General features: G+C 33.0%; 4 protein-coding genes and 4 long non-coding RNA genes across 8 annotated transcripts; 6 read left to right on the top strand and 2 right to left on the bottom strand.

Moving 5' to 3' along the window:
• Positions 1-21,207: 21,207 nt before the first annotated feature.
• Positions 21,208-22,118, bottom strand: LOC124446346. Its single transcript, XM_046997193.1, has 4 exons — positions 22,027-22,118; positions 21,769-21,914; positions 21,440-21,640; positions 21,208-21,360 (listed from the first exon to the last, which is right to left on the bottom strand). Exons 1-4 carry the CDS (start codon positions 22,059-22,061, stop codon positions 21,230-21,232), a joined length of 513 nt encoding a protein of 170 aa, XP_046853149.1. The 5' UTR covers positions 22,062-22,118; the 3' UTR covers positions 21,208-21,229.
• A 5,164-nt stretch (positions 22,119-27,282) lies between these two features.
• Positions 27,283-46,093, top strand: LOC124446574. Its single transcript, XR_006948476.1, has 2 exons — positions 27,283-27,323; positions 45,818-46,093. It is a non-coding gene; the product is annotated as an uncharacterized LOC124446574 (long non-coding RNA).
• Positions 46,094-52,730: 6,637 nt separating this feature from the next.
• On the top strand, positions 52,731-72,226 carry LOC124446606. The gene is made up of 4 exons (XR_006948492.1): positions 52,731-52,953; positions 66,998-67,004; positions 71,110-71,121; positions 72,217-72,226. It is a non-coding gene; the product is annotated as an uncharacterized LOC124446606 (long non-coding RNA).
• On the top strand, positions 59,207-60,007 carry LOC124446611. Its single transcript, XR_006948495.1, has 2 exons — positions 59,207-59,376; positions 59,635-60,007. It is a non-coding gene; the product is annotated as an uncharacterized LOC124446611 (long non-coding RNA).
• Positions 72,227-83,373: 11,147 nt separating the features above from the next.
• On the top strand, positions 83,374-84,065 carry LOC124446360. The gene is made up of 3 exons (XM_046997213.1): positions 83,374-83,412; positions 83,494-83,705; positions 83,821-84,065. Exons 1-3 carry the CDS (start codon positions 83,397-83,399, stop codon positions 83,965-83,967), a joined length of 375 nt encoding a protein of 124 aa, XP_046853169.1. The 5' UTR covers positions 83,374-83,396; the 3' UTR covers positions 83,968-84,065.
• On the top strand, positions 84,053-84,944 carry LOC124446225. Its single transcript, XM_046997052.1, is given in 3 exon segments — positions 84,053-84,179; positions 84,182-84,444; positions 84,447-84,944. Coding segments are annotated over 3 exon segments (888 nt in total).
• A 305-nt stretch (positions 84,945-85,249) lies between these two features.
• Positions 85,250-87,126, bottom strand: LOC124446649. The gene is given in 5 exon segments (XM_046997501.1): positions 85,250-85,673; positions 85,676-85,990; positions 85,993-86,703; positions 86,804-86,956; positions 87,102-87,126. Coding segments are annotated over 5 exon segments (1,494 nt in total). The 5' UTR covers positions 87,118-87,126; the 3' UTR covers positions 85,250-85,374.
• A 14,006-nt stretch (positions 87,127-101,132) lies between these two features.
• On the top strand, positions 101,133-121,123 carry LOC124446500. Its single transcript, XR_006948459.1, has 3 exons — positions 101,133-101,143; positions 107,472-107,476; positions 121,049-121,123. It is a non-coding gene; the product is annotated as an uncharacterized LOC124446500 (long non-coding RNA).
• Positions 121,124-135,143: the final 14,020 nt, after the last annotated feature.

Below are 135,143 nucleotides of genomic sequence, written 5' to 3' on the forward strand. Positions count from 1 at the left end.
TCTTTTCTGAAATCCTGCATGTCAATTTAAAAATTCACTTATTTCGGTTGGACTGCTGATTAGACGGCATAAATATTTTTTTGAAATAAGTGGATTATTTATGATGGGATTCGAACCCATGAGTCACCTGAATTTTTTAGGTTTATAAGACAATTGCTTAAATTGTCCGGCAAAGTGCGAAGATCATATCTTCATTCAATTTCCAAACACCGCACTGCATATAACAATCTTTCAAAGTTCTTATTTATAGACCAAACTAATTGCTGCTTTTGTCCAATAAAATACCACAAATTAAATTAGTTTTGAATGTATTTTGTTTTAAGAACGTCCTCATTAAACATAGCTTGTGCATGATGGGACGCTGTATTTAATCAGTGCATTTTCACTCAAAACTCAGAAACTGTTTGTTTTTATATAATTTGAGAACTTACCTTGAACAATATATTGATTGAACACCATCAATGATTGCTAATATTCAAATCAGTGAACTCAAAATTTAGTAAAATTATTGTCAACGGAAGAACATCTCATCAATTATATTTTCTCCAAACATGCTATTACAAATCAAACGCATGCCTTCAGAGATATTAGTGATTAAATGTTCTTTTAATCCTCGTGAGGTTTAGTAAAACTCCTTCGGTTCCCACATATCACAAAGATATTTGCTAATAGATAACCAATGAACATGCAACTGAACAGCAACTATAAATTGAAACATTTGTCAAAAAAGATGGTATTTTAACGCTGTCGAAGGAAGTGTATAAGGTTGTTATAGCTTTAGATAAAAAATCTTATTTTGTCAAAGTTAGATGTAAATGAAATGCAATTACATTTTCATCTTTCTGTCTATCTATAATTTTCACTGAATTTTTAAAAGAACGTGTGCAGTTATAATTGTTAAATGTTCCAAACGTAAAAAAACTAGAAAATAATAAAAAAGAAAAGTTTTATGCAGCTAACACTGAATTATGACAGTTTAGCTAGTTGCAGATTATACCTGTCGTGTTAAGGATATTTTGTTAAAACAAGCGGAAAAAGTCTTCTTGATTCTGTATATTGAACTACATGAAAGACCTCTTTAAAAACATTGTGTAATTCAAACACATAAAACCACTAAAACAAGAAGATGCAAGTGGTTGAAAGGGTAGTGTTTTGTTATTTGACCTATCTCAAATTTGTCTCTTTGTATAGCACTTCCAAAAATACAATATCTTTTTGTCAAGTATTTCATGGATTAGGGGATTGACTTTGTACGAGCAAAAATTTTAAAAAAGGAGCAATGTATATAATCTTTACGTTGTATACTGGCGTAAAATAAAAATGCACAAACCTGTCATACAATATATATGACCGACTAAAAAACAGAAAACAGTTACTGCACAAACGAAAGTTTTTTTAAACTCTGTGTACATCTTCGAAGACTGGAACTTGTGAAGAATTGTAAACGAGTGAGACTGTGTTGTATTGAAGTAAGCTCTCAGGGCTTTCCTTTTTTTTGAACAATGCTCGAGCAATTCTGGAGTAGCTAAGTGAAAGAAAATATATTATAATGAAAATGTAAAAACAAGTAAAATAAGCAAACAATTCATAAATGTATTAATGACGTCAAAGATCCAAAATGCGCTCATGAAATTTCATTCAAATTGTCGTAACAAACCAAAGATGTACGCTAAAACACAAAAAATCTTTACCTTTCGTCGACTAAAGAAAAGTTTCAATGGATTGACGAACGCACGATGACGTCGAAACGAAATGATAAACATCATATGAGACTCCACTTGTTGTAAACAAAAATAAATTTGATTTATATCAACGCAGTTAAAGAAAACTGTGACGCTTTTGAATTGCTAAAGAAATATACATAACAATAGCAGCACGTCACATATTGCAAGACGCAAGAAAAGAAAGTCATAGTTCTTTTTTTAATGAATCTTTTTTTAATATTGACGCTATCACAAGTGTATTTCCAACAATACCAAATACTCATAATGCTATATGCCACACAGAGACAACTTTCATAATAATATACTTAATAAATGTGAGCTAATTAATGTATGGTAGAGCTCGATTTTCTTTATTTCATGTTTCAAATGAATTTCCAATAATGTGAAATACACATCTTGTCACAATGGAAAACATAAAAGCATCCATAACGACATCATTGATATAACTCATTTATACAAATTGTGACTATTAAATGTAGGTTAGAACAGATAAATCTGAAATTTTGAAAAGTTGTACTGTAAAGTTTTTAACCAAATATCAAAGAACTTCACTGCCGTTCAATAATACCTTTTCCAGTGAATAAACAAAAATCCAATATAGCGTTCCATTACCGCTGTGCTAATAAGCACGTCTTTAAGAATAGAACTAGTAAAAATTATTGGCCATTTTCTATGACAAAAACCCATATTAGATTCTGTTGAAATGAATTATTTTACCAAATTGAGAAAAGTACCATTAATTGTCAATAACTCCCATTTATTGAATGTTTGCTCATAGGAAAGGTCGTAGCTACAAACAAATACGCTACGGGAATTTTTTTACATGTTTGTGGATTTTTACAGGTTATTAGAGTTCTGATAAGGATGTTGGTGTTGATGTTGTCTGACGTTTTGACAACCTTAGCGGTAGTCATCTTCAGAATCAAGCAAGAATTGATTGCAATAAACATTTTGTCGTCTGAAAAATTAATTAAGTCAAATAATTAAGTCGACTTGGAGTTCATTCTAAAATGCATCAGGGTAAACGTGCGTGAAATCTTTTGCTCAATACTTTCATAGGCTGTATTTTATCCCCAAATTCTGCATTTTATCTTCAATTCCGCGTTTTATCACCAATTCTGCGTTTTATTCTAAGCCAGTAGCAACCTAAGTGACAACTTAAGTTGCAACGTTAGTCGCAAGGTAAGTCACAACTTGAAAGGAAAAAAATGGAGGAACGGTCCCTTATGAGCCAACGTAAAATACATATCTTTTCGAGGTCCAATATTTGAATATTACACTTCATAATCATCAAATACTTTGATTTGAATACTCAATTTTGTTTATCGATTTCGACAGAAATATGTTTACTCGTATTTTTGTCAGCAACGGAACGTGATAATACGTTGTCGTGTCAATTAAGCATGACACATTGACTTGATATAATTTCAACCGGAACTCGGAACGCCAAAGATTTTACTTGGAAAAACAATTGCGTAAAACAAAGGAGAGGTTTTGACAAACTACTCGGTATGAATAATAATTTCATAGTAATAGTTTTGGCATTTTTCTTAACTAATGAAAGGAATATTGTGTATAAAAGTACTGAGCAAATGTTTGATACAAGTTAAGTGAAACAATTTAGTTCAAAATATCTAATTGATTTAAGAAATCTTAAATGATTTAATGCATTTCATTCTTGGGAATTAACCTACTTATTAGCATTTAGTACAGCTGCAGCGCGATCCACAGCTGGAATTAAGGATTTTCTCAGCATAATCTTTGATTGTGTCTGATTGGTCCGTTTTCACCTACATTTAGTAGCGACATTTAGTACGTAACTCAGATACATCAATTTTATCGTCATGGAAGCTTATACATTTTCACTTGTCGCGATATGTTCATTTGGCGTTATTGGAAATAGTCTTGTGATCGCTTCGTTATTAAAACAAAAGATTTTGTTAAAGAAGAACTTCTACTTTCTTGTCTTGCATCTCGCGATATGTGACTTGCTGGTACTGCTAAAAATATTTCCAATATACATCATAAGAGTCACTACATCGTTCAACTGCGTGCGTATGGATCGCACAATTGTTTGGTTTCAAATAAGTGGAGTTTCTATGATGTTGATCATTTCATTTTTACGTTATCGTGCGATAGTTCATCCATTGAAACCTTCTTTCAGTCGACGAAAGATAAAAATCGTTTGTGGTTTAGCGTACATCATTGGTTTTCTTATGGCAGTTGAAGTAGCAACTCAACCGTGTATTTTAGGTCCTGAAGGTCGTTATTACATTTATACGTTGCTTGCTTTTTACGCCTGTTTCTACATAATCCCAGTAATGTTCATGACTGTGGTTTACTCCATAATTGCTCGAGCATTGATCAAACAAAAAAAAGCACTAAAAGCATTCTCCAATGTCACACAGTCTCATCTACAATCCAACTCAAGTCTTCAAAGACACACTCAGAATCGTAAAACATTTTTCGTTTGCATCAGCACGGTATTCTGCTTTGCATTGGGTCATATTTATTTCACAATAGCTCGATTGGACATGTTTTATTCTGCAGAAACTAACTTGTTAAATCTATTAGTTTCTTATTGTTTTAGAGTTCTCGGCTCGCACGCCGTCAATCCATTAATCTATGGAGTATTAGACAGGAAAGTGTTGTGTTTTTGGAAGCGCTGCACAGGAAGACAAATTTAAGCTAATTCAGATCGAAAAACGTTTGTTTTGAATCACTGGCATGTGTTTCCTGTTCTATACATAGTTTTTGTGTTGTAACCATATGATATTTTCCCCATCCACCTTAATCAAAAAGGTCGAGTTAAACCTCTTTTCGCAACTGACATTGGGTAGACATCATACAAAATTGAAATCAACAAAATGAAATTTCATGAACGACTTTTGTTCTTCAGGCTTATTTAGGTACAATTTAGATAAACTATAAGACTCAGATTTGTGATCACCATCAGAAAATATTTCTCTACAGTTTTTCTATTTTCATTGCCTCGTGCTGTAATCAAAAGACAAACAGCTGTTTTTTTAACCCTCAGATATATTTAACACCAGTGCTCATATATGTGAATATGTAAAATAAGCCCTTATACATTAATTATATTATCTCTAAGTTTGTAATCTTTGAGTGTAGTTTACTTAAGCACATAAAAATAGATTATATTGTTGTAAAAGTTCATAATATAGCTGATGACGCTGAATAACATTTACACTGACTAAAACACTTAATGAAAGCTTATTATAGGCATCTACTATAAACTGTTTTACTTTAAAATTTCGGCCGTACTAGCATTGAATTTCTCAAACGTAGAATACTCCACAAACAACTTTGGATCTTATAAAGATCCAAATTAGTTAAAAAGAAAAGAGAAAAATCTAGAAATTAGCTACCATACTTGGTATGTTGTTTTGGAAATGATAACATTTTTTTTGGTTTTAATTGTTGCAAAAAATTTCTAGTACTTTGCTATCAGCAAACATTTAATCAACAGAATTGATGATAACTTATGGTAATTTTGTCAATTTAGTGAAATAATTTATATTCTAATATGGTTTTGTGTCAAATAAATTGAGCAACTTAAATAATTTTTATGTGTTTTTATCAAAGAAAACGTGCCTATTCACACAACTCTAATAATACGCTAGCTATATTAATTTTTTTTATTCACTGAAAAAGAAATTTTTGAACAGGTTAAGTATTTTCACAATATGTTTCTCATTGGTCTTTTTCACCTCACATATACATATTAGAACCTTTAGTTGGTCAGCCATATGTCAATAATATCGTTTTGGAAGCTTATTGCTTTCCCATGCATTGTCGTAATGTATGTGTATTTGGTATTGTTGGCAATACCTTCCTTTAATAGAAAAAAGATAAAATATTTTGTAGTTTAGCGCACATCAATGTTTTTGTAACGACATTTGGAATGACAATTGCAGATCTTAGAGGTGCATATCTTATTTAAAAATCCTTTATTTATTTTTTGTCGCTTCTCTGCTTTGCAGTTAGTCATAGCAGCATGGCAGCTTGCAGCGACCAGCTTATGAACTGATGTAAATAGCGCTCCTTTATTTAGTATTATTATTATTGAATACATTGCTTTAGTCATCTGCGCAGTTTCAACTAATAACTTTGCCATTTTATCCCAGAAGAGTTACAAGTTGCATTCTTTTTATTTGAGAACAGAGAAGAAATATGGAGAACTACAAAGATGGTGTAATATACGATTTAAAATTTAAAGCCTTTCATAAATAAAGCAAGTCCTCCAATGCAATGGGTTATTCAGACATTGGTAATAAAATTCGATTCTCTGTTTTCAGATTTGTCATTTGCATAGCGTACTGTACTTCATTGTACTTTGAACAAATCATAAAACTTGATAAAACATTCAAACTTTATAACCGGACAAATTAAAGGATGACCAGAGCTACATTGACGGCAAATTTTACCAGTGAAGTTTTCTTTACTTACCATGGCCTAATGTGCAGGTTGTAAAAAAATGAGACCTTTAGAAACTAACGTATCGTGACGATTTCAATGTCTATGTCTATGATACGTCAACAAGTATCATAGTATTAACAAGTGTAACAAGTATTGTCAGTCACTAGCAAATTTAACAGATCTATGTCACTACCACTACAAGGTTTATCTGAGCCTATGTATCAATGAGATTAATATAGTAATAACATGATTACCAAGCATCTTTTTTTATCACAGTGACGTTTATTGACGTATTTCCCTCATCAATATACTCATGAGGGACGTTTAGACTAGATATCCCTCATCAATAAAGCAATACGCCTATATTGTTTCCAATTTATGTCGTTGAGTGGTAACAGAAATCGTCCTACCCTTGCATCAGAAAGCTTCTTGTCATAAATTTGGGAAAACTAGTGATGAACAATCAATAAATTCGACAATAATTAAAATACAAAATTTATATGCAAAGGAAATTCATACACAAATTCACTGAACCAATTCAAAAACAGAATTCACATTTAAATATCTAGATGAATTTCTTTATTCCATCACTGACCGTGAAAAATGTGAGCTTTAAACACAATCAGTTGTTGTCAATGGTGTCAGTTAATCAACAAACGGAAGAGTCGAATGCATTGATTGTTCCCTTCGCAACCATGTTAGTACATTGTAAACGCATGGTTTAAGGGATATTTAAATGTTCCCTTAAGCCTCGAGATGTTTGCGGGACATTTAATCACTAATATGCTTGAAAGCTATAATAATAACATGCTGCATTGGGATATTTTGTTATCACAGTGACGTTTACTGACGTATTTCCCTCAATTATAGAGCTAGGGATAATTACTTCTAAATATCCCTCATTAATATATTCATTAGGGACGGTTAGACTAAATTTATAGTGTCTCACACTTCGTGTCGTTGAGTGGTAACCATACTCATCTTACCCTCGCCTCAAAAACTTTCTTTTCACGAACTTGAGTAAACCAGTGATGAATCATTAATAACTTCCACAATAACTAAAAGGCAAAATGAATTTGCAAAGCAAATTCATACATAGGTTTATTGAACCAATTCAAAAACAGAATTCACAATTAACTACTAAGACTATACCAACCTGGACGAACTACATCTACAAACATCCAACATTTAATTACTAATAACCCTGAAAGCTTGAATTAATTTACTTCTAATAACTCGGTATTGAAATGTCAAAATAGCGATTATCTTGTTATTGATTACCAATGCTGGCAAAATGGCTTCTAAACCAGAAAGTTACAAGAACATTTTGCCAGTGCAAAAATAAATTTGTACTCAAACAAAAGAATATAGCATAAATAACAATTGCGCAAAATGTGAAAATTAACAGCAGAATCTTTACGATAATATATACAAATGAAATTGTTTGTAGAGATAAAGATGTTCATACGTAAGTAATATATTCTCAATATTCTCATTAGTGATGCTTAATTTATTACATGTGGGTGATATTAGTTTGGAATATTGCCCGCCAGAAACTCATCCGTAGATCACGTTTGGGTTAAAACTACTCTTAGATAATTATTCATACAAGGGCCACCTACTTCTTTTAAGCCTCTTTTGCTCATAGGTTAAAACTTTCAATACAAACAAGAGACTTTATCTACACTAACAAAAGAATGCCATGGAATGCCTTGCCGTTCATTATCACCAAAGATTTCAAAATTTTTTTTGAGAAATTTCGTATAGTTAACAACCTTTCATTAAAATGAATGAAAAATTGAAGTCGTTTCTCGAATGGAAAAACTGTATCTCCTTCACTCAAAATTTTGTTTAGAATCAAAATTGATAAAGTCATGGTTTTGCAAATATCACGCGTACATGATCTATGGTACTAAAGAAATGCTATTGGCTAGCTCTTGTCATGTGCATATTGTGATTGGCTCACAGAATAAGCAAGCAATGGCTTATCAATTTTGTTAAATTTTGTTGTAGACGACAAAATATAAATCAGCGTTTGCAAACCTTTTTTTTATCTTTTCTTTTTGCTAAAATACGTCGACTACTTCAACTAGGTCCTTTTGAATGTCTTCATTTGCTCATTCAGGAATAAATTTAGGTAAATATTGAAATAATTTTGCTGTTTGTTTTTTTTTTGAAAACAAGAAATTTTCTGTGACGTTAATATACAATATAAAGCTATATATTGAACAAGTAAATTCTGAGATGAAATAAAAGGATTGGATAAGTAGTAGTGCTATTTTTTTAAGTGCAATTAACCATATGGTCCATGGAAAACAATTATTATCGCCCACGCTTGCTAGAGCTCACAAAATAGAAATGACGACATTTTCTTTTGCATCAGACATCCAACATGACGTAATGTAAACTCAAGAATATATTAATAGATAATGACAAAATTCTTTTGCATCTGACCTCTAATTAACATGGCGGAATTAAAACTGAAGAATATATTAATAGTATGATCAATAGTAGATGGCAAACCTTATTGAAACCGATGTATAACGTAAATATTAATGAGACGTTTTTCTTTCTGAATTACGATTCAGTTTTGTGGTTGCTTTATTTACTAATTGACCATGGGCTGAAGCATGGCATTTTATTTACGAATTGTTTTCGTCTTATTCATGTTTTTACATTTTCCTAATAATCTTCATGACTGTGACTTACTCCATAATCGCTCACACATTGATTAAACAAAGAAAAGCACTACGAACACTCTCCAATCCGACACATTCTCATCTACAATCCTCCACCAGCTCAAGTCTTCAAAGATATACTCGGCATAGTAAGACATTTATTGTTTGTGTCAGCACAGTTCTCTGCTTCACAGTGGGTCACGCTTGTTTTTTGGTTGTAGACGTGCTCTATATAAACAACACTGTTCCATCAAATTCATCCACTAATCTTTACGCTGTTTATGTTCTCCGTCTTTTTGGCTCACACGCGTTAAATCCTCTGATCTATGGAATATTGGATGCAAAAATGTTGTTTTTGTGGAAATGCTGCACAAAAATAAGACCAATCTAAGTTGTTTTCAGTATCAAAAAGTAGGGATTTTTAATATAGGGGCTCCTTTATGTATTTCGAATATTATAAAGTAGCTAGAATATTATTTAGTTCTGAATTGCTTTGTGAGCGTTTATATGATTCTAAGAAATGCATTTTTGTTGATTTCCAACAATACATAATTCATAATAGTATTGTAAATCAGGTCGGTATGTTTTCCATCTCTTTATTTACTTTACAAATAAAATAAATAAATGTGTTCGACATGATGATCTCAAAATTAATTTTGCAGAGTTCTTTTGGTGAACAAAATATTTAAAAGTATAAAAGTATTTAAATTTTTCAAATTTGTCGTAGATAAAGACATTTATTCAATCTACAACAGCATTTTACAAAACAATTCAGCGTCTTTGTAAACATCGCATCTTTTGCTTTATACTGAACAAATAAATACTAAAATGAGATAAAAGAATTTTGAATTCATACACGCAGTAGCGTTTTACTAATGCAGTAGGCTAAGTAGGCTGAAGCCTACAGGCCCGCCTTTTCAAGACGCCCGTTGTATTTAGACATATTTCACCTTTTGCCTTTTGGTTGTAAAGTTCAATCTTATATGCTGCTGGAAACTTTACGATTTACTGTTTTAATGCTTAATGCACAAAACTCATAAAGTGCAGGGGACGTACTCAGTTTGAACTTTAATTTTGTTCCTTAATGTTTACACTATATAAGTTACAAACAGAAGCCAGGAAATGCAAAAGCAATGGAACGCAAGAAACACAAACGTCATCAAAACACTGTACTTATTTGGAGGAACAAATATCACTTAAAAACCCACAGCTTTGTCGTAGCCTACAGGCCCCGTAATTAGTCATCCGCCACTGTATATACGCAGTGCAATAACAGAGAAAACATACAAACTATAACGCTTTATAATCTCAGTATTAGATACGAAATTCTCTTTCTAAAATGTATTTCAGTTTTTGGTTACTTTGAAAAATCATATTAATCAAGCTTAACCGTTAAATAGTTTTTCAGCTATTGATTCGAATCAACAAGTAGCATTTCTCAATTTTTTAGAACGCTGTAAATATCTTACCTTTTGAAATGTTTACTTTTTGGTTTAAGAATGGGAATTTTTTTGTGCGTTCTGTTCAGGAATGCAAAATTATTGATATGATTTGTGTACGCTAGTTTTACAAAAACAAAAATTGAATTTTAAAACATTTAAATATGAAGAGAGTTGTCTGGTTTTAAGGGAAGATTTGAGAAAGGCTCTAGGTGATCTAAATATACTCTCAGATAATTAGATTAATGCAGCAAAATTGATCAATAAGACAGGAAAAACAGTTGTTAGTGTTGTATAAGATTTTGTGAATGAATAGAAAAGGACTTGAAACACTAGTAAAAAAATGTATAGGATAGCAAGAGGACTTAGGAGGATAAACATTAGAACAGGATCAGGGATGTAAAAGATTAAGAGCACTATGTGAATATGAATGTTTAGATTGTCTTCAACCGCTGCAAACAATGATTTCCTCACATCATTGGTAGCCTTCTTCACTTATACAGTTTATAAACATGGTATACAAGAAGTATGATTTTGCACTGCCGAGAGAGTTAGTTAGTGGGGTGTTGGTCTGCAGAAGGGGTTTCGTTGGTAATTATGAAATTGCCATGGAATGTCGTCAACAATAAACGTTAGTTTGATGGCTTCAATTTTCGTAAACTCTTTTATGATAGATTATTACACAAAACAAAAAAATTCACTGTCTAAACTACCATGTACAAAATGACAAAGTACAAATAGATATTTATTATATGAAAGCTTGGTCACGGTATAGGAATATACAGTAGTGCCACTTCGCTGTGCAACTGGCTTTAGTATATTTAATTAGTTTACTGCCGTTTGCCATTTCGTCAATCCTATTGGTCATACAATGCAATTTACTGGCTGCCAATATGGTAGTAACGTGCGTAATAAGATATGCGTGGCACGAAATAATTCAATGTAGTGGCCCTAGTGTATGTTCTCTATATTATCGCTTGGTTGCATTGGTTTTACTTTTCAGAAACTAGCACGGTAAATCCATTACTTGCTTATTGTGTTAGAATTCTGTGGTCGCTCGCTGTCAGTCTATTAATATGTGAAATATTTAATAGACAGGTCCTGCACTTTTAGATGTGTTGAACAAAAATAGAAACTTAAGCTAATTCAGATGACAGACGTTTGATATTCAACCACTCGCATTTTTTTTTCTTGTAGTTTAGATGTTGAAACAACATACCTTTAATGCTTTCAAACAAATGTCCTTTTATGAGTTTAATTACAGAACCAAAGAAGACACTTAAAAATATTTGCTTCGAATGATACAAGTTGAAACTGAAACTGACTAAAATATGATGAGTCACGAAATACAAATTTTCAAGCAATCTACTTGCACACTAGATCCTGAAAAACACAATGCTTCCAAGAAATAATGAGAAATGTCTATAGATTATATTTCAACTTTACATCCACGTGGAATATTCGACAATCAACTAGTGTTCTCTAAAACTATCAAAAGAGAAATATTGAGAGGAAAATGTTGTATTTTCTTTATATTCAATTTTGACAAACTGAGACTTGTTCATTTAGAAATTACCTATAGCGATAGTGAACTAATTACATTTTTTAATGACAAAGTAAAAATGCCATCTTTTTCATGACAAATGCATACATGAATTTACATTTCACATTTTTACAGTTGAGTTGCAACGTTTGACGTATCTGCACGCAAGTATAATTGTGAATCGTTTAAAAACAAAATATTGCATGTTGTAAGAATACAAATACAGGGCTAAATAATTGACACATGATTCCAAGATATGGGGTAGGAAGAATATTTTTTGTTTGTGTTGGCACATTTCCTGTTTCTCAATGAATCATGTTTATTTTGTGGTTGCAGACGTGCTTTATATGAACAACGCTCTTTCATCAAATTCTTCCACAAACATTTCGTTATCAAAAAACCCACATAGAAACAACATGGGTTTCACGAGGGAATTTCATAAGACCACTTATGTGATTTGCACGTTGATATATGACTCGCATGCGGTTCCAAACAGCTTTTATTTACTGTAATAACAGCTTAAATTAAGTAGAATTAAAAGCATTAAGGTTATTTGATATTTAGTGAAGTATTTTAACAGTATAATCGTTCGTGCTTTCTGATTGGTCTGTTTTATCTCACATTTAGTAAGGTCCGTTTCAAACGTTGCATTTTACATGCGCCGAAAGCATTAAAGACAAAAGAAAATGAGATAAAATTCCTCATTATCTTTTGTTTTAATTGCATTTGGCTCATGTAAAATGCAACGTTTGAAACAGGCCTAAGCCAGCCAGTCAATTGCTTTTTCTTGACCAGTAGGAGCACTAAGATGGCTAGCCGCAGCCAGTAAACTAATTAAATATACAGAACCAAGTTGCACAATGGAGTGAGACTACTGTTTGTTTCTACACTGTGACTTTAACTTACTCCTTAATCGCTCGAGCACTAATCAAACAAAGAAAAGCCTTAATCCCGTTTCAAACGTCGATTTTACATGTGCCGAATGCAATTAAAACAAAAGAGAATGAGGAAGTTCATCTTATTTTCTTTTGTCATTAATGCATTAAGCGCATGTAGAATGCAACGTTTGAAACGGGCATAAGAGCACTCTCCAATGCAAAACTGTCTCATTTTCAATCCTCAAAACAGGGATAAATTGAAAACATAATTCTTTTGTCGTCAGAGGACGGGATTAGTTAATTATTAAAACAGCCTATTGAAAGAATGAACGGCATTTTTCTCCTTTTGAAGATGACGTACACTCTTTCTTGGCGTTATAAATATCGTTTGGTTTTAAAATTTTCATTTAGCACACGCTGACATCTGAGGAGTAGTCTGCCGAAATGCATCGTGTCGGTTAGTTATTTTGGAATTATTGGGTTAGTGTTGTTTACATAAAACAGTTCTTTTAAGAACTATAAAATTTTTACTTTACTATTTCGTTAATTCTAAAATATTTGAAATTCAATTCTTGCATTAAAGTCATTTTCTTAGTCCAGCAGAAGGCATGATTACTTCAAAGATAGTTTCACGTGAGCAAAAATTTAGATGATTTGTTATCGGCAATTCATGATATCTTGACATGGTCGAACAATTTAGTCCAATAAAGTTTGTCTAATAGACCAAATTATGGTTTCACAAACAACAAAACAACGCAAACTTGATTAGTTTTAGAACCTATCGTTTTAAGTACGTGTCTTCATTAAACACAGCTGTGCATGATGCGATGCGGTGTTGAATATTTACTCAAAAACTGATACTTTCACGTCATAAGAAAATATGTATATTCAGATTCTCTATAGACTGCCGGGAAAAACCATTTTCTTACCTCTTCGGACTTCGGTAGCCCTCTTCACTTCTATGGGATATAAATTTTGCAGTTCACTTACTTGACGCACATTTTGGTCATTTATTCACGACTTTATATCAGTATTATAGCAAATTTTGGCTGTTTTTAAGTTAGAGACAACCTTACGCTTTAATGACGTCTTTTTATTCCCTTGTAAAGAGAGAAAAGACGACATTATGGTATCTGAAAGATTGGCTTATTGGAAAAATTTGCTGAAAAAATTCACTTTTACATTGGTAGAAAGCGAAGATGTTGGTCTGTAGAAGATGTCTCGTTGGTAATTATCAAACAGCAATAAACATAACGTGAACAATTGGCGTTGGTTTGATGACTTCGAATTTCATGAACTCTTTTATGATTGATTGATACGCGAAACAAAAAAATTTAATATCTAAGCTGTCAAACACAATAGCGAAACGAAAATTTTATTTAAACAATAAGTGTTTGTCCGATGTCCCCAAATACTACCCTACCCAACCCCCTTCATTAACAAAGGAGATGTTTAGTCACATCTTAATTCACTGACATATAGTTTAGACATTAAAACAAAATTTTCAACAATATAGTGAAATCTCAGGAGCAGCTTTTTTTCGTCAAGCCTATTTGGTTTAACTATAAAACACAAATTTGTCATAATATTGTAATCTTAAATGCTACAGTTCTTCACTTTTCATTACTATAACTGCCATTTGTTGTAAGGAAAAGACCAGCAGCTGTATTTCATACCCACAACATATAACTGATGCTAATTTCAAATATCACAATATGTAAAATCAGCATCATTCTTTAAGTGTATTTTCTTAAGGCATATGCAAATGAAATAAAGGAAAATAAGGCACTCGGTAAGTCAGACATATCAATAATATCTTTATGGAACCTTGTATAATTTCCATTGTGGCAATATGTGTATTTGGTATTGTTGGAAATACTCTTGTGATCGCTTCAGTATTGAAACAAAGGATTTTGTTAAAGAAAACCTACTACATTCTTGTCTTGCATCTAGCGACTTGTGACGTGTTTGCTCTTCTAAGTATATTTTTCATTCAGTTGAAAAGCACATAACTTTTGTTCAGTTGCTCATATATGGGCTCCATAAATACTTGGCTTCAAATAAGTGGAATTTGTATGATGTTGATCATTTCAGTCCTACGTTATTGTGCGATAGTTCATTCATTAAAAGTTTCCTTCACTCGAAGAAAGATAAAAGTCGCTTGTGGCTTAGTGTACATCATTGGGTTTGTCACAACTGTTGGAATGAAAATTGAAGAGTGCATTGTAGATCCTCAAGGTCGTTATTACATTTACGAATGCTTTGTTTTTAATGCCTGTTTCCACATTTTCCTTTAATATTCATGACTGTGAGTTATTCCATAATCGCTCGTTGAACAACTTAGGAACTAATAAACATTTTTTCATAGCATTAGGAAAGTGTATTATAGAAAAAATGAAAAAGCTACAAATTCTCGTTAAAAAGTCATTTTAGTTTCCGTCAATTTATGGTTGTTTCCGTGACCTTAAATATTGACAAGCATTTGATCATTGAGATTATTGATATTTTATGGAATTCAATGTAATGATTTTGCGTAAAATAGTCAAAATTTACTGTGCACTATGGCTTTTTATCAAATAAAATATGATAAATTTGGATACTTTTGAATGCGCTTTGTCTTAGGGAACGTGCCTATTCACATTTGCAGCTGTGATGAGACGTTACTTGGGTTTACTTTTAATTAACTGTAATAATATTTTAAAATTAAATATTATAAAAAGCAATAAGTTTTTGTTGATGTTTGGTTATGTAATTACATATTATAAACTTTCATGAATTCTAATTGGTCAGTATAGCTAACATAGAAGGCAGAATAAATTATATAACACATTTGTTGAGTATTTCACTTACTGAGCAACGAAAAATCAAATTCTTTTTGGCATTTGCAAAGTGAAATACATAAATATGCAGACCATTCCAAAACGTATTCAACTATATCCATCATACTTTTATGATGGGAATTTTCTTTGTGTTGAGTATTGCAATATGCATATTTGGTATTTTTGAAAATACTCTTGCGATCGTTATAATATTAAAACAAAAGATTCTATTAAAGAGGAACTACTGCTTTCTCATCTTACATCGTGCGATATGTGACGCATTTGTATTGATAAACTTATCTTTTTTTCATATCTTGTTTATCAATTTAAAAATTAACTCATTTCGGTTGGCTTGCTCAATAAATGACATAGATACTTTCTTTCAAATATGTGGAGTATCTATGATGTTGATCAATTCAGTTCTATGTAATCAGGCCATAGTTCATCCATTGAAACCTTCCTTCAATCGATGAAAGATAAAAATCGTTTGTGGCTTAGCGTACATCATTAGTTTGGTTGTGACAGTTGGAATAACATTTAAAAAGTGCATTGTGAATCCTCAAGATCATTATTACATTTACAAATTGCTTTCGTTTTATTCATGTTTCTTCATTTTCCCAATAATCTTCATGACTTTAACTTACTCCATAATTACTCAAGCATTGATCAAACAAAGAAAAGCACTGAGAGCTTTCTCCAATGCAAAACAGTCTCATCTACAATCCTCCACGAGCTTTTAGAAGATATATTCGAAGTTTGAAAACATTTTTTGTTTCTGCACTAACGGTTCTTTGTTTTTCAGTTGGTCATATTTATCATATAACAGCTGGGTTGCAGTGGTACTATAAAGCAGAAACTAACTTGATACATTCATTTGTTGGTCTTCGTCTTAAAATTCTGGGGTCACACGCTGTCAATGCATTAATCTATGGAATATTTGACAGACAAGTGCTGTCTTTTTGGAAGTGCTGTACAAGAAGATTTAAGCAAATGCAGATAACAAAACGTTCTTAATCACTTGCATGTTTCCTGTTCTAATCTAGTAGTGGAGATGTTTAAAAAATTTAATGTCTTGAAACAAGAATTATACCTTTTACAAATTTAATAATAGAATTAAGAAAAAGGAAGACCTCTGAAGCGTTCTTTAAAAATTTAATTGCTTTGAATAACACAACACAGAAACTTACCAAAATAACTTAAAGTTATCTGCAAAATATCTTAAGCAATATTAACGTGCTCACTAGAACCCAAATAAGTAATGATACTCGTCATTATTTTTCTAGTAAATAATAAAAGTTTTCTTCATTTTGATACTATTTCTCATTTTTTTCATCTTTGGAATGTTGGAAAAGTGTTGATGCATGTTCTTTTAAAGATTCTAGAGAGAAATGTAAATACAGAAAGCTATAAGTAAATTATTAATAAATAGAACCTAAAATGGCTTCGCATTCAGAAAAAAGCAAATTAAAATAAATTAGTGTCCTTTTCCACTGTTAAAAACAATGTTTGTCTCCTATAAAATGACCACTGTTTGAAATATCTTGTATAAAATATAAAAGAGGTTAACAATAATGTCGAAAAAAAAATAAACATGAAGGTACACGTAAAGATAGAAAAAAGGTAGATATGAGTGTGATAGAGACAAGTTATAATATTTACAATTAGAAAATGTGTTAAATGTTTAATTTGTTTGTTAAGATCGGATTTTGTTTGCATATGAGTAAGGCTTCATTAAGTTTTAGAGAAATTGAGTGTTGGCAGTGTCTAGGATAGTGAAACATGAGCGAGTGTATTTGGAGTGTTTAAAGCAATAAGTCAGAACGAATAAGAAAGAGCAGACACGTAAACTTGTATTGCTATGTTTTAAAACAATTTTCTTGAACAACTTCGAAAGTAATAAACAGTTTTTCATGGCATTTGGAAAGTGTAATATAGAAAAATGAAAAAGCTAAAAATTCCCGTAGGAAAGTCATTTTCCGTTTCCGTCAGTTTATGCTTGTTTCCATGACCTTAAATATGGACAAGCATTTGATCATTGAGGTTATTGATATTTTATGGAATTTCATGTAATGATTTTGCGTAAAACAGTCAAAATTTATTGTTCAATATGCCTTTTCGTCGAATATAATGTGGTAAATTTGGATACTTTTGAATGCACTTTGTCTTAGGGAACGTGCCTCTTCACATTTGAGCTGTGATGAGACGTTACGTGCGTTTGCTTTTATTTAACTGTAATAATATTTTAAAATTAAATATTATAAAAAGCGTTAAGTTTTGTTGATGATTGGTTTTGTAATTACACATTATAAACTTTCATGAATTCTGATTGGTCAGTATAGCTAACATAGAAGGCAGAACAAGTTATATAACACATTTGTTGAGTATTTCACTTACAGAGCACCGAAAAACCAAGTTCTTTTTGGTATTTGCAAAGCGAAATACAGAGATATACAGACCACTCCAAAACGTATAGTAAGACTATCATATCTATCATATTTTTATCATGGAAATTTTCTTTGTGTTGAGTATTGCAATATGCACATTTGTTATTTTTGGAAATACCCTTGTGATCGCTTCAATATTTAAACAAAAGATTCTGTTAAAGAAGAACTACTACTTTCTCGTCTTACATCTCGTGATATGTGACGCATTTGTATTAATAAACTTATCTTTTCTGAAATCTTGCATGTCAATTTAAAAATTAACTCATTTTGTTGGGACTGCTCAATAGATGGCATAAATATTTTTTTGAAATAAGTGGAGTTTCTATGATGTTGATCATTTCAGCTTTACGTTATCGTGCGATAATTCATCCATTAAAACCTTCCTTCAGTCGACGAAAGATAAAAATCGTTTGTGGCTCAGCATACATCATTGGTTTGGTTGCGACAGTTGGAATAACATTTCAAAAGTGCATTGTGAATCCTCAAGATTGTTATTACATTTACAAATTGCTTGCATTTTATTTATGTTTCTTCATTTTCCCAATAATCTTCATGACTTTAACTTACTCCATAATTGCTCAAGCATTGATCAAACAAAGAAAAGCACTTAGAGCTTTTTCCAATGCAAAACAGTCTCATATACAATTAAAACAAGCGTAAGAAGTCTTCTTCAGTCTGTATATTGAACTACATAAAAGACCTCTTTAAAAACATTATGTAATTCAAACACATAAAACCACTAAAACAAGAACATGCAAGTGATTGAAAGGGTAGTGTTTTGTTATTTGACCTAGCTCAAATTTGTCTCTTTGTATAGTATTTCTTAACTAATGAAAAGAATATTGTGTATGAAAGTACTGAGCAAATGTTTGATACGCGTTAAGTGAAACAATTTAGTTAAAAAAATCTAATTGATTTAAGAAAATCTTAAATGATTTAATGCAGTTCATTCTTGGGAATTAACCTACTTATTAGCATTTAGTACAGCTGCAGGGCGATCCACAGCTGGAATTAAGGATTTTCTCAGCGTAATCTTTGATTGTGTCTGATTGGTCCGTTTTCACCTACATTTAGTAGCGACATTTAGTACGTAACTCAGATACATCAATTTTATCGTCATGGAAGCTTATACATTTTCAATTGTCGCGATATGTTCATTTGGCGTTATTGGAAATAGTCTTGTGATCGCTTCGTTATTAAAACAAAAGTTTTTGTTAAAGAAGAACTTCTACTTTCTTGTCTTGCATCTCGCGATATGTGACTTGCTGGTACTGCTACAAATATTTCCAATATACATCATAAGAGTCACTACATCGTTCAACTGCGTGCGTATGGATCGCACAATTGTTTGGTTTCAAATAAGTGGAGTATCTATGATGTTGATCATTTCATTTTTACGTTATCGTGCAATAGTTCATCCATTGAAACCTTCTTTCAGTCGACGAAAGATAAAAATCGTTTGTGTTCTTATGGTAGTTGAAGTAGCAACTCAACCGTGCATTTTAGGTCCTGAAGGTCGTTATTACATTTATACGTTGCTTGCTTTTTACGCCTGTTTCTACATAATCCCAGTAATGTTCATGACTGTGGTTTACTCCATAATCGCTCGAGCATTGATCAAACAAAAAAAAAGCACTAAAAGCATTCTCCAATGTCACACAGTCTCATCTACAATCCAACTCAAGACTTCAAAGACACTCAGAATCGTAAGACATTTTTCTTTTGCATCAGCACGGTTTTCTGCTTTGCATTGGGTCATATTTATTTCACGACAGCTCGGTTGGACATGTTTTATTCTGCAGAAACTAATTTGTTAAATCTATTAGTTTCTTATTGTTTTAGAGTTCTCGGCTCGCACGCCGTCAATCCATTAAGGTGCACATACAGTTATTTCCAAATTCGTTGAAATTTTAAAGTTTAGACTGTGGAAAATATGATTTCTAAAAAAATTTCGTAAAAAAAGAAAAAACAAAGTTCTTTTGCGGTTTGAATTAGCTTGCTTTTGAGAAATTTCCGCGCCGCTGAGGGGACTTAAAACGAGAGGTTTGTGACGTCATTTAAGGAACGTATGAATGCGCTGCATACAAAACAACATAGTGTGAAATAACAATTCTTTATATATTGCTTTGAAATTAATATAAAAATTGTACGAAACATGTCCACATCTGATTCTGAGTCGAGTACAGCAACAACAGTGGAAAATATTGAATTGAACAGTCGGGAATTCGATTTAGAAGACGAAGATCAATCGTCATCAAATGCGCTCCGAAACACCGATGGCGATTTTGAGTATGGCCAAGCTGAAGCGTATGAAAACGAACCATTTGCAGATGAAGAGTGGTTAGAAAACTATATTAGAGAGACAGATGAAGAAAGACGCCAAACAGAAGAGCTCGAACGCAGAATGCAAAATGAAGTTCCTCTTGATTCTTGGTAAGAAAAGTTGGAAAATTTGTTTATTTATTGTTGCCGAAGCTTTAGACAGATGCCATTGTGGTAACTGCCGTGTTCCTCTTTTGGTTAATCCAAAAGAATGTAGATGCTGCCACGAAATTGCCAATTGCATGATTGAAATGCAAGATCATATGGTGGTATCCGAATTAGGAAGGCAGCCAAAATGCATAACAGAGCATCCAGGATTTGATGCCATTTGCCTCAATCGCTGGCATTAAATTTAGCTGCCAATCTTCACCAAAGACAAGATGGAGTTAGATATCATAAAGGATTCTTGGAGCAAAGGTTTGTTAGAATTATTAGTTAAATGTTTCTGTCTGGGTTATCTATGAATGCACACTTGCAAAATTTGTATTTTAGGGACTCCTACCTGTTTTAATGGACCTTGTGTATTATGCCTTTTCAGGGTTTTTCGAGTTGTTGCATATAGAGAATTTACAAGAATGGTACATGGCATTCTTCGAGACAAAAGAATTCCACTTCCAGCTTGTGCTTACCATGTTATTCGAAAAACTTTTAATTTAAAAAAAATGAACACTTTGCAGGGTATGAAGAGGTCAATTTGTAAAATAACATAACATTATATATTATTTTAGGTGTTGTTTGCATGAGCCCAGCTAGTAGGGATTCAGTGAAGTGTGGAATGATTTAAGCCACTCTTGATTTATTGCATCTTCGATTCACACTTATACTTGTTATACAAAACATACAAAATTACAATTCCTTTCTCTTTATTCTGTCCATGCAGTCAATTCACACTTCACTGAATTCCAACTAATTGGGCTCATACCACCAGGTCCAAAAAACTGGTTACTTTCGGTTTTTTGGACAGTTCATTATATTTTTATGGCCTTTCATCCAATTCTTGCACACAGTGCATCGAGGTGCTGCTCTCTCATTTCTCTGATTAGTGATTATTTCTTGGAGAGGTGATACTTCAGCTATATCAAACAATAAAGTGAGTCAGTTCCAAAAATAAGATTCAAATTAACTCAAAGCAAGTAATGCCTTTTGTAAAACCTGGCTTAGTTGGGGGGAAATGTACAGCTGGCATGCTTTTTCTTCTTGCTTTTTTTGAGATAGCTTCACTTTTTGATTGCTTGTCCAACATGGAATTCATTGGCAATGGAGTCATTCGTAAAAGATCACCTTTGGCTTTTCTCAATGTTTCCTCATCAATGAGTGCAGAGCACAACACTTGATAAATATCTTCAACATACCCTGGAGGAGCAATGTGCAAATTATTCAAAATTTTATTTTATGGTAATCATTTCTTATTAAGGCTTTCATTATTATGGCATTAAACACATGATATCTGGCAGTAGGAGAAATGTCTTAAATAACCTTACCAAAATCCTGAGCAACTTTTACATTTCTTACAACAGCTTCACCATTTTTAAATTTTGGATAATGCACTTTAACCTGGGGAACTCCATTAACCTCTTGATTATCCCCGTCCAAATTGCTGTTGAAGTGAGTTACAGCAAGGATATGCCTTCATGAAATATAAAATTGCATTCAATTTCTTGAAGAAGTTTAAATTGGCACAAGGGAATAAAAACTGTAATGACACATTGGTGTTTCATCACACATGTTTCATAGAATACCTGCAGAACATCCCAGGAAAAGAGTAGCTTATCATTTTGGGTGCAAACTGGTTAAGAACTGAGTGAAATCCCTCCAATGCACTTGTTTGTGACATTGGAGAAGCTTTAACGATTCCAGCAATCAACCTTGGTTTAGTTAAAGTTGCATACATCTTATTGTATGATATAGAATCTAAAGACAAGGCAATGAATAAGAGATTATTAAACACATAATATTTCTTTTTAATAGCAACAAGAATTTTTTTAGATTTTTTACCTTCATTTAGCCATTTGCGTGGTTTTATGTTGGAATCATGAGCACATTTGTCAAATAAAGGGTCTCAAATAAAGGCTCATCACAAGTTGTTTCTTCTATTTGCTCTTGAGGTTCGCTACTTGTACTTGGAATATTTTCTGATTCAACCTCTCTTTTATAATCAGATATCCACTTTCTTTTCATCTAAAATGGCATGTATTTATGAAATATACTCTCACACAGATTCCAGGTAAAATGTAGATATGCGTATGTATAATTTTAACGTACTCACCATTCTGCGATCCCGTGTTGTAAGTTCATTGTCATCTTTTCGAGGATAAATGCTCGGGTAGGCAACGATTCCGAATTCATCTCGAATGAGTCGAGGTGCAAAATTACTTTCTGATTCAGAAAGCGAGCCGAATTGCCGAGAAAACGAATCTTTTGTGAAGTGTTCCGAGCAAACTGCGGAATTCTTTGTGGGGACCCACTTATCGCGAGTAGCTTTCACAAAGTTGACCCATCGCTTTCTCCTACGCTTAGCTTCGCTTCTTTCGTCGTTAAAAAATGGTATGCGATGAAGTGAAATGCCTTTCTCCAAACTGGCTACGTTAGAACAACCAAAAACTACACATCGATCTGGCATTTTTGTGTTTGTTCACATGCATAAACAGTGTAAGTTTTATTGGAGGTCAGTCTGTGTTCCTTAAATGACGTCACAAGTAAGTCCCATGCCACGGATTAGAGCTCTCGACAGTTTTTACAAAACGTTGAAATTTAGGTTTTATTCGCATCTTTGCCGAAAGATAACTCAAAAACGAAAAAAGTTATTCAAATTCTGTAAACGGCATTTGTATTATTTATCCAAAATCTATTTGAGATTAAAAAACTAAAAATAACTGTATGTGCACTTTAATCTATGGAGTTTTAGACAGGAAAGTGTTGTGTTTTTGGAAGCGCTGCACAGGAAGACAAATTTAAGCTAATTCAGATCGAAAATCGTTTGCTTTTGAATCACTTGCATGTGTTTCCTGTTCTGTAGATAGTTTTGGTGTTGTAGCCATATGATATTTTCCCCATCCATCTTAATCAAGAAGGTCAAGTTAAACCTCTTTTCTCAACTGACATTGGGTAGATATCACACAAAATTGGTATCAATAAAGTGAAATTTCATGAACGACTTTTGTTCCTCAGGCTTATTGGGATAAACTATAAGATTCAGATTTGTGATCACCACCATAACAGATTTCTCTACAGTTTTTCTATTTTCATTGCAAACTTGGCCTCGTGCTGTAATCAAAAGACAAACAGCTGTTTTTTGAACCCTCAAGATATATTTGACACCAGTGCTCATTTATGTAAATATGTAAAATAAGCTTTTATTCATGAAGTATATTATCTCTAAGTTTGTAATCTTTGAGTGTAGTTTACTTAAGCATATAAAAATAGATTATATTGTTGTAAAAGTTCATAATATAGCTGATGACGATGAAAACATTTACACCGACTAAAACACTTAATGAAAGCTTATTATAGGCATCTACTATAAACTATTTTACTTTACAATTTCGGCCGTACAAGCATTGAATTCCTCATATGTAGAATACTCCACAAACAACTGTGGATCTTATAAAGATTCAAATTAGTTGAAAAAAAAGGAGAAAAATCTAGAAATTACCATACTTGGTATGTTGTTTTGGAAATGATGACATGTTTTTTGCTTTTAATTGTTGCAAAAAATTTCTAGTACCTTTGCTATCAGCAAACATTTAATCAACGGGAATTGATGATAACTTACTCAATTTCTGAAATTTTCTCAATTTAGTGAAATAATTTATTTCAAGACTCTATATGTTTTTGTGTCAAATAAATTGACCAACTTAGATAATTTTTATGTTTAATCAAAGAAAACGTGCCTATTTACACAACTCTAATGCTGCGCTAGCTATATTGTTTTTTTTTATTTACTGAAAAAGAAATTGTTGAACAGGTTAAGTATTTTTACAACATGCTTCTGATTGGTCTCTTTCAACTCACATATACATATTAGGAATATTTAGTTGGTCAGCCATATGTCAATCCTATCGTTTTGGAATTATATTGCTTTCCCATGCATTGTCGCAATGTATGTGTATTTGGTATTGTTGGAAAAACCTTCGTTTAATGGAAGAAAGATAAAATATTTTGTAGTTTAGCGTACATCAATGGTTTTGTAACGACGTTTGGAATGACAATTCGAGTGTTTATTGTAGATCTTTGAGGTCCATATCTTCTTTAAAAATTATTTATTTATTTTTTGTCGATTCTCTGCTTTTCAGTGAGTCATAGCAGCATGGCAGCCTGAAGCAGCCAGCTTATGCACTGATGTTGAGAGTGCTTCTTCATTTAGTATTATTATTTTTGAATACATTGCTTTAGTTATCTGTAATAACAGTTTCAAGTAATAACTTTGCCATTTTGTCCCAGAAGAGTTACAAGTTGCGTTCTTTTCATTTGAGAACATAAAAGAAATATGGAGAATAACAACGATGGTGTAATGTACGGTTTGAAATTTAAAACCTTTCATAAATAAAACAAGTTCTCCAGGCAATGGGTTATTTAGACGTTTGTGATAAAATTCAATTCTTGCTTTTCAGATTTGTCATTTCCATAGCGTACTGTACTTCAATGTACTTTGAACCAATCATAAACCTTGATAAAAATATCAAACTTTATACCCGGACAAATTTAAGGATGACCAGAATTACATTGACGGCAAATTTTACCATTAAAATTTCTTTTATTTACCATGGCCTAATGTACAGGGTGTAAAAAAATGAGGCCTTTTGAAACTGACGTATCGTGACGATTTCAATGTCTATGTCTATGCTACGTCAACAAGTGCATAAAGTATTGTCAGTCACTAGCAAATATAACAGATCTTTCTCACCACCACTATAAGGTTCATCTGAGTCTATGTACCAGTGGGGTTATTATAGTAATAACATGGCTGCCTAGGGATCTTTTGTTATCACAGTGAGCCTCATCAATAAAACAATACGCCTATATTGTTTTCAAATTATGTTGTTTAGTGGTAACAGAAATCGTCTTACCCTTGCGTCAGAAAGTTTGTTTTCACTAACTTGGGAAAACCAGTGATGAACTTTGTGAATAACTTTGACAATAGTTAACAGACAAAATGTATTTGCAAAGCAAATTCATACACAGGCTCCCTGAACTAATTCGAAAACAGAATTCACAATTAAATATCTAGATGAATTTCTTTATTCCATCACCGACCATGAAAAATGTGAGCTTTAAACACCATCAATTGCTGTCAATTTCAAATAAGTGAGCTCAAAATCTGATAAAATTATTGTCAAACGGAAGAGTCGAATGCATTGATTATTCCTTCCGCAACCATATTATTACAGAGTAAACGCATGGTTTAAGGGATATTTAAATGTTCCCTTAAGCCTCGAGATGTTTGCGGGACATTTAATCACTAATATGCTTGAAAGCTATAATAATAACATTCTGCCTTGGGATATTTCGTTATCACAGTGATGTTTACTGACGTATTTCCCTCAATTATAGATCTAGGGATAATTACTTCTAAATATCCCTCCTTAATACATTCATTAGGGACGCTTAGACTAAATTTATAGTGCCTCACACTTTGTGTCGTTGAGTGGTAACCAAACTCATCTTACCCTCGCTTCAGGAACTTTCTTGTCACGAACTTGAGTAAACCAGTGATGAATCATTAATAACTTCCACAATAAGTAAAAGGCAAGATGAATTTGCTAAGCAAATTCATATATAGGTTTCCTGAACCAATTCAAATTCAGAATTCACAATGAAATACCAAGACTATACCAACCTGGACGATCTACATGTACAAACATGTAACATTTAATCACCAATAACCCTGAAAGCTTGCATTAATTTACTTCTAATAATCCGGTATTGAAATGTCAAAATAGCGATTAGCTTGTTATTGATTACCAATGCTGGCGAAATGGCTTCTAAAACAGAAAGTTACAAGAACATTTTGGCAGTGCGAAAATAAAGTTGTACTCAAACAAAAGAATATAGCATAAATAACAATTGTGCAAACGTGAAACTTAACAGCAGAATCTTTACGATAATATATACACATGAAATTGTTTGTAGAGATAAAGATGTTCATACGTAAATAATATATTCTCGTTAGTGATCCTTAATATATCAGAGCTTCGTCATGATGTAATTGCACTTTGTAAAACTTTCCATCAGTGAAAGAAAATACCATTACATGTGAGTGATAATAGTTTGGAATATTGACCGCCAACAACTCATCCGTAGATCACCTTTAGGTTAAAACTACTCTCAGATAATTATTCATACAAGGTCCATCTACTTCTTTGAAGCTTCTATTGCTCATAAGTTAAAATTTTCTATACAACCAAGAGACTCTATCTACCCTAACAAAACAATGCCATGGAATGCCTTGCCGTTCATTATCACCAAACAATTCAAAATTTTTTTGAGAAATTTTGAATAGTTAACAAGCTTTCTATAAAATGAATTAAAAATTGAATTCGTTTCTCTTGTAGAAAAACTGTATTTCCTTCACTCAAAATTTCGTTTAGTAAATTGTTTGTAGTTAATTATAGATAGGAATATTTGTTGCAAGCAATAATGCCAATGGGCAAAACAGGTAGACTTGAATGTAAACATAAAGATAGACATAAAGGTAGACATAAAGGTAGACATAAAGGTAGACGTAAAGGTAGACATAAAGGTAGAGACAAAGTTAAACATAAAGGTAGACATAAAGGTAGTAACAAAGTAGACAAAAAAGTAGACATAAAGTTAGACATAAAGGTAGACGTAAAGGTAGACATAAAGGTAGACACACAGGTAAACATAAAGGTAGACATAAAGGTAGTAACAAAGTAGACAAAAAAGTAGACATAAAGTTAGACATAAAGGTAGACGTAAAGGTAGACATAAAGGTAGACACAAAGATAAACATAAAGGTAGACATAAAGGTTGTAACAAAGTAGACAAAAAAGTAGACATAAAGGTAGACATAAATGTAGACAAAATGGTAGACACAAAGGAAGACATAAAGATGGAATTAATCCGAAATAACTTGAATACAAGATTGAAAATTATTCATAGCTCCTAAAACGTACTCAAAACCTACCTAATGATTTATATTTTACATAAAAAATGATGGAATTGATTAAAACGTGATGAGTTTAATAAAAAACAAGAGAACATGCGCTGTAAAATATATTTCTGTTTATGAATATATTTCTGTTTGTCCATTATTAGCAAGCATTTACTGACAGTTCCATCGTTCTCAACATCTCGTTAGAAATTTCCTATAACGTACAAACTTTGAGCAATCTGATTTATATTCGTAATTGATCGATTATTTCTTACTTCAATTCTCAAAAAAATCTATTTTTCCATATCAAGCAATTTAATCGATGCCACGACTTAAATTTAGATTTCAAAAATGGGTTTATTTCTTCGTTTCTCTGCCTTTTGTCTTTGAGAAGTTGCATATTAACATCTGCGATTTTGCTCTTAACTCACTCATCGTTATTGATTTGTTTTATTACGCAGTGCAAACTTTTGTCAGTGGTTTTTTATTGGTCAATTTTAATATATATTTTACAAACGTGAAATAATGTCCTTTCAGTTGCAGATGTACATAACAACAAATTTATATGAAACATCGTTGAGCATTGAAACTGCACTGATAAATTACAAAGAAACGCAGTTTTTCTTGGCATTTAGAAAGTGAAATACAAAAATGAAAGCAGCTAGAAATTTATAGAAGAAAGTCATTTTCTCAGCTTCCAACAGTTTATTTACTTACACGATCCTAAACATTCACAAGCATTTGATTATTGAGGTTACTGGTATTTTCTTGAAATTTCTTTAATTTAATAGAAAATTTTCGTATTAAAAAGTCACAGTTAATAGTCCATTGTGGCATCTCGTCATAAAAACATAGAAAATTTAAATACTTTTTAACGCGTTTTGTTTTTGGGAACGTGCTTGTTCACACTCGAAGCTGTGCCGTGACGCTATATTAGTTTTTAATTTTATGTACTGTACTAGTATTTTAAATTTAAATTCAACAAAAAAGGAATAAGTTTCATTGATGTTGGTTTGATAATTACACAGTATAAACTTTCGATAGTTCTAATTGCTCAGTTTTAACACATAAATAGATGTAAAGCTGAAAATGAAGTTAGAACAAAATAGATGGCAAAATTCATTGAAACCGACGTATAACTTAAATATCAAAGAGAGGTTTTTCTTTCTAAATGGCCATTCAGTTTTGATGTTGCTTTATTTACTAAATGACCATCATGGGCTGAAGCATAAAATTTTTTTCTAAGCTAATCCTTCATGTTGAATGCAAAAAATTTTTTTCTTTCATTGTTATTGCTCTTTGGAGATTAACTATCTTTAATCGAGCAACTTCTAAATGTCGAATGATTACAAATACTAGCAGCTTTTTGCGACAGCCTCTACGTACAAACCAACTATTCTAAGGTGTGGCTATAACTTATGATTGACTTCTTTGCTTGCAGAATGGCTGCCAAACCAGATACAAGATTATAGTGGATGCTGAAACACTATGTAAAATGAAACAAACTCAGAGGACAGTACCATTTTAATTCGTTGTATGAGAGGAGACAAGAATACCGTTTCGAACTTCTTACTTTACATTTCGTCCCCGCAAAGTTGATCTCAAAAAAAAGGAAATGTTATAAAGAATAACTGTTGGTCAAATTGTTAACTTTAACCGCTAAGAATTTTTGGAGATTTGGACGTATGATGCTAAGGCTCATGATGGTAAGTCAAATAATAAAAAACCTTCAAACATTCTTTCGGTTGAAGATAATGTCTGTCGTATGTAGTTTAGAATACGTTGTTACGCTGCATACAAACACTCCCAACACGTACACTCAACTTGCGCTCAGCATTGTTTTGCGTTTGTTGAATGATGTGTAAGCGATGCACGCAATCGCTGTAAGCATGCTCATCCTTAAATGATAACACGCAGCATCATGGGATACAATGTTGAAGCCTAGCAACTGCATGTATACTAGCAACGGTTGCAACTATTGCAATTTGGTCATAACAATCATATGAAAAATTGGTCATTTAGAAATTGCCAATTACAATGGTCAATACAACCATATCACTTAGAAATACTCTGGTCACTTGGAAACAACAAGTTAAACAAAATATTAATCCTAACACTGTTTTTATATGCATATGAAAAACATGTCACTTGGACGACATTTGTACTCGCACCTTCGGGATACTAATCCGCCGCTCTACCTGTTGAGCTACCAAGCCCACAGGTAGTAGAGACGAGTCATACTCATCTGAACGAGATGATTCTCGCAATGATATCAGTTAAGATGGTTTAAACAAAAATTTTTAATGGTTGTAACCAATATGCAATTTTGTCATAACCACCGTGTTCAAAATTGGTCAATTAGTAATGACTAAATAAGATTTTATTGAACAACAAACAATAGGTCACCTTTATTTATTTGTTTATATTTGTTTTATAGTAAGTGTGTTATAGTTTTGACCACATGACATACAATCAAAAGAAATAATCAAAATAGATAAAAAAAAATATATATATAAAAGAAATCAAGTTGAATGCCACAGGATCATTTAAATGACATTTACAAGAGTGCCATTAGTTGCTCTTATTCTTCACAATATGACTTTAGCAATTAAAGCATGTTATTTCCACAGCAGGAACATATTGATTCCAAGTTAGTGAAATAACACTTCCGTCACTTCAGTAGCTACGTAATTCGCATTGCAGGCGAAAACGGGCGACTAACCTCGATATTACTTTTTTATTTGCATTATGCTAAAAGTAGAGTTGGCTTATGAACACGATTTGTGAGACTTTTTTTGAATTATCTACATTAACGGCGTTGGTTCAAAGAAGACATTATTCAATCACGTACTTTAATAGCTGTTAAAGACAGTTGGAATGACAGTTAAAGAGTACATTGTTGATCATTTTTCATGTCTGCTCTTACGTTTTCTCAATAATATTCATGATTGAGACTTACTCCATAATCAATCGAGCATTGGTCAAACAAAGAAAAGCACTGAAGACATTCTGCAAACCAACATAACTTCACCTTAAGTCCTCCATCACACATACTCAAAATAGTACGACATTTTTCATCTGCGTAAGCACAGTTCTCTACTTAAAAACGGGTCATATTTATTATTTTGCTGTAAAGATGCGCTGAAACTTGAGATAATGCTCTTTCTCTAATGATTCAGTCATATATTCTTCCTTTATTGAACGCTTATAGAAATATGTACACAATGATTCAGTCAAATATTCTTCCTTCATTGAATGCTTCCACAAATATGTACACTGCATTTTCTGTCCGTGTTTTGAGGTCATTTTGTGGAATCCGCTGATCTATAAAATGCTGAATGGAGAAATACCGCACGGTATTATTACTGAAATAGCTGTTAAAAAAATTGATAAAATTCTAGTAATTATCATTCCACTTTTTTTCGAGTTTTTTATTTGCCCGAAACTTTCATGTATTTAAATAGCTAAAACTGTATTACAATTGTTGAACAGGAACAAGTTGAAAACCATCAACACTCAGAGAAAAACACATGCAAGCCGAGATCTGTGTAAACATTTTTTATATACAAAAAACGTTGTGATGGTAGTCATTGTTACAGGCATCTAATGTAAGATGTTTTAATTTATAATCATGTGTCAAATATTGTGTGATACCCAGCAAACAACTGATTTTCTTTTGGAGATTCAAATAAGGCAGAAATATGAACAAACTCAAAATTATAAACATGTTCATTCAGAAGATAACTGGCCATATAACTGATTAAATTTCTATAAGATCATATCGTTACCATGTCCTTTAAAAATATTTTCAGGTTCGATAATATCGTTCTCCTCAAACGCTTGAAATTATTATTAACACTACTGTGTTTAATTGCATTTGTCATTTGATTTATTAAAATTTATTTTTAATAATCTTTTTCTCAGTTGTACATGCATAAATATCTCAATAGTGTCCATGCATACATGTCGTACAACGGACTCCAAATGGACTTTATTATTCTAAAATATTTGAACTTCAGTTCCTGCAAAAAGTTATATCTCAGTCTGTCAACAGCTGGCATGCTTACATGACAACAAATGCTTCGACTTCGCAAAAAATGGATTAATAACCCATTTACCAATTCAGTTCAGAGATATTATTATCCATAAATAACTTGATTGAGCCGACTATTAATGATGACCATGAATATATGAGACTTCTGCTGGGTTGGGACAAATCATTAATAATGAGAGATATTGTAGTTTCTGTTATGGCATGCTTGGCATTGCTGGAAATACTCTTGTGATCGCTTCAATTTTAAAACAAAAGATTCTGTTAAACAAAAACTACTACTTTCTTGTCTTGCATCTTGCAATATGTGACTCAATTGTACTATTGCGTATATTTCTCTTTGAGATTTTTGAACACTATTTAAAAAGCAATCCAATTTTGTTAAACTGCTCATACATAAGTGGCATAGATACTTTTTTTCAAATAGGTGGAGTATCTATGATGTTAATCATTTCAGTTCTACGTTATCGTGCGATAGTTCATCCATTGAAACCTTCCTTCAGTCGACAAAAGATAAAAATCATTTGTAGTTTAGCGTTTATCATTGGTTTAGTTACGACAGTTGGAATGACATTTCAAGAGTGCATTGTGGATCCTCAAGCTCGTTATTATATTTACGAATTGTTTGCGTTTTATTCATGTTTCTACATTTTCCCAATAATCTTCATGACTGTGACTTACTCCATAATCGCTGATTGTGACTATAAGATAATTAGCTAATTCAGATAACAGGACGTTTGACAATTACTAATATGTTTCCTTTTTTAATGTTTAAACTATTTACGTTAAATTAATGTTTCAAAAACAAGGCCTTTATTGATTTCAGTATCAGAACCAAGAAGACGACGTGCTTACTGAAAAAATATTTTATTCAAATGATACACGTTAAAACCTAAAACTAACTAGATTAAAGTCAAAGTTTGCTACACATTACAGTTCTCAAGTAATCTTTACATAGATCCCGAATAAGACAATATTTCCAAGATAATGAAAATTGTCTTTAGCTTTATTGTATTTCAACCTGTCATTCACGTGGAATATTTGACAATTAAGTAGAGTGTTGTTTTGAAATATCATAAGAGAAGTATAGACAAATAAATAGAAATGTATTTGGATAGTCTTTATTTAGGACTTTGACTAGTGCATGTAAAAATTACAAACAACTGAAATTAGCTGATAGTTGTTTTTAATTGACTGCGTTAGCCAGCTACAATGCTATCTTTTTTTTAACAAATGCATTCATTCCTAATTAGTTCACATTTTAGTTGCTCAAATGCAGTTTTAATGTTTGGTTTATCTGCGAATAAAATTATGAAATGCGTATTATTTGAAAAATAAAATATTGCTGCACGGTGAAAATGAAGTATTGGGAAAAATTTTTAATAGGAAATTCCATAATGTGTTACATGAAGCAAATATGAGGAGGGAGACTGGTAGAAAGTACTTAGTGTGTTGTTTGGAAGAAAAGTAGATAAGGAGACTTTGTAGATGAATAATATATTTCGGAAATTAAAAGATTGCCAAAGAAGATGCATGGTTACAAGAGAACAAAAGAGAGTAAACATGAGATACGGAAGATACGTCATAAGGTTTAAGCCATCAGGGATGGAAGAACCTTTTCAATATTTTGAGGTGGGTATATCACTTCGCAAGAAAATATGAATATTCAGATGCTCTATAGACTGCTGGGAAAACCATTTTCTTATCGCTTTCGACTTTGCTAGCCCTCTTCACTTCTATGGGATATGAATTTTGCATTTCTCTTACTTGACGCAAATTTTGATCATTTATTCGTGACTATATTTATGTATTCTAACAAATGTTGGCTGTTTTCGCGTTAGAGACGTCCTCACGCTGTAAGGACGTCTTTTTATTCTCCGGTAAAAAGAGAAAAGACGACATTAAGGAATCTAAAGGATTGGCTTATTGGATAAATTTGCTGAAAAATTCACTTTTACATTAGTCGAAAGCGAGATGTTGGTCTGTAGAAGATGTCTTGTTAATAATTATCAAACTTCAATAAACATAACGTGAACAATTGGCGTTAGTTTGATGACTTCGATTTTCATGAACTCTTTTATGATTGATTTTTACGCAAAACAATAAAATTTAATATCTAAGCTGTCAAACACAATAGCGAAACGAAAATTTTATCTAAACAATAAGTGTTTCTCGGTGTCCCCAAATACTACCCGACCCACCCCCCTTCATTAACAAAAGAGATGTTTAGTCACATCTTAATTCACTGACATATAGTTTAGACATTAAAAAAAAATTTTCATCAATATAGTGAAATCTCAGGAGCAGCTTTTTTTCGTCAACCTATTTTGATTAACTATAAAACACAAATTTGTCATAATATTGTCATCTTAAATGCTACAGTTCTTCAATTTTCATTACTATAACTGCCAATTTGTTGTAAGGAAAAGACCAGCAGCTGTATTTCATACCCAAAACATACAATTGATGCTAATTTCAAATATCACAAAATGTAAAATATGCATCATTCTTTAAACATATTTTCTTAAGGCATATGCAAAGTGAAATAAAGGAAAATGAGGCACTCAGTAGGTCAGACATATCAGTAATATCTTTATGGAACCTCATATAATTTCCATTGTCGCATTATGTGTATTTGGTATTGTTGGAAATACCCTTGTGATCGCTTCAATATTGAAACGAAAGATTTTCTTAAAGAAAACCTACTACATTCTTGTCTTGCATATTGCGACTTGTGAAGTATTTTCTCTTCTAAATATATTTTTCATTCAGTTCAAAAGTGCCTCATTTTCGTTCAGTTGCTCATATATAGGTTCCATAGATACTTTGTTTTAAATAGGTGGAGTTTGATCATTTCAATTCCACGTTATCGTGTGAAAGATCATCCATTAAAACTTTCCTTCACTCGAAGAAAGATAAAAATCCCTTGTGGCTTTGTGTACGTCGTTGGTTTGGTCACAACAGTTGGAATGAAAATTCAAGAGTGCATTGTAGATCCTGAAGGTCGTTATTACATTTACGAATGGTTTGTTTTTTATGCCTGTTTCCACATTTTCCCAATAATATTGATGACTTTGATTTATTCCATAGTCGCTCGAGCATTGATCAAATAAAGAAAAGCACTAAGAACATTTTCCAATGCAACAAAACCTCATCTTCAATCCTCGCCCAACTTGAGTCTTCAAGATATACTCAGAGCTTGAACACATTTTTCGTTTGTGCAATAACGGTTCTCTGTTTTTCAACTGGTCATATTTATCATGTGGCAACTATTGTGCATTGGTATTTTGCAGCACAAAAAATTTAAAGTATCTATATGTTGCTCATTCTCTAAGAATTTTTAGCTCGCACGCTGTCAATCCCCTAATATATGGAATATTCGACAGAAAAATGCTGTATTTTTGGAAGTGCTGCACAAAAAGACAAATTTGAGCAAACGGAGAGAAAAAAACGTTTGATACTCGATCATTTGTATGTTTCATGTTCGTGTAATTATCTGTTTGAGTTGCATAATGCTTTTAAAAAAGAGGTCTTTCGTGAAGTTAATATCAAAACCACAAGAAGACCTTTAACGCGTTCACTAAAAAGCTTTTGCTTCGAATGATAGAAGTCTAACTAAATCTAAGTAAAGTGTCGTAATTTTAGTTCGCTGCGAATTTTTACGCGATTTAAAAAAAATATCCCCAATAACCCAGAGTTTTTGAAGAAACGAGGAAATTTGCCTCCTTTGTCTTTTTCATCCGTGGAACAATCTAGAGTTAACTGCATCGCATGATCTTATAAACACTCAAAAGACAAACATAAACAGAAAAGACATATAGAACTGACAAACTTTCAATTAGAAAACATCTATAGCAATAATTAGTGAAGAAATTTCCTTTAAAACAGGCAACATTGACGGATGTTTCAATTTATAGATCAAATTTTTGTTCTGCAATTGCATTTTCATTAATTGATAACATTTATATGTGTATATTATTTGAAAATAGAATCTTACTTCTATAAAAGTATTGACAAAATGTTTCACACATAATTCCAAGGTATGTGGTACGAAGAGCTACAAACGGACATAACTATTATATTTAAATCATAAAATGTCTAGCAGTAAAATAGAAAATTTAAATAGTTTTCTATCCGTTTTATCTTTGCAAATGCGCTTATTACAGCTGTGATGTAACACTAAGTAATATATAGTTTAACCTCAGTAAGCGCCCAACAGTCCAAATTCTTCAGTTAATTTAAAACTTCATCCACACTATCCATTAGGCAGTCCACCAGTCCGAGTCCGCATTTTATCCACACCCTTCGTTGATACATTCATGAGACTCGTTGATTAACAAGCGCCATATTGCTCCTTTCCAGTTAAGATGTCCTAACGCATGCGCAAATATAACCATATTCGCCGACATCATAACGTGCGAGACCTCGGTACTAATGTGCTATTTTATAACAATTACAACTATGTGTGAACGCTTACTGTTGTAATTGCTGTTGACTTTATCTCCGATGGAATTACAACAACTACAACTATATATGAACTAGGCTTTATTACTTTATTTCTAATATGACGCATGCTAGTTTACATCCTATTTCATGTGATTGAATTTCATATCATACTACGTTATCTCTTTTGTGCGTGCAAGAAGCTATAATCTTGCGTTACAGCACTTGTCGCTGGGAAAGAAGATCAACAACTAAATAAAGTAAATTTCCTTTCACCTTAAAACACGGCTATACCGGTCACAAGCCAGGGACTTGTTGGGTCTGACTCTCTACTTTAGTGTATAGTTGAAGGAGGTGGAGTGAAAAGATCTGAGTATGTGTTTTATAATATGCATGAGTAAGTTGTGCATCTCTTCGTCTCTGGGAAAGTTTTTATTCTGCAGGTGAGGCAACGTTAAAATAGGTTTTAAATTTATCCACTGCAAGAATTACTTTAAAATAAATTAACTAAAATGCAATAAAATGTTTCGTCGATATTTGGTGATTAAAGGTAATTAAATAGTATGAACTTTAATGGCTGCTGATTGGTTCGTTTTAGCACTGTGCCCATTTCCAGTTCCATGAACGTATACCTATATTGCAAATGTAGCTAATAACAAATATAGAACAAGACAACTCACTGAAAACTGAAAACACAATTTTTCATGGTATTTCCACAGTGAGATATCGAAAACTAGAGCAGTCTAAAAGGTTAGCTCACTCATATTATCATGGCAGCTGATATAATTCTCATTCTCGCAATATGTGTATTTAGTATTTTTGGAAATACTCTTGTCATCGTTACAATATTAAAACAAAAGATCCCGTTAAAAAAGAACTACTACTTTCTCTCTTGCATCTCGCGATATGTGACGCATTTGTATTGATAAACTTATCTTTTTTTTATATCTTGCTTATCAATTTAATGTTTACTGATTTCGATTAGCTTGCTCAAGAGACAGCATAAAATTAACTCATTTCGGTAACAAATGAAGTTAAAATGTTTAATTTTTTTCTTAAGATCGGTTTTTGTTTGCATATGTGTAAGGCTTCAATAAGTTTTAGAGAAAATTGAGTGTTGGCGGTGTCTAGGATAATGAAACATGAGCGAGTGTATTTGGAGTATTTAAAACAATAAGTTAGAACGAATTAGAAAGAGCAGATGCGTAAACTTGTACTGCTATATTTTAAAACAATTTACTTGAACAACTTCGGAACTAATAAACAGTTTTTCATGGCATTTGGAAAGTGTAATAAGCATTTGATCATTGAGGTTATTGATACTTTATGGAATTTAATGTAATGATTTTGTCTAAAGCAGTCAAAATTTATTCTTCAATATGGCTTTTTGTCGAATAAAATATGATAAATTTGGATACTTTTGAATGCGCTTTGTCTTAGGGAACGTGCCTATTCACATTTGCTGCTGTGATGAGACGTTACGTGCGTTTGTTTTTGTTTAACTGTAATAATATTTTAAAATTAAATATTATAAAAAGCATTAAGTTTTGTTGACGATTGGTTATGTAATTACACATTATAAACTTTCATGAATTCTGATTGGTCAGTATAGCTAACATAGAAGGCAGAACAAGTAATATAACACATTTGTTGAGTATTTCACTTACAGAGCACCAAAAAACCAAATTCTTTTTGGCATTTGCAAAGCGAAATACAGAGATATACAGACCACTCCAAAACGTATAGTAATACAATCATATCTATCATATTTTTATCATGGAAATTTTTTTTGTTTTGAGTATTGCAATATGCACATTTAGTATTTTTGGAAATACTCTTGTGATCGCTTCAATATTAAAACAAAAGATTCTGTTAAAGAAGAACTACTACTTTCTCGTCTTACATCTCGTGATATAAGACGCATTTGTATTAATAAATTTCTGTTTTTCTGAAATCTTGCATGTCATTTCAAATTTAACTCATTGTGTTTGGACTGCTCAATAGACAGCATAAATATTTTTTTGAAAATAGTGGAGTATCTATGATAATGATCATTTCAGTTCTACCTTATCGTGAGATAGTTCATCCATTGAAACCTTCCTTCAGTCGACGAAAGATAAAAATCGTTTGTGGCACAGCATACATCATTGGTTTGGTTGCGACAGTTGCAATAATATTTCAAAAGTGCATTGTGAATCCTCAAGATGGTTATTACATTTACAAATTGCTTGCGTTTTATCCATGTTTCTTCATTTTTCCCAATAATCTTCCTGACTTTAATTTACTCCATAATTGCTTAAGCATTGATCAAACAAAGAAAAGCACTTAGAGCTTTCTCCAACGCAAAACAGTCTCATCTACAATCCTCCACCAGCTCAAGTCTTCACAGATACAAATGGAATCTTAAACCTTTGTTTGTCTGTACGATGACAGTTTTTTTTTGCAGTCTGTTGTATTTATTTGTATACAGTTTTTTTGTATTAGATATGTACTAGGAAAGTAGCATAGTCAATGTAAATGTTGCTTCTGTTCTTGGTATTTTGGGGTCGCACGCTGTCAATCCAATAATCGATGGAATATTTGACAGACAAGTGTTGTTCTTTTGAACAAGTGATGCACAAAAAGACAAATTTGAATCAATCCAGAAAACTACATGTTTGCTCTTTAATTACTTATGCATGTTTCTTTATCGGGTGTTAAAGGACATATTTATCTTAAATATAATGATTTGTTTAAAGTAGGGTTCTTTTAGAGTGTGAATAGAATTTGATTTTTGTTGTTGTGTGATTGTAACTGAAACCTTCCTTTAATCAAAGAAATTGCATTAAGTATATATAGAAATTCATCATTAGTTTGCGAACCAAACTTTGAATGACTATTGTAGATTGAATTTCAGATTCTTGAAGTGTATATAAAAAAGTAAAAACTTTGTAGTTTTAAGGAAAGAGTTATAGCTATGTTTGCTTGATGAAATTGGAGCCACAAAATTCAATTATTCCAAAAAAATCATTTTTCTGTGTGCAGCAGATTTATTGCGCACCAACAATCTTTAGCTTTCCCAAAATATATTCAATGTGTCATCGCCAATCCACCATATCTTGAAATGATTAATGAGCAATTTTGCCGAATTAAGTTCTTATTACTAGACCAAATTAATTGCTGCTTCTTGTCCAATAAAATGCCACAAATTAATTTAGTTTTGAATGTATTTCGTTTTAAGAACGTCCTTACTAAACATAGCTTGTGCATGTTGGGACGCTGTATTTAATGAGTTTATCTTCACTCAAAACTTAGAAACTGTTTGCTTTTATATAATTTGTGAAGTTACCTTGAACAATATATTGTTTTGAACACCATGAATGGTTGTCAATATTCAAATCTGTGAACTCAAAATTTAGTGAAATTATTTTCAATGGAAGAGCATCTCATCAATTATACTTTCTCCAAACATGCTATTACAAATAAAACGCATGCCTTCAGAGATATTAGTGATTAAATGTTCCCTTAATCCTCGTGAGGTTTAGTAAAACTCCTTAGGTTCCCGCATATCACAATGATCTTTGCTAATAGATAACCAATGAACATGCAACTGAACAGCAACTATAAATTGAAACATTTGTCAAAAAAAGAAGGTATTGTAATGCTGTCGAGGGAAGTGTATAAGCTAGTTATAGCTTTAGATAAAAAGTCTTAGTTTGTCAAAGTTAGATGTAAATGAAATGCAATTACATTTTCATCTTTCTGTCTATCTATAATTTTCAATTGAATTTTTAAAAGAACGTGTGAAGTTATAATTGTTAAATGTTCCACACGTAAAAAAACTAGAAAATAATAAAAAAGACAACTTTCATGCAGCTAACACTGAATTATGATAATTTAGCTAGTTGCAGATTATACCTATCGTGCGAAGAAATTTTTGTTAAAACAAGCGTAAGAATTCTTCTTGATTCTGTATATTGAACTACATAAAAGACCACTTTAAAAACATTATGTAATTCAAACACATAAAACCACTAAAACAAGAACATGCAAGTGATTGAAAGGTTAGTGTTTTGTTATTTGACCTAGCTCAAATTTGTCTCTTTGAATAGCACTTCCAAAAATACAACATCTTTCTGTCAAGTCTTTCATAGATTAGGGGATTGACTTTGTACGAGCAAAGAATTTTAAGAAAAGTTGCAATGTATATAATCTTCACGTTTGTTACTGGCGTAAAATAAAAATTCACAAAACGTTTCATCCATTATATATGACCTACTAAAAAACAGAAAACAGTTATTGCACAAACGAAAATTTTTTTAAACTCTGTGTACATCTTCGAAGACTGGAACTGGCGAAGAATTATAAACGAGTGAGACTGTCTTGTATTAAAGTAAGCTCTCAGGGCTTTCCCCTTTTTTTGATCAATACTCGAGCATTTCTGGAGTAGCTAAGTGAAAGAAAATATTATAATGAAAGTGTAAAAACAAGTAAAATAAACAAACGATTCATAAATGTAATAAAGACGTCAAAGATCCACAATGCGCTCATGAAATTTCATTTAAATTGTCGTAACAAACCAAAGATGTACCCTAAACCACAAACAATTTTTACCTTTCGTCGACTAAAGAAATATTTTAATGGATTGACGAACGCAGGATGACGCAGGATAACGAAATTATAAACATCAAATGAGACTTCACTTGTTGTAAACAAAAAATAAATGTGATTTATATAAACGCAGCTAAAGAAAACTGTGACGCTTTTGAACTGCTAAAGAAATATACATAACAATGCCAGCACGTCACATATCGCAAGATGCAAGAAAAGAAAGTCATCGTTCTTTTTTTAATGAAACTTTTTTTTAATATTGACGCTATCAGAAGTGTATTTCCAACAATACCAAATACTGATATTGCTATATGTCACACAAGGACAACTTTCATAATAATATACTTAACAAATTTGATCTACTTAATGTATGGGAGAGCTCGATTTTCTTTATTTCATGTTTCAAATGGAATGAAAAAATGACCTTTTTCAATTTTCAGTGTAGTTTTAATGCTCGCGGAGTGCTTTTAAGAATGAATAGCAAGATCTCACGGAGAAATGTATACCTACATAGGACTGTATATAAGTCACTTATCCTTGATGCTAGACTAGAATGTAATAGTTTTTCTTTCATAGAATCCTTTGTTTTAATATTAAAGGATCACAGAGTATTTCCAATAATGTGAAATACACATCTTGTCACAATGGAAAATTTAAAAGCATCCATAACAATATATCATTGATATAACTCATTTATACGAAATGTGGCTATTAAATGTATGTTAGAAAAGTTTAACGAAATATCAAAGAATTTCACTGCCGTTCAGTAATTCCTTTTCCAGTGAATAAACCAAAATCCAATATAGCGTAGCATTACGGCTGTGCTAATAAGCACGTCTTTAAGAATAGAACTCCTAAAAATTATTGGCCATTTTCTATGACAAAAACCCATATTAGATTCTGTTGAAATGAATTATTTCACCAATATGAGAAAAGTACCATTAATTGTCAATAACTCCCATTTATTAAATGTTTGCTCATAGTTAAGGTCGTAGCTACAAACAAATGCACTACGGGAATTTTTTTACATGTTTGTGGACTTTTACAGGTTAGTAGAGTACTGAGAAGGACTGTTGGTCTTGATGTTGTTTGATGTTTTGGCAACCTTGGTGGTTGTCATCTTCAGAATCAAGCAAGAATTGAATGCAATAAACATTTTGTCGTCTGGAAAAATAATTAAGTCATATAATTAAGAAAAATAAATAAGTCGACTTGGAATTCATTATAAAACGCATCAGGGGAAAACTTACGTGAAATCGTCTGCTCATTACTTTCATAGTCTGTATTTTATTCTCAATTCTGCATTTTGTCTTCAATTGGCTTCGTTGCATCATCTTCGTTGCATCAGCACGGTTTTCTGCTTTGCATTGCGTCATATTTATTTCACTATAGCTCGGTTGGACATGTTTTATTCTGCAGAAACTAACTTGTTAAATCTATTAGTTTCTTATTGTTTTAGAGTTCTCGGCTCGCACGCCGTCAATCCATTAATATATGGAGTATTAGACAGGAAAGTGTTGTGTTTTTGGAAGCGCTGCACAGGAAGACAAATTTAAGCTAATTCAGATCGAAAAACGTTTGCTTTTGAATCACTTACATATGTTTCCTGTTCTATAGATAGTTTTGGAGTTGTAACCATGTGCTATTTTCCTCATCCACCTTAATTAAAAAAGGTCAAGTTGAGCCTCTTTTGTCAACTTACATTGGTTAGACATCACAGAAAATTGGTATCAAGAAAGTGAAATTTTATGAACGGCTTTTGTTTTTCAGGGTTATTTAGGTACAATTGGGATCAACTATAAGACTTAGATTTGTGATCACCACCAGAATAGATTTCTCTACAGTTTTTCTATTTTCATTAAAAACTTGGCCTCGTGCTGTAATCAAAAGACAAACAGCTGTTTTTTGAACAGTCAAGATATATTTGACACCAGTGCTCATATATGTAAATATGTAAAATAAGCCCTTATTCATTAAGTATATTATCTCTAAGTTTGTAATCTTTGAGTGTAGTTTACTTAAGCACATAAATTAGATTAAAACATTTACACTGACTAAAACACCTAATGAAAGCTTATTATAGGCATCTACTATAAACTATTTTACTTTACAATTTCGGCCGCACAAGCATTGAATTTCTCATATGTAGAATATTCCACAAACAACTGTGGATCTTATAAAGATTCAAATTAGTTAAAAAAAAAGGAGAAAAATCTAGAAATTACCATACTTGGTATGTTGTTTTGGAAATGATAACATATTTTTTGCTTTTAATTGTTGCCAAAATATCTAGTACCTTTGCTATCAGCAAACATTTAATCAACGGGAATTGATGATAACTTCTGAAATTTTCTGAAATTTTCTCAATTCAGTGAAATAGTTTATTTCAAAACACTCTAATATGGTTTTGTGTCAAATAAATTGACCAACTTAGATAATTTTTATGTGTTTTATCAAAGAAAACGTGCCTATTTACACAACTCTAATGTTACGCTAGCTATATTGTTTTTTTTATTCACTGAAAAAGAAATTATTGAAAAGGTTAAGTATTTTCACAACATATTTCAGATTAGTCTCTTTCAACTCACATATACATATTAGGAACGTTTAGTTGGTCAGCCATATGTCAATCCTATTGTTTTGGAAGCTTATTGCTTTCCTATGCATTGTCGCAATGTATGTGTATTTGGTGTTGTTGGAAATACCTTCTTTCAATCGAAGAAAGATAAAATATTTTGTGGTATAGCGTACATCAATGACTTTGTAACGACATTTGGAATGACAATTCAAGTGTTTATTGTAGATTTTTGAGGTCCATATCTTCTTTAAACATTCTTTATTTATTTTTTGTCGCTTCTCTTCTTTGCAGTGAGTCATAGAATCATGGCAGCAGCCAGCTTATGCACTGATTTAATAGCGCTTCTTCATTTAGTATTGTCATCTGCGCAGTTTCAACTAATAGCTTTGCCCTTTTGTCCCAAAAGTGTTACAAGTTGCATTCTTTTCATTTGAGAACAGAAAAGAAATATGGAGAAGTACAAAGATGGTTTAGTGTACGATTTGAAACTTAAAGCTTTTCCTTAATAAAACAAGTTCTCCCGTTTATTTAGAGATTGGTGATAAAATTCTATTCTCTCTTTTCAGATTTGTCATTTCCATAGCGTTCTGTAGTTCATTGTACTTTGAACAAATCATAAACTTTGATAAAAAATTCAAACTTTATACCCAGACATATTAAAGGATGACCAGAATTACATTGACGGCAAATTTTACCAGTAAATTTTTTTCTATTTACCATGGCCTAATGTGCAGGATGTAAAAAAATGAGACCTTTAGAAACTGACGTATCGTGATGATTTAAATGTCTATCTCTATGCTACGTCAACAAGTGCATAAAGTATTGTCAGTCACTAGCAAATATAACAGATTTTTCTCACTACCACTATAAAGTTTATCTGAGCCTATGTACCAGTGGGGTTATTATAGTAATAACATGGCTGCCTAGGGATCTTTTGTTATCACAGTGAGCGTCATCAATAAAACAATACGCCTATATTGTTTTCAATTTATGTCGTTGAGTGGTAACAGAAATCGTCTTACCCTGGCGTCAGAAATTTTTTTGTCACTAACTTGGGAAAACCAGTGATGAACCATCAATTACTTCGACAGTAATTAAAAGACAAAATGTATTTGCGAAGCAAATTCATACACAGGTTCATTGAACCAATTCAAGAACAGAATTCACACTTAAATATCTAGATGAATTTCTTTATTCCATCACTGACCGCAACCATGTTATTACATAGTAAACACATGTTTTAAGTGATATTTAAATGTTCCCTTAAGCCCCAAGAATTTTACGGGACATTAATTACTAATATGCCTGAAAGCTATAATAATAACATGGCTACCTTGGGATTATTATTATCACAGTGACGTTTACTGACGTATTTCCCTCAATTATAGAGATAGGGAAAATTAGTTCTAAAGATCCCTCATCAATATATTCATTAGAGACGTTTAGACTGACTTTATAGTGCCTCGCAGTTTGTGTCGTTGAGTGGTAACAGAAATCATCCTTCCCTCGCGTCGAAATTTTCTTGTCACTGACTTGGGAAAATCAGTGATGAATCATCAATAACTTCAATAATAATTAAAAGACAAAATATATGTGCAAAACAAATTCATACATAGGTTTATAGAACCAATTCAAAAACAGAATTTACAATTAAATTACAACATGAATTCTTTATTCCATCCCTAACACACCAATGTATGATTTAAACATAATCAATGGTTGTCAATATTTAAAAGTTAGCGCAAAATTTGATAACATTATTGTCAAATGGGAAAGTCGAATGCATTGATGTTATTGCAAAGTAAACGCATGCTTTCAGGAATATTAGTGATTAATTTTCCCCTTAGGCTTCGAGAGGTTTTTTACTAAACCTAACTCGGTTTGCAGGACATTTAATCACTAATATCCCTAAAAGCATGCCTTAATTTACTTTATAATAATCGGTATTGAAATTTTAAAAAAAGCGATTAGCTTGTTATTGATTACCAATGGTGGCGAAATGGCTTCTAAACCAGAAAAATACAAGAGGATTTTGCCAGTGCGAAAATAAAGTTGAACTCAAACAAAAAATATATCATAAATAACGTGCAAACGTGAAACTCAACAGCAGAGTCTTTACGGTGATATATACACATGAAATTGTTTGTAGAGATCAAATGTTCATTCGTAAGTAATATATTCTCATTAGGGATTCTTAATTTATCAGAGCTTCGTTATCATGTGATTGTATTTTGTAAAACTTTCCATCAGTGAAAGAAAATACCATTACATGTGGGTGATATTAGTTTGGATTATTGACCGCCAGCAATTCATCCGTCGATCACCTTTAGGTTAAAACTACTCTCAGATAATTATTCATACAAGGGCCATCTCCTTCTTCTAAGCTTCTATTGCTCATAAGTTAAAACTTACCATACAAACAAGAGACTTTATCGACAATAACAAAAGAACGCCTTGGAATGCCTTGCCGTTCATTATCACAGAAGATTTCAAATTTTTTTTAAGAAATTTCGTATAGCTAACAAACTTTCATTAAAATGAACGAAACATTGAATTCGCTTCTCGAATAGAAAAACTGTATCTCCTTCACTCTAAATTTCGTTTAGTTAATTGTTTGTAGTTAATTGTAGATAGGAATATTTGTTGCCAGGAATTAGGCCGCGTTAATTGGTAAACACAAAGGTAGACATAAAGGTAGACATAAAGGTAGACTTAAAGGTAGACATAACGGTAGACTTTAAGGTAGACATAGAGGTAGACATAAAGGTAGACATAAAGGTAGACATAAAGGTAGACATAAAGGTAGACATAAAGGCAGACATAAAGGTAGACATAAAGGTGGACATAAAGGTAGACTTAAAGGTAGACATAAAGGTAGACATAAATGTACACATAAAGGCAGACACAAAAGTAAACATAAAGATAGACATGAATGTAAACATAAAGATAGACGTAAAGGTAGACATAAAGGTAGACATAAAGTAAGACATAAAGGTAGACATAAATGTAGACATAAACGTAGACATAAAGGTAGACATAAAGGTTTATTTACTTACAGGATCCTAAACATTCACAAGCAATTGATTATTGAGGTTACTGATATTTTCTTGAATTTTCTTTAATTTAATAGAAAATTGTCGTATTAAAGAGTGAAAGTTTATCGTCCATTGTGGCATTTCGTCATAAAATATGGAAAATTTGAATACTTTTTAATGCGTTTTGTTTTTGGGAACGTGCTTGTTCACACTTGAAGCTGTGCCGCGACGCTATATTAGTTTTTAATTTTATGTACTGTACTAATATCTTAAAATTAAATTCAACAAAAAATCAATAAGTTTTATCGATGTTGGGTTTTATAATTACACAGTATAAGCTTTCGATAGTTCTAATTACTCAGTTTTAGCACATAAATAAATGTAAAGCTGAAAATGAAGATAGAACAACGCATTGGCTTATTTGAGTATTTTACTTAATGAGCAATTGAACAGCCAAGTTCTAGAGGTTATTTGCAAAGTGAAATGTAGAAAAATAGAGAGCTTTACAAAACGTGTAACTCAATCATATCAATCGTATATCACTATGGAAATTTATCTTGTGTTGGAAGTTGCAATATGTGTATTTGGAATAATTGGAAATATTCTTGTGATCGCTGCAATATTAAAACAAAAGATTTTGTTAAAAAGAACTACTACTTTCTTGTCTTACATCTTGCGATATGTGACGTGCTGGTATTACTGTGTATACTCTTTAAACTATTCAAAGACGTTATAGTTCTGTTATACAGTGCAAATTTAAATCACATTTATTTCTTGTTGACATCAAGTGAAATTTCTGTAATTTTGATCATTTCAGTTTTACGTTATCGCCCAATAGTTCATCCAATGAAACTTCCCTTCAGTCGACGAAAGGTAAAAGTCATTTTTGGTTAAGCGTACCTAATTTGTTTGATTGTAACTGTTGCATATTACGGTGGCCGGTACGTGTCACCAGAAAAATAATTTAAAATACATAACAAAGAATGAGAAAACATCACTCAGAATCATACTACACATTTCAAAATACTCACTACACATTTCAAAATACTCACTACACAATTCAAAGTTCTCACTACACATTTCAAAATACTCACCACACATTTCAAAATAGTCACTACACATTTCAAAATAGTCACTACACATTTCAAAATACTCACTACACATTTCAAAATACTCACTACACATTTCAAAATACTCACTACAAATTTCAAAATACTCACTACATATTCGTTCCCGTCTTATCCTGGTCTGGCCTGCCCACCGTCGTCATTAGTTTCCATATACGAAATTGACGTGACGGCAGAAAGCTAGTATAAATATACGCTTCCGACATTCAGTACGCGTAAAGATGATTTGATGCTATTGTGGCGATACGCGTACATGAACTATTATTAATATTTCTTTCAGGGATTTCATAGTCTTGGTTAGACAACACAGCATGAGTGGTCAATCTACAGATTATATGTAATTGTATTTGTATTGGTTATATTTGACAGTCGTTAGTTTAACTAATGCACTTATTGACGTGACTGGTATTGAAGTTCTATATTTATTGTTTTTACTTGAAATTACCGAACTTTTCATTTTCTTTGTCGTTTCTTGTGCAACAAACTATAGCGCTATGTGCAAATTTCTTCTTTGGTTTCCTTGTTATTTTTGTAACGCATCACACAAGTACGTACTTTACCTAGCGAATGCAAATTCATATACTAAAATTTTTGCTATTAAAGTACGGACATGTGTCGAAAGCCGCTGCAAATACATTTGCTTGTGAAATGTAGATCGTCTACTAATGCTGTTGCACGACCAAGTCCAGCAAAACCCTGGAAGAATTTCTAATTAGAGTTCAGCAAATATTTTCATGCTATTGTCCCAATGTCCCTATTTGTTTGTTAATATGTCCTAATAGATATTGATAATCATAATATATTCTTGTGATCCAACATGGCGGAATCAAAACTCTCGAAACTGTTGGTTTCAATTTCCCTCAATGAAAGGGGCAATAAAAAACATCAACGTTCGCCCACGGATATATTCTTTTGTATTTGACCTCCAACATGGCGGCATTGTAACTGAAGAATATATTGATGGTCGAAATTTATTGAGACTGGCGTATAACTTAAATATTAATTAGAAGTTTTTCTTTCCGAATTGCAATTCAGTTTCGAGGGTCTGATTACATGAGCACAATAGCCGGGATTCAGCGAAGCGTTAAATCATTTTGGCAATCGAAAAAGATTAAATACTTCACAACAAAAAACTTGTTGACGAATTTCTCTATGCTCTGAATCTGCAAATTCAGAAAACCTTTAAAATGAAAACAAATAATTTAGCCTGATTTAAAAATTACAACTAAAATGACTTATGGCGCTTAAGAAATTGTTGTAAGTTTTGCGTTTGAACTTTTGCTTTTTTTACTACTTCAAATTCATTTCACGCATCGCCTAATCCCGATTACCCGGCTCATGTAAACAGCCCCTGAGGTACTTTTATTTACTAATTGAACATGGCGTGAGGCATAATATGTTTTTCTTAGTCAATCTTCTTCTTAAATACAAAAATACACGTTTTTTTTACCAAGTTATTACTCCTTGGGGATTAATTATTTCTTAATGAAGGTCGGCTAATTTTGAAGATGAGCGGTTTTTGAGAGAGCCCGTATAAATATTAAATCTACAACTGTAGGAAGGTGTGGTTAACTTATCATTGACTAGAAATGACTTGCTTGCAGAATGGCTGCTAATCTCGATACAAGATTATTGAGCCAGTAGTTTGAAGTTGATTCTAAGGCTCAAGATGGTAAATTAAGACAAATAATTATACACAATGTTTCAAAGTATTGATCTTTGAAACATTATGTATAATTTTGTTCAATTTTGTTGTAGACGACAAAGTATAAATCAACGTTTCCAACCCTTTTTTTTATCTTTTCTTTTTGCTAAAATACGTCGACTGCTTCAACTAGGTCCTTTTGAAATATCTTCATTTGCTCATTCAGGAATAAATTTAGGTAAATATTGAAAGAAATTTTCTGTGACGTTAATATACAATATAAAACTATATATTGAACAAGTAAATTCTGAGATGAGATAAAAGGATTGGATAAGTAGTAGTGCTATTTTTTGGGGGAATTAACCATATGTTCCATGGAAAACAATTATTATCGCCCACGCTTGCTAGAGCTCCCAAAATAGCAATGACGATATTTTCTATTGTATTAGACCTCCAACATGACGTAATGTAAACTCAAGAATATATTAATAGATGATGACAAAATCTTTTGCATCTGACCTCTAATTAACATGGCGGAATTATAACTGAAGAATATATTAATAGTATGATTAATAGTAGATGGCAAAACTTATTGAAAACGACGTATAACGTAAATATTAATGAGAGCTTTTTCTTTCTGAATTACCATTCAGTTTTGAGGTTGCTTTATTTACTAATTGACCATAGGCTGAAGCATAAAATTTTTTTCTAAGCTAGTCCTTCATGTTGAATGCAAAACATGTTTTTCTTTCAATGTTATTGCTCTTTGGAGATTAACTATTCCTGAATCGAGCAAATTCTAAATGTCGAATGATTTCAAATACAAGCAGTTTTTTGCGACATTCTCTACGTACAAACCAACTATTCTAAGGTGTGGCTATAACTTATGATTGACTTCTTTGCTTGTAGAATGGCTGCCAAACCAAATACAAGATTATTGAGCGAGTTATAGTAGATGCGGAAACACTATGAAAAATAAAACAAACTAAGAAGACAGTACCATTTTAATTCGTTATATGAGAGGAGACAACAATACCGTTGTATTTGGAACTTGTTACTATTTCGTCATCACAAAGTTGATCTCAAAGAAAAGGAAATGACATAAAGAAGAACTGTTGACCAAATTGTTAAGATGAACCTCTAAGAATTTTAGGCGATGTCGACGTACGATTGTAAGGCTCGTGATGGTAATTCAAATAATAATTCATATTTCAAAATGGTAATCTATTAAATCGTGTGATTGGCTTCAAACCTTCCTTCGGTTGAAAATAATGTCTGTTGCATGTAGTTTAGAATACGTCGTTACGCTACATACAAACGCTCCCAACACGTACACTTAACATGCACTCAACATTGTTTTGCGTTTTTTGAATGATGTTCAAGCGATGCACGCAATCGCTGTAAGCATGTTCATCCTTAAAAAATAACACGTAAGATCATGGGATACAATGTTGAAGCCTAGCAACTGCATGTATACTAGCAACAGTTGCAACTATTGCAGTTTGGTCATAACAACCATATGAAAAATTGGTCATTTAGAAATTGCCAATTAAAATGGTCAATACAACCATATCATATGAATGTTTTATGCAGTGCGGTGTTTGAAATTAAATGAAGATATGATCTTCGCACTTTGCTGGACAATTTAAGCAATCGTCTCAGGACCTGAAAAAATCAGGTGACTCAACGGGATTCGAACCCATGACCTCTGCGGTGCCGGTGCAGTGCACTGACCAACTGAGCTATGAAGTCACACAGTGGTGAGAAGGTCAATATAGTTGTGCTGTTGTTTTCTCGTGAAAGGAATGTCGTATGAATGTTTTATGCAGTGCGGTGTTTGAAATTAAATGAAGATATGATCTTCGCACTTTGCTGGACAATTTAAGCAATCGTCTCAGGACCTGAAAAAATCAGGTGACTCAACGGGATTCGAACCCATGACCTCTGCGGTGCTGGTGCAGTGCACTGACCAACTGAGCTATGAAGTCACACAGTGGTGAGAAGGTCAATATAGTTGGGCTCTTGTTTTCTCGTGAAAGGAATGTCGTATGAATGTTTTATGCAGTGCGGTGTTTGAAATTAAATGAAGATATGATCTCACCAGTGTGTGACTTCATAGCTCAGTTGGTCAGTGCACTGCACCGGCACCGCAGAGGTCCTGGGTTCGAATCCCGTTGAGTCACCTGATTTTTTCAGGTCCTGAGACGATTGCTTAAATTGTCCATCAAAGTGCGAAGATCATATCTTCATTTAACAACCATATCACTTAGAAATACCCTGGTCATTTAGAATCAACAAATTAGACATAATATAAATCCTAACACGGTTTTTATATGCATATGAAAAACATGTGACTTGGACGAGATTTGAACTCCCTCCTTCGGGTACTAATCCACCGCTCTACCTGTTGAGGTACCAAGCCCACAGGGAGTAGCGACGAGTCATACTCGTCTCGACGAGATGATTCTCGCCACAATATCAGTTAAGATGGTTCAAACAAAAATTTTGAAGGTTGTAACCAATATGCAATTTCGTCATAACTACCGTGTTAAAAATTGGTCAATTAGTAATGATCAAATGGATTTTATTGAACAATAAACAATAGGTTGCCTTTCTTTATTTGTTTATATTTGTTTTTTAGTAAATGTGTTATAGTTTTGACCACGTGACATACAATCAAAAGAAATAATCAAAATATATATAAAAAAATAAATACATAAAAGATAAAAGTTTCTCCGGATTTTAAGTGATTTGTATTGAGCTTTCGACTCGTTGCTTCGAGCCTTCATCAGAATGAAAAATATTTATTTACACGTGCTTTTAGCTTGGAGACGTTTAGAGCGTCTAATTGGATTAGTGGATGCATTAATGTGATTGGATGGGGTGAAATGCGTTGCCATGGGTATTGGTGTACTGTGAATATGATTGGTGTTAATAATATTAGAGTGTAGTGTTTTAGTTTTGGTGTTGTTTGTAGTTTTTATGTCCTTTTTCTTTAGTTGTGAGTATATGATGGGTATGTCGATATGTCTGTTTATTGTGTCGTTGTCTTTACTGTACCAAGCTTCTTTAAATTCGCGTGCGTGTTTAGTCTGTGCGCGTCCGAGTACTTTAGTTTCTGTCCAGTCGAATGTGTGGTTGTTTCCGTGGGTATGTTATACCGGTAGTGAGTTCAGATCTCGTCATTTTATGGCGTTTTTGTGTTCTGTGAGTCTTGTTTCAATTTTCTTAGATGTTTGTCCTATGTATTGCTTTGAACAGTCTTTACACGGTATCATGTAGATCGCTTCAGTTGTATCCTGAATTGTTGTTTTGTCTTCATGTTTGGTGAAAAATGATTTGAGTTTTTGTGTAGGTTTGTGGGCGACGTTAATATTAAATGGTCGAAGAAGTCTGGCAGTCATTTCTGATGTTCCGTTTATGTATGGTAATGTGACGATTTTTACTGTTTCGTCCGGTTTTTTGTTGCTGTTGTCGGTTTGTGTTTTGTTTTGTATTTTGCATATAGTTTTGTTTATGAAGTTTCTAGGGTAATTGTTTTTAATAAATGTGGAGTATAAGTAGCTACGTTCTGATTTTTTGGCTTCTTCCGTTTTACAATGAGTGTTTATCCTGTTGAAAAGTGTTTGAATGCAGCTTATTTTGTGTTGTGTTGGATGATTGCTGTTGAAATTGAGTATTTGGTCTTTGTGGGGGGTTTTGCGGTATACTTGTGTGTTTAGTGTACCGTCATCTGTTCTGGTTAGTAGGATGTCGAGGAATGTAAGTTGTTTGTCGTGCTCTTCGTCTTTAGTAAAGGTAATGTTTTTTGTGGTATTGTTTATGGTGTGTAGGATTTGTTCAGTTTTGGTTTAGTTTCTTTTTGTCTTTTAGTTGTTTCAGTTTCTGGTTGAAGCGGTTGGTGGTCGTTTTGCTGGGGTCTGTGTGGAGAAGTTCGTAGGTGGTGGTGTCTTGTAGGAGGGTTTTGGCTTTGTCGATGTATTCTGATCTGTCCATGATAACTGTTTTGCGTCCTTTGTCAGCTCGTAATATGATTATTTGGTCGTCGTTTTGTAAGTTTTTAATTGCTCGTAGTTCTTCGTAGTTTATGGTGACAGGTGGTTTGTGGCAGAGGTTATTTGTGATTTTGTGACGAATGTCTTCTTTCGTTTGGTCTGTTAAGTTGGTGTACTTTAAAGCGGATTCCAGGTCGGCAACGTAGTCAAGTTTGTTCGCGTCTTTAAAGTTGTAATTAACTTTGTTTAAATTTTAGTTTGCTGTTCGGTTAGTGGTTTGTTCAAGATGTTTGTGACAAATTCGTTTGTGTTGGGATGGAGTTGTTTGTAAGATCTGGATTCTTGTAATTTTCGATAACGTTCGTGGTGTCGTTTTGTTCTATATGCGGATGTTGCTTGTTTGATGGCTTCATTAATGGTTTTGGCTGATTGATTGTGTGTATGTTGTTACGGTTTCTCGATGATCTTGTAGTTTATGATTTGTAGATTTGTAAGGGTTGATCCCACGTTTACACCTCCCAAACCCAAATGCAATTTGTTGTTGTTTGCATTGGTGTAGTAGCTTTTAGTTGCTCCATGTTGATGACTCTTTACGTGCGAATAATTCCCATTTTCTTGTTCTTCTGAGAATATCTATCCCATATGTCGATTTTATAAGTTTGAAAATTTGTAATCAAGGCATTTAATATATAAAAGATAAGTTTCTCTGGATTTTAAGCGATTTTTATTGAGCTTTTCGACTCGTTGCTTCGAGCCTTCACCAGAATGAGGATGTTTATTTACACGTCCGTATGTTAAACGTCCTCATATCAGATGCCCACAACCGCTTACGAATCTACCGTCATAAACTACAAGAACATCGAGAAACCGTAACAACATACACGACACAATCAGACGCCAAAACCATTAATGAAGCCATCAAACAAGCAACATCCGCATATAGAACAAAACGACACCACGAACGTCATGGAAAATTACAAGAATCCAGATCTTACAAACAACTCCATCCCAACACAAACGAATTTGCCACAAACATCTCGAACAAACCACTAACCGAACAGCAAACTAAAATTTTAAACAAAGGATTAAATTACAACTTTAAAGACGCGAACAAACTTGACTACGTTGCCGACCTGGAATCCGCTTTAAAGTACACTAACTTAACAGACCAAACGAAAGAAGACATTCTATAAGATCATATCGTTACCATGTCCTTTAAAAATATTTTCAGGTTCGATAATATCGTTCTCCGCAAACGCTTGAAATTATTATTAACACTACTGTGTTTAATTGCATTTGTCATTTGATTTATTAAAATTTATTTTTAATAATCTTTTTCTCAGTTGTACATGCATAAATATCTCAACAGTGTCCATGCATGCATGTCGTACAACGGACTCCAAATGGACTTTATTATACTAAAATATTTGAACTTCAATTCCTGCAAAAAGTTATATCTCAGTCTGTCAGCAGATGGCATGATGACTTCAACAATCGTTTGTCTTCGCAAAAAATGCGATCAATATGTTATCGGCAAATCATTATATCTTGACATTGTCCACCAATTTAGTCTAATAAAGTTCGTCTAAGAGATCATATTACACATCCAATAAAACAACGCAAACTTGATTAGTTTTGGACACGTTTCGTTTTAAGAACGCCCTCATTAAAAACAGCTGTTTATGATGAGGTGCAGTATTCAATATTTACGGAAAACACAGTTTATCATCACATTTGAACAGGAAATAAGAAGAAAATAGGGCACTCCAAAGTTGGCCAGACAAATCATTCATAATGAGAGATATTGTAGTGTTCGTTGTGGCAATATGTGTTCTTGGCATTGCTGGAAATACTCTTGTGATCGCTTCAATTTTAAAACAAAAGATTCCGTTAAAGAAGAACTACTACTTTCTTGTCTTGCATCTTGCAATATGTGGCGCATTTGTACTATTGAGTATATTTCTCTTTGAGATCTTTGAACACCATTTGAAAAGCAATCCAATTTTGTTAAACTGCTCATATATAAGTGGCATAGATACTTTTTTTCGAATAAGTGGAGTATCTATGATGTTGATCATTTCTGTTCTACGTTATCGTGCGATAGTTCATCCATTGAAACCTTCTTTCAGTCGACAAAAGATAAAAATGGTTTGTGTTTTAGCATATATCATTGGTTTTATTACGACAGTTGGAATGACATTTGAAGAGTGCATTGTGGATCCTCAAGCTCATTATTTTATTTACGAATTGTTTGCGTTTTATTCATGTTTCTACATTTTCCGAATAATCTTCATGACTGTGACTTACTCCATAATCGCTCAAGCATTGATTAAACAAAGAAAAACACTAAGAACACTCTCCAATCCGACACATTCTCATCTACAATTCTCCACCAGCTCAAGTCTTCGAAGATATACTCGGCATAGTAAGACATTTATTGTTTGTGTCAGCACAGTTCTCTGCTTCACAGTGGGTCACGCTTGTTTTTTGGTTGTAGACGCTCTATATAAACAACACTGTTTCATCAAATTCTTCAACTAATCTTTACGTTGTTTATTTTCTCCGTCTTTTTGGCTCACACGGGTTAAATCCTCTGATCTATGGAGTATTGGATAGAAAAATGTTGTTTTTGTGGAAATGCTGCCCAAAAATAAGACCAATCTAAGTTGTTTTCAGTATCAAAAAGTAGAGATTTTTAATACAGGTGCTCCTTTATGTATTTCGAACATTACAAAGTAGCTAGAATATAATTTAGTTCTGAATTGCATTGTGAGCGCTTATATGATTCTGAGAAATGCATTTTTGTTGATTTCCAACATTACATAATTTCATAATAGTATTGTAAATCAGGTCGGCATGTTTTCCATCTCTTTATTTACTTTACAAATAAAATAAATAAATGTTTTCGACATGACGATCGCAAAATTAATTTTACAGAGTTCTTTCTGTAAACAAAAAAATTAAAAGTAATCAGTTTCCTGTCAAATTTGACGTAGATAAATACATTTATTCAATCTAAAACAGCATTTTACAAAACAGTTCAGCGTCTTTGTAAACGTCGCATATTTTGCTTTATACTGAACAAATAAATACTAAAATGAGATAAAAGAATTTTGACTGCATACACACAGTGGCGTTTTACAAATGCAGTAGGCTAAGTAGACTGAAGCCTACAGGCCCGCCTTTTCAAGACGCTCGTTGTATTTAGACATATTTTACCTTTTGCCTTTTTGTTCTAAAGTTCGACCATATATGCTGCTGGAAACTTTACGATCTACTGTTTTAATGCTTAATGCACAAAACTCATAAAGTGCAGGGGACTTACTCAGTTTGAACTTTAAATTTTTTCCTCAATGTTTACACTATATGAGTTACAAACAAAAGCCAGGAAATGCAAAAGCAATGGAACGCAAAAAACGCAAACGTCATCAAAACACTGAACTTATTTGGAGGAACAAATATCACTTAAAGACCCACAGCTTTTTCGTAGCCTAAAGGCCCCGTAATTAGTTATCCGCCACTGTATATACGCATTGCAATAACGGTGAAAACATACAAACTATAACGGCTTTATAACCTCAGTATTAGATACGAAATTCTCTTTCCAAAATGTACATCATTTTTTGGGTACTTTGAAAAATCTTATTAATCAGGCTTAACCGTTAAATAGTTTTCTAGCTACTGCTTCGATGCAACACGTAACATTTCTCTATAATTTAGAACGCTGTAAATATCTTACCTTTTAAAATGTTTACTTTTCGGTTTAAGAATGAGAATTTTTGTTGAATTTTATTGATATGATTTGTGTACGTTAGTTTTTCAAAAGCAAAAATTGAATTTTAAAACATTTCAAAATGAGGAGGGTGGTCTGGTGTTAAGAGATGATTTGAGAAAGGCTCTAGGTGATCAAAATGAACTCTCAGATAAATGGATAACTGCAGCAAATATGATCACTAAGACAGGAAAAACAATTGTAGGTGTTGTTAGAAGTTTTTTGAATGAATAGAAAAGGACTTGAAAAACTTGTAAAAAAATGTATAGGATAACAAGAGGACTTAGGAGGATAAAGATGAGAACAGGAAGATACGTCATTCGCTTTAAGGGATCAGGGATGTAAGAGATTAAGAGCACTATGTGTATATGAATATTTAGATCATCTTCAACCGCTGCAAACAATGATTTCCTCACATATTTGGTAGCCTTCTTCACTTATACGGTTTATAAACATGTTATATAAGAAGTATGATTTTTGCACTGTCTAGAGAGTTACTGAGTGGGGTGTGGGCTGCAGAAGGAGTCTCGTTGGTAATTATGAAATTGCCATAAAATGTCGTCAACAATAAACGTTAGTTTGATGGCTTAATTTTTCGTAAAACCCTTTTATGATAGATTATTACACAACACAAGAAATTTCACTGTCTAAACTACCATGTACAAAATGACAAAGTACAAATAGATATTTATTATATGACAGCTTGGTCACAGTATAGGAATATACAGTAGTGCCACTTTGCTGTGCAACTGGCTGCAGTATATTTAATTGGTTTACTGGCTCCCGTTTGCCATATCGTCAATCTTATTTGTCACACAATGCAATTTACTGGCTGTCAATATGGTAATCACATGCGTAATAAGAAATGCGTTGCACGAAAAATTCAATATAGTAGCCCTACTGTATGTTCACTATATTATCGCTTGATTGCATTGGTTTTACTTTTCAGAAACTAGCACGGTAAATCCATCACTTGCATATTTTGTTAAAATTCTGTGGTCGCCCGCAATCAGTCTATTAACATGTGCAATATTAAATAGACAAGTTCTGCACTTTTAGATGTGTTGAACAAAAATGGAGATTCAAGCTAATTCAGATGACAGACGTTTGATATTCAATCACTCGCATTTTTTTTCTAGTAGTTTAGATGTTGAAACAACATACCTTTAATGCCTTTAAACAAATGTCCTTTTATGAGTTTAATTACAGAACCAAAAAAGACACTTAAAAATATTTGCTTCGAATGATACAAGTTGAAACTGAAACTGATTAAAATATGATAAGTCACGAAATACAAATTTTCAAGCAATCTTCTTGCACACTACATTTTGAATAACACAATGTTTCCAAGAAATAATAAGAATTGTCTATAGATTATATTTCAACATTACATCCACATGGAATATTCGACAATCAACTAGTGTTCTCTTGAACTATCAAAAGAGAAATATTGAGAGGAAAATGTTGTATTTTTTTTACATTCATTTTTGACGAACTGAGACTTGTTCATTTAGAAATTACTTATAACGATAGTGAGCTAATTTAATTTTTTAATGACAAAGTAACAATGCCATCTTTTTCATCACAAATGCATGCATGAATTTATATTTCACATTTTTACAGTTGAGTTGCAACGTTTGACGTATCTGCACGCAAATAAAATTGTGAAATGGTTTAAAAACAAAATATTGCATGTTGTAAGAATACAAATACAGGGCTAAATAATTGACACATGATTCCAAGATTTGAGGCATAAAGAATATTTTTTGTTTGTGTCGCCGAATGCATTAAAGACAAAAGAAAATGAGATAAAATTCCTCATTATCTTTTGTTTTAATTGCATTCGGCTCATGTAAAATGCAATGTTTGAAAAAAGCCAGCCAGTCAATTGCTTTTTTTTGACCAGTAGGAGCACTAAGATGGCTAGCCGCAGCCTATAAAATAATTAAATATACAGAACCAAGTTGCACAATGGAGTGAGACTACTGTTTGTTTCTACACTGTGACTTTAACTTACTCCTTAATCGCTCTAGCACTAATCAAACAAAGAAAAGCCTCAGACCCGTTTCAAACGTCGAACTTTACATGAGCCGAATGCAATTAAAACAAAAGATAATGAGGAAGTTCATCTTATTTTCTTTTGTCATTAAAGCATTAAGCGCATGTAGAATGCAACGTTTGAAACGGGCATAAGAGCACTCTCCAATGCAAAACTGTCTCATTTTCAATCCTCAAAACAGGGATAAATTGAAAACATAATTCTTTGTCGTCAGAGGACGGGATTAGTTAACTATTAAGACAGCCTCCATAACGTGTAACTGAAAGAAGGAACGGCATTTCTCCTTTTGAAGATGACGTACACTCTTTCTTGGCATTATAAATATCGTTTGGTTTTAAAAATTCATTTAGCTGACGTTGGCACCCGAGGAGTAGTCTGCCGAAATGCATCGTGTCGTTTAGTTCTTTTAGAACTATTGGGTTAGTGCTCTTTACCTAAAACAGTTCTTTTAACCCTTTCATTCCCAATGATGCCATATGGCAACATTGTCTTTTATGCTACATAGCTTACATGAAGTAAGCTCAAAAACAAAAATCAGGCAAGCGTTTTTAGGTTTTGATGTGGGTGATGTGATATGTGAGGCAAATCTTCGTAAATTTGTTTTTATATTAGTTTAATTGACTATTTCACATGGTGTCCTACGGAAGTAAGTGACAGCAAATTTTCGCGCATTTTCAAAGGTAAGTTTGATTATAATATGTTTAGTTTTGTGATATATAAAAATATTAATTGATTAAATTATTGGTCCTCGTCATATTTAAGCAATTATTTTATTAAAAGCGCGATCGGCGCACATAGATTTTCTAATGTATAATGTTGTTGCCATATGGCAACAATGGGCAGATCAATCTCTGGAAGATGTCACTGTAGAAATAGTGTTAATTGGATATAAACTAAGCATTTTCTTTCTATAACTGATGTTTTTATTCTTTTTTAAGAGAGTTATAGATTTGACTGAAGCAGTAGAGCTCATTTTTTGTCCTAATGGTGAAATATCAGATGTAAGCGACATTGATGATGGTGATGATGAGCTGGAAGATATTTTCCATGCTGAGGATCCAGATTTTGTTGCCCTTCCAGACAACATTGAAATTCATGCAGTTCATGAAGATAGTGAAGTGAGTGATATTGAAGATGATGATGAACCTGTAAGGCGATCTAAACCAGCAAAGCGATGCAAGACAAAAAAGTGTAAATGGCAACAGAAAGATGTTCCTTTTCCCGAAAACCATTTCAATGATACATTCCCAGATCCACCTGAACAACTGCATTCCTCTTTGGAATATTTCAACATGTTCATTGATTTTGAAATGATAAAACAATGCACTGAACAAAGTAATATTTATGCAATGCAGAAGGATGGTAAGGAATGTGCTATCCAAAATGATGAAATAGAGAAGTTTTTGCCATCCTCTTATACATGGGTCTGTTTCCTGCACCATCATACAGAATGTACTGGGAAAATTCTTCTCGGTTCAATCCTATTGCTGAAACAATGGCAAGAAATCGCTTTGAAATTATCCTGCGCTACTTGCATTTCAATGATAATTCCAAACTGCCAGGAAGAAATCATTCTCATTATGATCCTTTATTCAAGATACAACCGTTATTGAGCAGTTTGAGAAAAAACATGCTAAAAGTTGACCCAGAGAAGGTAACAGCATTGATGAGCAAATAATTCCCTTCAAAGGTCGCAGTTTCCTGAAACAATACAATAAGAACAAACCCCATAAGTGGGGTTTCAAAGTCTTTACAAGGGCTGGTGCATCCGGAATGATGTATGACTTTGAAATATACTCTGGAAAGCAAATGAAACTGGAAGGAGATCTTGGTATCTCTGGCAATATTGTACTCAGACTTACCAAAAATTTGGCAGATCACAAAGATTACAAGATATATTTCGACAACTGGTTTGCATCAGTACAGTTGGTAGAAATGTTAAAAGAAAGAGGCATTTGGGCAGTAAAATTGTTATAGTTGTAAATATTTCTTACTTGTAGTATTGCTATCTTGTACATATTTTTTTCTTTTACTTGGAGTAAATGGGAGCCTCACTGATCAATTGTATTTTTAGTTAATTTTATGGATTTTAATACAGGCAAAATCATTATAACACTTCAATGTCAATCAATAAACATGAGTATTAAGTATACAGCTATGTCACTATACTCCCAATGTTGCCATTTGGCAACAAAATTTTAATTCCATGAAAATATAAATTTTTAGACTAGCAATGAAATTCATGACATATTTAACATTGTTTCTATGCATATATAGCGCAGAAAAATTTTTTTGGCCACGGCTAATAATTTGGGAATGAAAGGGTTAAGAACTATTAAATTTTTACTTTACTATTTTGTTCATTCTAAAATATTTGAAATTCAACTCTTGTATAAAAGTCATTTTCATAGTCCAGCAGCAGGCATGATTACTTCACAGATCGTTTCACTTGGGCAAAAAATTAGATGATTTGTTATCGGCAATTCATGGTATCTTGACATGGTCGAACAATTTAGTCTAATAAAGTTTGTCTAAGAGATCAAATTATGATTTCACATACAACAAAACAACCCAAACTTGATTATTTTTGGATCCGTATCGTTTTTAGAGCGTGCTCTCATTAAACACAGCTGTGCATGATGCGATGCTGTGTTGAATATTTACTCAAAACTGAAAACATCGTTTATCATCACATTATAACAGGGAAATAGAAAAATAGGGCACTCCAAGTTGGCCAGAAAAATCATTGAGAATGAAAGGTTTTGTGGTTTTCGATGTGGCAAGATGTGTATTTGGCATTGTTGGGAATACCCTTGTAATCGCTTGAATAATAAAACAGAAAATTCTGTCAAAATAAAATTTTTACTTTCTTCTCTTGCATCTTGCGATATGTGACGCATTCAAACTGCTATCTATCTTCTTTGTGCAGCTCAAAATCGTCACATTTTAGTCAAACTGCATAAATATTTTGGGCATATGTAATTTAATTTTTGAGACAAGCGGAGTTACTAAGATGTTGATCATTTCAATTCTGCGTTTTCGTGGAATAGTTGATGCATGTTCTTTTAAATATTCAGGAGAGAAATATATAGATAGAAAGAAAAAAGTAAATTATTAATAAATAGAACCTAAAATGGCTTCGCATTCAGAAAAAAGCAAATTAAAATAAATTTATGTCTTTTTCAATATTTAAAAACAATGTTTGTCTCCTATAAAAAGACCACTATTTGAAATATCTAGTATAAAATATAAAAGAGGTTAACAATAATGTCGAAAAAAGATAAACATAAAGGTAGACGTAAAGGTAGAAAAAAGGTAGATATGAGTGTGATAGAGACAAGTTAGAATATTTACAATTAGAAAATGGTGTTAAAATATTTAATTTGTTTGTTAAGATCGGTTTTTGTCTGCATATGTGTAAGGCTTCATTAAGTTTTAGAGAAAATTGAGTGTTGGCGGTGTCTAGGATAGTGAAACATGAGCGAGTGTATCTGGAGTGTTTAAAGCAATAAGTCAGAACGAACAAGAAAGAGCAGATGCATAAACTTGTACTAATATATTTTAAAACAATTTACTTGAACAACTTTGAAACTAATAAACAGTTTTTCATGGCATTTGGAAAGTGTAATATAGAAAAATGGAAAAGCTAGAAATTCCCGTAGAAAAGTCATTTTTCGTTTTCGTCAGTTTTCTGCTGGTTTCCATGACCTTAAATAATGAGAAGCATTTTATCATTGAGGTTATTGATATTTTATGGAATTTAATGTAATGATTTTGCCTAAAACAGTCAAAATTTATTGTTCAATATGACTTTTCGTCGAATAAAATGTGGTAAATTTAGATACTTTTGAATACGTTTTGTCTTAGGGAACGTGCCTATTCACAATTGCAGCTGTGATGAGACGTTACGTGCGTTTACTTTTATTTAACTGTAATAATATTTTAAAATTAAATTTTATAAAAAGCATTAAGTTTTGTTTATGTTTGGTTATGTAATTACACATTATAAACTTTTATGATTTCTAATTGGTCAGTAAAGCTAACAAAGAAGGCTGAACAAGTTATATAACACATTTCTTGAGTATTTCACTTACTGAGCAACGAAAAAACAAATGCTTTTTGGTATTTGCAAAGTGATATACAGAAATATACAGACCATTCCAAAACGTATAGTAAATCAATTATATCCTTCATATTTTTATCATGGAAATTTTCTTTATGTTGAGAATTTCAATTTGCATATTTGGTATTTTTGGAAATACTCTTGTGATCGTTACAATATTAAGAGCAAAAGATTCTGTTAAAGAAGAATTACTATTTTCTTGTCTTGCATCTCGCGATATGTGACGCATTTATACTATTGCGTATATTTCTCTTTAAGATCTTTGAACACCATTCGAAAAGCAATCCAATTTTGTTAAACTGCTCATATATAAGTGGCATAGATACTTTTTTTCAAATAAATGGAGTATCTATGATGTTAATCATTTCAGTTCTACGATATCATAAAATAGTTCATCCATTAAAACTTTCCTTCAATCGACAAAAGATAAAAACGCTTGTGGTTTAGCGTATATCATTGGTTTGATTACGACAGTTGGAATGACATTTCAAGAGTGAATTGTGGATCCTCAAGCCCGTTATTTTATTTACGAATTGTTTGCGTTTTATTCATGTTTCTAAATTTTCCTAATAACCTTTATGACTGTGACTTACTCCATAATTGCTCATGCATTGATTAAACAAAGAAAAGCACTACGAACACTCTCCAATCAGACACTTTCTCATCTACAATCCTCCACCAGGTCAAGTCTTTAAAGATATACTCGGCATAGTGAGACATTTATTGTTTGTGTCAGCACAGTTCTCTGCTTCACAGTGGGTCACGCTTGTTTTTTGGTTGTAGACGCGCTCTATATAAACAACACTGTTCCATCAAATTCTTCAACTAATCTTTACGTTGTTTATGTTCTCCGTCTTTTTGGCTCCCACGCGTTAAATCCTCTGATCTATGGAATATCAAATAGAAAAATGATGTTTTTATGGAATTGCTGCCCAAAAATAAGACCAATCTAAGTTGTTTTCAGTATCAAAAAGTAGAGATTTGTAAAATAGGGTCTCCTTTATGTATTTCGAACATTATAAAGTAGCTAGAATATAATTTAGTTCTGAATTGCATTAAGAGCGTTTATATTATTCTAAGAAATTCATTTTTGTTGATTTCCAACATTACATAATTTCATAATAGTACTGTATATCAGGTCGGCATGTTTTTCATCTCTTTATTTACTTTACAAATAAAGTAAATAAATGTGTTCGACATGATGATCACAGAATTAATTTTGCAGAGTTCTTTCTGTGAACAAAATTTTTAAAAGTGATCAGTTTTCTGTCAAATTTGTCGCAGATAGAGACATTTATTCCATCTACAACAGCATTTCTTCTCATGTTTTTCTTTATATGAACAAATAAATACTAAAATGAGATAAAAGCATTTTGACTGCATACACCCAGTGGCGTTTTATAAAGCAGTAGGCTAAGTAGACTGAAGCCTACAGGCCCGCCTTTTCAAGACGCCCGTTGTATATAGACATATTTTACCTTTTGCCTTTTTGTTGTAAATTCGACCATATATGCTGCTAGAACCTTTACGATCTACTGTTTTAATGCTTAATGCACAAAACTCATAAAGTGCAAAGGACTTACTCAAGTTGAACTTTAAATTTGTTCCTCAATGTTTACACTATATGAGTTACAAACAGAAGACAGGAAATGCAAAAGCAATGGAACGCCAAAAACGCAAACGACATTAAAACACTGAACTTACTTGGAGGAACAAATATCACTTAAAGACCCACAGCTTTGTCGCAGCCTAAAGGCCCGTTATCAGTTATCCGCCATTGTATATACGCAATGCAATAACGGAGAAAACATACAAATTATAACGTCTTTATAACCTCAGTATTAGATACGATATTCTCTTTCTAAAATGTACTTCACTTTTTGGGTACTTTGAAAAATTTAATAACCAGGCTTAACCGATAAATACTTTTGTCAGCCACTGCTTCGATGCATCGCGTAGCATTTCTCTATATTTTAGAACGCTGTAAATATCTTACCTTTTAAATTTTTTGTTCGTTTTAAGAATGAGAATTTTTTTGAATTTTATTGATATGATTTGTGTACGCTAGTTTTTCAAAAGCAAAAATTGAATTTTTAAACATTTCAATTTGAGGAGGGTGGTCTGGTTTTAAGGGAAGATTTGAGAAAGGCTGTAGGTTATCAAAAGAAACTCTCAGATAAATGGATAATTGCAGCAAATATGATCAGGAAGACAGGGAAAACAATAGTCGTTGTAGTAAGAAGATTTTTTGAATGAATAGCAAAGGACTTGAAAAATTAGTAAAAAATGTATAGGATAACAAGAGGACTTAGGAGGATAAATAAGAGAACAGGAAGAAACGTCATTCGTTTTAAGGATCAGGGATTTAAGAGATTAAGAGCACTATGGGAATATGAATATTTAGATCGTCTTCAGCCGCTGCAAACAATGATTTCCTCACATCTTTGGTAGCCTTCTTCACTTATACGGTTTATAAACATGGTATACAAGAAGTATGATTTTGCACTGCTGAGAGAGTTACTGAGTGGGGTGCTGGTCTGCAGAAGGGGTCTCGTTGGCAATTATGAAATTGCCATAAAATGTCGTCAACAATAAACGTTAGTTTAATGGCTTAATTTTTCGTAAAACTCTTTAATGATAGATTATTACACAACACAAGAAATTTCACTGTCTAAACTATCATGTACAAAATGAAAAGTACAAATAAATATTTATTATATGACAGCTTGGTCACAGTATAGGAATATACAGTAGGGCCACTTGGCTGTGCAACTGGCTGCAGTATATTTAATTAGTTTACTGGCTGCCATTTGCCATATCGTCAATCCTTTTGGTCACACAATGTGATTTACTGGCTGCCAATATGGTAATCAAATGCGTAATAAGATATGCGTGGCATGAAAAATTCAATGGAGTGGCCCTAATGTATGTTCTCTATACTATCGCTTGGTTGCATTGGTTTTATATTTCAGAAACTAGCACGGTAAATCCATCACTTGCTTATTGTGTTAGAATTATGTGGTCTCCCGCTATCAGTCTATTTATATGTGGAAAATTTGATAGACAAGTCCTGCACTTTTGAAAGTGTTGAACAAAAATAGAATATTAAGCTAATACAGATGACAAACGTTTAATATTAAAGCACTCACATTTTTCTTTTTCTAGCAGTTTAGATGTTGAAACAACATACCTTTAATGCCTTTAAACAAATGTCCTTTTATAACTTTAATTACAGAGCCAAAAAAGACACTTAAAAATATCTGCTTCGAATGATACAAGTTGAAACTGAAACTGATTAAAATATGTTGAGTCACGAAATACAAATTTTCAAGCAATTTACTTGTACACTAGATATTGACTAACACAATATTTCCAAGAAATAATGAGAATTGTCTATAGATTATATTTCAACTTTACATCCACGTGGAATATTCGACAATCAACTAGTGTTCTCTTGAACTATCAAAAGAGAAATATTGAGAGGAAAATGTTGTATTTTTTTTACATTCATTTTTGACGAACTGAGACTTGTTCATTTAGAAATTACTTATAACGATAGTGAGCTAATTTAATTTTTTAATGACAAAGTAACAATGCCATCTTTTTCATGACAAATGCATGCATGAATTTATATTTCACATTTTTACAGTTGAGTTGCAACGTTTGACGTATCTGCACGCAAATAACATTGTGAGATGGTTTAAAAACAAAATATTGCATGTTGTAAGAATACAAATACAGGGCTAAATAATTGACACATGATTCCAAGATATGGGGCATGAAGAATACTTTTTGTTTGTATTGGCACATTTTCTGTTTTTTATTGAATCATGTTTATTTTGTGGTTTCAGACGTGCTATATATAAACAACACTCTTTCATCAAATTCTTCCACAAACATTTTGTTATCAAAAAAACACATAGAAACAACATGGGTTTCACGAGGGAATTTCATATGACCCCTTTTGTGATTTGCACGTTGATATATGCTTCGCATGTGGTTCCAAACAGCTTTTATTTACTGTAATAATTAATTTAAAGTAAAGCCCGTTTCAAACGTCGCATTTTACATCCGCAGAAAGCATTAAAGACAAAAGAAAATGAGATAAACTTCCTCATTATCTTTTGTTTTAATTGCATTTGGCTCATGTAAAATGCAACGTTTGAAACAAGCCTAAGCCATCTAGTTAATTGCTTTTTTTGGCCACTAGGAGCACTAAGATGGATAGCCGCAGCCAGTAATCTAATTAAATATATAGCAAAACGTTGCACAATGGAGTAAGACTACTGTTTGTTTCTATACTGTGAGTGTAACTTACTCCTTAATCACTCGAGCACTAATCAAACAAAGAAAAGCCTTTAGGCCGTTTCAAATGTCAAACTTAACACGAGCCGAATGCAATTAAAACAAAAGATAATGAGGAAGTTCATCTCATTTTCTTTTATCTTTAATGCTTTCGGCGCATGTAAAATGCGACGTTTGAAACGGGCATAAGAGCACTCTACAATGCAAAACCGTCTCATTTTAAATCCTCAAAACAGGGATAAATTGAAAACATAATTCTTTTGTCGGCAGAGGACGGGATTAGTTAACTATTAAAACAGCCTCCATAACGTGTAACTAAAAGAATGAACGTCATTTCTCTCCTTTGAAGATAACGTACACTCTTTCTTGACATTATAAATATCGGTTGGTTTTAAAAATTCATTTAGCAGACGTTGACACCCGAGGAGTAGTCTGCCGAAATGCCTCGTGTCGCTTAGTTCGTTTAGAACTATTGGGTTAGTGCTCTTTACCTAAAACAGTTCTTTTAAGAACTATTAACTTTTTACTTTACTATTTTGTTCATTCTAAAATATTTGAAATTCAACTCTTGTATAAAAGTCATTTTCATAGTCCAGCAGCAGGCATGATTACTTCACAGATCGTTTCACTTGGGCAAAAAATTAGATGATTTGTTATCGGCAATTCATGATATCTTGACATGGTCGAACAATTTAGTCCAATAAAGTTTGTCCAAGAGACCGAATTATGATTTCAAAAACAACAAAACAACGCAAACTTGATTAGTTTTGGAACCCTATCGTTTTAAGAACGTGCCCTCATTAAACATAGCTGTGCATGATGCGATGCGGTGTTGAATATTTACTCTGAAAACAACGAAAACAAAGTTTATCATCACATTATAACAAAGAAATTGATAAAAAGAGGGCACTCCAAGTTGGCCAGAAAAATCATTGAGAATGAAAGGTTTTGCGGTTTTCGGTGTGGCAATATGTGTATTTGGTATTGTTGGAAATATCCTTGTCATCGCTTCAATGATAAAACAGAAGATTCTGCTAAAGAAAAATTTTTACTTTCTTGTCTTGCATATTGCGATATGTGACGCAATCACGCTGCTATCTATCTTCTTTGTGCAGCTCAAAATCGTCACATTTTTGTCAAACTGCATAAACATTTTGGTCATATATAATTTAATTTTTCAAACAAGCGGAGCTACTATGATGTTGATCAATTCAGTTCTACGTTTTTGTGCAATAGTTCATCCATTGAAACCTTCCTTCAGTGGACGAAACTTATCAGTTGCTTATTGTGCAAAAATTTTGGGATCACACGCTGTCAATCCATTAATCTATGGAATACTTGACAGAAAAGTTTTGTACATTTGGAAGTGGTGCACAAGAAGATAATTATTAGCAAATTCAGATAACAGGACGTTTGAAAATTGCTTACAGGTTTCCTGTTTTAATGTTTAAACAATTTACGTTTAATTAATGTTTCAAAAACAAGGCCTTTATTGAGTTCAGTCTCAGAACCAAGAAGACCTCTAACGTGCTTACTGAAAAAACATTTTCTTCGAATGAGACACGTTAAAACCTAAAACTAACTAGAATAAAGTCAAAGTTTGCTGCACATTACGGTTCTCAAGTAATCTTTACATAGATCCCGAATAAGACAATTTTTCAAAGATAATGAAAATTGTCTTTAGCTATATTGTATTTCAACCTGTCATTCACGTGGAGTATTTGACAATTAAGTAGAGTGTTGTTTTGAAATAGCATAAGAGAACTATAGACAAAAAAATAGAAATGTATTTGGATTGTCTTTATTTATGACTTTGACTAGTTCATGTAAAAATTACAAACAACTGAAATTAGCTGATAATTGTTTTTAATTGACTGCGTTAGCCAGCTACAATGCTATCTTTTTTTAACAAATGTATTCATTCTTAATTAGTTCACATTTTACTTGCTCAAATGCAGTTTTAGTGTTTGGTTTACCTGTGATTTAAATTATGAAATGCATATTGTTTGAAAACAAATTATTGCTTCATGGTTAAAATGAAGTATTGGGAAAAAATTTTGATAGGAAATTCCATAATGCGTTACACGAAGCAAATATGAGGAGGGAGACAGGTAGAAAGGTACTTAGTGTGTTGTTTTGGAAGAAAATTAGATAAGGAGACTTTGTGGATGAATAATATACTGTGGAAATTAAAAGATTGCCAAAGAAGATGTGTGGTACAAGAAAGCTAAAAAGAGTAAATATGAGATACGGAAGATACGCGATAAGGTTTAAGTCATCATGGATGGAAGAGCCTTTTCTATATTTTGAGGTGGGGATATCACTTCACAAAAAAATATGAATATTCAGAAGCTCTATAGACTGCTGGGAAAAACCATTTTTTTATCGCTTTAGACTTCGGTAGCCCTGTTCACTTCTATGGGATATGAATTTTGCATTTCTCTTACTTGACGCACATTTTGGTCATTTATTCGTGACTATATTTAGGTATTCTAACAAATGTTGGCTGTTTTTGCGTTAGAGACGCCCTCAAAAGGACGTATTTTTATTCTCTTGTAAAGAGAGAAAAGACGATATTAAGGCATCTGAAAGATTGGCTTATTGGATAAATTTTCTGAAAAAATTCACTTTTACATTGGTCGAAAGCGAGATGTTGGTCTGTAGAAGATGTCTCGTTGGTAACTATCAATCTGCAATAAATACAACGTGAACAATTGGCGTTGGTTTGATGACTTCGATTTTCATGAAATCTTTTATGATTGATTGTTACGCGAAACAAGAAAATTTAATCTAAGCTGTCAAACACAATAGCGAAACGTAAATTTTATCTAAACAATAAGTGTTTATTCGGTGTCCATAAATTCTACCCTACCCCACACCCTTTCATTAACAAAGATGTTTAGTCACATCATAATTCACCGACACATAGTTTAGACATTAAAACAAAATTTTCATCAATATAATGAAATCTCAGGAGCAGCATTTTGTTCGTCAAGCCTATTTGGATTAACTATAAAACACAAATTTGTCATAATATTGTCATCTTAAATGCTACAGTTCTTCAATTTTCATTACTATAACTGCCAATTTGTTGTAAGGAAAAGACCAGCAGCTGTATTTCATACCCAAAACATATAATTGATGCTAATTTTAAATATCACAATACGTAAAATAAGCATCATTCTTTAAGTATATTTTCTTAAGGCATATGCAAAGTGAAATAAAGGAAAATAAGGCACTTAGTAAGTCAGACATATCAGCAATATCTTTATGGATCCTCGTATAATTTCCATTCTCGCAATATGTGTATTTGGTATTGTTGGAAATACTCTTGTGATCGCTTCAATATTGAAACGAAAGATTTTGTTAAAAAAGAGCTACTACTTTCTTGTCTTGCATCTCGCGATATGTGACGTATTTGTATTCATAAACTTATCTTTTTTTAGTATCTTGACTATCAATTCAAAAATAACTCATTTCGGTTGGTTAAAGATTTTGTTAAAGAAAACCTACTACTTTCTTGTCTTGCATCTTGCGACTTGTGAAGTATTTGCTCTTTTAAGTATATTTTTCTTTCAGTTCAAAAGTGCCTCATTTTTGTCCATTTGCTCATATATAGCTTCCATAGATAATTTGTTTCAAATAAGTGGAATATCTATGATGTTGATCATTTCAGTCCTACGTTTTCGTGCGATAGTTTATCCATTAAAACTTTCCTTCAGTCGAAGAAATATAAAACTCGCTTGTGGCTTAGTGTACATCATTGGTTTTGTCACAACTGTTGGAATAAAAATTCAAAAGTGTATTGTAGATCATTTTTACTTTCTTCTCTTGCATCTTGCGATATGTGACGCATTCGCACTGCTATCTATCTTCTTTGTGCAGCTCAAAATCGTCACATTTTGGTCAAACTGCATAAACATTTTGGGCGTATGTAATTTAATTTTTGAAACAAGCGGAGTTACTAAGATGTTGATCATTTCAGTTCTGCGTTTTTGTGCAATAGTTCATCCATTGAAACCTTCCTTCAGTCGACGAAAGACAAAAATCATTTGTGGCTTAACATACATCATTGGTTTGGTTGCGACAGTTGGCGTGACATTTCAAAAGGGCATTGTGAATCCTCAAGGCCGTTATTACATTTACGAATGGCTGCCTTTTTTTGGCTGTTTCTGCATTTTCCCAATATTATTCATGACTGTAACTTACTCCATAATCGCTCGAGCATCGATGAAACAAAGAAAAGCCCTAAGAGCATTCTCCAATGCAACACCATCTCATTTTCAATGCTCCTTAAACTCAAGTTCTCAAAGATATATTCGAAATTTCAAAACACTTTTTTTTGTGCACTAACAGTTGTTTAGTTTTCAGTTGGTTATAGTTATTATATAACCGCACGGTTGCAGTGGTACTATAATGCAGAAACTAACATAATACATGTATTTGTTAATATTTGTCTTAGTATTCTGGGGTCGCACGATATCAATCCATTAATCTATGAAATATTTGACAGACAAGTGCTGTACTTTTGGAAGTGTTGTACAAGACGGTTTAAGCAAATGCAGACAACAAAACGTTTTTAGTCACTTGCACGTTTCCTGTTCTAAACTAGTAGTGGAGATGTTTAAAAATTTTAATGTCTCGAAACAAGAATTAAGCCTTTTACAAATTTAATAATAGAATTAAGAAGAAGGAAGACCTCTGAAGCGTACTTTAAAAATTTAATTGCTTTCCATAACACAACATGGAAACTAACCAAAATTACTCAAAGTTATCTGCAAAATACCTTAAGCAATACATACGTGCACACTAGAACCCAAATAAGTAATGAAACTCGTCATTATTTTTCTAGAAAATAATAAAAGTTTTCTTCATTATGATAATATTTTTCAACTTTTTCTTTTGTGGAATGTTGGAAAAGTGTTGATGCATGTTCTTTTAAAGATTCAGGAGAGAAATATATAGATAGAAAGATATAAGTAAATTATTAATAAATAGAACTTAAAATGGCTTCGCATTCAGAAAAAAGCAAATTAAAATAAATTTATGTCTTTTTCAAAATTTAAAAACAATGTTCGTCTCCTATAAAAAGACCACTGTTTGAAATATCTTGTATAAAATAAAAAAGAGGTTAACAATAATGTCGAAAAAAGATAAACATAAAGGTAGACGTAAAGGTAGAAAAAGGTAGATATGAGTGTGATAGAGACAAGTTAGAATATTTACAATTAGAAAATGGTGTTAAATGTTTAATTTGTTAAGATCAGGTTTTGTTTGCATATGTGTAAGACTTCTATAAGTTTTAGAGAAAATTAAGTGTTGACGGTGTCTAGGATAGTGAAACATGAGCGAGTGTATTTGGAGTGCTTTAAACAATAAGTTAGAACGAATAAGAAAGAGCAGATGCGTAAACTTGTACTGCTATATCTTAAAAAATCTACTTGAACAACTTAGAAAGTAATAAACAGTTTTTCATGGCAATTGGAAAGTGTAATATAGAAAAAATGAAAAAGCTAGAAATTCTCGCCAAAAAGTCATTTTAGTTTCCGTCAGTTTATCCTTGTTTCCATGACCTTAAATATTGACAAGCATTTGATCATTGAATTTATTGATATTTTATGGAATTTAATGTAATGATTTTGCCTAAAATAGTCAAAATTTACTGTTCAATATGGCTTTTCGTCAAATAAAATATGGTAAAATTGGATACCTTTGAATGCGCTTTGTCTTAGGGAACGTGCCTATTCACATTTACAGCTGTGATGAGACGTTACGTGCGTTTACTTTTATTTAACTGTAATAATATTTTAAAATTAAATATTATAAAAAGCATTAAGTCTTGTTGATGTTTGGTTATGTAATTACACATTATAAACTTTTATGAATTCTAATTGGTCAGTATAGCTAACAAAGAAGGCAGAACAAGTTATATAACACATTTGTTGAGTATTTCACTTACTGAGCAACTAAAATATCAAATTCTTTTGGGTATTTGCAAAGTGAAATACAGAAATATACAGACCTTTCCAAAACGTATAGTAAGTCAATCATATCCATCATATATTGTTATGGGAATTTTCTTTGTGTTGAGAATTGCAATATGCAAACTTGGTATTTTTGGAAATACTCTTGTGATCGTTACAATATTAAAGCAAAAGATTCTGTTAAAGAAGAACTACTATTTTCTCGCTTTACATATCACGATATGTGACGTATTTGTATTAATAAACTTATCTTTTTCTGAAACCTTGCATGCCAATTTAAAAATTAACTCATTTAGGTTGGACTGCTCAATAGACGGTATAAGTATTTTTTTAAAATAAGTGGAATATCTATGATGTTGATAATTTCAGTTCTACGTTATCGTGCCATAGTTCATCCATTGAAACCTTCCTTCTGTCGACGAAAGACAAAAATCGTTTGTGGCTCAGTATACATCATTGGTTTGTTTGCGACAGTTGGAATAACATTTCAAAAGTGCATTGTGAATCCTCAAGATCGTTATTACATTTACAAATTGCTTGCGTTGCATTCATTTTTATCATTTTCCCAATAATCTTCATGACTTTAACTTACTCCATAATTGCTCAAGCATTGATCAAACAAAGAAAAGCACTTAGAGCTTTTTCCAATGCAAAGCAGTCTCATCTACAATCCTCCACCAGCTCAAGTCTTCACAGATACAGATGGAATGTTAAAACTTTGTTTAACTGTACGATGACAGTTTTTTGTTTTGCAGTCTTTTGTATTTATTTGTATACAGTTATTTTGTATTAGATATGTACTAAAGAAAGTATCATAGTCAAAGTAAATGTTGGTTCTTTTCTTGGTATTCTGGGGTCACACGTTGTCAATCCAATAATCTATGGAATATTTGACAGACAAGTGTTGTTCTTTTGAACAAATGGTGCACAAAAAGACAAATTTTAATCAATTTAGAAAACTACATGTCTGCTCTTTAATTACTTACGCATGTTTCTTTATCGGGTGTTAAAGGATACATTTATCTTAAATATAATGATTTGTTTAAAGTAATGTTCGATATTTTAGAGTGTGAATAGAATTTAATTTTTGTTGTTGTGTGATTGTAACTGAAACCTCCCTTTAATCAAAGAAATTGCATTAAGTATATATAGAAATTCATTATTAGTTTGCCAACCAAAATTAAAATGTCTATTGTAGATTAAATTTTAGATTCTTGAAGTGTATATAAAAAAGAAAGAACTTTGTAGTTTTAAGTAAAGAGTTATAGCTGTGTTTGCTTAATGAAATTGTAGCCACAAAATTCAATTATTGCAAAAAAAAGCATTTTTCTGTGGGCAGCAGCTTTATTGTACCCAACAATCTTTACCTTTCCCAAAATATATTCAGTGTGTCTTCGCCAATCTTCCATATCTTTAATGATTAATGAACAATTTTGTCCAATAAAGTTCTTATTAATAGACCAAACTAATTGCTGCTTCTTGTCCAATAAAATACCACAAATTAAATTAGTTTTGAATGTATTTCGTTTTAAGAACGTCCTCATTAAACACAGCTTGTGCATGATGGGACGCTGTATTTAATCAGTGCATCTTCACTCAAAACTTAGAAACTTTTTGTTTATATATTATTTGAGAAGTTACCTGTTTTGAACACCATCAATGGTTGCCAATATTCAAATCAGTGAACTCAAAATTTAGTAAAATTATTGTCACCGGGAGAGCATCTCATCAATTATACTCTCTCCAAAAATGCTATTACAAATCAAACGCATGCCTTCAGAGATATTAGTGATTAAATGTTCCCTTAATCCTCGTGAGGTTTAGTAAAACTCTTTCGGTTCCCGCATATCACAATGATCTTTGCTAATATATAACCAATGAACATGCAACTGAATAGCAACTATAAATTAAAACATTTGTCAAAAAAAGATGGTATTGTAACGCTGTCGAAGGAAGTGCATAAGCTAGTTATAGCTTTACATAAAAAGTCTTAGTTTGTCAAAGTTAGATGTAAATGAAGTGCAATTACATTTTCATCTTTCTGTCTATCTATAATTTTCACTTGAATTTTTAAAAGAACGTGTGCAGTAATAATTGTTTATTGTTCCACACGTAAAAAAACTAGAAAATAATAAAAAAGACAACTTTTATGCAGCTAACACTGAATTATGATAGTTTAGCTAGTTGCAGATTATACCTATCGTGCAAAGTATATTTTGTTAAAACAAGCGTAAGAAGTCTTCTTGAGTCTGTATATTGAACTACATAAAACACCTCTTTAAAAACATTATGTAATTCAAACACATAAAACCACTAAAACAAGAACATGCAAGTGATTGAAAGGTTAGTGTTTTGTTATTTGACCTATCTCAAATTTGTCTTTTTGTATAGCACTTCCAAAAATACAACATCTTTCTGTCAAGTATTTCATGGATTAGGGGATTGACTTTGTACGAGCAAAGAATTTTAAGAAAAGGAGCAATGTATATAATCTTTACGTTTTTCACTGGCGTAAAATAAAAATGCACAAAATCTGTCATACAATATATATGACCTACTAAAAAACAGAAAACAGTTATTGCACAAACGAAAATTTTTTTAAACTCTGTGTACATCTTCGAAGATTGGAACTGGTGAAGAATTGTAAATGAGTGAGACTGTGTTGTGTTGAAGTAAGCTCTCAGGGATTTCCTTTTTTTTTGAACAATGCTCGAGCAATTCTGGAGTAGCTAAGTGAAAGAAAACATTATAATGAAAATGTAAAAACAAGTAAAATAAGCAAAGGATTCATAAATGTAATAATGACGTCGAAGATCCACAATTCGCTCATGAAATATCATTAAAATTGTCGTAACAAACCAAAGATGTACGCTAAACCACAAACAATTTTTACCTTTCGTCGACTAAAGAAAAGTTTCAATGTATTGACGAACGCACGATGACGTAGAAACGAAGTGATAAGCATCATATGAGACTCCACTTGTTGTAAACAAAAAATAAATGGGATTTATATCAACGCAGTTAAAGAAAAGTGTGACGCTTTTGAACTGCTAAAGAAATATACATAGCAATGGCAGCACGTCACATATCGCAAGACGCAAGAAAAGAAAGTCATAGTTCTTTTTTTAAAGAATCTTTTTTTTAATATTGACGCTATCACAAGTGTATTTCCAACAATACCAATTACTTATATTGCTATATGTCACACAGGGACAACTTTCATAATAATACACTTAATATTTTTGAGCTACTTAATGTATGGAAGAGCACGATTTTCTTTATTTCATGTTTCAAATGAATTTCCAATGATGTGAAATACACATCTTGTCACAATGGAAAATATAAAAGCATCCATAACGATATCATTGATATAACTCATTTATACAAATTGTGACTATTAAATGTAGGTTGGAAAAGATAAATCTGAAATTTTGAAAAGTTGTACTGTATTGTTGTTTAACCAAATATTAAAGAACTTCACTGCCGTTCAGTAATTCCTTTTCCAGCGAATAAACAAAAATCCAATATAGCGGAGCATTACGGCTGTGCTAATAAGCAGATCTTTAAGAATAGAACTCGTAAAAATTATTGGCCATTTTCTATGACAAAAACCCATATTACATTCTGTTGAAATGAATTATTTCACCAAATTGAGAAAAGTACCACTAATTGTCAATAACTCCCATTTATTAAATGTTTGCTCATAGGAAAGGTCGTAGCTACAAACAAATACGCTACGGGAATTTTTTTACATTTTTGTGGATTTTTACAGGCTAGTAGAGTTCTGATAAGGATGTTGGTGTTGATGTTGTCTGACAATTTTACAGCCTTAACGGTTGTCATCTTCAGAATTAAGAAAGAATTTAATGCAATAAACATTTTTGTCGTCTGGAAAAATAATTAAGTCAAATAATTAAGAAAAATAATTAAGTCGACTTGGAGTTCATTATAAAACGCATCAGGGTAAACGTGCGTGAAATCTTTTGCTCAATACTTTCATAGGGTGTATTTTATCCCCAATTCTGCCTTTAATCTTCAGTTCCGCGTTTCATAACCAATTCTGCGTTTTATTCTAAACCAGTAGCAACCTAAGTGGCTACTGGTTTAGAATAAAACGCAGAATTGTTACGTAACTCAGATACATCAATTTTATCGTCATGGAAACTTATACATTTTCAATTGTCGCGATATGTTCATTTGGCGTTATTGGAAATAGTCTTGTGATCGCTTCTTTATTAAGACAAAAGATTTTGTTAAAGAAGAACTTCTACTTTCTTTTCTTGCATCTCGCGATATGTGACTTGCTGGTACTGCTAAAAATATTTCCAATATACATCATAAGAGTCACTACATCGTTCAACTGCGTGCGTATGGATCGCACAATTGTTTGGTTTCAAATAAGTGGAGTTTCTATGATGTTGATCATTTCATTTTTACGTTATCGTGCGATAGTTCATCCATTGAAACCTTCTTTCAGTCGACGAAAGATAAAAATCGTTTGTGACTTAGCGTACATCATTGGCTTTCTTATGGCAGTTGAAGTAGCAACTCAACCGTGAATTTTACGTCCTGAAGTTCGTTATTACATTTATACGTTGCTTGCTTTTTACGCCTGTTTCTACATAATCCCAGTAATGTTCATGACTGTGGTTTACTCCATAATTGCTCGAGCATTGATCAAACAAAAAAAAGCACTAACAGCATTCTCCAATGTCACACAGTCTCATCTACAATCCAACTCAAGTCTTCAAAGACACACTCAGAATCGTAAAACATTTTTCGTTTGCATCAGCACGGTTTTCGGCTTTGCATTGGGTCATATTTATTTCACAACGGCTCGATTGGACATGTTTTATTCTGCAGAAACTAACTTGTTAAGTCTATTAGTTGCTTATTGTTTTAGAGTTCTCGGCTCGCACGCCGTCAATCCATTAATCTATGGAGTATTAGACAAGAAAGTGTTGTGTTTTTGGAAGCGCTGCACAGGAAGACAAATTTAAGCTAATTCAGATCGAAAACGTTTGCTTTTGAATCCCTGGCACGTGTTTGCTGTTCTATAGATAGTTTTGGTGTTGTAACCATATGATATTTCCCCCATCCATCTTAATCAAGAAGGTCAAGTTAAACCGCTTTTCTCAACTGACATTGGGTAGACATTACACAAAATTGATATCAATAAAGTGAAATTTCATGTACGGCTTTTGTTCTTCAGGCTTATTTAGGTACAATTAGGATCAACTATAATGCTTAGATTTGTGATCACCACCAGAACAGATTTCTATACAGTTTTTCTATTTTCATTAAAAACTTGGCCTCGTGCTGTAATCAAAAGACAAACAGCTGTTTTTTTGAACCCTCAAGATGTATTTGACACCAGTGCTCATATATGTAAATATTTAAAATAAGCCCTTATTCATTAAGTATATTATCTCTAAGTTTGTAATCTTTGAGTGTAGTTTACTTAAGCACATAAAAATAGATTATATTGTTGTAAAAGTTCATAATATAGCTGATGACGATGAAAACATTTACAATGACTAATACACCTAATGAAAGCTTATTATAAGCATTTACTATAAACGATTTTACTTTACAATTTCGGCCGTACAAGCATTGAATTTCTCATATGTAGAATACTCCACAAACAACTGTGGATCTTATAAAGATTAAAATTAGTTAAAAAAAAGAGAAAAATCTCGAAATTACCATACTTGGTATGTTGTTTTGGAAATGATAACATGTTTTTTGCTTTAATTGTTGCAGAAAATTTCTAGTACCTTTGCTATCAGCAAACATGTAATCAACGGGAATTGATGATAACTTTCTCAATTTCAGAAATTGTCTCAATTTAGTGAAATAATTTATTTCAAAAGACTCTAATATGGTTTTGTGTCAAATAAATTGACCAACTTAGATAATTTTTATGTTTTATCAAAGACAACGTGCTATTCACACAACTCTAATGCTGCGCTAGCTATATTGTTTTTTTTTTATTTACTGAAAAAGAAATTATTGAACAGGTTAAGTATTTTTACAACATGTTTCTGATTGCTCTCTTTCAACTCACATATACATATTAGGAATGTTTAGTTGGTCAGGCATATATCAATCCTATGGTTTTGGAAGCTTATTGCTTTCCCATGCATTGTCGCAATGTATGTGTATTTGGTGTTGGTGGAAATACCTTCCTTCAATCGAAGAAAGATAAAATATTTTGTGGTTTAGCGTACATCAATGGTTTTGCAAAGACGTTTCGAACGAAAATTTTAGTGTTTATTGTAGATCTTTGAGGTCCATATCTTCTTTAAAATTTATTTCTTTATTTTTTGTCGATTCTCTGCTTTGCAGTGAGTCATAGCAGCATGGCAGCTTGCAGCAGCAAGCTTATGCACTGATGTTAATAGCGCTTCTTCATTTAGTATTGTTATTTTTGAATACATTCCTTTGGTCATCTGCGCAGTGTCAACTAATAGCTTGCCCTTTTGTCCCAGAAGTGTTACAAGTTGCATTGTTTTCATTTGAGAACAGAAAAGAAATATGGAGAAGTACAAATATGGTGTAGTGTACGATTTAAAACTTAAAGCTTTTCATAAATAAAACAAGTTCTCCCGGCAATGTGTTATTCCAACATTAGTGATAAAATTCTATTCTCCCTTTTCAAATTTGTCATTTCCATAGCGTACTGTACTTCATTGTACTTTGAACCAATCATAAACTTTGATAAAAAATTCAAACTTTATACCCGGACATTATAAAGGATGACCAGAGTTACATTGACGGAAAAATTTTACTATTAAAATTTCTTTTATTTACCATGGCCTAATGTGCAGGATGTAAAAAAATGAGACTTTTTGAAACTGAAGTATCGTGACGATTTCAATGTTTATGTCTTTGCTACGTCAACAAGTGCATAAATATCCCTGGAAACTTGCATTAATTTACTTTATAATAATCCGGTATTGAAATGTCAAAAAGCGATTAGCTTGTTATTGATTACCAATGGTGGCGAAATGGCTTCTAAACCCGAAAAAATACAAGAACATTTTGCCAGTGCGAAAATAAAGTTGAACTCCAACAAAAAAATATAGCATAAATAACAATTGTGCAAACGTGAAACTCAACAGCAGAATCTTTACGATGATATATACACATGAAATTGTTTGTCGAGATAAAGATGTTCATACGTAAGTAATATATTCTCATTAGTGATTCTTAATTTATCAGAGCTTGGTTATCATGTAATTGTACTTTGTAAAACTTTACATCAGTGGAAGAAAATACCATTACATGTGGGTGATATTAGATGGATTATTGACCGCCAGCAACTCATCCGTAGATCACCTTTAGGTTAAAACTACTCTCAGATAATTATTCATACAAGGGCCATCTACTTCTTTTAAGCCTCTACTGCTCATAAGTTAAAACTTTCTGTACAAACAAGAGACTCTATCTACACTAATAAAAGAATGCCTTGGAATGGCTTGCCGTTCATTATCCCTAAGCATTTCAAAATTTATTTGGAGAAATTTTGTATGGCTAATGAACTTTCATTGAAACAAATGAAAGATTGAATTCATTTCTGGAATAGAAAAAGTATCTCCTTCAATATATATTTCCTTTAGTAAATTGTTTGTAGTTAATTGTGGATAGGAATATTTGTTACCAGCAACTGATCTGCGTCAATCGGTAAACGCAAAGGTAGACATGAATGTAAACATAAAAGTAGACATAAAGGTAGACACTAAAGTAGCCTTAAAGGTAGACATAAAGGAAGACATATAGGTTGAATTAATCACAAAAAATTTGAGTATTTCGATTAAAGATTATTCATAGCTTCTAAAACGTACTCAAAACCTACCTAATGCTATATATTTTACATAACAAATGATGGAATTGATTAAAACGTGATCAGTTTAATAAAAAACAAGAGAACATGCGCGGTAAAATATATTGCTGTTTATAATTTGATTTGAAATTTGTCGTTTTAAAGACTCAAAGTTTATCGTCCAATGTGGCATCTTGTCATAAAATATGTAAAATTTGAATACTTTTTAATGTGTTTTGTTTTTGGGAACGTGCTTGTTCGCACTCGAAGCTGTGCCGCGACGCTATATTAGTTTTTAATTTTATGTACTGTACTAGTATCTTAAAATTGAATTCAACAATACAGCAATAAGTTTCATTGAGGTTTGGTTTGATAATTACGCAGTATAATCTTTCGATAGTTTTAATTACTCAGTTTTAACACACAAATAGATGTAAAGCTGAAAATGAAAATAGAACAATGCAACGGCTTAGTTGAGTATTTTACTTAATGAGCAATTGAACAGCCAAGTTCTTTAGGTTATTTGCAAAGTGAAATGTAGAAAAATAGAGAGCTTTACAAAACGTTAACTCAACCATATCAATCGTATATCATTATGGAAATTTATCTTGTGTTGGAAGTTGCAATATGTGTATTTGGAATAATTGGAAATATTCTTCTGATCGCTGCAATAGTAAAAGAAAAGATTTTGTTAAAAAAGAACTACTACTTTATTGTCTTACATCTTGCGATATGTGACGTGCTGGTATTACCGTGTATACTCTTCAAACTATTCAAAGACGTCACAATTCTGTTATATTGTGCAAATTTAAATCACATTTACTTTCTTGTTGACAACAAGTGAAATTTCTGCAATGTACATCGTTTCAGTCCTACGTTATCGCAAAATAGTTCATCCAATGAAACTTTCCTTCAGTCAACGAAAGGTAAAAATCATTTGTGGTTTTGCGTACCTAATTTGTTTGGTTGTAACTGTTGCATATTACGGTGGCCGGTCCGGTTCACCAGAAAAATAATTTAAAAAACATAACAAAGAATGAGAAAACATCACTCAAAATCATACTACACATTTTAATATACTACACATTTCAAAATACTCATTTCATTAGTCACTACACATTTCAAAATACTCACTACACATTTCAAAATATTCACTACACATTTTGAAATACTACACATTTCAAAATACTACACATTTTACTCACTACACATTTCAAAATACTCACTACACATTTCAAAATACTCACTACACATTTCAAAATAGTCACTACACATTTCAAAATATTCACTACACATTTCAAAATACTCACTACACATTTTGAAATACTCACTACACACTTCAAAATACTCACTACACATTTCGAAATACTCACTACACATTTCAAAATACTCACTACACATTTCAAAATAGTCACTACATATTCGTCCCAGTCTTACCCTGGTCTGGCCTGCCCTCGGTCGTCCTTAGTTTCCATATACGAAATTGACGTGACGGCAGAAAGCTGATATAAATATACGCTTCCGACATTCAGTACGCGTAAGGATATTTCGATGCTATTGTGGCGATACGTGTACATGAACTATTATTAATATTTCTTCCAGGTATTTCTTGGTCTTGGTTAGACAACACAACATGAGTGGTCAGTCTACAGAATGCATGTAATTGTATTTCTATTGGTTATATTCGACAGTCATTAGTTTAACTAATGCACTTATTGACGTGACTGGTATTGAAGTTTTAAATTTATTGTTTTTAGTTGAAATTACCGAACTTTCATTTTCTTTGTCGTTTCTTGTGCAACCAATTATAGCGCTATGTGCAAATCTCTTATTTGGGTTTCTTGTTGTTTTTGTAACGCATCACACAAGTACGTACGCCACCTAGTGAATGCAAATTCATATACTCAAGTTTTTGCTATTAAAGTACGGGCATGTGTCGAAAATCACTGCAAATACAGTTGCTTGCGATATGTAGATCGTCTACTAATGCTATTGCACAACCAACTCCAGCAAACCCTGGAAGAATTTCTAATTAGAGTTCAGGCAATATTTTCATGCTTTTGTCCCAATGTCCCAATTTGTTTGTTAATATGTCCTAATAGATATTGATAATCATAATATATTCTTGTGAGCCAACATGGCGGAATCAAAACTCAGGAATTGTTGGTTTCAATTTCAATCAATCAAAGGGGCAATAAATAACAATAACGTTTGCCCACGGATATATTCTTTTGTATTTGACCTCCAACATGGCGGCAGAACAGACTGGCGAATAACTTAAATTAGTTAGTATAATTAATTAATTTTTTTTCCGAATAGGCCTTTTGCTGCTAGAGGTCACGTGCTTAGGTAACGCCATACTGGAGAGCACGCTTTCCATTAAACAATGGCGAGTACAAGGCAATTTAATATGTAAAGTAAATTTTCTTTGTTTTGTGGCGATTTCGGCTAGACAACACTAACATGGCGTCGAATCAAGGTATGTGACAAGCAAAATTTTTCATCAATTCTTTTCTTGACTTTTAACTGAAAAGGAGTAAATTTTCACTCATTCTCGAAGATTCCGCAAGTGTTCAAAATAAACTTCAGTGCTCAGCGACTTTAAAGCCAAAAAAAAGATCAAGTTACCACTGTTGTGTGCCTCTATGTAATGGAGATTCCAGATATCACCAAGACCTGAAGTTCCATCGCATTCCAAGTGCCAATGACGGCAAAGAAACCCGTAAACTTTGGCTGGTCAAAATACGAAGAGACGAAGGGCCTGATTTCAAGGTAGCTTTGTATTATTATAAAAAAAGCTCTTGCATATTTCTTCAGTGAATCTTAGATAGTGCATCATTTGTAAATAAATACGCACTAATGCTATGTTTTGTTTTAACTTTATAAGATATCAAGCAGCACAAGGGTTTGCTCGAGACACTTTTTAGAGGACGATTACCTACCTCCTGATAATGCAGGACGGTGTTTATTAAAAAAAGGGTCTGTTCCCAGCCAATTTGACTGGTCTTCAATGACTCCAAAAGAAGAAAACTAATTCGCACTTGTACTGGGTATGCGGAATTGTCAATAATAAGTTTATATTATCGCCTTCACCTGTACCTTGTTTCTTAATGATTAAAATGTTATTTGCTTTAGAGACACAAACTGAAGAAACTGCAATTGAAGAAACTGGCAGTGAAGTGTGCACAGTCGATCCTTTGCTAAAAATGCAAGAAGAGTTGGAAGGATTAAGATTGGAGGTAATTCTGAAACCCAAGAATTAAAAAAAAGTAAGGAAGAAACAGCTTCTGTTATGGAAGAAATGAATGCATTCAAGGCCCAAGCACACAAAGAAATTGAAAACACCAAGAAGGCTGCCGCCGAGGAGTTAGCACTATCCAAATTTGGTTTAGAAAGATTTTCAACTAACAATGACTTAGTCAGATTCTACACAGGATTTGTTTCTTATGAACACATTAAGGCTTTTTATGAAATCATAAAACCAACTGCTGAGAGAATGACCTATTGTTATCCCCTACAGGAGATAGAGAAAGTCGTCCAAAAGCACGAACCATGCTAGTTATAGACGAGTTGTTTATGTTCCTGGTTCGTATTAGATTGGGCTTATTTGAGCAAGACCTTGCTCACAGATTTAAAATACATATATCCACTGTTAGCCGAAAAATAGTTACATGGAGCAATTACTTATATTTCATGTTGGGATGTCAAGTAATCTGGCCTTCTAGGGAAAATGTCAATAATTACATGCCCCAGTGTTTTCGTAGGCTTTACCCAAGTACTAGAGTTATAATAGATTGCACAGAAATTTTCGTACAAACTCCCAGCTCCTTATTATTACAGTCACAATTATACTCAAGCTATAAAAGCAACACTACCCTTAAAGGTTTGGTTGGGATCTCTCCTCATGGGGCAGTCTCTTTTGTATCTGGGTTATATACTGGAGCAATCTCAGATAAAGAAATAACTAGGTGTTGTGGCATCTTAGATTTAATTGAGGAGGAGATTCAATAATGGCAGACAAAGGTTTTGATATAGAATATCTGTTATTAGAAAGAAAGCAATACTTAATATTCCCCCCTTCTTAGAGAGTAATGTTCAGTTTACTCAAAATGATGTTCAAAAAACCAAAGAAATTGCAAGTGTCCGCATACATGTGGAAAGGGCTATCCGAAGGATAAAAGAGTATCATATTTTTGATTCTGATATACCACTTAATTCATTGGGGTCAATTAATCAAATATACACAGTTGCATGTTTGCTTACCAATTTCCAAGGCCCACTAATTTCTGATCCTAGTAAGAATTAACAATTGTAAATATTGGATTACAGTTGTCTTGTCAAAAAGAATTAAATGTAGCTAAAAAACATGTAACAGACTATGACTATGAGAATAAAAGAGATTTTCACAAAATTGTAGAAAATTATCACAAGTTTACGACAATCACTTTAAAAAATATTGAAAATAAAAACCATCAACCTTATTTTTTGCCTCTTGAAAAAAGTCTTTGTTAAATTTAATCCTATTGCAAACAAAATGTGTGTCACTTATGTAGCTAAAAAAGTCACACCACTCAAGACCTGTCAAAGCTAACTGACACTGTACTTGGTAAAAGTAAATATCAGTGTTCTTCAAAATAAAGTCATTTGTAGCCACATTTTTTGAAAGATATCTAACATTAGCAAAGTCATTTTCACCTTCCTTGACAACTTTGATTTCCAACAATCCAAAGGGTTGCAACAACTCTCAGCTGCTTGTAGGTCATATACCAATCGGTCTGGACTGCAGCCCAACCAAGGACATCTGGGATGAATAATTAATCCAGAAGGAAATAGATTCACAGACCCATTCTTAGCAACATTAGCATAGGCCATTGCAGCTGTAGATTCTAAATCAATGCCTCTTTTCATAGCTGCAGTTATGACATGACGAGATGGATTGAGCTGTTTTACAAGATTTTCAAAATCCCTCGACCGTCTTGCAACAATCCCAAACTTACTTGCTGTGATTCTTTTACTTCTTAACATATGCCACAAACTGTTTGCACTTTGAGTGATTTTTTCTCTTGGATATCAAATGACTCTTCTTGAGTAATCATTATAGCATCTAAAGAAGCTTGTTGTTGCTTTGTGAGACAACTGGAACAATTATTCTTAAATCTCACTTCCGCTGAAGCCAATGGTAGTGTTGGAAAGTTGGTACAACTGAAATCATTGATAACATAGTCTTGAGAGAGCTTTTGCTGGTAAGAAAGAACACATCCTTTAGGAACTTCTCCAAATTTACTTTGCATAAGTGGGATACTTGCAAGGTTCTTTTCACTTGGAAGTATACTTGCTATTAATGGTTTGCTTTCAAAATCATCAAAATTTTCTTTTGTCATTGGTAAATAAACATTTGAAGGTGAATATAGTGTGCTTTTAATAAATTTGGTGAAATTAGCCCCTGCTCTTGGTTTTTTGACAAGCACATCTTGAATCTTCTTCTGTTCTATCTTTTTTCCTCTGGGTACACTCCATCTTTGAGGCATACTAGTGCATGTCAATGAATCGGGCAATGAGCGAAGACCTAGCTGTTTGCAATGGGCTAGAAAGAACAGCAATCCAACGACATGATGGCAGTATCCCCCAACACCAGCTACACATGAACACCTTGCAGAAATTGAACTGTTAACAATGTTGATCTTGGTTTCAAGTACATGTGGAGGCTCATTTTTCTTCATTGATCGATAGCATCGAGCATTTATGACAGCTAAATCATCCTTGGTTGTAACTGACAAAAGAATGTTAAAATATTTATGAGATCAAATTAATCACACTCTGAAAGTAAGCTTAGTAATTAAAGAAAACGCGAACAATGATTGGAAATTTACCTTTCATTTCATGTAAATATACAGGTTCAGCAAAAAACTTGTAGGCCTTTGCGGTACTCTGACATCCTGACAACTCTTTTGCATACTTCTCGACAAATGCAAAAGTCAAGTTAGGAAGAGAACTTATGTCTTTACTTTCGGTACACGAATCATCTGGAGAAGCATGCATAAAAACATGAAAATACATTAGATTAATCATTAATACCTTCCCGAAAGCCAAATCTCCTACTTGTGACTCATTTTTTGATTAAAAAAAGTCAAGAAAAAGAATTGATGAAAAATTTTGCTTGTCACATACCTTGATTCGACGCCATGTTAGTGTTGTCTAGGCGAAATCGCCACAAAAACAAAGAAAATTTACTCTACATATTAAATTGCCTTGTACTCGCCATTGTTTAATGGAAAGCGTGCTCTCCAGTATGGCGTTACCTAAGCACGTGACCTCTAGCTGCAAAAGGCCTATTGGTGACTCAGTTTCGAGGGTCTGATTACATGAGCAAGGTAGCCGGGATTCAGCGAAGCGTTAAATCATTTTGACAAATGGAAAAATGGCGGCAGTAAGGACGAGGTTCAAACTGCTTTGACCCTTTTTGTATATTTATTATTCTGTGCTATAACCTTCAAAAACTGTTCTAATTATGCTATTGCGTACATGAAGTATAACTACATGCAAGCTTCGTCAAACATGAAGATATTGCTTGGAGAATTAATGGCCGTTTTATGGTAGACTTACGCTTGGTTTCGATAGAGTCATCTACACCAAACTGTCAAAAAATTGTGTTACAAGACCTGACGTGTTCTCTAATGTTTACATTAGCGCCATCGCCGTCTCATCTTAGAAAAGCAACGTACTGTAGAGCTTGGTATATAAAAGCATTGTAAATGTACATTTTCACTTCCTGCAAACACGCAAGGCTACACAATGTAAATCAATCATAGAATCTCAAATGCTATGCTCAGTTAGTCGTCATATTTTTACACAGATATTATGATCCTTCAGTCATTCATCGTTTACATCCATTTAATGATTATTGCAAGCATTTATTATCTTTCCTACACTAAGGCAAGTTACAATTTAGTTGGAAAACCACATGAAAAATGTTTCTTATTGAAGGCTTCGATCTCTATCACTAGTAGCTGTATCTGCGACTGGAATAACGACGGCGACGACTGTAATAACGACGGCGGAGACCGTAATATCTTTGGCCACGACTGGAATAACGATGGCGGCGAACATAATAGAGAGCTTAAGCAACAACGTTTTATCCGACAACGGCGTCGTGAGAAATCGCGGAAGACTGGGACGAGCATGACGTTCCCGCGTATATTTAAAACAGTTAAGCAAAGTTCGTAATAGAAAGGGGCGGTAGAAAGTGAACTCTTTTCATGTCTTCGTTTAAAACAATACGAAACTTTGTCTTGTGCTTTTTGAAGAAGGTTACATTACAGAATATGAATTGATCATATTGTACAAGGCATATAAATCAAGGAACCCAGAGCTTCCATTCAAAAATTATGAGCCATTTTGTTTAGATAATCTAAGTGAGGATGAATGTAAAGTAGAATTCCGAGCCAACAAACACGGTTTGATTTTCCTCCAACAGAATCTTAGAATCCCTGAAATAGTCAAGTGTCCACAAAGGACAACATGTTCAGGACTGGAAGGGCTGTGCATTCTTTTAAATCATCTTGCTTACCCTTGTCGATTTTCAGACATGATTGGCAGATTTGGGCGACCAGTTCCTGAGTTGTGTATGATTGCAAATATCATCATTGACTTTATTTATAATTATCATAAGCAAAAAATTACAGAATGGAACCATGATCTTTTAAGCCCAGAATATCTACAGGTTTATGCCAATGCCATCCATGAAAAAGGAGCACCTTATGAAAATTGCTTTGGCTTTATTGATGGAATGGTCAGACCAATTTCACGGCCAACAAAACATCAGCAAATTGTTTACAATGGGCATAAAAGAGTTCACTCTTAGAAGTTCCAGGGTGTGGCATTGCCAAATGGTTTGATTGCACATATTTTTGGTCCAGTTGGTATGCTTATATTATTTAAATGAAAATATTATTGTAAACACTATATTGTACAAGCAAAAACAGTCTATAACTCAGGCAAATACTTTCTATATTACAGAAGGAAAAAAACATGATGCTGGTATGCTGGCTGACTCAAACTTCCTTCAAGACCTGGAACAAAATGCTTTTTCTGTGGATGGGAGACCATTATGCATATATGGGGATCCAGCTTATCCACAGAGGATTCATCTACAAGCTCCTTTTGGCATGGGGTAATCACAGACAGAATGAAAGAATTCAACAAGCAAATGAGTTCAGTTAGAGTGTCTGTGGAATGGTTATTTGGAGATGTGATCAACTCATTCCGGTTCATGGACTTCAAAAAAACCCTTAAAATAGGTCTAAGTAGTGTTGGGAAGCATATATTGTCTGTGCATTGTTAAGAAATTCACTCACTTGCATGTATGGAAATATAACATCCAAGTTTTTTCAGTTAGATCCTCCAACCTTGGAGAATTACTTTATAAGTAATTAATGAATGCCAAAATGACTCATTAAACACACAAACAATAAGCAAGTATGTAACTTGTTATGTAAATACTGACAATTGTAAGTGAGAAAGTTATTATAATTCAAATAACAAAACATTAAAAGTTCATAGTTACACAGATTGCTAAAACACAACAGTTAAGAATTCTTTCCTTGTAAGTGACAACACAATCTTACTTGGTTGTGAACCTCTAAATAATGTCAAGAAATGCTGTTGACAATTGCTGTTGTTGCTGAAGAAGTAAAGCTTGGCTCTCCATCATTTTAGATTTTGTTGTTGCATCATTTTTAAGACTTCTGTTTGTTGTGTAGCTGCTTGGATACTCAATTGATTTTGTATTTCTTGCTCATTTCGCTTTACTTCTAGTTCTGCACGACGGATTTCAATTTCCTTGCTTGATCTTTCTCTCAAATATTCGACTAATTCACAACTTCCGCGGCGTACTTTCTTAAGCTTAACATCTGAGTTTTGCCATCAGATCTTCTCTTTGTTTCGATTCGTCAAATCAATAGCTTGCATGCTTTTGAACTGATGCTACCTCAAGGAAGCTGTCCTCTTTTTGGCACAACTCTTCAATCAAACTTTCTTTCTCCGACAGTTCGTCGACATCAATGCCACTTGCCCTTTCTTCTTCGCGCATCTTCTGCTTGAACTTAGCTTTTAAAAGACTCCACCGGTCTCGAACACTTCTCTTGTCTTTTAAAGTAAAGACTGGCGCTTCCGTTTTATTTAAGTTTTCGAATTGAATCCCATACTAATCCCCGATTGGGGCTTCCCTTTGTATTGAAACAGATCACTAACCATCATTTCTCTCATCAACAATAAATCGTGCTCATCTGTCCACTCCATTTTCTTTGAATTGTCAGCCATATTAATTTTAGAGAGGTTTTAGAGGCAACCTTGAAACAAGTATTTTCACGTCGGCGCGTAGGCCCGACGGCGTAAACAAAATACATACAACGCTGAACGGAAATAAAAACAACTTCCTCTTGCCGTTGCCGTCCAGTAAAACGTAGTTGCTTAAGCTCTCTAATATCCTTGGCGACGACCGTAATAACGACGGCGGCGACCGAAATAAACACGGCGGCGACCGGAATAACGCCTGCGACGGTAACGATAAGGTGAGCGTTTTTCTAGATCTGGATTAGCTTCCTCGTTAACCCTACATAACGCAATGTTTAATGCCCGTCAATTTTGCGTCTTTACTAAGTAGTGCAACGTACTACAAAGAGTTTTTAATGATTGTTGATGTGGATGAAATAGGTAGTAAGACGAATGTATTCTATCTAAGTTTTACTTTTATCGAGCAGAACTCTTCAAATGTCACGGGACTTTCGAAATCAGTTCATTCATATCTTTTCTTATTCGTAAGCTAGGCCCTGTTTACATGAGACCGGAACGACGTTAAACCAGGATGAAAATCGAATTTTTTGAATGTCAACACGGAACCGGCACGAAGTAAAAAAAAATGCTCATCAGTAACACTTCTTTAGCTGAATATTTTTACATTTTCTTGCTTATTTGCTTTTGTACTTTAAGTGCATGCCTTGTGTCATTTTCAAACCGGTGTGAATGCTAATTTGAGTTTATATTCATGCTGGATTTCAATTTGTACAGCTCTGAACCCAATCGGATTTGTTGTTTAGGCTCAACAAGCGATACGATATTAGACCGCTCTGAGTTATATTTCTCCCCTTTTCATTGAAAAATAGCACTTATTTCAATATATCAATACTATGACCGACACGAGCCTTTATTACATCGAAAAGTTTCCAGGACTTAAGAAAGAGGACATTTAAAAATTTGCCGTGACTTAATGTGCAATGATGTCACTTGTTTTGTATTTTGGAGATTACAAAAAGTTCATTTCTGAAGAAAGCTATTAGATAAGAATAAACTGTTTTCGAAAGTTTACTTTTATGAAGAGTTCTCTTCCACAAAACTATAATACAAATAGCAAAATTTTCCTATTGCATTTTAAGTTTTATAACCACGAGATATGTACAAGTGATATTATTGGTCTGATTTTCTGCTTAACTGAATCCATCAATGTCATCGTTCTGCCTAAACTGGTTGTGGCCAATAGCTACTAAGCAATTTACGTTAAATACAGAAATCATGTGGTTTGCGCGTGTGATTCAAATATTAGCCGCCGGTGTTGTTTGTAATACTTACAGTCATAATTATCAACCTTAACATATTATATACGTCAAACTTTGGACAGTGAATACAATTAAATTTTTGATTTGCACATCATCTTGTCGGATTTATCATTAATCAAAATTTTGCCAGGCATGCGGTCAATCTTTTCGGATTTATCATTCAAAAATTCTCTTTGTATCAGACCTTTGTCATGGCTAACGTGAAAAGCATCAATACTTGCTCAGCGGCGTAACACCAGTAGAGCATCCAGCGTTCGTCCATATAAGTTATAGATGCTCAATTTTAACATTAAATTAGTTCCTTTCTGAAAAACAATGTTGGTTTTAAACTTCTAAAGGATATAATTTTACCAAATAACTTGTCTCTAAAGCTCTTGGAAATGTCAACATATTCCAAAATGTGCAGTAGTTTTTTTTTGACATAATAGTTACGCTGTAGTACTGTTAACTTTTAATATGTGAAGCATCCGTTTGCGTTTAGTGTTCGAACGTAAATTACTTGTAACAGGCACAATTGACCTATGCACGTGTTCAAAAACGTTATTTTACGCAAACAATACGAGAAACTTGTATACTTAATACAATGTACTGTGCTTCTATTTGGTCCAATTTAGTATTTATTTACATTGTTTTGCATTATTTGCATTGTTGTTTGGTACATTCTTGGCGCATTACTCGGCCGGTGAATTAAATGAAAGGGAAAAACGAAATAAATTTTATGTTGTATATTAATTACAAATAAGATCCAACTGCACATACATAACATCAAAATGACAAAAAATATTAACACATGATACGTGTTTAAATATGTAATAGCAGAAATGTATTGAAATACTAACTATCACTAACTATAATCGATTTGCATTCAAGCTTATCTTTATTTATAATAGGGAGATTATTTTTGGGAAAAATATATTATTGGATTTGGAGGAAATCAAATAAAACAACGCCGAACGTTGGTCAAAAAATAAATATATAGTGTCAATGCTAGCTTAGGTTTGTTGATCGATTTGTTGAAAACATCGGCTTCTGATAAAAGTCAAAAAATTATTTTAGAAAGACAAGCTGCTGACGATATTTTTTATTTTAAAGAATATTTTTCACTGGAAACGGCACTAATTTTGTCGTTTAAACTGTGAGAAATCTTAAAAGTAGCTAAAGTTTCTCACTTTCTATAAATGGAGTACACAAGTACAGTCAAGTAATATTCAACCTAAGTGAGGGAGCTTTGCAACTACGGAAAGGCTCAAGAGACTTCCGATTGAGCAGTGTGCACGAAGAGAAGGTTTTCCCATCATATTGGTAAGTTATTTACTGTGCGTTTCTTAATAAATAGCCAGAGCTTAAGAGGTGAGCTTAATAAGTTTAACTTCGACAATTGTAGCTTATCCCTGGTAGTTTCGTGTGTAGATATTTTTCGTAAGTTTACATTTTCTATCAAGTAAATAAGGTTATTCTTTTCGCAAGACAATTTTAAGATTCTGTTATGGTGTTTAATTTGAAGAGTTTGCCTTCAAAAATTTACAAACCAAAGCTTTTTGATAGTAAGTCTTATGGCAACATAAGAAGACACTCCACTACCAATTCAAAACATGGTAGACAAAGCTTACTCACTCATCTTCCAACAGGTCATCTTCATCAACAGTTTCTTGTAGTTCCTTTTCCATGCTTTTTCTGGGGACGTTTCTTCGTCAGATTCTAAACGAAACAACCCTTGCTTTCAAGAAACGTTTTATGACGGATAAAGCATGGAATAACTAAGCTTCAAGTCTTCTAAATGAATATGTAGGAAAAACGTTTTAATACCGTTTAAAGTTTCTTCATTGAGCTTTTCTTCGTCAGGAATTGTGGCTGCATAAGCAACGGTACAAAGCAAACCAAGAGCAAAAACAAAATAAGTAATCTTCATAGTGAATTGTCTGACCTGTCTTCTTTCCTTCTCTACAGTTTGCTGATGAATGAAGATCAAATCAAGACTTGGCCTTCTTATTGAGCACTACACGATGAACGAATATGTTATAAATTTAAATATTTTTAAGGATTGTTACCTAACTCGCCGCCCGAAGCTATTTTGTATGTGCGAATTCAATTAGTATTATATTCGGTTTTGTTTCTTTAGATGTGATATGTCGTACCTAACTTCATGAAAATGAACCTTAATTAACCATTTGGGAAGGGTAAAGTGGGCCTTGGTGACATCATTCCAACTTTTTGCGTAACTCAAATTCAAAAAAACCCATGGAGTTTTCTAAACATTTCAATCGACAATATGATGTAAGTTATCAAAAATATTGAAAAGGCACACATTGGTATTCACCACAAACATGGCGCGCCGGGTTGTGAGATATTAAGCTCTTCAACCAACTCTCCTTTCGACAAAATATTCAATTTCTTGAAGAAGAAAAAGATCTTAAACGATCGACTTGTGGTAATAACGATAAACGGCATGATTTCATCAATGATTTGAAACTGTGTTGGACTGGAGACTTTCAATTGTTAAAACTCTTTCTTTAAATGCATATATTCACTTAAATGGTACATGGAAATCTCCTAGAGACGACAGAAAATCTTACAGTAATGGCAATATGAAAATAATGTGGCGGAGAACAGAAAAAAGCTTCGCTTTTTGGGAAAAAAATAGCAGAATTAAGCAGCAGTTTTGCGATGTTTTAATGGTTAAGGTAGCATCTGATAATACTATATTTCATATGGAAGAAGGAAGAAATCTTAGTAAAAGAGATCTTATTAGTACACCAGCCCAAAAAAACACTCATGACGAAAGTGTTTCACTTTCCTTTGATAAAACTCACAATCAATGCTCATGTGGTCAATTAAAAACTGACATCAAACTCGATAGAGAAATATTAGCTACAAGCTAGGACCGACGCTGCAATGGAATCCAGCGTTCGTCAAAATAAATTATAGCTGCCAATTTTAAATTCAAATTACCTTTAGAAAAACGCTATTTGTTTTGACTTTCTAAAGAATATAATACTATAACGTCATTAGCTATAGTTGTAGGAGGAGATCACTGCGCATGAATTAACCAGTTCTGCTGTACATGTGAATCAGTGAACATGCGTTGGTTATCGTTTCTCGTGGATTTTTTCGATTAAAAAATTTCCCTTTATCTTGGAATTTCAAGCTAAGTTTCTTTTGTCTAGTTGTATTTACGCTTTGATTTTTTAGTAAAATGATGTCTGACTGCGAGGTCACACTTGACGCCCGACTTGAGTTTCCAACTAAAAGCTCTTCTTTAATTAGTGTGTTCTCTACAATAGAAAATACCATGTCAGAAACATTAAATTATTTAGCGTTTTATAAACTACGCGCGAAAACAAAAATATTTCTACTGATGATGTGTAAGATAACTCAAATTTTCCATCTTCAGCAAGATTTGCGCACTGTAATTTTACAAGATTCTATTTTACGTGTGACAAGTTCACTATCAGTTACTGGGGATGACTTATTAAAATTTAGAGAGACGAAGCCTTTGCCACATTTTTGCGCCATTACGACTAGGCTCTTTGATGTCTTTACTTTATTGGGGCATGTAAACTTAGAACTTTCATACAAACGTCGAGATTCAATTCGTCCGCTTCTTAGTAGCGGATGAAATCCAATGTGTAACCGCTCAAACAAACCTGTGGAATTTCTGTTTGCTAATGACCGTAATAAAACCATGACTAAAGCAAAATTGCAAGGCAAGTTGCTAACCTCCAAGTTCAAATCACGCCTACGTTTCGTGCCATACCAACCCACGAAGCGAACTAATGTTTTCTCCAGAAGGGGAAGGGGTCACTTCTCTTTCCAGCAACAAAAATTTCAACTACCATTCCGTCTCAAATCAGAAAACATACTCGTCAATAGATTTACAGGTAAATAACTTTCTTCGCTATTTTACAACGAAAATAGAGGCTATTGACTTGTTTTCAAGTTTATGTTTTGTCATTCACGTAGAAAAATCTTCCTTTATCTTACAACAATTTGAATTTGAGTTAGACTCGACAACTATGAAAATGCATTCAAATTCGGAAAGAATTTCCAAAATCACTTCTCGAATTAGTGCTCTTTTAAACTCATACGTGAGTTTGCTCAAATAATTGGCTTGCTAGTTTCTTGTTTTCCTGGTGGCGAGTGCCATTATAGATCAATTCAAAATGACAAAATACTTGCGCTGAAACAATCTCGAGGGAATTTTGATGTGTGCATGGCTTTATCACCTCAATCAGTTGACGAATTAAATGAGCTACGTTCATCACTACTTTGTGCAAATAATTTCGTTCATACTCCAGCAATAGATATTGGCTCACTCAGATGCATCACTTTCTGGTTGGGGTGGTGTATTGTGGAACCAAAGAAGTGGTGGATTCTGGACTAATGAGGAAAAGTCGAAGCATATGAACTATCTAAAACTTCTAGCTGCCTATTTTGGTTTATAAATTTTTTATTGTTTTCATGCTAACAAAGTTGTAAAAGCTATGATTGATAAAGGCACACACACCTGTAACACTTGGTTATTATGTGAACAAAATAATATGTGGTTAACGGCTGCGTTTATACCATAGAGGCAGAATGTGATCGCCGATAAAGAATCGCATAATAAAAATATTGACCCTGAATTGAGGCTTAATCTGACGTATATGTCCCCAGCTCTTACGCATTTTGCCTTCCTTCATGACATTGATCTGTTTGCATCTCGCTTAAATCGTCAATTTGGTCGCTACAATTCTTATAGAACAGATCCTTACTCACATGCTATTCTTCCGCAAGATAATAGAAGAAAGGACAGGGAATTTAAATTTTTCTGGACTGGCCAACTCGGTGTTGGTACACATTGTTGGTACAAATATTAAAGAAACCACTTCGACGTCTACCACCGAAAACCGACTTACTGATTCTTTCCTTTCAACCCAATCTTAAACACTCATAACAAAAGAAACTGAACATTCTTAACTGTCTTGTACCCAGGGTAAACTACAAGTTAAAGGTTTTCTTCGGAGACAGTAAACATTATTCTAAACTCATGGCGTGATGGCACCAGCATAAGCTAAGAAAAATGGAGAGTTAATCTTGTGTTTGTGCTCATGCTTATGTTGAAAGTAAGGACAAATGTATCTTATGCACGAATACTCGACAAAGGTCAAGCAGTTGATAACATTAATGGAAAACACACATTATAGTTCACCCAACAAATATATTTCTCTCACATCACAATGAAGAGTATAGTAATATTTAAAACTGATTCAGTTTTTGAAAAGCATTGTATTTTAAAATTCTTTAATCACCATGAAAACACTGTAATTTTCCTTTTTTTCTTCATGCCAACACGCTTGCCCCAAAATATAAATCAAACATAGATCCTCACTTGCTAAAGAAAACCCTGAAATTTGCTATGAAAAATTTTGTATTGTAACGCATTTTTGCATAATAAATCAGGTATTCAATGGGGTTTACCTATCAGGACAAATGGGCCTATTATCAACTGTCCACATTTAAACCATGGAAAAATCTAGTGATAACTGATGAAATAATTCCTGACTTGCGTTATTTTAAACAATCAAATATCCTGAAAAAAATTTAATTAACAGCAATTCATAGCTTGCAATCAAAAGAAAATTTGCCGAAACTTTTGCTCCTACAGTAAAATTTTTTCACAAACTTATTACACATTTCTTTGGAAAATTCGTTTCTTGCACTCTTATTTTCGTAAATGGACACAAAAATGTTTGCATTGTACCATTAAGAAAGTGCAAAGAAGATAAAGTACACTGTGTGTGGATTTTCTGATATCTTATTTGTAGCATATCGATCCTATCCGTTTAAACCATCCCTCTTCATCCATTTAAAATAATCTATTTTATTGGAACATGTTAATAATAATCTGCCCTACGTCATCATACATTATTATTCAACGGTGATTAAAAAAAGACAACAGAAACGGCGGCAACTAAATATTGCAAACATTTATTATCCTACAGAGAATACATAAACAAATGTGAATTTAAGTTACCTGTTTATGTGAAAAGTTAGATGAAAAATGTATCTTATAGCCGGTACTCTATCCGTACAAATGGAAAGAAATACGATAACAACGGCGACATAAATAAGGGCGAAAACAACTGCGATAGAGACCAAGTCGATAACAACAGCGATATGAAGCAATGAGACAACATCTGCTATGAAAACAAGAGTGATGACAACTGGTATACGAACATTTATGATAATAAGAGAAAAGGGAACGACGTCTGCGTCGACGAGGTGAATGTTTTTCGAACTTTGGATAAGCTTCATCATCATCTCTACACAACACAAAGCTTAATATCAGTCATTGAGTCAGTGAGTCAGTGAGTCAGTGACTGACTCGCTGACTGACCGACTGACAGACTCACTCACTCACTCACTCACTCACTCACTGATTGACTGACTGACTAGGAAATTTGCACTAATAAACTCTTTTAGATAGCCTATCATGTCATTTAATTCCAACCGAGTCGAATTTTCCAACAATTGTTTTTTATGACATGTATGCATGATTCGCTGTATGAGATGTTATGTTTTTTTTCCAGGAGGGAAATGATTAAACTTTAATGTTCTACCTTGATTACCTTCTGCCTTTTAAATATAAACGTTATGGGTAAATAAAATCATTATTACAAATGTCTCAAGCGCAATTTCCCACAATTCTATTGCCTCTGTTGTACATAAATAATACTATGTCCGACTATTTGATTGTCCAAATGTTGTAATTTGATCTCATTTTTGTTACAAGTGTCTTGACCGTCGAAAAGATGGATTCTACCAGACTTCTCGTTCAATGAATGTCATTCTATCTATCTGGTTTTTGACGTGATCAAACTGAATTAGTGAGTTATAAAAGATCTAAATTGTTTGACTTTTTCAAAGCATACATGTTTTTTATATGATTGTTTCAATTAAAAATTATTGCTTGCTTTTGTTTCAGCTCATATTTATAAACAAATGCATAGCGTCAGTGATTTGCCAAACCTGCACTAGAATATATTGTTTCTACATATTTTCATGTGAAGTATTTTTCCTAGAATGTACCAATAAATGCGAAAGCTAACTATGTATAGGAAATGCACCTACGAAACACCTAAAACATCACCTAACATTGCAGCATGAACTAACTTGTACTATAGTTTACAATGATTGACACATGACTTTTCTTACTACTAGGATAAAATCCATAACAATAGATTGACAAGAAAATAATCATCCCATGCATCATTCCTAACTCATTGTACTTCTCATAAATGACATGTATTCATAACTGACATTGGTAAAAGAATTGATGATTGTAACAATTACTTCATTGCACTCGTTCAACGAGACTATGACTCATAGCAAGATGTGGGTAGGGCTGATTGTTATCAAAGAAACAAAGTAATCTTTTCGAGGGGATATTCTTTCTCAGTTTCTTTCTTTAATCTCCTAAAGTTTCTGAATAGTTAGCGAATAGAGTTTGATAGTTTTGAAGAAAAGAGAATATTTTAGCCCTGCGTGCAAAGTACGTCATGTACTCCAAATAGCTAAGATTTTCTCTAACGCATTTTACAATGCAAATATGTTTTAAGTAATGTATTTTGACCGACTCGGAATCCACAATTTCTATGATGTCTTTAAGCAAAGGTCATTTTTCTAGGTGCTACATTTCTCCACCCTCTCTAAATCCGTTATTCTAACTGTAAGGAAAAGCAAAATTTTGTGAACATTACGTGATAAGTATTTTAAACGTCTCCTTAATGCCATAAAAAGCTGATCAAAGATGACGAAGAATATTTCAATGTAAGTCGAGCACTAAATCTTTTTCACCACTTTAGTCAAATTGACGTTTAGTCGTTTGCTGCATAAAGCTTGTAGCTAATGAATACCCTTGTAGACTTCTGTATGAACACGCATTATCAGAAAGAATTATCAATAACATTCATTTCAGAATTATCAATAACATTTCCTGTTTTGTATTTTCTTCATCTTGAATTGTAGCTGGGCAAGTTAGGGTGCAAACCAAACCAAGAGCAAAAACAAGATAAGTTATCTTCGTCGTGAATTATTTAACCTGTCTTTTTCCTCTCAAATGCTGGCTCTTGAATGATGATCGAAGACAGTTTGGGCATCTTTGTAGCTATAGAAGAGCCATAGAAAAAATGCGTGATCCGATATCATGGTTATACAAAATAACCCGTCGAATGCTGTAGACAGACAGCCGAAAGCTTGTTTAAAGTGCCTATGTCAGAAAATGAGACTTTACATTTTGAAAACTATGGTCAAAATGAGTTATTAAGTTCTAAAACAAAATTTAAATTGGAGTTATAGTTTTAGCCTTCGCCTAAACATTGACTTCCTTTAAGCAAAAATCCAGAAAACTGCGCAAATGAGACTGATGCGAATTACGAAATTTACGTCACAATAGGAACTCGTCCTACTTTTATGTATGGAAATCCTATTACGTGAGGTGTTTTATCAAAGCTAACACCCCGCCAAAAGTCATCAAAATTGAAAAACTCCAAACGGTATTGTTGTGAAAGGTTGTTCGAATGTCATAAACACAGAGAAAGAAATTTCACTACATTTTAAATCGTTTTACACCCGAAGATAAATCAAGACGTAACCAGTGGATTGCTCTTCTGAGCTAATGCGCATAATGAATCTGTGAGAAAAATTGACCATTCGTTCCGAGTATTATGCAAGAGAGGCTTTCACACTTATTTTTGAATGTCTCGATTAGCAACTAACATAATTGGCCTTGCAAAATTGGCAAATTTTATGTTGCTTTTATAGCAATATATAATAAAATTTGAGAGTCGTATACTTTGGTGTAACCCGCTATGAAATTCGTAATGCCGTATTGCATAAGCACAAGCTGCTATAGTGTATCGTCATTTTTCAAAGCCATCATCAGAGAATATATATAATATATTAATCAAGTTTGAAAATTTGTAATCCAGGCATTTAATACATATTTGTAATCCAGGCATTTAATAAAAGTTTCTCCGGGTTTTAAAATGATTTTTATTGAGCTTTCGACAACACCAAAACTAAAACACTACACTCTAATATTATTAACACCAATCATATTCACAATACACCAAAACCCATGGCAACGCATTTCAACCCATCCAATCACATTAATCAACCCAGTAATCCAATTAGACGCTCTAAACGTCTCCAAGCTAAAAGCACGTGTAATTAAATATCCTCATTCTGATGAAGGCTCGAAGCAACGAGTCGAAAGCTCAATAAAAATCATTTTAAAATCTGGAGAAACTTTTATCTTTTATGTAATATATAAATCCTAACACGGTTTTTAATATGCCCATAAAAAACATGTGACTTGTACGATATTTGAACTCGCACCTTCGGGAATATAGTCCACCGCTCTCCCTGTGGGCTTGGAGACGAGTCAAATCTCTTTTAAACTGCGTATGGACGAGAGTAAATATATGTGTGGCATCTGCGCAAAATAGCGAAAGGAAAATAGGACTAAAGTATATTTGCCTATCTCGTGTACGCAAGCCAGGGATCGATATATCTAGACGTATAAACTCATGAAGGATGGATGCTTAGTTATCCACGCAGGTTTATCATGCATGTCTGTCAATATAATTTCAATGTTCAAAAAAATGATACAGTACTTTATTTCCATACAATATTGAATCAATTTTGGGTTGAGTAAATTAATCGTTTTGGGAAAAAATACTGCTTATATGCAATAATTTGCGAGTCATTTGCCATTAGTAATTGGTTCGTTTACAAGTAACACTACGTGGCGACGTCTACATAGGGATGAATTCGCCACGTACTTTTTTCGTTTATTTCATACGGCCCAGTAATATAAGTTCACTGCAAGTCGTCTCTTTGTTAACAGAAGAATTGATAAGAATTCAGAACATCTTCAGATGATTTTCCCTGGTAAATCTAGTCGCTCACTATGTGTGTTTATACGAGTGAGTATTACCACCGGTTCCTAGTGTGACGTTTTAGTTACCAGCTCCCACTTTCAAGGAATTCAAAATTTTTTGTCGTTTAAGGAAATCGACAATATAGATTTTTTTGACTATAAATAAACTTTTACCGTATAAATTATGAAAAATCAAAGTAACTCGTACTCTTCTACTATTTGGCTCATAGAAAATTAGAATTTTATTCATGTTTATTTTACTCCTTGTCAGCCATTTTGTTTTTACTTTGAGAAAATTATGAGGCATGTTTGTGACGTCACAACCAGGTGTTTATGTCATTTCAAAACTTGGTGATTTCGAATGAGGAATCATTCCAACAATTCGAAGATGAAAATACTGTACTGAAAGATGAAGAAATACAACCTTACATGTTTGAACCCAATAAAGAAGATTTGTGTGAGTCTTCGTCTATATCAACGGACGGTTCGAGTATCAGTGACGATGATTTAATTGACCCACAGTTTGAAGCTTTACATCGTTGGAAGCTGGCGACTTTGAAGTTGTTTAAATGTGGAAAGTGTGCTATCATGGAAAAAAGTATAGAAAACTTTTGCTGCCACGAAAAGGCATTGGAATTTGATGAATATAATGCGTTACTAACAAATGCACAAATGGAAGGATCAATTGTGGGACAAGCTTAAATTCATTTGTACTAAACATGCTATCAAAAGAGGTACTTGTGGCACAGTACGTGAAAGATAGTTGGCCTATTAGTGACAATGAATTGGAAAAAAATTTATTGTATGGCTTCGTATAGAAGGTGTTTTATATCATCTCCTTCATATAGAAGGCGATGGGTATTTGATAGTTAGGTAAAAAAAACTCGTAGAGTGTTTCCGTCCTGTATTTACAGAGCATCAGGGCTGAATTTTCTTCACTGACTGGACTTTGCACCCATTTTAAGTTTTCCAAATAAGTTATCTGCCTTACCATAAATAGTAATGTTTGTTATTGAAATAAATCAAAATGACGAACACAACTAGTGCATAAGGGTTTACTATTCACACATTTATAGTTTATTTTATTTATACGTTTTTATTTATAATTATTAAAGATACCATACAAATTTGTACCATTTTCTACTTGTTTGTACAGGTTTCCTTTTTACATTTGCAATTAAGTGTGCAGATTTGATTTTCAAATTTACACAAACATCTTACAGTTGCGCATTTTCCTGAGCATTCACATTCTCTCTCTTTTTCATGAATACTCAAGGTCTGTTTTGTAAATTGAGTATACTTCTTGGCAATGACTGAATCTTTCGCTTGTGCTTCACAGTTTCTAAGGTACTTTTTCACAAGTGATTCTGGCTCTTTCTTTAAAATTTCTTTTGCATGTTTTTTTGCTTGTGCAATGGTTGGAAACCTTCTCCTCAGTTCCAAAACTTCTTGTTGTATAGTTTGTGCATAATCTAAATAAAATATAAAACAAAGGGGAAACAGTTATACAATGCAAGTATAAAAAGATTGTCTGGCTTATTTTGTAAATCAAGTTTGAAAATGTTACTATAGGTTGGTTCTTCTTTTATTTTTCTGGCAATTGCTTTTTCACCATTATTGGCCTTTTAATAGATTACCACCCATCTGTCATCTCCTTTTTCGTCTTAACCTGCTGTCTTTGAGAGTTTTTATTGAAGTGTAAATTGGCACAAAGCAATCTATATTTAAAGTGGATTGTTTCTTTTGCTTGTGTTGCAAAGCATGATTGATATCTACTTGTCAAGCCATATTTAATAAAGTTGGCATGAAATTGTATAAAATAATCTAATGTAATGAAGGAAATATTTACCTGGCCATAATTAAGTGATATGGACAGTAGATGTTTTTAGAAGCAAACTGATTGTCCAAGGCATGTTTTGATTCCAATGAGGAAGTTTGGTAGAAATCCGATAACTTGCGTATTGCAGATATTAGTCTTGGTCGTTTCAAAATTTCTGTCAACTTCTTGTAAGCTGCTCTGCCTATAAATAAAACATTCTTTTTTATCATGCCAATAGATTTTTGTTTGTATGAATTAATAGTAAATATTGTGTTGTATACCTGACTTTAACCATGCTCTTTGCAATGGTCCATGGATGCATTTTCGAAATGTTTTGTTTTCTGTATGTACATGAGTGTTCGCTATATGATTCAACAAACTTAGCCATCTCTCTTCTCTCTCATTCTCATTAGATGTTGATGATGCGACCTAATATATATGGTTTATGATGGACTAAAACCCCATGTAAGTTAAAATTAACTTTGCACATGATTGATGTCTTCCTGACAAGAATATTTTTGTTAGAAGTCCTACCGCAATCCAAGGTTTATATCTTTAAATTTCTTCACTTTTGCTACTTTTAGTAGCTTTTTCTTCTCTCGTAAAAGTAGTTAATGAACTCTTTTTCACGCTTTTGACCGTTGGATAAATCATTCCCGTGTTATAGAATGTGTTTTTTCATATATGTATTGCCAATTTTTGTTATTATCAATAACTATTTGTTATGCTTATGCAAAATTGTACGCTAACAGTTCTTGCCTTTAGCTAAATGCCAAACATCGTAATAGTGTTTGATTGTTGGTTTTTCTTTAGTCATGTAGCTTGACACTTGGGAATGCTTGTCAGTCGCAAGTTTTCGACATTAACGTTTCTTGATCGAGATATAACAGTTGTCGTTTGAGTGATTCCAACTCCATAGCATTAGAATTTGGAACCTCTGTGCTCTGTTTTACAAAAAATAAAATGAATATTTAAACGACTTCTAATCAACTACCTGCATCTGTTTTCATTTCAGTCATTATATAATTATTGCGTGAGAACGAGCTTCCACGCAACTATAACAAACTCATCTAGTACACACCTTGATGATCTGCGTGTCGTTAATGATATTTCTTTCTAAATCAAGATTACTACCCGCTCCAAAAAAACTACTGTGGCCTGGGCTGTCTACCCTCTTATCTGACGCTATTTGAATAGATTTTTTTGGACTTCAGAAAGCATTTGCTGTTGCTCTTTTTTCCAAAGATTGTTCACAGCCGGGATGGCATAGGCAGTTTGGATGTTTGCAAATTCTCTTTTTTTTAATGTAATATGTTCATCGACTTAAAGAAGCGCAATGCCTTATTACACTCCAATCCGGTGGTAAGGATGTTTGTTGCCACAACCCAGTGGGCAATTGATGTCGGATCGACGTCGAAATCGACGTAATTTTGACGTTCTTTCCACGTCGAAATACCTATGCTAAATCGACGTCGTTGTTTCGACTCTATTTCGACGTTCTTCGACGTCGAAATGCTGACGGTCAATCGACGCCGTTGTTTCAACTCTATTTTGACGTTCTTTCGACGTCGAAATGCTGACGCTCAATGGACGTCGTTGTTTCAACTCTATTTTGACGTTCTTTAGACGTCGAAATGCTGACGCTCAATGGACGTCGTTGTTTCAACTCTATTTTGACGTTCTTTCGACGTCGAAATGCTGACGCTCAATGGACGTCATTGTTTCAACTCTATTTTGACGTTCTTTCAACGTCGAAATGCTGACGCTCAATGGACGTCGTTGTTTCAACTATATTTTGACGTTCTTTCGACGTCGAAATGCTGACGCTCAATCGACGCCGTTGCTTCGACTCCATTTCGACGTTCTTTCGACGTCGAAATGCTGACGCTCAATGGACGTCGTTGTTTCAACTCTATTTCGACGTTCTTTAGACGTCGAAATGCTGACGCTCAATCGACGCCGTTGCTTCGACTCCATTTTGACGTTCTTTCGACGTTGAAATGCTGACGCTCAATCGACGCCGTTGTTTCAACTCCACTTCGACGTTCCTTCGACGTCGAAATGCTGACGCTCAATGGACGTCGTTGTTTCAACTCCATTTTGACGTTCTTTCGACGTCGAAATGCTGACGCTCAATCGACGCCGTTGCTTCGACTCCATTTCGACGTTCTTTCGACGTCGAAATGCTGACGCTCAATGGACGTCGTTGTTTCAACTCTATTTTGACGTTCTTTCGACGTCGTAATGCTGACGCTCAATGGACGTCGTTGTTTCAACTCTATTTTGACGTTCTTTCGACGTCGAAATGCTGACGCTCAATCGACGCCGTTGCTTCGACTCCATTTCGACGTTCTTTCGACGTCGAAATGCTGACGCTCAATGGACGTCGTTGTTTCAACTCTATTTTGACGTTCTTTAGACGTCGAAATGCTGACGCTCAATCGACGTCGTTGTTTCAACTCTATTTCGACGTTGAAACAACATCAATTTTCGTTGAAAATGCGTCGAAATCACGACGATGCATATTTCACCATGTTATTAACTAAAAAAGAAACTTGTGCAGTGTGATGGGTAACATTTTAATTTTTTCATTATAAAATTTGTTATATGGCATGTTTCTTCTGGCAACAAACGCATAACATCGATCAGAAATTCTTCCGTAATTACACTATCAACCAATTACCATCGGACTGGATCAAGTGATACCCGAGTTGGATAAGCATTATCTTTATAGTTAATACTATTTATCCATCTTTATTGAAGCCATATGCACGTGGAGCAGAAAGCCTGGCACGATTTTCAGTGGCGTGGTGGCATAGTTTTACTGCGGTGGCCACACAAATTTTGCGCCCCTTTCACCTTTTCTTATAGCTATTTTCAAGTATTTTAGCTTATTTTATAAAGACAAACATGAATCTTCATAAAAGAAAGTAACTAAAACCAAATATCATCAAGCCTTTGCAAGCGTTGGGGAGCTTTTCCCAAGTAAAGTTATGATTCTATCTTTGTCGATAGAAAGGAGAGTTTCCCTTTCAACTTCCATTAAAAGCAATGATTCCCTTCGTTCCTGAACCATCGTAGATCGAATCTTCGTTTTAACTCTCTTCAGCGAAGAAAAAGAACGTTCAGCAGTTGCTGAGCTAATGGGTATGGCCACTGCAATTGAATAAACTTTGCATAATGTTGGGTATGCGTCGACTAAATGGTACTTTCAAAAACAAAGCAGCTTCAAGGCATCTAAGAATGACGGGATTTTAGCCTTCTCGGTAATTGACGCATTATTCGAATGCTTACTTATGTCAGTATCAGAATGATTTTCATCATCATCATCACCATCACCATCATCAATAGTTTCAAAGTTCTGCTCATTATGATCATGGTCACTTTTAGTTGTAAACTGAGAACAGTGAAATTTTTTAAATGTTTCTGCAAAGCTTAACATTTCAGTAGCTCATCTTTGGGAATCTATCTTATATACATCACAAAAGGCTTTCACTGCAGATTGAAGATCATGAGATGTCTTGTACTTGCTCGAGAGCTCGTCAAATTGATTGGGTGCGAATAAAGCAAATGATTTCATTAGTGGTCGATTCTTTTCAAAACGATTCTTCATTGAAGATTGAATGGAATCTAGCACTTTATAAAATGTGTCTCGCCTCCATTGTGCTTTTGGTGAATCTGCCAAATCATCTCTGGCTTGTTCTCCGTCCATTGGTCGTCGACGACGAGTTCGTGTAGACCTCCATTCGACATCTAAAGCAAAAGAATCGGACATTTCAATGATTTTTTCTGGTTTGTCACGTATGATTTGAATTCTAGTAATTGAGCTATCAACCAAATCCTTTGCTTTTCCAAAGTCAGCATTTACGCTCTGTAGATATCGACTTAAAGGTCCAGTAATTCCAAAAATTTCTTGGAAAAGACAGGTAGTCGCAACAAATTGCTTTGTCTGAAAAGCTGCTTGCAATCCATTTGCTGTTGCTCGCTGACTTTCAGTGAACGATCTTTCCTCAGCCACTTTTTGGAGCACTTGCATGATGCACTAGAACCTCAAAAGAAATACGTTTAGACAAAATTCTCTTGCATTCCATCGAACTGTATTAAGACGTTTAATCGAAAAAATTTTGAGGTTTTCATTCTTTTGAACCAATTGAAACAATTCGTGTACTTTATGAGAATTATTAAAGAGAACGTGGAGTTTTTCGAGAGAGTCAAAAAGAGTAATGACATCAATAGCAACAAAAGCTGAATCGGATAAGACGAGATTTAGTGTATGCGCATAGCAGTGAACAAAGATGATGTGGTTTCCGATGTTCTCTTTTATAATTGCCTGCAAACCATTATAACATCCGCTCATAGTTGATGCTCCGTCATACGTTTGGGCAACAAGTTTTTCAAATGAAACTCCATGCAATTGTAATATTGTTGTAATAGCAGTGTATAGTTCATGTGCAGTTGTTTCATTAACAAGCCTTACGCATATACTCAATTGCCCTGTATGAGTTATATCGGGTGTTGTATCAGCAATCAATGCCTATGCTTTGCAGTTGCGTATTTTTTGTAGAATTACAGAAGATATTTCTTTACCAATGATGTTGATTAACTTCTTTTGAATATCATTGCTCAAAAACGTTAGCCATGAGCCACGTCCTTTGATTCCTTTTTCATCAGTTTTACCACCATCCTTTGTCGATTGCATCACTTGGTGATCACGAACTTTCTCAAGATGCTCATTGATTGGTTGATCGTACTCTGACAATAATTTAAGCGTTTCCAAAAAGTTTCCTGTATTAACATAGAAATTTGTCAGTGATTCACAGTGACCCCTAAAGGAAAGCCCTTGTCTTCCAAGAAACATAATAACATCTATCACACGTTTCAAAACTTTATTGTTTAAAATCACTCCCTTTTTACGTCTTTCAGACTCGATTTTCCCCTGGTGATGAAACTGATCCGATATTGAGTTTTCTTGAAGGAAAAGAGCTTCTGCAACTTTTGCGTTTAGATGAGAATTGCATTTTTCATGCTCCAGATTTCTAGTATACTGCTTTTTCCATTTGGAGAAACCAATCTTTGCAAAAGCTTTTCCTTGATTTGACCGAATATTTTCCCCCCTAGACGTTACATCTGTAAACAGAATGCACGGTATGCAAAACAAGCTGTCTTCACTTAGAGAGTAGGAAATCCATTTTCGTCTTGTTCCATCATCGTGGAAAAAAACCTGCTGGGAGCAATGGCGAGAGCGATCTCCTTGTACTATCCTCCTTTGTTTCAAAACAAACTGGGATGGTTGGCATGGATTCATTTTAAGTAAACGCATTTTTTCGCTAATGCTGAGATTAAGATCAACAACTGTCCCAGGGTCAAACGTGTTTTCTTTCGTATCAATAGAAATATTTCGATTCAATTCGTTTTCAACAGATTCTGAGATGCCTTCGCCTTCCTTACGTTCATTTGAATTGACAAAGCTGTCAATATCAGGGCATTCACCAACAGGATCATTGCTTTTGATTGATTTGAAAGTATGCTCATCTTGATCGTTTACATCTGTCGACTCTTTTTCGCGCATGCACTTGTTTAAGGTCTTCACTGATGTTCGGCGTTTCCCTGAGTTTTAATTCTAACTCCTTTGTTGTTTGTGCCAAAATGCATGGTGGGTCATTTTGTATAGGTTTAAAGTAATCAAGCAAAACTCCCCCAAGTTTTGAAAATTCTTCTTTTCTAGCTTTCTTTAATCTTCGATACTCAGCACCCGACTTTTTTCTCTTCGTGGTGTTGAAAGAATTAGACATTGCAGTTAGTCTTCAACATTGCACCATGATCCATGATGTACATTAAATAATATTAAAATACACTTCCCAACACAAATGGAATTATCAAATGAAATGTTTGTTGTATGAATTACATCTGTATTACATCTGCTCAAAATGAAAGTTTTGCGTTTTGAGACATTAATTTAATTGGTCTTCAAATGTTGTTGTTTAAAAATATCTTAATTTCAATTAAATATATGCTGTTATATATGCACATTCGATAACTGCGGATAAATGAATCTTGAACATTTACGAATAAGCTTTAAGTGATTTAAAAAAGTTTTACCGTATAATAACTTGCTTTACTACTGAAAATGACAAATGAATCGTCGTAACGATGAAAATGTAAATAACACAATACAAACAATGCAGTACATGCTGCGGTATCATTAAGTGCTACTTCATGTTAGACTCTGCATTATGATTGCAATTTACCGATGACTGCACTACTGTCATTTTTAAAAAATATATTATTACGCTTGGATTAGTAATAAGATACAATGCCAGTAACGATTACTGTCTGTGAGGGAAGCAAAAAACATTGATTAAGATAGGCAAAAATTACATTTAAGGCCTTGTTGTGCCCCCTTAAGAGGACAATTTGGCGTGTATGCATAGGCGAAACTAGAATGCTAATTGGGGGTGGTGATGTTAAATTCAATAGAAATCAACAGGGCAAAGCTGAATATATGAATATTCACCCCCCCAATTAGCATTCTAGTTTCTCCTGCATGTATGTTGTCTACAGTCATCGTGACAAATCATGCAGCGTTGTAGGCCACAAACGAAACATCTAATTATAGAATGCTCGTCAATATCTTATTCTTTAATCGACCCCGTGATAAGGTTTTATTTTGGTCTGTCTACTTTTTCCCTAATTCCCTAAAGTTAACTTCATTCACTGAATATATAACTGCGAAAATAACTGTTCTGTTTCAAATGCCTTTTTAATTTTTTATAGCCCATTTTTAAAACTTGATAATTCGTCTTCAATTCAGCGCCCCCCAAAATCAACAGCTAGGGGGGCCCTGGCCCCCCTGGCCAACACGCCACTGGGCACGATAGCCTACTAATCTTTCTCACCCGAACGTTTGCCCCCTGATTGAGCCATATAGCACAACACGTGTTTTAAAATTCCAACGATCGGGGAGACAAATTTTCCTATTTTGTATTTGGATGTTAGTCAGGGTTGGATTAAATAAGATTTTACATAGTCAAAATCTTCTTTATTCTTTAATTCATACAAAGAAGATTAAAAAAGATTAAAGAAGATTGAAGATGACTTTGTAGAGTATAGCTGAAAGTTATGTATATAACACTTTTTATTACAATTTTGCGACATAAAGTTAGACTAATTTAAAATTTAAAATTACAATCTAATCTAGTGAATCCAATGACAGTGAACTACATTCCAAACTTTCCATAACCTTTTTTGATTTTTCACATTTCATCTATTTTTTATTTTTAAAGGTATAAATAAAACAGCATAATTAAGTACTTATATAAACTTGACCACTTGAATGATTACTCAAGCCACAATGGTCGCACAACATGAAGTGCAATTAATTATTGAATGAATATATCAACCTTTGTTATCAACATCAATGAACAATAAAGATTTTGAGACAAATTTGAAATCTTTAATTATTTAAAGAAGATTAAAGAAGATTTATTGAAAGAAGAATGGCCAACCCCGACGTTTGTTGATGTTTTCAATCTCCTGATATTTTGGATTTACTGCGGATTCTCAAAAAGGACATCTAAGACTATGGCATCTTTGTTTTATTTACGTAGAGCATAAATTGTTAGTGTGATTAGTGATACCTATTAATTTGAGTCAACAACTCAACATCGACATTATGATGGTTTAGTGTTTTCCTATTTTTGAACCTTTGTGATGTCTAACAACTAAAATAGAAAAATTTTCTCAAAAATATTTTGTTGCTGAGATATTTGCAGCAAAGGTTTTATAGATTGCACAAAAATGCACGAAATGTTCAGTGTATAAAACGCGCTTCTTGTTGTCTGGGATTGGTATGTCGGCAAAGCCTAAGTTGTAGGATCTGCTAAAATAAACGTTTCTACGTCTTATAACGACTAAATATTGAAAAAGTATATAAGCGTGACGAACGGACTAAAATCATTTTATTTGCGCGTTTTGCGTCCGCCGTCTGCGTCCGCTTTTCATCTACACCCTTAATTTATAGGCTATTTAAGAGTTTACTCACATATATATGTGCTGATAAAACATTATACTTTAACGCAGACTTCTGTTTTATTATATTGTTTGAGTATGAAAGTAATACAGTATCATGACATTCACTAGTACCTCTTATAGTTCAATTATCAAGGCTAAAAGGCTCACTTTTAAAATCTTGAAATAGCTTATTCAAAGCAGCCAAATAATATAAAGAAAAATTAATTTGTTTTCTTTACAGTGTTCATCAATACCTTTATACCTCCAACTCCAAGAATAGTCAAGAATTGCGGGAATATATATATGGATAAATTCCATGATATGTGGGTAAGGACAGGGGCGGATCTAGAGTATGTCAAATCCGTCGCGCAACTGATGTTTGAAACTCAAAAATTACCTATTCATATTAGTTAAAAATTCATTAATTATTCTTACTTTATTATCGCGTTTACTTCGTGATAAAAATCCAGCTTAATTTATTATTGAAAACTAATGACTAATCCAATGAATATCTCCTTGGTAACCAGATCAGTTGAATTTTAATCAGTGAACTCCATATATATATATATATATGGAATGATAACGACAATACATTTTATAGATATAAAATTGAAGCCAAAGTCCTAGTCTCTTGCGCGGTTTGTACGTCAGTTCCAGTCCTTCAAAGTCGAATATTCACGCGGTTTGTACCATTGAGCTCTATAAAACCTGGAGGGGCAAAGGGGCCTGGACCCCGTGGTCAAAACATGGCGGTAATGGCGGATTTTGGTGGTCAAAACTTCCACTTTAAATTTTTTTTTCAATATTCACTCCCTCCTGATTTCCAATACTGTTCGTATGAACGAAAACAAGTGAGAAAAAAAAACAATTACGATACCGACAGCATATCATGTGAAAATAATGCTTCAGCATTGCGTGAAAAACACAGTACAGACACACATCAAAATAAAGAAGATCGACGGTAGAGAAACGCATATTTTGATGTAACATTTAAGTTATTTTATGATATTTAGCCTTTTAAAAGTGAAAATCAAACGGCATTCTTTACTAGACCTGTCAATCTCGTCAAACTTATACATTATTTCATGCTTTTGTGTGTTTGACTGTTTGTAAACAGTTTGGTGCACCTATTTTCTTGCTTCAAATGGATAAATCTGTGTAAAAATGCTCCTAAGGAAGCGAGAAAATGTTTGCTTCAGTCCTACGACATAAGTCAACTGAAAGTTTACCATGGATAAGTATCATAAGTGTATTGTCATTACCTGATAATTCTACTGAAAACTCATAAAGAAAGTACGTTGAACTAGAAGAGCTACAAAGAAAATTCAAAACACCATGACACTGTTGCTTGGTAATTTGTATTTTGTAAACAGCTTGGCAGAATCTTGGATCTATTACTGAACAGAACTACATTAATTTTCCATTGAAATTACAAACTTGGAAACTAAAGTGCATTGGCTTCTCTGACAAAAACACTGTCTATTGCTGCATGAAGGCAAAATAGTTATTTCACAGTGTAGGTGAAGAAATTTATCTGGTTCTATAGATATTATTGTGCATTACTTACAGTATTTTAGAATTGTGTAATATATGTCATGAACAAGATATAATTTTTCAAAAATGCTAACCCCTTCGAGCACTACTACTCTTCTGTTTTGCTTAAACAACTTACAGCTACCAATACTAATTATTTATATGTACAAACTAACATTTGGGAATTAAATGATAAACAACTTGTTAAATCTTGTATTTTACATCAAGCCTTTGAAATAGTTCCTTTATTCTTTAAAAAAATATTAATGAAAGACTTACAATCAAGTTTCTCGAAAATAGTATTTTGTACAAAGAAACTAAATAATTGGAAAGGTCACATGTTGAAGACAGACTTTGCTTCTTTGACTAGGTTGCTTGACCATGAGCAAATTTAAATTTGTTTACAATTTGTTTAAAATTCTTTTTATTGATTTCTACTAATTCTTCATAAGACACAAAGAATTTCTTTGCCATCTATTTTGCTTCTTCTACATTCAACTTCATTGTAACCAATGCATCCGATGTGAATTTGTGGATCACCTGGAATCATACCAAGTATGGATTTAATGAGATGAGACAATAATATGTTTAATTTTCATGCTTATTAATGATATAATCATAAGCTACTGTTGAACAAAATTTCAAGGTAGAAACAAATCTTAGCACATTGTTCAACACACTACTTTCATCTTGGTTTTGAAGTAGTAACCTGTTTACTATAACAATAAATACTTCATTTACAGAAACGCTAAGTACTTTAAAATTGTTTGCATAAATCCAACTTTCCAATCTCATTATAATTGTCTACACCATACAGTCAGTCAAATTGAGCAGGCAAACAGTTTAATAGTTATTTTTATTATAGCTACAACATATAACATAGTTCTCAATTTTGCATGGCACTGCATTCAATTCAACACAACTCTGTTGTAAACTTTCTCTTCATCTTTTCAAAAAACATGAACAAATTATGCCCATTTTTGGAGGTAACTCAATCAAATCAGAGAGTTTGAAGCCAATTCTTGATCATTACAAGATGGATGCAAACTCGATAAAATTGATAAATGCCACGTCAGCGAGCGATTAAGTGAAGAACAAACAAGACTGGACCAAAATAACTTTAAATTAAAACTTAGTAGTAGAAACACTCTTCAAGATCGTGTTAAAACAAAATAGTTAAACTAATACGCTACTACCGGAGTCATGAACCTTTTCCTTTTCTGTCCTACCACAAAAAAGTTTAATAAATAAAGTTTTTAAAAGTGTTTATGTTAGGAAAATAAATAGTTTTGATATTTTCTATACTCATTATTTATACTAATTTTGTTGACGTTTCCCCTCCAGTTATAGAACTCAATGGTTTCTACGTCAGTTTCATTCTCCTGAGTGCTAAACATACACGGCCAATATAAATTTGAATACAATTTGGAAAATAATAAACATATAAACAACATCACGACAAACAACACACGAGGCCAACTCTTCGCAAAAGGTTATTTTTTACAGCTGAAACTTTACTACAGTGACTTCGTTGTAACTTACAACTTGTAACGAGGAAAAGCCAACTGAAAATTACACTGTATGCCAATAAGACAATACAATAGAAAATATGACGAAAATATTCAAGCGAAAAATTTTCTTACATTGGAAGGTAATTTTCAAACGGTGTCAGACAGTTTGTCTTTTTGTCATTTCAGTGGATTTAAATATTTGTTTTTTCGAAGAAAAAAGAAACTTGAATATCCAGTTTCATAAAAAATATTGAGTCTATAACTCGCATTTTTACTTTTTACAGAGCGATTGTATTTTTAGTCGATTTTGATAGTGCTTTGAAATACTAAATGGTCGTCATCATCTCGATATCAAAATTGAATATCCTTAAAGACTTTGCATGTCATTTTTGACCTGAAGATGACTATCGCTAAGGTTGTCAAACGTCAATCAACAACAACAAAACAGTCCTGGGACTATACCAACCTGGACGATCTACATTTACAAACATGTAACGATACTCCCGGGTTCAAACCAAAGACTTTGATATGTTTTAAAGGAAAAACCGTAGCGTAAGAGCAGATCACCAAGTTCACTCCTCACCTTCCTTCTCGATTTATCACTTTGATTTACTTTCCATGAACCTTTTCATTCCAAAAATTTCGTTATTTTTACGCTCGATCAGATCCGAACTTCTACCAAAAGGACAAATGATTTAAAAATTAAAATGAACACGCGAGAGACCATTGACGTGTGATGACGAATGATGACGACAAATATTTTTTTGGCTTCAATTTTTGGCTTCGGTTATCATTCCAGTTATTCTCAAATGTTGTTAGACAAGGTCGTTATTGTTTGTAGTTGTTGGTTATGGCGCTGTGCTATCATTCTTTTTGTTTAATAACATTCCAACTATTTAACCTTGTGATTAAATTTTTGTCTTACTGTGATTGGTTTGACCTATTTCGACTGATAGCCAACTGAACTAACATAGTCAAGCTCACTGTCTGAATTGAATGTTTGATCGTTTCATAATAATTTTCTAAAGCATGATAGAAACTAAACTACAATCAGATGGAATTTATGGAAATCTTTTACAAATTCATATATTGACATGAATGCTGCTCAAACTTGGAATTTTTCAAGAGGGCGAAAAATTTATGGATGAATTGTACATGCTTGGCAAAGACGATCTCGCGAGACATTTCAGTCATTGATGTTCAAAAGCAAGCCAACATTGTTTTGAGTTTTATCAGCAGAAATTTACATCCAAAATCGTAAGTAAAGGACAACTGGAAGTGTATGCATGAATGTAATATATCAAAGTCAATTTATGCGAGGTGGATGCGATTTATGTTAATATGTGCGTATGGTAAGCAGATAGATGCTTCTAAAATTGTTGTTGCCGAAGGACTTTTAGCTATGATTTCTTTAGTGCTTGGGGAATCGTGACCGTTATATGGCAGCGAAATCCTACATTCCTGCAAATATATTTCAATGGACAAAACTCTGTAGCCAAAGCGCCATACTATTATTTACTTTATCATAAACAAATGTTTGGGGTTTTCAGTTTATGATCATTGATCATTCAATCATTAGACAGTTATACTACATATTGCTTAAGATTTGAGAAAACTAACATTGATTACATGAGAAGCTGTTTACTATAACCTGTGATTTTGAGTCTTCAGATCCATGAAGCTTTTATTTTGACAATTTGACTGGAATGGTATTAAACCTGAGTATTTCACATACATGAAATGTTGTCCCATGTCACATATTGTCCCTTTTCTAACTGAACACCTCATGTAGAGATGTAAAGGTGTGTTAATCTATGGCTCATACCAGATTGTTTGCCATAAATTCCAAAGGGCTATTGATGTATGAAAAGCATTTTCTATAAAGTAAAATGTCTTCCTATGTATGCAGATAAACCTTGAAATTTGGCAAAACAACAAAGTATTTTTCATGATCACTAGGTAATTTTTCTGATGATCATTATAATTTCTAAACTAAATTATTTCAGATTTACATTTAAACGAGCTTTGATCATATGAAAAGATATTTATCATAACCAGTAAGCATGACACATGAACCAATTTTAACATTCATGTAATTATATAATTAAAGACATGTTGGTTACATTCTGTTTGTATTTGATAATACAATGCTACTAGTGATTGCTATATAGCACACCTTGAAGAAGATAATAGTCAAGTGAAATGCCTAATAAACATTTATGGCATTAAGCTGTCCTTAACTGCAAATTTTCACTCTGATAATTTTTGCTTAATCTTTGGCAGAAAAATTTTGAGTTTTTCTCAAAAGGTGACTTTGCTAATACTGATGTGAGATGGGTAAAGGGTTACAATAAACTTGCATGGTTTGAAGTCTGAGCTTTCTATATCTATGAACTGTCACTTGTAGTACCAAATTTCAACTGAACTCATTACATAGAGGTTTGAATGGGGGTTCTAGGGGGTCTATGGCTGACAACTTGGTAGAAATTTTTAAAGGCTATATCTGTTTTTGATATAGCATTATTGTAAAATAAATTTTACGTTCCTAGACATGCTAATGAGCCATATATTTGGCATAATAATGAGCCTAAATATTTGGCAAAACATTCAAGTATTGTTCACTTCATTTTTTTGAAAAACGTAACCAAATGTGTTTTACATAAAACGATGCCCACAAAAATACATTTTGTATGCTCTAAAACGCTGAAAATGGCATTTTAAAGGCTCTGAAATTCAAAATTTCTCAGGAGAGATACCCTCAGACCCCCCCAGGTGCGGAGCGCCTCCGACGTTTTATGACTGATGTTTGAAAAATCCTAGATCCGCCCCTGGGTAAGGTTGTTTTCCTTTGATGCAAGAAATAGTATGTGTCAAAACACCAATGAATGTAAGGTAGTGTGTGTAGAGGGACTATGTCAACAGAGGGTTCTGTCTTGTTAAATTTTGATGGGTGGATTTCTTGCAATGGCAATTGCACCTGGTTTTTTAATTAAATTCTTTAATATATGCCATGATTGACTGGATGCATTTGGAAGTCTACTGAATATGAAAAATCACTTGCTTTTGTTTCGAACATTACTTCTGTCTGTGGTAAACTTAAAATATTATGCAGTGCAACCATTGGTTCTCTCACCCACTAAAAACAGGCAAAATGCACACTCCTTTAAACCACTGCTTAAATCTCACCACAAGATGTTAGTTCAAATAAGTAATTTTAAAAGTCTATAATATTTATTTCTCATGCTTGTGTGCTCACTTAAGGCAAATTTATGTATATGTGTTTTATAATTTCTGACTCATGTAGAACAAGTATTGCCTGCAATGGACATGAATGGCTAGCATGACAAATTGCTTAAGGAAGTACAACTAAGCTTCATCTTATCTTACAGGCTTGACAAATTTAATTTTCATTGCTTTTATATAACTGCTAATGTATTCATGTAATACTCCATGAATACAGTCGACAAGGATAAAGCATAAAAATAACATGTATATGTTAATATTGATCCCTTCCTCCCTAATTCTGTTATATTCAAGCCACTCAAAACCCTCAATTGAATCATTTTTCATTTTGTGTAATTCTGTAGTTTTCAAGAATCTTAAAAATTTTCATCATAACGAAAGCGTTGTTTCCATAGACCAACATGATGTTTAAGTAATTCTATTTCTTTAATGCATGAAGAAGCATTCACTAAAACAGCAAATGGATGTATGATGATTATGTAGAATGGCTTTGTGCGAAGGGGTGTGCTATATAGTATGTTAAACACCAATGAATGTAAGATAGTGCTTGTAGAGGGACTATGTCAATAGAGTATATATCTTTTTGATAATTTCTGACTCATGTAGAACAAGTATTGCCTGCAATGGACATGAATGGCTAACATGACAAAATTGCTTTAAGAAAGGACAACTTTAGCTTCATCTTATTTTACAGGTTTGTGACAAATTTAATTTTCATTGCTTTTATATAACTGCTAATGTATTCATGTAATACCTATGAATACAGTCGACAAGGGATAAAGCATGTAAAATAATTACGTATATGTCAATATTGATCCTCCTCCCAAATTGTTTATATTCATGTTTACTCTCAAAAACCCAAATTGAACTTCTTCGTTTTGTGTAATTTGTAGTTTTCAAGAACTTAAAAAAAATATTTATCATAAACGGAAAGCGTTGTTTGGCCATAGACCAACATGATGTTTTAGGTAAGGGGTTTGCATTTCTTAATGCATGAAGAAGTATGCACTAAAACAGCAATGGATGTATGATGATTATGTAGAATGGCTTTGTGGAAGGGGTGTGCTGTATTTTGAAATAAATTTTATTGGTGATTTTAGTGTGTTGCCCCAAATGGTTATTTTGTTTCTGAGGCAATTACTACAAATTAGCTAGTTGTAACATGAGAATTTATTGTTGAATTTTACCTTGTGCTGATTTTAAAGATGCTATGCAATACTATATCCAAACTTTAGCTTGAATTCATCAACTGCTTATTTTAGTCTCATAAACGTCACTTATTTTGCAAAACTTTCACCAACCTTCATACTTGGCCTTGGGGTGTGATTCATCAAGCATCTTTTATGAACTGGGATAGAATAGAACGAAAATCCTTAAAATGCATTATGTTAATTCAAATTGAGCGAGATAGTAATTTCAGTTTTATCTTAGGACAACTTTATTGTTGTTTTTACAGAAACAGCTTTCAAAAAGACACCGCGAGAGAGCTTGGCTAATATATCTGGCATGCCCTGGACTTCTCAATTATAAAGTAAACCATGATAGAAGGCGGAGATTGAAAGTCAAGTTCGTAAAATAAATGTTCTAAAAACACGAATTCAACCCATTGGTATGAAGGTATTTCATTAAATTGTTTTTACCATTTGATCATCGCCATGCATGTGCATACTATGTTAATAATGCATGGGCTGCCAATGAGATTTTTAATAAACAAACGTGAGAAATAGACTTATGTGTTTGACAATTGTTGGGAAATAATTAAACTATAGATTTGCCAGAGGGAGAACGAAGTTTTAATAAAAATGTTAGCGTAATGTAAACATAAAACTTTCCGTTTTATGAAAAAAGAAGAAAAAAAAACGAAGAAAAGAATGTTGAATAGAAAATCAATTTTGTCTAATAAACTTTGTAAACCTCACGAACAAAAGAACAAACATTCATGATCTGTGCTTGTTTTACTCTGTTGCAAACAGGCTCGCTAGAATATATTTTAGCTTTGAATTGTTTTGTAGCATTATCACTCATAGATTATCATTTTCAACAGCATCAAGTAGCTAATTGCTTTAAAAAATATTTTTTAATATACAACAGCAGTTTGTAAAGCAATTGAGCTTTTTTATAAAACATCATATTTGACACTGAAACACTCCTAAAATTTGACTGGCAACCAGATGCTTTTCTTTTCCAGCAGAGTTATTTGGAAAATTCAAAATTGATGAAGTCAAGGTTTGCAAATATCACACGTACATGATCTATAGGACTAAAGAAATGCTATTGGCTAGCTTTTTAGTCAATAAAAATGTGATTATTCTCGAATAAAAAGCAATGGTTGATCAATTTTTAAAATTTTGTTGTAGATGACGAAGTATAAATCAACGTTTGCAAACCTTTATCTTCTTTTGCTAAAATACGCTTACTGCCTCCCCTCATGTTAAATGCAAAACACGTTTTCTTTCAATGTTGTTGCTCTTTAGGGATAAACTATTCCTGAATCGAGGAAATTCTAATTGTCGAATAATTTCAAATACAAGCAGTTTTGCGACAGCCTCTACGTACAAAACCAACTATTCTAAAGTGGCTATAACTTATGATTGACTTCTTTGCTTGCAGAATGGCTGCCAAACCAGATACAAGATTATTGAGCGAGTTATAGTGGATGCTGAAACACTTTGTAAAATGAAACAAACTAAGAAGACAGTACCATTTTAATTCGTTATATGAGAGGAGACAACAATACCGTTTCGAACTATCACTACTATTTCGTCACCACAAAGTTGATCTCAAAGAAAAGGAAATGTTATAAAGAAAACTGTTGGCCAAATTGTTAACTTCAACCGCTAAGAATTTTGGCGATGTAGACGTATGATTCTAAGGCTCGTGATGGTAAGTCAAATAATAATTCATATTTCAAAACAGTGATCGTTTATATCCTGTGATTGGCTTCAAACCTTCCTTCGGTTGAAGATAATGTCTGTTGCATGTAGTTTAGAATACGTCGTTACGCTGCATACAAACGCTCCCAACACGTACACTCAAAATGCGCTCAACATTGTTTTGCGTTTGTTGAATGATGTTTAAACGATACGCAATCGCTGAAAGCATGCTCATCCTTAAATGATAACACGTAGGATCATGGGATACAATGTTGAAGCCTAGCAACTGCATGTATATATATATACACCTACATATACGGTTCAGTGACCAGGTAAATTACTACAATATACGCTGTAAAGAGCGCATACTTATATCGACATTGCTGGAGTGTTCTGTTCAAACGCTCTAAACAGTGTTAAGATACGGTTTGGTGACCACAAGTGAGAACTAAATAGTTGAACGACTATTTTAATGGTTGCACTATTGCAATTTGGTCATAACAACCATATGAAAAATTGGTCATTTAGAAATTGCCAATTACGATGGTCAATACAACCATATGCAAACTGGTCACTTAGAAATGACAAATAAAGATGGTTCAAACAAACATTTTAACGGTTGTAACCAATATGCAATTTCGTCATAACCATCGTGTTGAAAATTGGTCAATTAGTAATGACTAAATAAGATTTTAATGAGCAATAAACAATAGGTCACCTTTCTTTTTTGTTTATATTTGTTTTTAGTAAATGTGTTATAGTTTTGACCACGGACATACAATCAAAAGAAATAATCAAAATAGATAATAAAAAATAAATAAATAAAAAATAGAAAAATCAAGTTGAATGCCACAGGATCATTTAAATGCCATTTAGAATGAAAATTTCCATTAGTTGCTCCTATTCTTGACCACGGTACATAGAATCGAAATAAACAAAATAGATAATAAAAATAAATAAATAAATAAATAGAAGAAAGTTGAATGCCATAGATCTTTTATATTAGAATGAAAAATATTAGCTCTTATTCTTTACAATATGACTTTAGCAATTAAAGCATGTTATTTCCAGAACAGAAACAAATTGATTCCAAGTTAGTGAAATGACACTTCCTGTGACTTCAGTAGCTACGCAATACGCATTGCTGGCAAAAACGGGCGACTAACCTCGATATAAATTGTTATTTGCATTATGCTAAAAGTAGAGTTGGCTTAATAATACGATTTGTGAGACTTCTTTGAATTATCTACATTAACGGCGTTGATTCAGGGAATACTATTGGATTATGTATTTCAATGGTTGGTAATGACAGTTGAATGACAGTTAAAGAGTAGTTACTTTGTAGATCATTTTCATACCTGCTCTTACATATTCTCAATAATATTCATGATTGAGACTTACTCCATAATCGCCTGAGCATTGATCAAACAAAGAAAAGCACTGAAAACATTCTGCAAACCAACATAACTTCACCTTAAGTCCTCCATCACACATACTCAAAATAGTACGACATTTTTCATCTGCGTAAGCACAGTTCTCTACTTAAAAACGGGTCATATTTATTATTTTGCTGTAAAGATGCGCTAAAATTGAGATAATGTTCTCTAATGATTCAGTCATATATTTTTTCTGTTATTGAATGCCTCTACAAATATGTACACTGCATTTGCTGTCCGTGTTTTTAGGTCACATTTGTTGAATCCTCTGATCTATAAAATGTTGATAGAAAAATACCGCACGGTATTACTACTGAAATAGCTGCTCAAAATTTGATAAAATTCAAGTAATTATCATTCCACTTTGTTTTCGAGTTTTTGCCCGAAATTTTATGCATTTAAATAGCTAAAACTGTATTACAATTGTCGAACAAAGTTAAGCAGGAACAGGTTGAAAACCATTAACACTCAGAGATAAACACATGCAAGCCGAGATCTGTGTAAATATTTTTTATATAAAAAAACGTTGTGATGGTAGTCATTGTTACAGGCATCTAATGTAAGATGTTTTAATTTTTAATCATGTGTACAAGGATAAATATTATCGTGTGATACCCAACAAACAACTGATATTCTTTGGAGATTCAAAAGGCAAAATATGAACAAATTCTGTGTTGCGAACTTATACAGCCTTTATAATTTACTTTGACAAATTAAAACATGTTCTTTCAGAAAATAACTGGCCATATAACTGATTAAATTTCTATAAGATCATATCGTTACAATGCCATTTAAAAATATTTTCAAGTTCGATAATATCGTTCTCCACAAACGCTTGAAATTATTATTATTACACTACTGTGTTCAATTGCACTTGTTATTTGATTTATTAAAATTTATGTTTAATAATCATTTTCTAAGTTGTACATGCATAAATATCTCAATAGTGTCCATGTATGCATGTCGTACAACGGACTCCAAATAGACTTTATTATTCTAAAATATTTGAACTTCAGTTCCTGCAAAAGTTATATCTCAGTCTGTCAGCAGCTGGCATGATGACTTCAACAATCGTTTGACTTCGCAAAAATGAGATCAATATGTTATCGGCAATTCATTATATCTTGACATGGTCAACCAATTTAGTCCAATAAAGTTTGTCTAAAGAGATCATATTACACATCCAACGCAAACTTGATTAGTTTCGGACTGTTTCGTTTTAAGAACGCCCTCATTAAACACAGCTGTGAATGATGAGGTGCAGTATTCAATATTTACGGAAAACACAGTTTATCATCACATTTGAACAGGGAATAAGAAGAAAGTAGGGCACTCCAAAGTTGGCCAGACAAATCATTAATAATGAAAGATATTGTAGTGTTCGTTGTGGCAATATGTGCTCTTGGCATTGCTGGAAATACTCGTGATCGCTTCAATTTTAAAACAAAGATTCTGTTAAAGAAGAACTACTACTTTCTTGTCTTGCATCTTGCAATATGTGACGCATTTGTACTATTGAGTATATTTCTCTTTGAGATCTTTGAGCACCATTTGAAAAGCAATCCAATTTTGTTAAACTGCTCATATATAAGTGGCATAGATACTTTTTTTCAAATAAGTGGAGTATCTATGATGTTGATCATTTCAGTTCTACGTTATCGTGCGATAGTTCATCCATTGAAACCTTCCTTCAGTCGACAAAAGATAAAAATCGTTTGTGGTTTAGCGTACATCATTGGTTTGATTACGACAGTTGGAATGACATTTCAAGAGTGCATTGTGGATCCTCAAGCTCGTTATTTTATTTATGAATTGTTTGCGTTTTATTCATGTTTCTACATTTTCCCAATAATCTTCATGACTATGACTTATTCCATAATCGCTCAAGCATTGATTAAACAAAAAAAAGCACTACGAACACTCTCCAATCCGACACATTCTCATCTATAATCCTCCACCAGCTCAAGTCTTCAAAGATATTCTCGGCATAGTAAGACATTCATTGTTTGTGTCAGCACAGTTCTCTGCTTCACAGTGGGTCACGCTTGTTTTTTGGTTGTAGACGTGCTCTATATAAACAACACTGTTCCATCAAATTCATCCACTAATCTTTACGTTGTTTATGTTCTCGTCTTTGGCTCACACGTTAAACCTCTGATCTATGGAATATTGATAGAAAATGTTGTTTTTGGGAAATGCTGCCCAAAAATAAGACCAATCTAAGTTGTTTTCATCATCAAAAAGTAGAGATTTTAATATAGGGCTCTTTATGTATTTCGAACATTATAAATTAGCTAGAATATAATTTAGTTCTGAATTGCTTTGTGAGCATTTATATGATTCTAAGAGATGCATTCATGTTCATTCACACCATAATTTCATAGTATTGTAAACAGGTCATATTGTTTTCCATCTCTTTATTTACTTTACAAATAAACAAATAAATGTGTTCCACATCATGATCTCAAAATTAATTTTGCAGAGTTCTGTCAACAAATTATTTATGCAAAATATAGGCAATAACGGATGTCATACTATAACGTCTGTATATTTCAGTATTAGATACGAAATTCTCTTTCAAAATGTACCAGTTTTGGGTACTTCGAAAATCTTTTGTAACCGGGCGTAACTGTTAAATAGTTTTGTCATTACTGTTTGGATGAATCGCGTAGCATATCTTTTATTTTAGAACGCTGTAAATATCTTATGTTTTAAAATGTTTACTTTTCTCGGTTTAAGAATGAGAATTTTTTAATTTTATTTGATATGATTTGTGCACGCTAGTTTTCAAAAAGCAAAAATTGAATTTAAAACATTTTATAGAAAGGTGGTCTGGTTTTAAGGAAAGATTGGAAAGGCTCTAGGTGATCAAAATAAACTCTCGTGATAAATGGATAAATATAGCAAATATGATCAGGAAGACAGGAAAACAAATATCGTTGTAGTAAGAACATTTTTGAATGAATAGCAAAGGAAACGTCAATCCTATTCGTCACACAATGCAATTTACTCGCTGGAAATAGTGCACTACGTAAGTGTAATAAGATATGTGGCAAGAAAGATTCAATAGAGGCTCCTACTGTATGTTCTCTATACTATAGCTTTGGTTGCATTGGTTTTACTTTCAGAAACTAGCACGGTAAATCCATCACTTGCTTATTGTGTTAGAATTTCGTGGTCGCCCGGAATCAGTATATTAATATGGAATATTTGATAGACAAGTCCTGCACTTGGAAAGTGTTGAACAAAATAGAAATTTAAGCCAATTCAGATGACAGACGTTTGATATCCAATCACCACATTTTCATTTTTCTAATAGTTTAGATGTTGAAACAACGTACCTTTTAATGCCTTTTAAACAAATATCCTTTTATGAATTTAATTACAGAGCCAAAAAGACACTTAATATCTGCTTGAATGATGTTGAAACTGAAACTGATTTATGATGAGTCACGAAATACAAATTTTCAAGTAATCTACTTGCACACTAGATCTTGAATAACACAATGTTTCCAAGAAATAATGAGAATTGTCTATAGATTATATTTCAACTTTACATCCACGTAGGAATTCGACAATCAACTAGTGTTCTTTGAACTATCAAGAGAAATATTGAAAGGAAAAATGTTGTATTTTCTTTATATTCAATTTGAAACTAACTTGTTCATTTAGAAATTACCTATAGCAATAGGAGCTAATTATACTTTTAATGACAAAGCAACAATGCCATCTTTTTTCATGATAAATGCATGCATGAATTTATATTTCACATTTTACAGTTGAGTTGCAACGTTTGACGTATCTGCACGCAAATAACATTGTGAAATCGTTTAAAACAAAATATTGCATGTTGTAAGAATACAAATATAGGGCTAAATAATTGACACATGATTCCAAGATATGAGGCAAGAATATACTTTTGTTTGTATTGGCACATTTTCTGTTTTATTGAATCATGTTTATTTTGTGGTTTCAGACGTGCTATATATGAACAACACTCTTTTCATCAATTCTTCCACAAACATTTTGCTATCAAAACACATAGAAACAATATGGGTTTTACGAGGGAATTTCATATGACCCCTTTTGTGATTTGCATGATATATGCTTCGCATGCGGTTCCAAACAGCTTTATTTACTGTAATAATAATTAATTTAAAGTAAGGCCTATAAGTCGTATTTACATGCGCCGAAAGATAAAGACAAAAACAAAATTTCAAAATTCTCATTATCTTTGTTTTAATTGTATTCGGCTCATGTAAAATGCGACGTTAGAAACAAGCCTAAGCCATCTAGTCAATTGTTTTTTAGACCAGTAGGAGCACTAAGATGGTTAGAATTACAGCCAGTAATCTAATTAAATATACAGTACCAAGTTGCACAATGGACTAAGACTACTGTTTGTTTTATACTGTGACTGTAACTTACCCTTAATCACTCGAGCACTAATCAAACAAAGAAAGCTTTAGCCCGTTTCAACGTCAACTTACATGAGCCGATGCAATTAAAACAAAAGAGAATGAGGAAGTTCATCTTATTTTCTTTTGTCTTTAATGCATTCGGCGCATGTAAAATGCGACGTTTGAAACGGGCATAAGAGCACTCTCCAATGCAAAACCGTCTCATTGTCAATCCTCAAAACAGGGATAAATTGAAAACATAATTCTTTGTTGGCAGAGGACGGATTAGTTAACTATTAAAACAGCCTGCATAACGTGTAACTGAAAGAATGAACGGCATTTCTCCTTTGAAGATGACGTACATTCTTTGACATTATAAATATCGGTTGGTTTTAAAATTCATTTAGCAGACGTTGACAACGAGGAGTAGTCTGCCCACTAAATGCATCTGTGCATGATGCGATGCGGTGTTGAAATATTTAGTCAGAAAAACTGAAAACACCGTTCATCATCACATTATTAACAGGGAAATTGATACTAGAGTTTTCACTGCCGCCAGAAAACAATGAAATGAAAGTTTTGTGGTTTTCGTTGTGGCAATATGTATTTGCATTAATAAACAATTCTTGTGATCGCTTCACAAAAACAGAAGATTCATGATATCTTGACATGGTCGAACAATTTAGTCCAATAAAGTTTGTCTAAGAGACCAAATTATGATTTCACAAACAACAAAACAACGCAAACTTGATTAGTTTTGGATTCGTATCGTTTTAAGAGTGCCTTCATTAAACACAGCTGTATGATGCGATGCGGTGTTGAATATTTACTTGAAAACACTGAAAACACCGCTTATTATCACATTATAACGGGAAATTGATAAAAAGAGGGCATCCGGTTGGCCAGAAAATCATTTAGAATGAAAGGTTTTGTGGTTTTCACAATATGTGTATTTGGTATTGTTGGAAATAATTCTTGTGATCGCTTCAATAATAAAACAGAATATTTCTTCTAAAGAAAAATTTTACTTTCTTTGTCTTGCATCTTATGATATGTGACGCATTCACGCTGCTATCCATCTTCTTAGGGCAGCTCAAAATCGTCACATTTTTGTCAAACTGCATAAGTATTTTGGGCATATGTACTTTATTTTTTCAAACAAGCGGAGTTACTATGATGTTGATCATTTCAGTTCTACGTTTTCGTGCAAAGTTCATCCATTGAAACTCTTCCTTCAGTCGACAAAAGATAAAAATCATTTGTGGTTTAGCGTACATCATTGGCTTGTCACAGCAGTTTTACTTACTAATCTAGAAGTGCATTAAATTTCCTCAACGTTATTTACATTTTACGAATGGCTGCCTTTTTTTGCCTGTTTCTACATTCTCTCTTTCCCCCAATAATATTCATGGATCTGAATTACTCTTATAATTCGCTGAGCATTGATCAGACAAGAAAAGCCCTAAGAGCATTCTCCAATGCACACCGTCTCATTTTCAATGCTCCTCTCCAACTCAAGTTCTCAAAGATACTGGATTTAAAAATTTTTCGTTTGTGCAATAACGGTTCTCTGTTTTTCCGTTGGTCATGTTTATTATATGACAGCTAATGATTGCATTTGTTTTATTCTGCTGAAACTAACACAGTAAACTACTCCAGTTGCTTATTGTGTAAGAATTTAGATCACACGCTGTCAATCCATTAATCTATGGAATATTTGACAGAAAGTTTTGCACTTTTGGAAGTGGTGCACAAGAAGATAATTATTACTAATTCAGATAACAGGATGTTTGAAATTGCTTACATGTTTCTGTTTTAATGTTTAAACTATTTACGTTTAACAATGAATGTTTCTAAAAAACAAGGCTTTATTGGTCTTTGTATCAGAAACCAAGTACATCTCTTACGTGCTTACTGAAAAAAATATTTTCTCTTCGAATGATATTAATGTTATAACCTAAAACCAATCTAGGAATAAAGTCAAAGTTAGCTGCACATTGCAGAATCTTTTCACTAAATGGATATTTATATAGCATAAATGAGAACTGTAATAACGTATGAAATCCAAAGCCCCGTATTGGGAGGTTAGACACCTGAAAATTTGTTTAAGGCCCCACTATTTTGTTTAAAAGCCAGAAAATTTAGAGAGCAAAATGGTAGAAAAGACAAAGCTTGCTTTTGTGCTTTCTTATTCATGTATAATACAGATCACTATCTCTTGTAATCCAATCTGTTTATAGATTGCTAATAATAGAAAAGCATTTGATTAACGATGTGATATAATTTATTGGTTTAATACTATTTTGCAACAAGGAAGCGCGTATAGTTTTCTATTCGTCATCGCTTATGATTGGCATTTCATTATAAGCAACATAAATCATTGGAAAACATTTTTATAATTTATCTCCTAGTAAAAATGGTTATAATTTGCTTTTTAGGAACAAAAATGGCGGCTAGATGCCATGTGACCCATTCTACCAATCACCTTGATCATAATGCAAGAACAATAGGTGTCCTAAATCCATTACATACCGAAGGCTCTGGATGAAATCGGTTTACTTCGAGTTCATATGTGAGTAATAGGCATGTTTCAAATTAATATTTTTTGTTTTATATCAATTCTTGGATTTCCACCAACCTCCATGGAATATAAAATGAGCCATATTGCTTTCCTGTCGGCGTGGGTACTGACCATTGCCAACAATAGCATGATATAATCTTCTTTTTGCTTTTTGACCACCATCATGGCGCCGTGACGTAGCAGGCACACCAAGAATATACGTTCTTCATTGTCGTGTGATATACTTTTAAAAGTGAATTCATTACCATTTACGAAAGCTCTAAAGCACAAATGGAATGATCAAACAAAATTTTATACCAGCATTTTGGATCACACTTGTTAAATCGTCTAATCGATAATGGAATATTAAAAAACAATGTCTTTGTGGAAATGCTAATCTAAAATTGAAAATGGTCAAGGATGTGATGCCAAAATGTAAGATAATTAATATGCTCTCTTTTATACAAAAAAAAAAAAGAGAACATAATCGCCTGAGCATTTATCATAAAGAAAAGTCTATGAGCTCTTATTAGCATAATTTCTACAATCCTCATATTAAGAGGAGACTCAGTAAGCAAAACAATTACTGCAGTCCATTTTGTATGCATTATGATTTCAAAACACCTTTTGAGGCAAATCCATTGGTAAAGTTATATTCTTTAGAAATTTAAAACCAATGGTGTTTTTCTGAAAGTACTTTGAATTTAAAATTATGCAGCTATGATTTATTTTGACTAACGATGGATCCGCTACTGATACAACTGAAGTTTGTATGAAAAATGAATACTAAGATATTTTTCCTTTGTCTGAACACAGGAATTTGGGCATGATTATATTTTGTCGTACATGATGTAACAAAACATGTAGAAAATTTTTAAATTTTCCTAGATAAGCCCCTGCACGACTATAACGTGATGATCCAGGCGCAGGGGATATCCTTAATAGAATGAAAGAATGGACAAACGCAGTGAAATTTACGTGAATGCATTAATCAAATAATTTGAATTGGAGGTAGTTGTTCGCTCACGAAAAATGTCACGCAAACTTTGTGTTGAAACATAATTCAAGTTTATGCATTTGCGCAGTAGACTTAGTCTACATCAAATTTTCTGAAACTTCCATTCTTTGTCAAGCCAAACCAACACTTTCAACACAAAAATGTTAGATTTTTAAAACCCCATAAACCTTCGAGATTTTGTTCCCGCATATCACTCTTCTGTTTTCCGAGGTCGATTTTTCTGTTATGCATCTTAGCTTGAACTAACGATGCTAAAGTACTCATACTAGCACAAGTTTGTGGGTTATTTGTCTTATATTATACTTTACTAAGAATTTCAAGGTTCTCAACTTTTGCGACGCACAAGTGCTGGATAAAAATTTGTAGTCTATTGTGCATCCTTCATTTTATGAATTTAATTAGCATTTCTGCATGAATTTACTTCGTTATTTATTTTAAAATCTTGCTTTCAGAATGCTATATTTGTTGCTCTGCATTTAACCGGAACAGAAATCGAAGTTAAAAACTTCGACCACCACCTATTTGTTTCGTTTGCCATGATGTTGTAATTTTATAAAAACGAACCTGTGTTCGAATGATTTCACATGTTTGTATCGAAATATTGCAAGTAAAATATTTCATCAATAAAAGGTCCAGTAGTGAGGGGCAAGTGGTATGGAGCAGTTATATGACCAAAAAGTTCCTCGTGAATGGGATCCTAGTGTAAAACAGGCATCTTGCCTAACCCTTTGATAGAGGACGTTGTCAAAACGATCAAAACAAAGTGTGACTCTATGAACCAGTTTATCATCCTGTCTTGAGAAACAACCTATCAGGGCTTTCATAATGACGTCCTTTTAAATAGCTAGTTTTAAATATTCTTTGTCTCCGAGGAAGTTTTATTCTGAAGGTGATGCAACGTTAAAAAGCTTTCAATTTATCCACTGCAAGAATTACTTTAAAAGAAATTAACTAAAAGCAATAAAATGTTTCGTCGATATTTGGTGATTAAAGGTAATTAAATAGTATAAATGTTGCTGATTGGTCCGTTTTAAAACTGTACACATTTCCAGTGCCATTGACGTATGCATATAATGCAAATGTAGCTAATGAGAAAATACAGAACAAGACAACACACTGAAAACTGAAAACACAATTTTTCATGGCATTTCCAAAGTGAGATATCGAAAACTAGAGCACTCTAAAAAGGTAGCTCACTTATATCCTGATGGTATCTGGTATAACTCTCATTCTCGCAATATGTGTATTTGGTATTTTTGGAAATATTCTTGTGATCGTTACATTATTAAAAAAAAAGATTCTGTTAAAGGAGAACTACTACTTTCTTGTCTTGCATCTCGTGATATCTGACGCTTTGTATTGATAAACTTATCTTTTAATATCTTGCGTACCAATTTGAAATTAACTCATTTCGGTAACAAATGTAGTTAAAATGTTTAATTTATTCGATAAGATCGGTTTTGCTTGTGCACGTGCTTCACTTCATTTTTAATTGAGTGTTGGCGGTGTCTAGGATAGTGAAACATGAGCGAAAGTATTTGGATTGTTTAAAACAATATGTTAGAATGAATGAGAAAGAGGAGATGCGTAAAATTGTACTGCTATATTTTAAAACAATTTACTTGAACAACTTAGGAACTAATAAACAGTTTTTCATGGCATTTGGAAAGGGAAATATAGAAAAAATGAAAAAGCTAGAAATTCTCGTAAAAAAGTCATTTTAGTTTCCGTCAGTTTATGCTTGTTTCCATGACCTTAAATATTGACAAGCATTTGATCGTTGAGGTTATTGATATTTTATGGAATTTAATGTAATGATTTCGCGTAAAATAGTCAAAATTTACTGTTTAATATGGCTTTTCATCAAATAAAATATGATAAATTTGGATACTTTTGAATGCGCTTTGTCTTAGGAACGTGCCTATTCACATTTGCAGCTGTGATGAGACGTTACGTGCGTTTGCTTTTATTTTTTAATTGTAATAATATTTTAAAATTAAATATTATAAAAGTATTAATTTTAATGATGTTTGGTTATGTAATTTTACATTATAAACTTTCATGAATTCTAATTGGTCAGTATAGCTATTAAAGAAGGCAGAACAAGTTATATAACACATTTGTTGAGTATTTCACTTACTGAGCAACGAAAACCAAATTCTTTTGGGTATTTGCAAAGTGAAATACAGAAATATAGAGACCATTCCAAAACATATAGTAAGTCAATCATATCCATCATATTTTATTATGGGAATTTTCTTTGTGTTGCTTCACAATATTATATTTGGTATTTTTGGAAATACTCTTGTGATCGTTACAATAATAAAACAAAAGATTCTGTCAAAAAAGAACTACTACTTTCTCGTCTTGCATCTCGCGATATGTGACGCATTTGCATTGATAAACTTATCTTTTTTAAATATCTTGCGTACCAATTCAAAAATTAACTCATCTTGGATGTTCTGTTTGATGAGAGGTATAATAGTCTTTTTAATAAGTGGAGTATCTATGATGTTGATAATTTCAGTTCTACGATATCGTGCGATAATCCATTAAAACTTTCCTTCAGTCGAAGAAAGATAAAAATTGCTTGTGGCTTAGTGTACATCATTGGTTTGGTGCAGTTGGAATGACAATTAAATTGCGTTGTAGATCCTCAAGTCGTTATTTCATTTACGAACAGTTTGCGCATATTTATGTGTTTTCATTTTCCCAATAATCTTCATGACTGTGACTTACTCCATAATCGCTCGAGCATTGATGAAACAAAGAAAAGCACTACAAACACTCCAACCGACATTCTCATGTACAATCCTCCACCAGCTCAAGTCTTCGAAGATATATTCGAAGTTTGAAAACATTTTTTGTTTGTGCACTAACGGTTCTTTTTTTTTCAGTTGGTAATATTTATTATATCACAGCTTTGTTGCAGCAGTACTATAGTGGAGAAACTAACGATACATGTATATGTTGGTTATTGTGTTAGGTCTGGGATCGCACGCTCTCAATCCATTAATCTATGGAATATTTGACAGACAAGTGCTGTACTTTGGAAGTGTTGTACAAGAAGATTTTAGCAAATGCAGACAGCAAAATATTTTTAATCACTTGTATATTTCCTGTTCTAATCTAGTAGTGGAGATGTTTAAAAATTTAATGTCTTGAAACAAGAATTAAGCCTTTACAAATTTAAATTATAGAATTAAGAAAAAGGATACCTCTGAAGGCAATTTTAAAAATTTAATTGCTTTGAATAACGAACACGGAAACTAACCAAAATATCAAAATATGTTAAGCAATATATCTGTGCACACTAGAACCCAAATAAATAATGACACTCTTTCATCATTTTTCTAGTAAATAATAAAAGTTTTCTTCATTATGATATTATTTTAATCTTTTCTCTGTAATGTTGGAAACTGTTGATGCATGTTCTTTATAGATTCGAGAGAGAAATGTAAAGATAGAAAGATATAAGTAAATTATTAATAAATAGAACCTAAAATGGCTTTGCATTCAGAAAAAGCAAATTAAAATAAATTAGTGTCCTTTTCCACTTTGAAAACAATGCTTGTTCCTATAAAATGACCACTGTTTGAAATATCTTGTATAAAATATAAAAAGAGGTTAACAATAATGTCGCAAAAGATAAACATAAAGATTAACGTAAAGGTAGAAAAAGGTAGATATGAATGTGTGATAGAGACAGGTTAGGAATAATTATAACTAGAAAATAGTGTTAAAATGTTTAATTTGTCTCGTTAAGATCATTTTTTAGTGTATGTGTAAGGCTTCATTGTTTTAGAGAAAATTGAGTGTTGGCGGTGTCTAGGAAAGTGAAACATGAGCGAGTGTAATTTGGAGTGTTTAAAACAATAACTAATGAGAAAGAGTAGATGCGTAAACTTCTACTATATATCAAAACAATTCATTTGAACAACTTAAAACTAATGAACCGTTTCATGCAAGCATTTGGAAAGTGAAATAAAGAAAAAATGCTAGAAATTCCGTAAAACGTCATTTTCGTTTCCGTCAGTTTATGCTTGTTTCCATGACCTTAAACATTGACAAGCATTTGATCATTGAGGTTATTGATATTTTATAGAATGTAATGATTTCTGCCAATCGTCAAAATTTAATGTTCAATATGGCTTTTCGTCGAATAAAATATGGTAAATTTGGATACTTTTGAATGCTTTATCTTAGGAACGTGCCTATTCACATTTGCAGCAGGATGAGACGTTACGTGGTTTACCATTTAACTGTAATAATATTTCCAAAATTAAATCTTATAAAGCATTAAGTTATATTGATGTTTGGTTATGTAATTACATATTATAAACTTTCATGAATTTTATTGGTCAGTATAGCCACAAGAAGGCAGAACAGGTTATATAACACATTTGTTGAGTATTTCACATACAGAGCAACGAAACACCAAATTATTTTTGGTATTTAGGAAATTGAAATGCAGAAATATACAGACCATTCCAAAACGTATAGTAATTTAATAATCCATCATATTTTATCTATGGAAATTTTGTGTTAGTACAATATGCATACTTGGTATTTTGGAAATACTCTTGTGATCGTTACAATATTAAAAAAAGATTCTGTTAAAGAAGAACTACTATTTTCTTTCCTTACATCTCCCAATATGTGACGCATTTATACTATTGGTGTTATTTCTCTTTAAAATCTTTACCAATTCATTCGAAAAGCAATCCAATTTTTGTTAAACTGCTCATATAAGTAGCATAGATATTTTTAAGTAAGTGGAGTACTATGATGTTAACGCTCAGTTCTACGATATCATGAAATAGTTCATCCATTAAAACTTTCCTTCAGTCGGCAGATAAAAACGTTTGTGGTTTAGCGTACATCATTTGATTACGACATTTGAAATGACATTTCAAGAGTGCATTCAGATCCCAAGCTCGTTATTTTATTTACGAATTCCTGTTTGCGTTTTATTCATGTTTCTACATTTCCTAATAACCTTTATTACCGTGACTTACTCCATAATCACTCAAGCATTGATTAAACAAAGAAAAGCACTACGAACACTCTCCAAATCCACACATTCTAATCTGCAATCCTCCATCAGCTCAAGTCTCCGAAGATATACTCGCATAGTAAATATTTGGCTGTTTGAAGTCAGCACAGTTCTCTGCTTCTACAGTGGGTCACTATTTTGGGTTGTAGACGTGCTCTATATAAACAACACTGTTCGGATCAAATTCATCCACTAATCTTTACGTTGTTTATGTTCTCC

This window comes from Xenia sp. Carnegie-2017, unplaced genomic scaffold, assembly GCF_021976095.1.
Source record: "Xenia sp. Carnegie-2017 unplaced genomic scaffold, XeniaSp_v1 HiC_scaffold_12, whole genome shotgun sequence".
NCBI lineage: Eukaryota > Metazoa > Cnidaria > Anthozoa > Malacalcyonacea > Xeniidae > Xenia > Xenia sp. Carnegie-2017.

Bases quoted from the DNA above. Each gene is read 5' to 3' on its own strand.
- LOC124446346 (XM_046997193.1), bottom strand. From the start codon at position 22,061: ATGATAAGCTACTCTTTTCCTGGGATGTTCTGCAG. The intron at 21,915-22,026 runs GTATTCTATGAA...TATTTCATGAAG, and splicing joins TTTCCTGGGATGTTCTGCAG to GCATATCCTTGCTGTAACTC. The intron at 21,641-21,768 runs GTAAGGTTATTT...TTGCTCCTCCAG, and splicing joins AAAAGTTGCTCAGGATTTTG to GGTATGTTGAAGATATTTAT.
- LOC124446360 (XM_046997213.1), top strand. The intron at 83,706-83,820 runs GTAGCTTTGTAT...TAACTTTATAAG, and splicing joins ACGAAGGGCCTGATTTCAAG to ATATCAAGCAGCACAAGGGT.